The sequence below is a fragment of the Aquarana catesbeiana genome, linkage group LG02, assembly GCF_042186555.1.
Source record: "Aquarana catesbeiana isolate 2022-GZ linkage group LG02, ASM4218655v1, whole genome shotgun sequence".
Lineage (NCBI taxonomy): Eukaryota > Metazoa > Chordata > Amphibia > Anura > Ranidae > Aquarana > Aquarana catesbeiana.
In genome coordinates this window covers 143,049,190-143,165,378 of record NC_133325.1, presented here as the reverse complement: position 1 = coordinate 143,165,378, position 116,189 = coordinate 143,049,190, and the positions used below count along the sequence as shown (strand labels likewise).

Sequence of the window (116,189 nt, the reverse complement as noted above, 5' to 3'; positions counted from 1 at the left end):
CCTGCTTTACGTTATATGACGTCCAGTCAGGATAATGAAACCACTTTCCAGCGTCATTTTGCTATATGGCGGGAGGGAAGTGGTTAATTAGGGGCGGAGCATTCATTTAATATAGGCATGGTTCTACTGGAAGCATATCATTAACATATTCATTTATTTGTTGCAGACATATCATAGCTCCCCACTGCCCTTGTTTTTGAACAAAGTAAAAAAAAACACATCTCTAGTGCTCGCCATCACCATTCAAGCGAGTTTTTGAATATAAGTATTGGTGTACAGAAGATTTTTGCATGTGTTTATGGGACATTGTAAGCTTATGCACTTTATATTTATGAAGTATTAATTGATCATTTATAGGAGATGAACTGATCATGGTATAGTTTTGGAAATGAATTGACACCACACATATTTTGGAAGACTTAATGTATTTATTTTTGTATTTACTTATGTAGCGCTGGTAGATTTTTAATCTACCGCTTATATGTAAATTTAGTGGGTCATGTGTTCTGTACATAGTTCAGATTAAATCTATTGTTAAATTAGCCTCTGTTCCAGTTTGGCTGTGTTGCGTGCAGTTCCACATTGTGCCTGCGGGTGTCGTTGTCACCATAGGTCGGTGTTGGAAAGCAACAAGCTGAAGTATATGAGTGCTCTTCTTTCCTGGAGACAACTCAGCAGAGGTGGTCCTCTGTGGTGCATTCTGGGAGAGGGTATTTATGGGACAGACGCCATGTGTTAGGAGAGTTCTACCTCGTGGCCCTCCGGGCTGGAGGGCTGCGTTGCTGCAACCGTGCAAGTAGGCCCAGAAGCCTGTCTGGGGCCTACTACTGTTGGGATGGTCCTGTGCTGTCTGTCCTGCGGGAAGAAGCCGGACAATCGGGAAGATCCAGGGGAGGACCCATCTTGGAAGGGACCATGCAAGGCTGGTCTTAAGAATGGCCTGGTGACTCGATTGGAGGATGCATCTTAATCTAATCTATCTCACAAGTACTGCCGGGTCGGCTTAAAGGTACTAGTACTGTGTTTGCTGTTCATCGAAAACTACTACATCCTGTGGCAGAGGATCGTACAGTTTTGTTCTACTCAAGTCTGTGGCTGCTAGGTTAGTGAGAGAGACCTATCCGGGCGGGCAAAGATTTAATCCTGAACTGAAGATACATTCATCCCTGAGATTTCAATTCCCTAGTGCTACACCAAGAAAAGGTATTTGAACTTCCCTGCAACTCTTCTACCTCTTTCCTGCTACTTCTTCCAGTTATCTCCCATTAAAGCATTGGAAAAGTACTAAAGTGACTGGTGCCTACATTGTCAGATAATAAGCTCAACGTGGACTCTAAGTCCGGTGTTGGTGAAACTACAGGTAAAAAGGTGACGGTAACAGCCCGCTTTAACCAGTTGCCGACCGCCGCACGACTATATACGTCGACAGAGCGGCACGGGCAGGCAAAAGGACTTACAGGTACGTCCTTGCCTGCCCGCGGGTGGGGGGTCCGATCGGACCCCCCCCCCCGGTGCCAGCGGCGGTCGGATCGAGGTCAGGGTCGATCAAAGGTGAGGGGGAGGCCACTCATTCGTGGCCCCCCCCTCGCGATCGCTCCTGGCCAATGACAAGCTTCCTCGGCTTCTGTGAATGTAAACAGAAGCGGAGGAAGTGATGTCATCTCTCCTCGAGTCGGTCTTTTCGTCCGGCGCCGAGGAGAGAAGACATCCAAGTAAGTGCACCAACACTACACATACAGTAGAACACGCAGGCAGACTTGTCACCCCCCTGTCACCCCCCGATCACCCCCTGATCACCCCCCTGTACCCCCTGTCACTCTGACACCAATAGCAGGTTTTTTTTTTTTCTGATTTATTGCATTGGTGTCAGTTTGTGTCAGTTACAAGTGTTAGGGCAGTTAGGTTAGCCCCCTTTAGGTCCAGGGTACCCCCCTAACCCCCCTAATAAAGTTTTAACCCCGTGATCACCCCCCGTCGCCAGTGTCACTAAGCGATCGTTTTTCTGATCGCTGTATTAGTGACACAGGTGACGCTAGTTAGGGAGGTAAGTATATAGGTTCGCTGTCAGTGTTTTATAGCGACAGGGACCCCCATATACTACCTACTAAAGGTTTTAACCCCTTGATTGCCCCCTAGTTAACCCTTTCACCAGCGATCACCATATAATTGTTACAGGTGACGCTGGTTAGTTGGTTTGTTTTTTGTAGTTTATTGTAGTTTATTACAGTTTTAGGGCACCCGCCGTTTATTACCCTATAAAGGTTTAACCCCCTAATTGCCCGGCGGTGATAGAATTTAAGTTTTTAGGATCAGATAAGGTCTGCGTCGCCCCAGGCAGCGTCAGGTTAGCGCCAGTACCGCTAAAACCCACGCACGCAGCATACACCTCCCTTAGTGCTATAGTATCTGAACGGATCGATATCTGATCCGATCAGATCTATACTCCCCAGCAGTTTAGGGTCCCCCAAAAAAACGCAGTGTTAGCAGGATCAGCCCAGATACCTGCTAGCACCTGCGTTTTGCTCCTCGGCCCAGCCCAGCCCAGCCCACCCAAGTGCAGTATCGATCGATAACTGTCACAAAACACTAAGCACACATAACTGTAGCGTTCGCAGAGTCAGGCCTGATCCCTGCGATCGCTAACAGTTTTTTGGTAGCGCTTTGAATCAGTCGCTGACAGTCAGGAGCTTTTTTGCCTGTGAGTCTCACTAGTGTACCCCTAAATTTAGAGGCCAAAATGGCAAATCGAAGGTACACTAGTGAAGAGGCCTACACGTTTCTGAGTATGACAGATAGTGAAGAGGAAGTCACTCATCTGTCAAGTTCAGGCTCAGAATACGAACCTGTAGAGGACAGCGGCTCCATGACAGATAGCTCTGACGACGGAGTTGTGGTCCCTGCTAGGGTCAGGCGTACCAGACCCCGATCTTCTTCTTCTGTCCTTGAAGTGCAAGAACCGCAGGGCTCTCGTAGGGAGCAGAGAGGTACTAGTGCCGCTATTCCTTCTGGTGAACTGGCAAGCACCAGCGGCCTAGTACACCCTGGTCGTACATCCAGCACTGCAGTATCACGTGGTGACGTGGCGAGTCCCATAAGTGCAGTTCAAGCTGGCGAGGTGGCAAGCACAACTAGTGTCCCGCTGCCACCAATAAGACAAAGACAGGCCAGTCGTGCCCATAGTGCCCTTCCTGCTGCATTCGCCAATCCGAATTGGGTACCCACCACTTCTGCAGCACCCGTACTTCCCCCTTTCACTGGCCAACCCGGAATTCAGGTGGAAACAGTTGACTTTATGCCACTGGATTTTTATTCACTGTTTTTCACCGAAGATCTCTATAGATCTATTGTGGACCAAAGCAATTTGTACGCTGGTCAACACATCGCCGCTAATCCCCAGTCCTCCCTTGCCAGAGATTGGAGACCAATTACGGTCTCCGAATTTAAGATCTTTCTGGGCCTTTCCCTCAACATGGGCATAACCAAAAAGAGTGAGTTGCGGTCATATTGGTCCACTGACCCAATTCACCATATGCCCGTGTTCTCTGCCTCCATGACCAGGGCACGATACGAGCAGATTTTGCGGTTCATGCACTTCAACGACAATGAACTCTGTCGTCCTCGTGGAGACCCTGCATACGATCGGCTCTACAAAATTCGCCCCCTCGTAAACCACTTCAACCAACGTTTTGCAGACTTGTTTACCCCCCATCAAGTTGTCTGCGTTGATGAGTCCCAGATTAAGTTTTCTGGCCGCTTGTCCTTCAAACAGTACCTTCCCAGCAAGCGTGCCAGATACGGGGTCAAGATGTATAAGCTCTGTGACAGGGCCACAGGCTATACATGTAGATTTATGGTTTACGAGGGCAAAGATAGTCACGTAGAGCCGATCAACTGCCCTGACTACATAGGAAGTGCTGGCAAGATAGTGTGGGACTTGGTGTCACCCTTATTCGGAAAGGGGTACCACTTGTACGTGGACAATTATTATACGAGCGTGCCACTTTTTAGTCACTTGTTTGATCAGCAGATTGGAGCATGTGGCACCTTGCGACCTAATCGCCGGGGCTTTCCCCAGCGGCTTGTAGAGTCCCGTCTTAGGCTGGGGGAGAGAGCCTGCTTGAAGTATAATAATTTGCTCGCTATGAAGTGGAGGGATAAGAAGAATGTTTTCGTTCTCACCTCCCTTCATGCAGACACGACGACCCAAATTACTACGGCGACTGGTGTTGTGGAGAAACCCCTCTGTGTCCACGAATACAACCTTAATATGGGAGGGGTGGACCTCAACGACCAGTTGTTGGCGCCGTACCTAATTGCCCGTAAGGCCAGACGCTGGTACAAAAAAGTGTCTGTTTATTTATTTCAATTGGCTTTGCTGAACGCTCATGTGCTATACAGAGCTTCAGGACGGACTGGATCCTTCCTTAAATTCCAGGAAGAGATCGTCAGAGCCCTTCTGTTTCCAGACGGTGCTCCACCTCACCTTCCCAATCCAAATGCAGTAGGCCGGCTGCATGAGAGGCATTTTCCTTATGTCCTCGAGAGTACCCCTACCCAACGAGCCCCCCAAAGAAAATGTCGTGTCTGCAGAAAGCGCGGATTTAGGCGTGACACCCGGTATTATTGTCCCTCCTGTCCTGGCAATCCTGGTCTTTGCATTGGTGAATGTTTTGAACGCTACCATACACTAGTTGAGTATTAGCGTAGGGTACAGCACTGCACAGACTAGGACACACTTCCACAGGGTCTCCCAAGATGCCATCGCATTTTGAGAGACCCAAACCTGGAACCGTTACAGTTTTAAAAGTTACAGTTATAAAAAAAAAAAAAGTAAAAAAAAAAAAAATACACAAAAAAAATATAAAATAAAAAAACCAAAAATAGTTGTCGTTTTATTGTTCTCTCTCTCTCTATTTTCTCTCTATTGTTCTGCTCTTTTTTACTGTATTCTATTCTGCATTGTTTTATTGTTATGTTTTATCATGTTTGCTTTTCAGGTATGTAATTTTTTTATAGTTTACTGTGTTTTAAACATTTTTTTGTTTTCAGGTACGCCATTCAGCTGCAGCGCGGATTTATTTATCTTGACAGCAACAGCGTTTGCTCCCACGATACATAAAGCCGTGACTCCAGCGCTGTCGGAGGTGATTTCACCACCACAGTTACATACTTCAGCATATATGCCGAAGCGTGGGGGCAGAAGTGGGTGGAGGAGCGATTTGCTCCTGCCTTTTGCGGGAGGATGCCCCCATGCTTCGGCATATATATATTTTAGGTAGGCACAGGTTGCGTTAAATGTTTTATTTTTTACTATGGGTTTTTTTTGTATTTGCTTTGCAGGTATGGTAAGTATTACTGTTATACTGTAATGTTACTTTGTTTTTTGTTAACCATCATTTGCTTAGCAGGTACGCCATTCAGTTGCAGCAGGGATTTATTTATCTTGACAGCAACAGCGTTTGCTCCCACGATACATAAAGCCGTGACTCCAGCGCTGTCGGAGGTGATTTCACCACCACAGTTACATACTTCAGCATATATGCCGAAGCGTGGGGGCAGAAGTGGGTGGAGGAGCGATTTGCTCCTGCCTTTTGCGGGAGGATGCCCCCATGCTTCGGCATATATATATTTTAGGTAGGCACAGGTTGCGTTAAATATTTTATTTTTTACTATGGTTTATTTTTGTATTTGCTTTGCAGGTATGGTAAGTATTACTGTTATACTGTAATGTTACTTTGTTTTTTGTTAACCATCATTTGCTTAGCAGGTACGCCATTCAGTTGCAGCGCGGATTTATTTATCTTGACAGCAACAGCGTTTGCTCCCACGATACATAAAGCCGTGACTCCAGCGCTGTCGGAGGTGATTTCACCACCACAGTTACATACTTCAGCATATATGCCGAAGCGTGGGGGCAGTGGGTGGAGGAGCAATTTGCTCCTGCCTTTTGCGGGAGGATGCCCCCATGCTTCGGCATATATAAATGGTGCATGTATGCCCATCATTAGAAGTGGGTGGATGAAGGGAGGTATTCTAATGGTGGGCATACCCACCGATCAATATCTTTTTTTCGTTCAGCCCACAGGCTGCATGAAAAAAAAGTTTACAATATATGCCCAACAAGGACCAGCAACGTACTGGTATGTTGCTGGACTTTGAGTGGTTATACCAGAATGATGCCTGCAGGTTTAGGTATCATCTTGGTATCATTCTTTTCAGCCAGCGGTCGGCTTTCATGTAAAAGCAATCCTAGCGGCTAATTAGCCTCTAGACTGCTTTTACAAGCAGTGGGAGGAAATGCCCCCCCCCCCACCGTCTTCCATGTTTTTCTCTGGCTCTCCTGTCCCAACAGGGAACCTGAGAATGCAGCCAGTGATTAGGCCAGCTGACCATAGAGCTGATCAGAGACCAGAATGGCTCCAAACATCTCTATGGCCTAAGAATCCGGAAGCTACGAGCATTTCATGACTTAGATTTCGCCAGATGTAAACAGCGCCATTGGGAAATTGGGAAAGCATTTTATCACACCGATCTTGGTGTGGTCAGATGCTTTGAGGGCAGAGGAGAGATCTAGGGTCTAATAGACCCCAATTTTTTCCAAAAAGAGTACCTGTCACTACCTATTGCTATCATAGGGGATATTTACATTCCCTGAGATAACAATAAAAATGATTTAAAAAAAATAAAAATGAAAGGAACAGTTTAAAAATAAGATAAAAAATCAAAAAATTAATTAAAAAAAAAAAAAAAAAAAAGCACCCCTGTCCCCCCCTGCTCTCGCGCAAAGTCGAACGCAAGCGTTGGTCTGGCGTCAAATGTAAACAGCAATTGCACCATGCATGTGAGGTATCACCGCGAAGGTCAGATCGAGGGCAGTAATTTTAGCAGTAGACCTCCTCTGTAAATCTAAAGTGGTAACCTGTAAAGGCTTTTAAAGGCTTTTAAAAATGTATTTAGTTTGTCGCCACTGCACGTTTGTGCGCAATTTTAAAACATGTCATGTTTGGTATCCATGTACTCGGCCTAAGATCATCTTTTTTATTTCATCAAACATTTGGGCAATATAGTGTGTTTTAGTGCATTAAAATTTTAAAAAGTGTGTTTTTTCCCCAAAAAATGCGTTTGAAAAATCGCTGCGCAAATACTGTGTGAAAAAAAAAAATGAAACACCCACCATTTTAATCTGTAGGGCATTTGCTTTAAAAAAATATATAATGTTTGGGGGTTCAAAGTAATTTTCTTGCAAAAAAAAATAATTTTTTCATGTAAACAAAAAGTGTCAGAAAGGGCTTTGTCTTCCAGTGGTTAGAAGAGTGGGTGATGTGTGACATAAGCTTCTAAATGTTGTGCATAAAATGCCAGGACAGTTCAAAACCCCCCCAAATTACCCAATTTTGGAAAGTAGACACCCCAAGCTATTTGCTGAGAGGTATGTCGAGTCCATGGAATATTTTATATTGTGACACAAGTTGCGGGAAAAAGACAAATTATTATTATTTTTTTTTTTTTTTGCACAAAGTTGTCACTAAATGATATATTGCTCAAACATGCCATGGGAATATGTGAAATTACACCCCAAAATACATTCTGTTGCCTCTCCTGAGTACGGGGATACCACATGTGTGAGACTTTTTGGGAGCCTAACCGCATAGGGGACCCCGAAAACCAAGCACCGCCTTCAGGCTTTCTAAGGGCGTAAATTTTTGATTTCACTCTTCACTGCCTATCACAGTTTCGGAGGCCATGTAATGCCCAGATGGCACAAACCCCCCCCCAAATGACCCCATTTTGGAAAATAGACACCCAAAGCTATTTGCTGAGAGGTATAGTGAGTATTTTGCAGACCTCACTTTTTGTCACAAACTTTTGAAAATTGAAAAAAGAAAAAAAAAATACGTTTTTCTTGTCTTTCTTCATTTTCAAAAACAAATGAGAGCTGCAAAATACTCACCATGCCTCTCAGCAAATAGCTTGGGGTGTCTACTTTCCAAAATGGGGTCATTTGGGGGGGTTTTGTGCCATCTGGGCATTTTATGACCTTCAAAAATGTGATAGGTAGTGAGGAGTGAAATCAAAAATTAACGCTCTTAGAAATCCTGAAGGCGGTGCTGGGTTTTCGGGGCCCCGTACGCGGCTAGGCTCCCAAAAAGTCTCACACATGTGGTATCCCCATACTCAGGAGAATCAGCAGAATGTATTTTGGGGTGCAATTCAACATAAGCCCATAGCCTGTGTGAGCAATATATCATTTAGTGACAACTTTGTGCAAAAAAAAAAAAAAATTGTCACTTTCCCGCAACTTGTGTCAAAAAATAAAATATTCCATGGACTCAACATGCCTCTCAGCAAATAGCTTGGGGTGTCTACTTTCCAAAATGGGGTCATTTGGGGGGGGTTTGTGCCATCTTGGCATTTTATGGCCTTCAAAACTGTGATAGGTAGTGAGGAGTAAAATCAAAAATTTATGCCCTTAGAAATCCTGAAGGCGGTGCTTGGTTTTTGGGGCCCTGTACGCGGCTAGGCTCCCAAAAAGTCCCACACATGTGGTATCCCCGTACTCAGGAGAAGCAGCAGAATGTATTTTGGGGTGTAATTCCACATATGCCCATGGCATGTTTGAGCAGTATATCATTTAGTGACAACTTTGTGCAAAAAAAAAAAAAAATTGTCACTTTCCTGCAACTTGTGTCCAAATATAAAATATTCCATGGACTCAACATGCCTCTCAGCAAATAGCTTGGGGTGTCTACTTTCCAAAATGGGGTCATTTGGGGGGGGGTTTGTGCCATCTTGGCATTTTATGGCCTTCAAAACTGTGATAGGTAGTGGGGAGTAAAATCAAAAATGTATGCCCTTTGAAATCCTGAAGGCGGTGCTTGGTTTTCGGGGCCCCGTACGCGGCTAGGCTCCCAAAAAGTCCCACACATGTGGTATCCCCGTACTCAGGAGAAGCAGCAGAATGTATTTTGGGGTGTAATTCCACATATGCCCATGGCATGTTTGAGCAATATATCATTTAGTGACAACTTTGTGAAAAAAAAAAAAAAAAAAATTGTCACTTTCCCGCAACTTGTGTCCAAATATAAAATATTCCATGGACTTAACATGCCTCTCAGCAAATAGCTTGGGGTGTCTACTTTCCAAAATGGGGTCATTTGGGGGGGGTTTGTGCCATCCTGGCATTTTATGGCCTTCAAAACTGTGATAGGTAGTGAGGAGTAAAATCAAAAATGTATGCCCTTTGAAATCCTGAAGGCGGTGCTTGGTTTTCGGGGCCCCGTACGCGGCTGGGCTCCCAAAAAGTCCCACACATTTGGTATCCCCGTACTCAGGAGAAGCAGCTGAATGTATTTTGGGGTGCAATTCCACATATGCCCATGGCCTGTGTGAGCAATATATCATTTAGTGACAACTTTTTGTAATTTTTTTTTTTTTTTGTCATTATTCAATCACTTGGGACAAAAAAAAAAAATATTCAATGGGTTCAACATGCCTTTCAGCAATTTCCTTGGGGTGTCTACTTTCCAAAATGGGGTCATTTGGGGGGGTTTTGTACTGCCCTGCCATTTTAGCACCTCATGAAATGACATAGACAGTCATAAACTAAAAGCTGTGTAAATTCCAGAAAATGTACCCTAGTTTGTAGGCGCTATAACTTTTGCGCAAACCAATAAATATACGCTTATTGACATTTTTTTTACCAAAGACATGTGGCCGAATACATTTTGGCCTAAATGTATGACTAAAATTGATTTTAATGGATTTTTTTTATAACAAAAAGTAGAAAATATCATTTTTTTTCAAAATTTTCGGTCTTTTTCCGTTTATAGCGCAAAAAATAAAAGCGGCAGAGGTGATCAAATACCATCAAAATAAAGCTCTATTTGTGGGAAGAAAAGGACGCAAATTTCGTTTGGGTACAGCATTGCATGACCGCGCAATTAGCAGTTAAAGCGACGCAGTGCCAAATTGTAAAAAGTGCTCTGGTCAGGAAGGGGGTAAATCCTTCCGGGGCTGAAGTGGTTAAATCAGCAGCTCCACCTTGAGTTAGTGCTACACTTATTTTTATCTAATTGGTGAAAGCACTGTCATTTATACTTTTGTCCATTTTTCGGTGGTATTTATACACCTTAATGAAAGCAGCTTCACCTCGAGATAAGGATAGGGAGGATTCTGTGGCGCAGATTTTTTTACTCAGTTGACAGGACAGTGGCAAGTACCCAACTCCTGAAGTCTGGATTCATGGCTCTCTGTTACTTGTCCAAGCCTGCCAGTGTAAATCAATGAGGTGAAGGTGAGTGCTGACAGTCCTAGCAGCAAGTCAGTCCTGGCAAAGAGCAAAGCAGGTTCTCCCTTAGTCCTCCGGGGGGATCTCTGTCCCCAGTGTGCCACATGTGTTCTGAGTACTACCAACCATCCTGGCAGCAAACAGACCTTGCCCCAATGTCAGCGCACTACAACTGTCCGTGACCAACATTGATTTCCAGAAAGCAGACCGGGACAAGGACATTAAGGGGACAGCTTTTGAAAATCAGTGAGTGTCCCAGACAAATCAGGACGGTTGGCAACTTTGATCTCTGTTATCAAAGCCGAGCCTGTCTTAAGAGAATCATGGCTTTTTTTCCTTAAAAATGTTTGTTATTTTCCACCTTAAAGGGATAGTTAACCTTTACCAAAAAATGCCTATGCAGATAAGGGACATCTGCAGATAAAAACAAACTGTGCTGGTTTGACCATAATGCCCTTGTTATAGGTCAGTGTTTCTCAACTCCTGTCCTCACGACCCACTAACAGGCCAGGTTTACAAGATAACTGAAATACATCACAGGTGATATCATTTGCTGCTGAGTGATTGCAGTATTCTAGTCTGCATCTCCCCAAGGTAATACTTTAAATCTGGACTGTTAGTGGGTCCTGAGGGCAGGAGTTGAGAACCACTGCTATAGGTATAGATTGCTTATATAACTCATGAAGTCTGACTGGAAAACACCCAGTTTGTTACTAAGAGAATCCCTGCTGTTTCTGTTCACCTCCACCATCACAGGAGTGAGATCTTTCTCTAATTCAAACCCCCTCACATGCTCCTTCACTCCCCTGATGCATTATCTCCAAGTTCAGAATTTGAGAGCTCACTCCTGTGATGGTTAGCAATAACAGTCAGGAGTAGGGATGAGCTGAACACCCCCCGGCAGAACATGTGAACAGGCAAAAAATTGGTGCGAACACCGTTAAAGTCTATGGGCGTGAACGTGAAAAATCAAAAGTGCTAATTTTAAAGGTTTATATGCAAGTTATTACCATAAAAAGTGTTTGGGGACCCGGCTCCTGCCCCAAGGGACATCGTTTTTTCGGGAGCATTAATTTAATAATGCTTAAAGTGAAACAATAAAAATAAAATATTCCTTTATATATCATGCCTGGGGGGTGTCCTTAGTATGCCTGTAAAGTAGCGCATCTTTCCCATGTTTATAACAGTACCACAGCAAAATTACATTTCTAAAGGAAAAAATGTCATTTAAAACTGCATGCGGCTGTAATGTATTGTCGGATCCTGGCAATATAGAACAAAATACCAAAAATACCAAAACAAATGGTGTGGATGTCACTCCCAAAATCCATACCAGGCCCTTCAGGTCTGGTATGGATATTAAGGGGAACCCCGCACCAAAATGTTTTAGAAAATAGTGTTGGGGTCCCCCAGTTCCGCAGGCACTATATACTCTGAACAGCAGTATATACTATACGGCCTGCCCTATATACTCTGCAGAAAAACTGCGCCTTAGGTGTTGGTGGTACCAGAACACTGTAACCCTTCACAGTTACTCTTGTTGGGCGCAGGAACGTGCCCTGCTGTGAAATATTATATCTAAAATTGTAATTACATGGCCCTGTTAAACAGGGGCAGAAAAATTGGGCCTTTGGTTTTGGTGGTGTCAGCACACCCCTCACAGGGGCAGAAAAATTGGGCTTGGGTGGTGGTGCCACAACACTGTAACCCCTCACAGATACTCTTGTTGGGCGCAGGAATGGGCCCTGCTTTGAAATATTATATCAAAATTGTAATTACATGCCCCCGCTAAACAGGGGCAGAAAAATTGGGTCTTGGGTGGTGGTGGTGGTGGTGCCACAATACTATAGCCCCTCACAGATACTCTTGTTGGGTGCAGGAACAGGCCCTGCTGTGAAATATTCTATAAAAAATTGAAATTACATGCCCCTGTTAAACAGGGGCAGAAAAATGTGGCCTTGGGTGGTGGTGGTGGTGCCCTAAACCAAAAATATTGTTGGAAGCTAGCATCATAAAGATTGAAGAGGAATAGGATAGTCAGCATAGGCAGTCTTCAAGGGATCCCAGATCCATAGCAAATATAATCAATTACCATATATACTCGAGTATAAGCTGAGTTTTTCAGCACATTTTTTTGTGCTTAAAGTGCCCCCCTCGGCTTATACTCGAGTCAAGCACTTTTCTGATGCAAAGAATGACATTTTGCGAACTGATTTGGGGCCCCGTATCTCGGGACCACTTGGTGCTAGGAACCCCAAATTTTGTGTGTAAACCCAGTGGAACTAGCACTACAACATATCCAAAGCTGGGATTCCTAGCACCAAGTGTTCCCGAGATATGGCACCCCAAATTCGGTTCAGAAAATGTCATTCTCTGCTGCAGAAAAGTGCTCTACATTTTCAAAACCAACTTTGGGGCCCCGTATCTCAGGGCCACTTGGTGCTAGGAACCAAGCACCAAGTAGCCCCGAGATACAGAGACCCAAATTTGGTCAACTGTGTCCAACTGCAGCAATGTCATTTCGGGACCGTTTGGGTCCAGAGACCCCAAATTTTGGCTGCAGCTAGGGGGCATCTAGGAACCCTTAACTACCAAGTTTGGGGGAACTTATGGCTGCTAATGGGCACAGTGAGGCATGCAAATGGGCACAGTGAGGCTACAAATGGGCATTGTTGACCCTCTTTTCCACTTACAGTAGCTGCGCATTTCTCATCCTAGGCTTATACTCGAGTCAATGAGTTTTCCCAGTTTTTTTGTGGTAAAATTAGGTGCCTTGGCTTATATTCGGGTCGGCTTATACTCGAGTATATACGGTACATCAGCATCAGGTGCTTGATAGCTGCTGATCCAAGACTTATTCATTTTTATGAATGTGAGCCTACCAACGGAGTCTGTGGACAGGCTCACTCATTGATCCGTTACAAACTCTCCATCAGCACTGAATGTGCATTCAGAAAGCACGCTGGATGCAGGACAGGCCAGTAGCTCAATTGCATATTAAGCAAGTTCTGGCCAGTGGTCCATCCTCAAGACGCAGTTACCCAGTGGATGCTCTGTTGGAAAGGTCTCCAAGTCTGCTCTTGACCCTAGATATTCCTGCACCATATAATGCAGACGCTGGCAATGGTTACGTGAACTGGTCAGACCTTAGTGCTAAGGACTGAAAAATTGTTTAAAGCCATCGGTCAGCCGGCCACCTTCTCCACTGCTCTTCCTCTGACTGAACGAAGCCTCAGCAACACATTGTCCAGCACCAGGAAATGGTAACCTCCCAGGGTCTGGAAATGCGTTACACAAACCTTTCTTCAAGGCCTCCTGAAGATGTTTCATTCTCTGCTCCCTCTGCAAAGGCAGGATGATTTCTGCAACCTTAACCTTGTAACATAGATCAAGAAGGGTTGCCAGCCAGTAATGATCCCTCTCCATGATACCACAAATCCTAGGATCCTTTCGCAAGTTTTGCAGTATCAGGGAGGCCATGCAGCGTAAGTTTGCAGAGGCATTCGATTCTGAGTCCTCTGGGTCACTAAGGATCACATGATCCGTAACTACCTCCTCCCAGCCACGTCCAACTCCTTGCGCTTCGGGGGACTGAAAACCATCCCTTGAAGACTGCTGCTGAGTGTTATCCTCTACATCCATGCTGACAAAATCCTCCTCCTCCTCTTCTTCCTGTGTGTTTGGCGGCCCGCAGGTATGCTATCTGGATAAAGGGGGCCTTGTGGCCTCCTGAAATGGTGACAGGAAAGTAAATGCATCCTTGATCAGTAGCCACTGGTGTGGCGAAAAGAAGCCAAGCTCCCCTGACCCTGTCCTGGTGCTATACTCGCACAGGTACTCATTGATGGCCCTCTGTTCTGTTTGCAGCCGCTGCAGCATTGCCAACGTTGAGTTCCACCTGGTGGGCATGTCACAAATGAGGCGTTTGGTGGGCAGGGTCCATTCCCTTTGAATGTCAGCCAGCCGAGCACTGGCATTGTATGACCGGGGAATTGACTACAGACTTTTCTGGCCTGCCTCAGGAGATCTTGTAAGCCTGGGTACCTGCTCAAGAACTGCTACACCACCAAATTCAGAACGTATCCAAACATGGAACATGGGTCAAGTGTCCCTGTCGGAGGGCAGAGAGAAGGTTGGTGCCATTGTCACATACAACCATTCCTGGCTAAAGCTGGCATGGCATCATGCACCTCTGAGCCTGCCCCTGCAGAGCTGACTGAATCCCTGCCCCAGTGTGGCTCCTGTCCCCTAGGCAGACCAACTCAAGCACTGCATGGCATCTTTTAGCCTGACTCCTTGCGTAGCCCCTTGAAGTCTTACTGAACACTGCTAGTTCAGAGGACAAATCTGCAGAAGAGGCCATAGAGGAAGAAGCAGAGGAGGGGTGGGGGAGAGACCTGTGGCACAATCACCACTAGCATTGTGGTGGCGGAACAAGCTCCAACAACACTGAACCCTGTCCTGCATCCTTCCCAGCTGCCAGCAGAGTTACCCAGTGTGCCGTGAAGGAAAGGTAACGTCCCTGCCCATGCCTGCTGGACCATGAGTCAGCGGTAATATGGACCTTACTGCTGACCGCCCTGCCCAACGAGGCCAAAACATTGCATTCCACATGCCGGTAGAGAGCCGGAATGGCCTTACGTGAAAAGAAATTAAGTTTTGGAACTTGCCACTGAGGTACAGCACATAAACAAATTCACAAAAGGAGGAGGAGTCTACCGGCTGAAAAGACAGCAGTTGCAGTGCTAGCAATTTGGCCAAGCTATCAGACACTGAGCATGTGGATGGCTGGGACCGAATTTCTTTTTAAGGTTCAGCAGCTGGGGTAGGGAATTTTGCCTGCTAAAATCAATTGGTGGTGTACTGCTAGCAGATTGGCTGCAAGTACTTGGGACACCTATTGCTATACCTTCATTCCTCTCAGTGCAGGTTTTTGAGAGGACTGGAGGTATAGTAGGGTTGGAGACCCCAGATGACGAGCAAGGAGAAGTCTGCCTTTTTCTTTGATGTAGGTCTTTCAGGTGCTGTTGCCAATGAAATGCATGGCAGGTCATCATATGTCTGGTCAAGCATGTGGTGCCCAAGCGGCTGCTGTTCTGGCCACGCTTGATCCGCTTCAGACATAGGTTGCAAACAGCAACGGTGTGATCTGCTGCACGTGTCAAAAAAGGCCCACACCAAGGAACTTTTAAAAGTCAGCGGGGAGCCAGCAGCGCCCTGCACCTGCGGAGCTCTGCGGTGTGATGCAATAGGGTGGCTGCCCTTAAGCTGCCCCCTAGAGGACATCCTGCCTTATTGGAGTTGTGCCTCCTCCCCCTCACTTTCCCACTCTCTTTTCTCAGGAAAGTACAGTCAGTGACCTCAACACCCCCCTCCCCTCGTCACTGGAGCAAACTTGGCAGTATGCTGCAGCTGGGGGAACATGACTGCCAGTTTCTTGTCCTTCTGTGGCACACCCTCTCTCTGGGCTCACGTTACTCCCTTCCTCAACCTGGAAACCAGCATCAGAGCCTTCAAATCACTGTGCATCTTCCAGCAGCATGTACTCGACACTGTGGTTTGAATAATCCTGGGGACTCCTCTGTGCATGATGGCTACAGAAGGAGTGACTGTGGACAAGGAGCCGGTGGAATAGGCAGCTTTGGCAGCTGCGTTTGAAGGCAAACTACTCTGAGCCTGGGTGACAGAGGATGAGGAGGATGAGGATGGCTTTGTTATCCACTCCACCAACTCTTCTGCATGTTGTGGCTCAATAACACGGCCAGCAGCAGAAAAAAAGGACAAGCGTGCCCCACGGCCACCTGCAGAGGCTGCACCATGTCCGCGACCACCACTGTTGACTGTAGACACAGAGGCTGCTTGCCCTCTTTTAATTGCCTATGAGCGTCTGCCTCTCCTTGGTGGCCTTCCGAACATGATGTATTTTTTGTTTTGCAACACCACACTACGCTGTATTATATACTGTGTACACCGCCTGAAGTGTATTAGAAACTGTACACACTGTATTAGACACTGTGTACACCACCAGAAAAGTAGTAGAAACTGTACACACTGTATTAGATACTGTGTACACCACCAGAAAAGTAGTATACTGTGTACACTGCCTGCAGTGTATTAGAAACTGTACAACAGCTGTACTGTATTGTATACTGTGTACACCACCAGAAGAGTAGTAGAAAATGTACATACTGTATTCGATACTGTGTACACCACCTGCACTGCATTAGAAACTGTACTACAGCTTCACTGTATTGTATGCGGTGTACACCACCAGAAGTGTAGTAGAAACTGTACACACTGTATTAGATATTGTGTACACCACCTGAAGTGTATTAGAAACTCTACACACTGTATAGATACTGTGTACACCACCAGAAAAGTAGTAGAAACTGTACACACTGTATTAGATACTGTGTACACCGCCTGCACTGTATTACAAATTGTACAATGGCTGCACTAAATTGTATACTGTGTACACCACCAGAAGTGTAGTAGAAACTGTACCCACTGTCTTAGATACTGTGTACACCGCCTGCACTGTATTAGAAACTTTACCATGGCTGCACTGTATTGTGTACTATGTACACCACTAGAAGTGTAGTAGAAATTGTAAACACTGTATTAGATACTGTGTACACCGCCTGAAGTGTATTAGAAACTGCACACACTGTATTAGATACTGTGTACACTGCCTGAAGTGTATGTATTAGAATCTGTACACACTGTATAAGATACTGTGTACACCACCAGAAGTGTAGTATAAACTGTACACACTGTATTATATACTGTGTACACCGCCTGAAGTGTATTGGAAACTGTACACACTGTATTAGATACTGTGTACACCACCAGAAAAGTAGAAACTGTACACACTGTATTATATACTGTGTAAACCGCCTGCACTGTATTAGAAACTGTAGAACGGCTGCACTGCATTGTATACTGTGTACACCACCAGAAGTGTAGTAGAAACTGTACACACTGTATTAGATACTGTGTACACCGCCTGCACTGTATTAGAAACTGTACAATGGCTGCACTGTATTGTATACTGTGTACACCACCAGAAGTGTAGTAGAAACTGTTCACACTGTATTAGATACTGTATACACTGCCTGAAGTGTATTAGAATTAGTACACCACCGAATGCACTGTAGATATAGGCTACACTGGATGCAGAGTATATATATATATACATACATACACACACAAGACTGTATATATATTAATACACTGCCTGCACTGACTGAACATCGAGTAAACACTGAATATATAGTCTGAGCTAAATGCAGAGTATATATATATATATATATATATATATATATATATATATATATATATATATATATATATATATATATATATATATATATATATATTATATATATATATATATATCTATCTATATATCAATCAAACACACTGCCCTAACTGAATAACATGCCTGCTTAGTCTAACTCAAGCTATCTCTCTGTCCACGCCAACAACACTACTTACAGCTGCCGTATACGCAGCCTTATATAGTGTGGGGCGTGGACTTAGTCCCCCTGAGCCATGATTGGCCAATTATGATTCTCTCAACAGAGCGCGCTGTGATTGGCCAAAGCATGCAGGTCAGGTGCATGCTTTGGCCAATCATCATACAGCAATGCACTGCGATCTCGCAGTGCATTATGGGGTGTTCTGCGGTGCTCAAATTTCTCAAGAACGTCCCATAATGTTCGCTGTTCTTATGTTCGACCTGAACATCGAGCTCATCCCTAGTTGGGAGTGTACATTCTAGCAACAAGGCAGGACAGGAATAATGCAATCTCTGGGAGGTTTTTTTTTTTCAGCCTTCAGAAGGTGTGTAAGTAGCCTACACCTATAGCAACTGCATTATTCTACTTTGGTCAAAGCTTTGACCAAAGTTTACTGTAATATATATAAGTGGCCAGAGTGCAAGGATGTAAGCAGAACTCAGTCCCTAAAACCAGTAATTACTAAAGATATAGAAAATGCCCATGGGTCTTTTAAAAGCCACAACAAAAAAGTATTACTCCATAATATTTAAAATGATACGTGTTTTATCTCATATTCAAACTAAAAGCATGGTGCATTACGTGCATAACACATGTAACCACACATAGATAAAAACATTGATAATTGTTCCACAAAAAAAAAAAATGAATTCTCACAACAAACAGGTAAGTAGATTTGATGTTTCTATAGGACAGAGGCAGTTTCATTTTGGAGGCATTTAATAATCACTTGTTTTTTTATTTTTTAATAAGGAAAAAAAAGACTTTTTATTTTGAAAGAAAAACTGATGTTCTGACTGCCTATAGCATTTCCTGAGGTCCTAAAATCCCCCTAAAAATAGTTTAGCTTACTTTGGATACTAAGCTTTAGGATACAGCGTATACAGTGAAGAGGTCAGAACTATGTTGTGTACAGAACAGCTTGCAGATTTTAGTGGTCAGGAGTTAGTGCAGTTATCTCTTCCTGTCCTTATCCAGTAAAGGAGACTCTTTGCTATGTCCACATCACATCTGATAAAAAAAAAAAAAAAAATAATTACAGGTCTTCTGCCAATCCTTCTATTTCATTCAGGAAAAAGTCTAGATCTTCTTTTGTCACTTCAGGATTGACCACAATCTGCCTGAAAAAGTTAACCCTGTTTCCATGGGGCTGGTATCCAACCATCATTGATCCTTTCTTCATCATCCTCTCCTTTACTATTGGGGATACCTAAAGAGAAAGGATATGTTGGAATTGTAATACTGTCTTCATATATTGTTACACTTAACAAAAGGAAACCTCACTAAAGCTAAACAATAATTTAAGAGGTGTATATTTTTTTTTAATGGATAGCTTTTCGTCCATTAAAACTGCATGTAAATTGTGTCCTATATGGAGCAAAATCAAATGTTTTTGGTCAATATTCTCTGCAGATTGAGAATGCCTGAATTGGGAAAATACTGCATTCTGGCCAATAGATGGTGCTGACCCTCATAGGAAATAAGTATGCTCCTCCGCTCCATCTAGTGGCCATTGTGATGTATTTTCTACATTCACACGTTCAGTCTGCAGAGATTATAGCCTGAGAACATTCAATTTTGTCCCATTCGCACAGAACGGATTTACAAGCAGTTTAGATGGATGAACAGCTATGCAGATTTCCACAGAATCATGTGACCCAACACTACAGACCTACCCAAAAACACATGCGGACCTGAGAGTAAGGTAAACTTAGTAAACTTTAGTAAAGTTGCAGAGTTTCCTGGTTAGACTCAGCTGTATATAATTAATTTTAAGTCTTTCCTGATGTTGCTTTTTAACCACTTGCCGACCGGGCTATAGCCAAACGACGGCTACAGCACGGTCGGCTAGTTCTGGGAGGGCGTCTAGGGACGTCCTCCCAAACTCGTGCTTCCTGTGAGGATCGGGGTAAAGGGCTAATGACTGCAGCCCTTTACCACGTGATCACTCCATCCAATGACAGAGCAATCACTTGTCAACAAACCAGCGCATGCCTGGTTCATCTCTCTCCTCACACGATCGGTACAGTGTGTGAGGAGAGGAGGGAGCCGATGCAGCAGCACTAGTGGGCTGGATCTGAAGCGCCCACAACGCTGATTTGTGCCCATTCAGGCTCATTCATCCCCATCAATGCCTCATTTATGCCCATCCATGCCTCATTATGCCCATCCATGCCTCATTCATGCTCATTCATGCCCATTAATGCCTCATCCATGCCCATCAATGCTTATCCATGCCTCATTCATGCTCATCCTTACTCATCCATGCCTCATTTATGCTCATCCTTGCCCATCAATGCCTCATTCATGCTCAATCATGGCTCATTCATGGCTCATCCATGCTCATCCATGGTTCGTCCATGGCTCATTCATGGCTCATCCATGCCTCATTCATGCTCATCCATGCCTCATCCATGCCTCGTTCACGCCTCATCCATACCTCATCCATACCTCATTCATAGCTCATCCATGCTTCATCCGTGCCCATCCATGCCTCATCCGTGCCCATCCATGCCTCATCCAAGCCTCATCCATGCCTCATCCATGCCCATCCATGCCTCATCCATGCCCATCCATGCCTCATCCATGCCCATCCATGCCTCATCCATGCCTAATCTACACCTCGTTCGTGCCCATCCATGCCTAATCCATGCCTCGTCCATGCCTAATCCATGCCTCCTCCGTTCCCATCCATGCCCAGCCATGCCTCATTCATGCTCATTCGTGCTCATCCATGCCTCATTAATGCCACATCAGTGCTCACCCGTTCCCATCCATGCCACATCACTCAGTGCCCATTCTAGCCCATCCATGCCACATCAGTCCTCATCCGTGCCTCATCCGTGCCACATCAGTGCTCATCCGTGCCACATCAGTGCCACATCAGTGCTCATCCCTGCCACATCAGTGCTCATCCCTGCCACATCAGTGCTCATCCCTGCCACATCAGTGCTCATCCCTGCCACATCACTGCTCATCCCTGCCACATCAGTACTCACCCGTGCCACAGATCTCTGATGAAAAAGCGGAAGGTTTGAAATGTGTCATCTGACGCCCCAATGTCACTTCCGGTACCAGATCCTTCTGAGTGTGTTCACGCTGGTGTGCATGCCGCCAAGCAGGGACCAGGCCGGCCTGTACCATCTCCTTGCTCACCCCCCCCCCGCCTGACACATCGCTGCAGCCCGCTGGGACAGCTCCTTGGATACAGCTCCGGACTCATCAGTGACCACAAATATACCATAGAGACATCCATGCCTGATTGTCACAGATGTCATGTGAGTAGCCATTTGGTTGATTAATGGTGATTAATACCACCAAAATAAAGCTCTATTTATGTGAAAAAAGGACAACATTTCATATGGGTACAGTGTTGCATGACATGTGAGAGCACTGAAAGCTGAAAATTGGTTTGGTTAGGAAGGGGGTATAAGTGCCCAGTGGGCAAGTGGTTAAAGTCTAACTCTATCTCAAAAAAAATTCTTAATTTTTGGAAAAATGGAGTAGAGAAGTGTTATAACTTCCATTGTGGGGATTTCCTCTTACTTCTTTGCCCAGAGAAATTAGGTCTGAAGGACAGCAAGTGATGGGAAATCACTGAATGAAGACAAAGACAATGACAAAAACAAGTTTCTTAGCAGAATAGGTTAGAACGTTTTGAATTTTTTTTATTGCAATTATTCTGTCCCCATGACTCCTGTTCCACTCTTTGGTGTCACGCAACAGAGCAACAGAGCACAGATAAAATTAAAAACCTATTTTAACCTTTTTCCACTTTAAAAAAAGTTTTGCTGGAATTGGATATTGTGTCGAGGGGGTAGAACAACTCAAGTTTCTATTGCTGCCCGTGTCCCCATTAGGGAGATTCACTCTAATTGTCCTGATCCCCAATGTCACCAATGTCTTCCAATGGGGACACCTGTTCCCATGAAACTGTTTAAGGGGGGATTTCTCTAATTTACTCTCCAACTTTCTATTGAGTCTACAGGACAGGAAGTGAAGGAAAATCTCACTAATGAGACACAAAACAAATGGCAGCAGTATTTTTGCCCCCCCACTCTATCCAAACTAAAAAAACAAACAAAAAAGTTTAGAAATACTGTAGGATATTTTTTAAACTTCATATCTTTCTTAAAAATGCTGTAGCCTACAAACAGGGATATTCATCAGTATTCTGTTTCTAGTTACTAGTTAATGTAAACTTAAATACATTTTTGGAACATGTTGATACCTTTCCCAGTTTATCCCAGAAGTTTGGGGAATCTTCTTGGTTTCGGAGGCTTGGTGGTACATACCAAAAACATACATTTACAAACTCTGGCTAAATAAAAAAAATAAAAAAAACATAAAGTACAGTAATCCGAAAATGCATTTTCAAGAGGCCAATGGAAAACAAAAATTCTAATTTTATTATTTTTTTCATAATCAGACAACATATAGTATTGTAAAAGTTTATTGGTAAGTCTTAGGCTACATTCACACTGAGGTGCTTTACAGGCGCTACAGCGCTAAAAATAGCGCCTGCATAGCGCCTGTAAAGAGCATCCCCTGTCTCTCCAGTGTGAAAGCCCGAGTGCTTTCACACTGGAGCAGTGCGCTTGCAGGACGGTAAAAAAAGTCCTGCAAGCAGCATCTTTGCAGCACTGTAGGAGCGGTGTATACACTGCTCCTAAAGCGCCCCTGCCCATTAAAATCAATGGGGCAGTGCTGGCAAAACGCTGGCAAATCGCCGCTAAAACGACGGTAAAGCGCCGTTAAAAATAGCGGCGCTTTACCGCCATCGGACCCAACGCCCCAGTGTGAAAGTAGCCTTACAGTTGTAAGTTCCCAGATAGCAAGGATAACTTGCCATAAATTTGTGGCAGTGTTGAATTGTGTCTTGTTAATGTGCTGCACATTTTCACTGGCAAGTTGTACACTTGCAGAGCACTTGAGTTCTAGTTGACACTTTTCCAATTTGTAGCAAATTTGCATGGCAGGTCTCTAGCAAGAGCAAAGTTGCAGTGGTGAGTCTACAGCAAGAGCTCTACAAGTCTACAGCATGAAAATTCAGTCACAGTGACTCCTGTGGTGGAATGATTATTGCACAACATAACTGAACCAGAACTTGCAGCAGACTTGCAGAATGTTTGCAAAGAAAGTTGATCTAGAGTCATGCAATGCAGACTTGCTGCAATTGTGCAACAAACTTGTGAAGCCTGGCAAATCTAGCAATAGCTTAGCAAGTCATTCTCAACCTTGCAGCTCAATTGCTTGCTATCTGGGTTACTGAGCTGAATACATTGGTCAGTGTTTTTTTTCCAATTCTTTGTGGAACATAAATGTAAATTCTTTGTTTAAATTAGCCCCCGATATTGAATAATTTTCTTGTATGCTTGTATGGTAATAATGTATTATTACCATGTATTATAAATAAAAGGCCAATTATCAGGGCTAAATTTACCATTAGATGCAGTAGGTATGCACCTATAGGCGGCAGAGGCAGAAAAACAGCTTGTCAGAGAGTAAGTATTGAACAGGCATTTTTCCCATAATAACTGAGACCAGCTATCTCGCATAAGCGTATTTACACATTATCACAATATTCTAAGCAAGTATAGGACCGGAAAACAAAAAAGATTTCCTTAGCAGAGGGTGCACTGCAAAGGGTTGTGTGCCCAGAGGCTCCTGTGCTGGAAATCTGACTCTGCCTGGTATACATTATAACATCAATGTAGAAAAAAAGAGATGATAACACATGCCTCTCCAGAGGGGGAGACTATGGGAAATGGGGATTTTTAAGTGCCCAAAAGGTAATAAATCAATGTAGCAAGAACATCACATAATGTTTTTAAAAAAATCACATAATGTTTTATTTCTACAAAATGATTAAAAACAAAAAAGCAGGAGGATAAGCTCCATGCAGGAATACCAAATACTAGACAAAAATCCACCATAACAATCTGTGCTTGACTGGATGGTGCGAGGTGTATGGATCAACGCGTTTCACCCAGAAAAAGGGCTTGTTCGGTATCCAGGGTAGGGTTTACAGAGCTTATAACTGGTGAACAATACAGACAGTAGATGGAGATCTGTCAATGTAAACAGACAGATGTCCGTTCCGTCAGGGGAGGATAGACAGATCTAAAGATTAGGAACAGCGATCGGTCTCCCCCTCCAGGCAGTCCCATCCCCCACAGTTAGAACACACATGAGGGAACACATTTAACTCCTTGATCGCCCCCTAGTGTTAACCTCTTCCCTGCCAGTGACATTTATACAGTAATCAGTGGCTACTTCTAGCTCTGATCACTGCATAAATGTCAATGGTCCCAAAAAAGTGTCAAACGTGTCCGATCTGTCTGTCTAATAAAAATGCCATAAATCTATCCCCTATTTTGTAGACACTATAACTTTTGCGCAAACCAATCAATATACGCTTATTGCAATTTTTTAACCAAAAATATGTAGAGGAATACATATCGACCCAAACCCATGAAGACATTTTTTTTTTATATTTATTATAGCAATAAGTAAACAAATTTTGTTTTCAAAATTGGCGCTCTTTTTTTGTTTATAGTGCAAAAAGAAATTTTGTAGACACTATAACTTTTGCGCAAACCAATCAATATACGCTTATTGACATTTTTTTTACCAAACATATGTAGAAGAATATATATCGGCCTAAACTGATGAAGACATTTTTTTTTATATTTAATATAGCAAAAAGTAGAAAAACATTGTTTTCAAAATTGTCGCTCTTTTTGTGTTTATAGCGCAAAAAGAAAGCTCTATTTGTGGGAAAAAAAGGACATCAATTTTGTTTGGGTACAGCGTCGCACGACCACGCAATTCTCAGTTAAAGCGACGCAGTGCCGTATCGCAAATAATGGCCTGGTTATTAGAGGGGCAAATCCTTCCAGTCCTTAAGTGGTTAATAATATAATTACATACATCAGAAGCATATCATAAAATTCTCATGTTTAAGTATATCAAGAACACGGAATACTAAGGTTATGACCACAAAATAACACGTGTAAAAATGTATCAATTGTAGAGTTAGTAAGAGAAAGAAAAAAAAATGGGGGTGGGGGGAGAAGGAGGGCGAAGAGGGGAGGGGGGGAGGGAGTATGGGGGACCAAAAATACATGGGGGTAAGGCAAGGCCTGCATATTAGGGGGACACATAGAAGGTGTTTCGCCCCACACGTCCTGCTGGGCCGTCAGCAATATGGGGATCGCAACGTGCTGCGAATGGGGCGTCCCCCATAGCAGTGACGCACTTCTGTTGAAACCCATCACCCCCCTACTGGACCTTTGATGCCATGGGATCCAAGTTTAAACAATATTCTATCTTGCACGTTACTTATTCGGTAAGTCTTGGTAATGTGGAGTTTTGGTGCCTTACTATTTGCATGAATCTATAGATTCTAACATCCACCATTTTTAATTTTATTAGATGACTCCCTTATGGCGGCGACATTACTTTTCTGGTTTTATCTCGACCAGGGGTAGGCAACCTTGGCCCTCCAGCTGTTTTGAAACTACAAGTCCCATGTGACATTGCAAAACCCTGACAATCACAGGCATGACTCCTAGAGGCAGAGGCATGATGGGATTTGTAGTTTCACCACAGCTGGAGTACCGAGGTTGCCTACCCATGCCTCAGACTCATATATCGACTTTCATTAGTGTGCTTTTGGCCTCCCAACATATTCTTATTGAATATATTAAATGTTTTATTATTTGAGGTGAGATTTATTTCAGTCTGCTTGCTCTGTCCCTCTCCTATTTGTCCCAGCAATATGCAGGCCTTGCCTTATCCCCACCTATTTTTGGTCCCCCATACCCCCCTCCCCTCCTCCCTCCTTCTCCCCCCCCCTCCTTCTCATCCCCCCATACAGTTTTACAAGTGTTATTTTGTGGTCATAACCTGATTATTCTGTGTTTTTGACATACTTAAACATAAGAATTTTAGGATATGCTTATGATGTATGTAGTTCTATTATTAATCTACTGTTTGTATTGTTCACCAGTTATAAGCTCTGTAAACACTACAATGTGGATCCTGAAGAATCCCTTTTTCTGGGCAAAACGCCTTGAGCCATACACCTTGCACCATCCAGTCAAGCACAGTTGGTTATAGTGGATTGTTGTCTAGTATTTGGTATTCCTGCATGGAGCTTACACTCTAGCTGTTTTTTTAATCATTTTGTATAAGTGATTTTATATGTTATTGCTACATTGATTTATTACCTTTTGGGCACTTAAAAATCCCCATTCCCCATAGTATCCCCCTCTGGAGAGGCATGGGTTATCTCTTTTTTTGTACATTGACTTTACAGGGGATTATGCCAGAATTTTTAGACAAGCTCCCCCTACCCAATACCCATTTTTATAAATTATAAAATGCAAAGGTGAGGACCAAAAAGTCAATAGACTCGTGATACCAGGTAGCTAGACAATAAACATGCCCATGCTTAAAAAATTGAACAATACCAATGAGAATACAGATTGCTAGTTGAAAATAAATGGCTGTGTACACACCAGTGCGATTTGTTGTGCATTTGCTATCAAGCTGCCGTGCATGACGATAGATAAAACATTATTCTCTATGATGCAGGTTTACATCAATGCAATATGGTATAGTGCAAATTCCAAAAAGGTGCATGTGCTTTTTTTGGTTCCCCACAGTGCGTTTTTGGCCCAATAGACTTCAATGGGAGAGCATCAAAAACGCTTCAAGAAACTAACAGACTCACTAATAAATGCGCTGAATGATGCGTGATTATGCAACAGCACTAGTGAGAACCTAGCGTTAGTGATTGGACGTTTTCCTTGAAAATAAATAGAATAAACATTTGTATGCCCCTCCAAATTGTATATGGAGGAAAAAGTGCAGCACTGAAAACATTAATGTGCCCCAGATATACACCTAGGGAAAAATGAGCACAATAAATAGTTGTGCTAAAAAGTTCAAAAAACTACTCAAAAATATTTGAAATTGTTATAAAAACGAGAGTGTTATGTGCACCAAAACTAAACCCAATGAGATTACAAATGTCAAAAGGCCAAATGACACCGCATGATCTATGAAGACTTTCGTATAACTACATAATCCATTAATACTTCCGTATAACAAATATATATAAAACAACAAATAACAGGTGTGATGTTATATCAAAAAAGGGGAATATGCATATAAACTTTAAACTCAATGAGACAGTGCAAAGTCCATCAAAAAGTAAATAGCATAGTGGATTCCTCTAACACAACCCAAGGATGGCATGGATCCCAAATGTTGATGAGTCTCTAAAGCATGCAAGATGATATTCACACACGGCACCCAGGACTGTGCTTCCACCACCCAGGGGAGGGGTAGGTACTATTACCCTAAGATGTGGACACACGCCAGTCGGTCAAACAGGCATGGACGGAAGTTAGGATCTCAAGCCACGGACTCCTATAGTTGGACTGGTGTGAGCATACACCTGCAGCAATCCCACAGGACAGAGATCCAGAAAACAAGAACTCACCCATGATATTCCTGATACATGTAGTTCTCCTCTCGTCAAGGAAAAATAAGGATCATAACAGAAAAATGAAATACCCCAGTCAAAGTCTCATTGGACGAAATGCATCGGGTACACAGCCTGCTAGGCACCATAGACTGCGCTTGTTTTACTAGTTCCTGCGATCATATTTTATGTACACATTTTGAGTGACGTCTCTACCCTTTTTTCATCATTAAATATCATTTGAGGTTTTGATCTGCGCTATGTGGAAGCCTACATGTACCAAGAATATTGTGGTTGAGTTCCTGTTTTCTGGATCTCTGTCCTGTGAGATTGCTGCAGGTGTATACTCACACCAGTCCAACTATAGGAGTTCGTGGCTTGAGATCCTGACTTCCGTCCATGCCTGTTTGACCCACCGCAGCTGGCGCGTGTCCACATCGTAGGGTAAGAGTACCTACCCCTCTCCTGGGTGTTGGAAGCACAATCCTGGGTGCTGTGTGTGAATATCATCTTGCATGCTTTAGAGACTCATCAACATTTGGGATCCATGCCATCCTTGGGTCGTGTTAGAGGAATCCACTATGCTATTTACTTTTTGATGGACTTTGCACCGTCTCATTGAGTTTGAAGTTTATATGCATATTCCCCTTTTTTGATATAACATCACACCTGTTATTGGTTGTTATATATACAGTATTTGTTATACGAAAGTATTAATGGATTATGTAGTTATATGAAAGTATTAGTAGATCATGCGGTGTCATTTTACCTTTTGACATTAGTGATCTCATTGGGTTTAGTTTTGGTGCATATAACACCCACATTTTTATAACACTTTCAAATATTTTTGAGTCATTTTTTGCACTTTTTAGCACAACTATGGTATTTATTGTGCTCATTTTTCCCAAAGTGTATATCTGGGGCACATTAATGTTTTCAGCGCTGCACTTTTTCCTCCATATTTTGTATGCAATTAGTCTTACTGCTGGTGCTGGCAGCTCATTTTCACTTATATTAGTAGCGCAATAATTTTCTATATTATCACTTCCAAATTGTATGACTCCTCAGCATGGAAGGGAAAAGTCTGCATTATACAAACATTCTACTATACTCTGTATGGGTACAGCTAGCACCAGGGCCGGTACAAGGGGTGAGCAGAAGGGACGGATGCCCTGGGCGGGACCATTTTCTGGAGGAAGGGGGGCGCTTGGGGCCGCTTTGATCTGTGGCTGCAGCGCTCCCCTCCCACATCCTCCTCTTGTTTGTCACACAGCACCGGGAGCGATGTATGTTAGGAAGCTGGGTCTGTGTGTGTGTTCGGCGGTGCCGTAACAAGGACCTGCCCCCCTAGACCGGCTCACGTGGTAGCAGATTGAACCAGTGTTCCGCCTATCACACGAGCCGGTTTAGGGGGGCGGGACCTTGTTACGGCGCCGCTGAACACACACACAGACCCAGATATGTGACACACAGCGCTGCGGGAGATGTCCGCTGTGTGATCTAGGGCAGGCTATGGTGAGTCTGCATTCATAGGCACAGAGAGGCTGCTATTGGCACAGAGAGGCTGCTATTATGGGCACAAAGTGTCTGCGATTATGAGCACAGAGAGGCTGCGATTATTGTTACAGAGAGGCTGCGATTATTGTTACAGAGAGGCTGCGATTATTGTTACAGAGAGGCTGCGATTATGGGCACAGTGAGGCGGCATTGACGGGCACAGTGAGGCGGCATTGACGGGCACAGTGAGGCGGCATTGATGGGCACAGTGAGGCGGCATTGATGGGCACAGTGAGGCGGCATTGATGGGCACAGTGAGGCGGCATTGATGGGCACAGTGAGGCGGCATTGATGGGCACAGTGAGGCGGCATTGATGGGCACAGTGAGGCGGCATTGATGGGCACAGTGAGGCGGCATTGATGGGCACAGTGAGGCGGCATTGATGGGCACAGTGAGGCGGCATTGATGGGCACAGTGAGGCGGCATTGATGGGCACAGTGAGGCGGCAATGATGGGCACAGTGAGGCGGCAATGATGGGCACAGTGAGGCGGCAATGATGGGCACAGTGAGACTGCGATTATGGGCACCGAGAGGCTGCGATTATGGGCACCGAGAGGCTGCGATTATGGGCACCGAGAGGCTGCAATTATGGTCACAGAGAGGCTGCAATTATGGTCACAGAGAGGCTGCAATTATGGTCACAGAGAGGCTGCAATTATGGTCACAGAGAGGCTGCAATTATGGTCACAGAGAGGCTGCAATTATGGGCAGAGAGAGGCTGCAATTATGGGCAGAGAGAGGCTGCAATTATGGGCAGAGAGAGGCTGCAATTATGGGCAGAGAGAGGCTGCATTTATGGGCAGAGAGAGGCTGCAATTATGGGCACAGTGAGGCGGCATTGATGGGCACAGTGAGGCGGCATTGATGAGCACAGTGAGGTGGCAATTATGGGCACAGTGAGGCGGCATTGATGGGCACAGTGAGGCAGCATTGATGGGCACAGTGAGGCAGCATTGATGGGCACAGTGAGGCAGCATTGATGGGCACAGTGAGGCAGCATTGATGGGCACAGTGAGGCAGCATTGATGGGCACAGTGAGGCAGCATTGATGGGCACAGTGAGGCAGCATTGATGGGCACAGAGAGGCAGCATTGATGGGCACAGAGAGGCAGCATTGATGGGCACAGAGAGGCAGCATTGATGGGCACAGAGAGGCAGCATTGATGGGCACAGTGAGGCGGCATTGATGAGCACAGTGAGGTGGCAATTATGGGCACAGTGAGGCAGCATTGATGGGCACAGTGAGGCAGCATTGATGGGCACAGTGAGGCAGCATTGATGGGCACAGAGAGGCAGCATTGATGGGCACAGAGAGGCAGCATTGATGGGCACAGAGAGGCAGCATTGATGGGCACAGAGAGGCTGCAATTATGGGCACAGTGAGGCGGCATTGATGGGCACAGTGAGGTGGCATTGATGGGCACAGTGAGGCAGCACTGATGGGCACAGAGAGGCTGCAATTATGAGCACAGAGAGGCTGTGATTATGGGCACAGTGAGGCGGCACTGATGGGCACAGAGAGGTTGCGATTATGGGCACAGTGAGGCGGCATTAATGGGCAAAGCGGTAGGCTGCATTTGATGGGCACTGGTGAGACTGCATTGATCACTTTTATCATGTCTGCAGTCTCTGACCATCGCCTGCATCATGTCCTCAGTCTCTAACCATCTCTTGTCTTATATCATGTCTGCAGTCTCTGAGGGGAGTTTGCTTAATTAGCAATGGTATTGATAATATGCAGCAGGAAGGGGGTTAAAGCACTGTCACTGATGCATTAGTATAGATCCCATTGTCTGTAGGCACTGTAGCTTTTCACAGCGGGGGGGGGGGGGGGGGGGGTAGGGGGCAGTTTTTCATCTTTGCCCTGAGCACCGAATGACCTTGTCCTGGCACTGGCTAGCACAATATTTTTTAAGCTACGACCAGACTTTACATTAGGCATCACTTAGGCTCCATTCACATCTGTTTTTCTGCTCTAAGCCTCAGTTCTAGAAACGCCCAACAAGACAAATCTCATTAATTTTAATGGCCCATGTTCACATCTGAGAGTTCTGTTGCCTGAAGCAAAACGCCCATCGCTCAAAAAAGTTAGCTTCTTTTTTTGCCAGATTACAGGCGTTTTACTGCTTTTACATTGATGACTTTTTAACCTTGAAAACGCCTGTACAAAAACGCTGCAAAACTCTGCAAAACCTCCCGAAAAAAACAGCCGAAAAAAATGCCCAAAAAACGCCTGTAAAATAGCAACGCCTAGATGTGAACGGAGCCTAAATGGTGGACCGTTGTCTGGACCGGATCAGGACTGAGTCACTGTCCCATCTGGACCAATTTAGGAGCCAGTTCTTCACCTCATCCACCGCTACTGCTGTCATTATCACAGCAGAGCGGAAAGGGAGTTCTAGACTGCTCATGGGAGGCACAGGAGCTTTGGATGGAGGGTGGGAGTAGGAGCTGCTGGAGGTAAAAGAGAAGTATGGGAATGTTTTTTATTTTATAATCATACTTACCTAGGTGGATGCAGCATCGGTCTGATGCTGCACCTGTCCCCTAAGACTGAGAACTGAACAATCTAACACCGCCGATCGCTCTGTTCTCACAGCTCTCTGCTCTGCCCCCCCACGCTCACTGGAACGCTGGGCTGTGGAGAGAGCAGCCAGCCCAGGGTCTCAGTGGCTCACTGAGAGGCTGAGCTGGGTGCTTCTGTTCTATCAAATAGCCGCTACCTATCAGAAAGCCGCTACCCAGCCTACTGCGCATGTGCGATGCGCAACGGAAGTGACGTTGCCTCGCGGCCATCTTGATACACCCGCACTCATCCACAGTAAGCTTAGAGTTAGAAGTCGGCAAGCGGACATTTTTATACACCCACTGGAGTCTTGATTTTCAGTTATTTTTTACCAGTAAACTCCACTTATATAGTGAAATGCAGTATTTAGAAGTCAGTAACACTGTTTAGATGTTGAATTTTAAAAGCAGCGACAAGCCCGCTGATCTCATAGATTTGCTGATGTGACCGAACGCCGCTGTTTATAAAATTCAACATCAAAACAGTGTTATGGACTTCTAAATACTGCATTTCACTATATTAGCTGAGTTTACTTTTAAAAATAACTGTGAAAAGCAAGACTCCGGTGGGTGTATTAGGATGTCTGCTTGCCGATTTCTAAATCCAGGCTTACTGGGGACGAGTGCGGGTGTACCAAGAAGGCTGCGAGGCAACGTCACTTCGGCTGCGCATCGCGCAGTAAGCCGGTAGCAGCTTTCTGATGGGTAGCGGGTAGATAGAAAACCGGTCCAGGCATGGGGGCAGATCCTGACTCCATTGTCACTATTTTGCCCGAACCTAGACCGGCTCTGTGACGTCAGCAGACAGCGGACTCAAGCCCACTGTCTGCTGAAAACAGGTCACAGGTGTACAGAACGAACTGCACTCCTGTGATCCACAGGAGAAGTAAAGCCAAATGAGCTTTGGCTGTACTTCTCCTTTAAAAAGTTAACTCCAGCAGCTCTTGCTCCTGCCCTCCTTCCAGAGCTGTCCTGCTTCCTGCTCTCTGCACCTGAGTAAAGTAGAAGAGTGAAGGGGCGGAGCTGCAGGGGGCTGCAATGTAAATAGAAGCATAGTACTGCAGGGTGGGGGTGGGGGTGGTGGCTGCAATGTGAATTGGAGAGCAGAGGTGCGGGGGCTGTGATGTGAATTTTGGGCAGAGATGCGGGGGGCTGTAATGTGAATGGGGGCCAGAACTGCAGGGGGCTGCATTATCAATAGGAGGCCAGAGCTGTGGGGAGCTGTAGTGTTAATGGGTGGGTAGAGCTGCAGGGAGCCGTCATGTGAATGGGGGCATAACTGTGGGGGCTCTGGCATGAATGGGGGACAGAGCCGTGAAGGGCTGTGATGCAAAGGGAGGGGCATAGGACACTGCTATGGGAGGGGGGTGCTGTGAAGGGGGGCAGAGGACACCACTGTGGGGGATGATGTAAGGGGGGGCAGATGACACCACTGTGGGGGGATGATGTAAGGGGGGGCAGATGACACCACTATGGGGGGGTGATGTGAAGATAGGCGGAGGACACCACCGTGGGGGTGGGGGTGTGTGATATGAAGGAGGGCAAAGGACACTACTATGGGGGAGTGCTGTGAAGGGGGAGCAGAGGATACTGATGTTAAGGGGGACTGACATTGATGTAAGTAGGGGAATGTGATATAAGAAGAACAGGGCTGTGATGTGAAGGACCCGAGTCTTTGCACAAACATGCGATTAGGACTTCTGCTGGCAGAAAATTTTCTGATCAGACCTCCATGAATTATTATACACCTGCTTTACATTATGTAACATGTGAAATAAAACCTATACCAAACATACCTCCATCAGCAGAATGAATCCCTCCCTCCGTTTTATTTCCTCTGCTAAGTATCTGAAACCCAAGATAGACCACGTGAGGTATGGGCTAATGTTCTGGATATTTATTACAAAGAATTAATGATATACCTTTTCAGTGTAAGAGAAGGCTGTGTGTATTACCAATTGACCAATTGGCCTTCTTCTCCCTAAACCCCCTTAAGTTCCAGAGCATTTTTGTTTTTTGATGATATCCCGATTCTGCACATAAGAATACTTGAGATTCTGCACATGAGACGAGATGGGATGGGAGGCAATGTGGAAGGCTGGGGGTTCTTTGGGGCACTGTTGGAGGCTGGGGGCACTGTGGGAGGTCTCCCAATGACTTGAGATTTGCTATTAGGTGCCCACTGTGAAGGGAAACTTCTTCACCTCCACATTTATGGGTCAATTGACAATAATGTGGAGGGGAGTATTCCCCCATCCACCTTTAATGTGTGGATGCGGGAATCAGTTCAGTATTTTTGATCAGCCTACTGACTGATCAAAAAAACTGATGTGTATTGCTAGCCTTAAACTTTATTAATACCTGCTAAGGTACTCTGTATTGTGTTTATCCTGCTGCTTGTTAACATTGTTTCCAAAATTAAATAAAGAGAAATGCAACTACAAAAAAAAAAGTTTAAGCATTGATTCCATCTTAGCCGGTTCAAGTTTTTTTTACCTCAGGTTCATCATTTTAGTCTTGGAATAATTTGAAGGTGAAGTTTGTAAAAAACACAAGCATCCATACCTCCATACTGCAGCATCGGTCTGCTACTGCAGCTGTTCTCTGCTGGCTCTAAGCCTGAGAACTGAGCAATCACATGACGGCTAATCGCTTAGTTCTCAATCTGCTCTCATCAGAGTGGGGTGACTGACTCTGCCCCTCCAGCTTTCACTGCAGCACCAGGCTGGGGAGGGGGCAGGAGTGACTGGCTCCCGCTCTCAGCCACGCATTTATAGGAAGACCTAGCTTCTGATCAGACATCTGGGTAAGGTAAAAAACCTTCTACATGCATCTTCCCCCCAGCCCCACCAAAATACTTACACAAGCTCGATCTTGATCCAGAGATGTGCATGAGAGCCAAGGCTCTCTAGGTTCTCTTGCTCCTCATTTGCTCAGATACAGCAGAGGAAGCCACTGGCTCCTGCTGTTGTCAATCAGAGCCAGCGTCAGGGAGTGGTTGGCGTGGGCCGAGCCCCACTCTGTGTGTCTTATAGACACACAGAGCAGGGTTCGAGGGCGAGCATGCATGAGTGCTCCCACAGCAAGCGGATTTCTGTGGAAGCACTTAGTGAGAGAAAAGAAGCTAGAAGCAATGATGGGGGACCTGAAGAGGAGGAATGGGGCTGCTCTGTGCAAAACCATTGCACAGAGCAGGTAAGTATGACATGTTTGTTATTCTAATAGAAAATAAATCAAACCTTTACAGTCACTTTAATAATCAGTTTTGGGATAAAAATGTTATAGCTTTTCTCTAAGGTCATTTTTACCTGGCATTCTCCAGGATCGTATCCACCCGTTTCTCAAGTCCCTTGGTCCCAAGTGCCTTCCACATCAGCCAGAGCTTCAGGCAGTCCACTCTGCGGCCACATTGAATTGACTTATCTCCAGTGTCAAATTTCAGGCTGTAAAACTTGTCAGTTTGGAACAAATAGGTGGCATTGGCTGCATGGCATCTCTCCAGTAACCCCTGCAGAAAAAAAAAGAAACTTTCTTTTTATATTAAGGCTGACTTATCTTCTTAAAGGTAATGTGTACAATTTGCAGGGGGAAAAATAGTAAATATGGTTATCAAATTATTTAGTATGGTTTATTGAGCATATGGTACCTGTACATATTCTGCTTTGTCATAGATGAACATGCATTCATTACAATAAAGTGGTAACCTACAGTATATAAACAAATAGGTATCCCATATTTTTTTATATATATATATATATATATATATATATATATATATATATATATATATATATATATATATATATATATATATATATATATATATATATATATATTTATATAGTATACAGGGCACAATATACACACATATATATTGTGCCCTGTCTACGCAATCACTATTATTCTAAAAAATTCTTCATAGCTATTTATTTCCACCCGACTTAAAGTAGAACTTCAGTTAAAAACGGAAGTACCGCCATTTCTATTCTCCCTCTACTGTTGACAGGTCAGGCTCCCACTTCCATTTGGATCAGTCAGCCAATGAGGCGAGAAAGGGGGCGGGGCCGGGCCGTGGCTCCATGTCTGAATGGGCACAGGGAACTGTGGCTCGGCTTGGGTACCCCCATAGCAAGCTGCTTGCTGTGGGGGCAGTGCACACAACAGAAGGGAGGAGCCAGGAGCACTGAAGAGGCACCTGAGAACATGTTTGTTATTTTTAACACTTTAGGTGTAAACTAATTTTTACAAAAAAATTCTGAAAAAAATCAACATTTTTAATTAAGTTTATGATTTTGTGTTGGGCCTCAGTCATAGTTGTTATGTCCCGCATGCGGCCCATGGGCCACAAGTTGGACATATGGGGCCAAAAATAAAGAAGTGATGTTCTCTTCTGATAACTTACCGTTGTGTCTCGGAGGAGAAAGGCAGAACACTGCAAACCAGCCCCTAGCAGTTTATGAGGATTCCAGGTCACAGAATTGGCTCTGTAACAAAGTAAAACATCTTAAACAGAAAGCATTTAAAGTAAAATCACTACCATTATTATATTAAAAGTTATCTGGGTTTAAGCAATCCATTCAAAGAAGGTATTCCTCATGATTGTATTGTCTTCAACAAATGTGCAAAGAGTCCAAGTACCATAGGCTTGATGTAATGTCACCAGCTGTAGCCAATGATACAATGATATGTGATGACAGGCACAGTAAGTCATGATGGACAAATTCCATCTATCTATAGGTCAGATGAGTTAAAATGATAATCTGTAGAGTAGTATTAGAAAATAATAACCACAAAAACACATAAACCACATACAAACATAACTCACTAGTACCCAATGCTATCAGCAACCTGTTATTGGCACTTTGTAAAGGCTCCACAGTGACATTGCCCTGGTCAAGCTTACAGGCCTCCCAATGCCTGTGACCCTAAAATACCAGACATTTTGCAAACCGAATTTATTTAACTATATAAACATGTTGCCTATTTGCAAAGACTTCTTTGCAAGAGTTCCTTTTGGGACGCTCCATAAGCAGTTTTTGTACAGTCCATCCATTTGTTTAATAAAAAGGTTTTACCTTTAGCTTTTACCTTTCAATTCCGTTCAGCAGTTGCCTATGGCGGTTGGATAAAAGGGCACTGCCTCCCCAGGCAGCCTGTTGGATTGTAATACATTTATCAGAACTTTAATAACTGAATAAGTTATTTACTCAACACCATAGAATGGATACAATTAACCATTAAACAGAATTAAATGGTCAGTAAATAAGAAGCTCTTTCCCCACCACCACCCTAGACTATAATTTGTGGTCTGTTGAAAACAACTATCATCTGCATAACTGCTGAGCTGCCACTTTGACAACGTTAAAATACTAGTTGTAAGTTCCATTACATTTCTCTAACAAAATGAAACTTAAGGGTTTTGCATTCCATGTTCAGATGATTCAGAGATGATTACTTTCTAAATGAAAACTGTAGCTACAATTGAAAAAAAAAATCCATCAATAGCTACTGAAGTTATATGTTGACCCAATTGAAGTAACTACACATACAGAGTTAATTGTGTTTTAAGAAACCTAACTTATGTAGCATCCCTGGCGTTGCTAGAGTGCTAATGTTAGGATTTTTGTGTTAAGCACAAAACCGTGGATTTTTTTCCGAAGGATGTTGGCTCAAACTTTTCTTGCATACACACGGTCACACAAATGTTGTCGGAAATTTTGAACGTCAAGAACGCGGTGACATACAACACATACGACAAGCCGAGAAAAATGAAGTTCAATAGCCAGTGCGGCTCTTCTGCTTGATTCTGAGCATGCATAGAACTTTGTGCGTCGGAATTGTGTACACACGCTCGGAATTTCCGACAACAAGTCTGACAACAAGTCCGACAACAAGTCTAACTTTAGCTGCCTATGTCTCTGAATTTGCTGATCATTTTGACATGTAGCAACTGTTGTTTGTGCATTTTTCCTCATATGCACACTGTAGAATTGCACAGGTTTGTGACATGTTCACTTTACAAATAGACAAAACAGTTCAATCACATTTTACAATGCACATGTAGGTAAACTTACATCAACATGTAACCAGAGACCATGTTGCTCACAGACTTCTGCGATGTCTGGGAGGGGATCAAAAGCTCCTAAAACAGTTGTCCCACAAGTTGTACTAACAAGGAAAGGGACAGAACCCTACAACAAAAAAATGATGCAATCTCGGTGATTACATAATTTTAGCGGGGGAGGGGGGGGAGAAGAGAGAGAGAGAGAGTGTTATAATGCTTCCACATGACAGTTCATATGTACAGTAGGTGTATGTAGGATAAGCCTGACTCTGGTGGGAATCAGGGGAAGAAGATAATGTAGTTGGATTGGGAGATAGTTCAGTCAATGGAATGTAGTAATGTTTCCACATGGCCGATCTCCTGATCTACATATTACCATTGATTTTGCCTCTCGTATTTTGTGCTCAAGGTCTTCTGGTTCCATTTTCCCTCTGTATTTAAAAATGGCAAATGTAATATAGATCGTGGAAAAAACATTGCATATACTTTTTAAATGAGGAACATTACACTTACTACAATGATTATTGTATCTGTCTGTTTATCTTTCTGTCAGTGAATACATAATTACATAGTTAGTCTGGTTGAAAAAAGACCAAGTCCATCTAGTTCAACCAATAAAAGGGGGAAAAAAAACCCTGAAAAGGTATCTACAATATATTATTAAAAGTATTGGGACTCCTGCCTTTACACGCACAGACATGAACTTTAATGGCATCCCAGTATTAGTCCGTTAGGTTCAATATTAGGTTGGCCCACACTTTGCAGCTATAACTGCTTCAGTTTTTCTGGGATGGCTATCCACAAGGTTTAGGAGTGTGTCTATGGGAATGTTTGATCATTCATCCAAAAGCGCATTTGTGAGGTCAAGCACTGTTTGATGAGAAGGCCTGGCTCGCAGTCTCCGCTCTAATTCATCCTAAAGGTGTTCTATCGGGTTGAAGTCAGGAATCTGTGCAGGCCAGTCAAGTTCCTCCACCCCAAACTTGCTCATCCATGTCTTTATAGACCTTGCTTTGTGCACTGGTCCAAATCATTTGGTGGAGGGGGGGTTATGGTGTGGGGTTGTCTTTCAGGGGTTAGGATTGGCTCCTTAGTTCCAGTGAAGGGAACTTTTAAAGGAGTTGTAAAGTCTGCATATGCATTAAGGTAAAAAACCTTCTGTGTTGCAGTTGTCCCCAGAGCCCCCCTTTTCCTTACCTGAACCGCATCGTTCCAGCGACAAACACAAGCCCAGCCGCTTCAGCTGCTCTCTCAGGTCCTCATTGAATAGATTGATAGCAGCAGGAGCCATTGGCTCCTGCTGCTGTCAATCAAATCCAGGGACATGGGGCGGGGCCGAGTCCTGCCATCTGTGTCAATGGACACAGCACCAGGACTTGGGCGCACGCCCGCACAGGTGCCCCCATGGAAATCGTCTCTCCATGGGGCACTCGCCGAAAGAGGAGGAGCAAGGAGCGCCGCCGGGGACCCCATAAAAGGAGGATCGGGCCGCTCTGTGCAAAACCCTTGTGCAGAGCAGGTAAGTATAACATGTTTGTTATTTAAAAAAAAACAAAAAACAAACCTTTACAATCACTCTAAGGCGTCAGCATACCAAGACATTTTGAACAATTTCATGCTCCCAACTTTGTGGGAACAGTTTGGGGATGGCCTCTTCCTGTTCTAACATGACTGTGCTCCATGACTGAGCATCTCTATGCAATTCCTATGAAACAATTAATATTCTATATCATTAGAGGAAGTATCTTGATGATAAAGCGATAGGGGTTCCATGGTCATTTTTCTATGGGACTGTCACACATAGCTATGGCCTTGGGCAGGAGGTATGATTATAAATAAAGAAATATAAAAAATTACATTTACAAATAAGTAATCATTTAGTAAAACCATGACTGAAACAGCAAACATATAAAGAACCAGTTCCTTTATGAATTTTTATTGGTATTCATGGTTACCTGCTGTCTGTCTTCACAATAATAACATTTTCAGTCCCAATTCCGAGGAATGCTGCACCCTTCTGGATGGAGTAATGACTCTGTAGAAATGAGATCAGGTTATGTATAGAAGGTTTATTTTAAAGTTTTCAAATCACAAAGCTACAAATTAAGAAACTTTACCCTAGTATAAATGTTAACATTGAAGCAAGCACATTGCAATACAATAAGAATCAGGGTGGACTGGCAGTGCCCAACATCAGACTTTACTTCCTGGCTTCACAGCTTCAACACCTAGGCGGTTGGGGGAAGGTAGACCTTGCAGATCCAATCCATAATTTACTATTTTCTAACATACCAAATTTCCCTGCTGCTTCTCATCTTGAGTCCGGCCTACCTCAGTACTCTACGTCGATGCCCAACATACTTTTGCTAACAAGGCTATGGGAATTTATCAAACATAGTTTTGGTATGACAGGCTTCATGGCACACACTCCATTGTGGCGCAATCCCTGCTATACAGAACTATGTATATTGAAGGGGTTTCAGTTCTGGGAGACCATGGGTATTCACTGCATTTCCCAACTATACAGTCAGGCCATTCTAAAGTCCTTCATGGACCTACAGGGTGAGTTTGAGCTGCCAAAAGTTCTATAGATATCTCCAACTTCAACATGCTTTACAGTATCAGGTTTGACAGTCAAGGTTAAAACACACAGAACATCCTTTAATAAGTGATATACTTGCCACACAGAATAAAAAGGACATGATTTCACAAATATACCTTACTCTCTCCTCAAGGACACAGGATTCAGTTAGACTGCCACGTAGACATAGGTGGGAACAAGATGTGGGTGAGATTGGAAGTGACGACTGGGAATTATGTTTGCAGTCTATACCTATCATCTCTGTCTCCACTTCATACAGACTTTCTCAGCTATTCATCTTGCATAGATCTCACAGCACTCGGGTGTTGCTTCAAAGATGGCATAGGAGGGAGTCCCCTTTGTGCTCCAAATGCAAAGGAGCTAACGGGGACCTCATACATTTGCTGTGGCGATGCCCAAAACTTTTCAGATATTGGAAAGATGTGACTGATATTATATTCTCTGTTTATCAAACCACTATTCAGTTACATCCAGTGACTTGCTTGCTAGGCACGGTTGATGAGGGACTTTTTACTCCAAATAACATAGCAGTACTTGGATTACTGAATATTGCTCGCAAGCAGATAGCTCGTTTATGGTTATCATCGCATGCTCCAATGACGAAATACCATTCTCATTAAAGAAAAGTTAACGTATCAACACAGAAACGCTGTCATTAAATTCTATAAAACATGGCAGCCATGGCTAGACACTCTGGGATTAGCACCTTCCCAACTAGTCCTGGGTCGACTACTTCAGATATAGTCTCTTAATGCCTCTGAAATTATGGCTATTGGTTATCACCATAGTTCACAATTTATAGGCCTTTGGCTTGATTATGGATTTGAGAATGGTTCTAAGCAGGGCTCTTTTTCTCAAACAATAGGTGCTGGAACTTAACCACGGCCTCACAAAACCCCTCCCCCAACACACACCCTCCAAATCACATCAAATAGTGGGTGTGGTCAGTCAAATTTCACAAACAGTAGGAGGGTCCTAAAGGGGCATTAAATACCAGGATTGCATTACACACAGAGTGCAAAGCTGTCACTTGTAAACACAGAAACCAGACTTCTGTGTTTACAAGTGATTGTGGTGAGCAGGCACCAAAGGGTCTGAGCCAGAGATGGTGAAACTGAGTTCCACCAAGTTCCCCCTGAAAAAAAGCCCTGGTTCTAAGTCTCCCATTCTGCCATTTCACTGGATGGCTAGTAGAGACAACCATGGAAGATCCTAGGGTCACTGTTACAGTAGCACTTTTGGTTTGTTTACCTTTCTGTTGGAGGGTGGTTGGTTCACCTACGTCACCTTTGCTTATTTAACCATGATTGTGTCAGCCACTCAGTTGTCCACTCACCATGGGCAAGTACGGTTATAAGATCCAAGCAGTGGTACGGTTGCTAAAAATGTTCTCTGTTGTTAAGGAAATTGAATATCTTAGCTTTTTGAATCTTGTACCATCCTTTGTATATGATATGGCTTTTACTGTATATGCCAATGGCATCTTCTTTTGTGTAATTTTTATTGTATAACTGACCTTGTGACACAATAAAACATTTTTCTGATTAAAAAAAAAATTGACAGGACTAATCTGTGTACCACATGAGCACATATTGTAGCCAGTCTGTGGGAGGCAGAATTATTGTTGATTGGTAGGGGATCAAATACTTATTTTCTTACTGAACTGCAACTCAATGTATAGCATTTGTTTTATGTGTTTTTTTTCTGGATTTTTGGTTGATATTCTGTCTCTATCATTTAAAATACACCTATGATAACAATTACAGACTTTTCCTTTGTAAGCGGGCAAAAATTAAAAAATCTGCAGGGGATCAAATTATTATTTTCCCCACCCAATTTTAAAAACCAAAATAATGTATATATAGTACATTGCTTGATTTTACTGTATATACACAGGTAATTTGTGAGATCTGCAGAGAATAGTATCTCTATGATAGCTTTAGCGCTTGTAAAAAAGAGATGCAATTTCACACAGATGCGATTTTCTAATACTGGCAACTGTATTGTACCTAACAAATGCACTCCTATCAATGTGGCCCAACATTGTATTGCAGTGTGTTTTAAAGATATCCTTGCGCGCTGCAGTATTGTATTTCAAGTCAATTGAATGAAGAACTTAAAAGAATGCAAAAAGTTGTAATCAAATGGCAGTACATGTTAAATCACACAATAATGTATTTATTTTCATTGAATCTGTGTGACTGAGCCTTAACCAGTACTTTAAAGGACAAAACTAACTTCTAAAAGTAACATTGCCTAAAAATATAGTCACAGTATTCACTACTAATTCATTTCCACTTATTTTGTAAAAATGAATAGTATTCTCAGCACATTCGTTCCTTCTATGGATAACATTTTACATTGATTTGATTTTGTTTCAGTCAGAAGAATACATAAAATCCTGTGATTGTAAAAGCACCATATTTCTATGTAGAGAAGTAAGTTCATTGTTGAGTAGGTTATTGCAATGCATATGTGATCTGGTTTAATGCTCCTTTGGGAGCGGCTATGTTAACTTCTACAATCCAAGCCATTGTACTGGAGAGGGTGGAGAAATTCCAGTTCACAGCAAGTTGGTGTACTCTAGAATGGTACTTTTACTGCCAGCAAACAGAGCTGGTCATATTCAGTAAACAGTTTGCACATGTTTATGGAAAACACAGTCAGTTTGGCATTAAAGTCATTTTAGGCAATTTCAGCAACATATACTTAAAGCAGTATTAAACCCAAAACCAAAGATTTACTATATTGCAGTTTGTCTAACATTAGATGTGGTGGTTGCATTTGTTTTCTTTTTATAGGATTTTCCCTCTGATCTGGCCAGTAACACACCTCCTGTATTAGAGTGCCCCCCGCTCTAGATGAAGGAGCACAGGCCCCAATAGCAAGCAATTGTTCTGCAAGTTTGAAAATGACTTGCTAAGCTATAGCTAGACTTGCCAGGCTTTACAAGTTTGTTGCATAATTGCAGCAAGTCCACATTGCATGACTCCAGATCAACTTTCTTTGCAAACATTTTGCAAGTCTGGGGCAAGATCTGGTTCAGTTATGTTGTGCAATAGTCATGTCACCACAGGGGTCGCTGTGGCTGAATTTTCATGCTGTAGACTTGCAGAGCTCTTGCTGTAGACTCACCATTGCAACTTTGCTCTTGCTAAAAACTTGCCACGCAAATTTGCTACAAATTGGAAAAATGTCAGCTAGAACTTGTGCTTCAAGTGCTCTACAAGTTTACAACCTGCCAGTGAAAATGTGTAGCAAGTTATTAGACTTAAAATTCAACACTGCCATAAATTTGTGGCATTATCCTTGCTATCTAGGGGGGCACCTTTGGACAGCAGCATTGTTAGTCTGGGGGAGGGAAGTGTTAGATGGACTAGCAGATTTAGATACGCTAACCTCTCCTGAACAATTCAACTTGACAGCTAGTAACCGACGTTCAAAAATGTCCGTTGTGCCACGTTTACATGGTGCATTTAGCCTCGTTTGCGTTTAGAAGCGTTTTTTGCATTGCAAATAGTCACAAGTGTATCTCCAATTAAATACGCCTGTAATTGAAACACGGCTAAACAATAGTAACGCGTTTACACGCGTTTACAAGCTGTTACAGGCATTTGGAGTTTCAAATGCCTCTAAACATCCGTCCCCAACGCATTTTTTTGCTTTCCAAAAAATGCTTCTAAACTCAACTGCCTAGAAATGACTATAAACGATCCTGTGTACATGTGCTGATAAGATAACAGAGAGTTCAGGGGCAGCTGAAAAAACCGCCCAACTGCTCTTAAATGTCAGCAGTGTACATGAGGCCTAAAACAAATTTAAGTCATACTCCAGCTCACATTTTATAACCAGTTACATCAATAGTTTTTTTCTTTTTGGGATAAAGGTTTTATATAAATACTAAAAAAAAAAAATGTGGTCATGGTAAATGGTTTGTCTCATCCATGTAACTGTTATATCTGCAAGAGAGCTTGTTCTTTTGAAAAGTGACAGACTTACTGGTCATAGCACCAAGTGATAAAAGAAAGCCTAAAAATGAAAACTAATGCAACTATCACATCTAAGAATTGGTAAGTTGCAATATAATAAATATTTGATTATCAGTTGTATTACCACTTTAATGTATTGTGTGTGCTTGTTTTAACCACTTCCCGCTCGGTCTATAACAGATTGACATCCGTGAAGTGCTTCTGTTATCCTGACTGGGTGTCATATGACGTCCAGCAGGATAACATGTGGGCGCGCGGCGATCAGTCTGACACGCCGCATCTCCGATCATGATAGAGGCTGACAGAGGCTTCTTACCACGTGATCAGCTGTGACCAATCACAGCTGATCATCGCGTGAACCAGGAAGTGCCGATCGACGGCTCTCCCTGTCAGAGAGGGGGTCTGTGCTGATAATCAGCACACTGATTATCAGCACAGCCCCCATCAAATGTACCCATAAGCTGCCAATCGGTGCCCAGTCAGTGCACCATCATAACCCCCTGCCAGTGTCCAATAAAGTGCCAATCAGTGCCCACCACAGTGCAAATCAGTGCCCACCATAGTGCCAGTGTCCATCACAGTGCCAATCAGTGCCCAACACCTGTCAGTACCTGCCCGATCAGTGCTGCCCATCAGTGCCATCTATTAGTGTCCATCAATGCCACCTGTCAGTGCCAATCAGTGCCGCCTATCAGTGCCAATCAGTGCCGCCTGTCAGTGCCCATCGGTGCGCCTGTCAGTGCCCATCAGTGCGCCTGTCAGTGCCCATCAGTGCGCCTGTCAGTGCCCATCAGTTCTGCATATCAGTGCCACCTATCGGTGCCCATCAGTGCTGCATATCAGTGTCGCCTATCAGTGCCCATCAATTCTACATATTAGTGCCTCCTCATCAGTTCCCATGAGTGCCAACTAATCAGTGCCCATCAGTGCTGCCTCATCAGTGCCCAGAAAACAAAATTTTATAACAGAAACAAAGAAAAACCATTTTTTTTCCAAAAATGTCGGTCTTTTTTAGTTTGTTAGGCAAAAAATAAAAACCACAGAGGTGATCAAATACCACCAAAAGAAAACACTATTTGTGGGAAGAAAATGGTAAAAATTTAGTTTGGGTACAGTGTTGGATGACCGCGCAATTGTCATTCAAAGTCAAAGTGCGACAGCGCTGAAAGCTCAAAATTGTCCTGGGCAGGAAGGGGCGAAAGCACCTGGTATTGAAGTGGTTAAGGAGGAACCCCTTTAAGCTTCAAAAAAACCTTCTGTGCTTTAATCTTATATATGGGCAAAGAAAAATGTTTGACATAGATAATACTGACCTTTTCAGCAAAAGGAGTGTGCATGTGTGTGGGAAGATTAAAGTGGTTCTAAAAACTAAAAAAAAAAAAAAAATTAAAAGCCAGCAACTAACTACACATACTGCATCTGCTGGCTTTTATCAATAGGACACTTACCTGTCCTGGAGTCCAGCGATGTCGGCACCGCAGCTGATGTTTCCACCAGCTGTCGGGTGCTACTGCTGCCATTGCCGGTAAGGGCAACAAGCAGTGTAGCCTTATGGCTTCACGCCGGGAACCCTACTGTGCATGCGCAAGACCTGCACCTCTCTCCTACTGGCCCAGCGACAGAGAGAGGAGGAGGAGGGAGCCCTGCGGTGCTGTCACGAGCCACACCACGGACTCCCGGAAGTGGGAACAGTCCCCCCCTCCTCCCCAAAGGGTGCCAATTGTGGCACCGGAGGGGGAGAGGAGACAAATGAGCTGAAGTTCCACTTTTGGGTGGAACTCCGCTTTAATGCATTAAAGGGATTGTAAGGCTACTTTCACACGTTTGCGGTAAAGCGGTACTAGTTTTAGTGGCACTTTACCCCTGTTATAGCAGCACTTTTTGGCCTCTAGTCGGGCGCTTTTAACCCCCGCTAGCGACCGAATAAAGGGTTAAAAGCGCCCACAAAGCACCGCCGCCAAAGCGTTTTGCAGGCGCTTTGCAGGTGCTTCGGCAGCGCTGCCCATTGATTTCAATGACAGGGGCAGTTTAAGAACGGTCTATACACCGCTCCCGCACTGCCCCAACAATGCTGCTTGCAGGACTTTTTTTCCTGTCCTGCAACCGCAGACGAGGCAGTTTACAGGCGCTTTTTAGGTGCTATTTTTAGTGCACAAATGCTTGTAAAACGCCTTCAGTGTGAAAGTAGCCTAAAGGTTATTTACTTATTTTTTTTTGTAAATAAACATATTATACTTACCTCCCCTGTGCAAGGGTTTTGCACAGAGTGGCCCTGATCCCTCTCTTCTGGGGTCCCCCAGCGGCGTTCCTTGCTCCTCCCCGCATCGAGTGCCCCCTCAGAGACCCGCATTCCAAGGGGACAACTGTGCGTCCATTGACACAGACAGCAGGACTCGTCCCCGATTTGATTGACAGCAGCGGGAGCCAATGGCTGCGCCATTATCAATCTATCCAATGAGGACCCGAGACAGCAGCTGGAGTTGCTGTGCTCGTCCCAGTTGATGGAATGATCTACGTCAGGTAAGTAAAAGGGGGGCTCTGGGGGGCAGCTGCACTAGAGAATGAATAGAATGAATAAGATGAGAATAGAATGCATTAAGATGAAAAACCTCCAGAGTTTACAATCCCTTTAAGTTAAAAAAAAAACCTTCTGCACTTCAGGAGCCCCCCAGCCCCCTTTATTCTGACCTGAGCCCGATCCATTCCAGCGACGTACACTAGAGCAGTGGCTCTGTCTCCCTCCTCACTGGAAAGATTGATAGCAGCGGCAGCCATTGGCTTCCACTGCTGTCAATCAAATGCTGTGACGAGGGAGCGGGAGCATAGAATGCATGAAGGTAAAAAAAAACCTTGAGCCTTTAGAACCACTTTAAGTATATTTTTTTCCTTTTTTTACAGGGACAAATGTTCGAGATATAAAATTTCATTTTTGATAGGTAGGGTGGAGTTCCTTTTCAAGAATAAGCTAGCATGCAGGAATGTCTGCTGGATTCCTAGGAAATACTTGCATTATGATTGCTTTCCCTTCTTCTTTTTATTAGTGGTTAAAGTGGCATAATGGTGATATTCTTTGAAACAGCTACCAAAACTTCCACTAGGTGGCATAAGTGATCCTTTGTCAAAAAGAAAAAAACAGCAGATGCAGCTTATCTATCTTGTAGCCAAAAAACTTTTATCCTTATCAAGTATTAATATTATGATTGTCAAATAATCAGAACACTGAGTGCTTTCATTGGACAAATATCATCATCTTACATAGCTGAAAGTAGAAGATGCAAACATTGTTTCTACTGCCAGGAATAGCAAAAGATATCCAGAAATTCAGCTTTTCTAATTGTAGTCAATTTAATTTATTTCTTTTTGAAGTTTATATGCATTTTAAAACTAAATCTGCAATAAGAAGTGATTATTCGGTTCCATTATCGCTCAGGACTATGTTTTTTTTTTTTTTTTTTTTTTTTTTTGATAATGATGGATAGTACATTTAACCCTCGGAGGTTAACCTGAGACTATTTTGTGTCTTATGTATGCTTCTTTCATATAATGTTGAATTATTATTATTATTATTATCTTATTTGTTCATAGCTTATTTGCCTATGTTGCACTATGCTGACAACCTGAGAATTGGCTTTGTTCCAGTGATATTTATGTTACTACCAGATATTAAAAATATTGAAAATATAAAACTAAATCTGTATACCCTGTATTTATATATATTTAATTACAGACGTTGACCAAAAGTACACGGACACCCCTTTAAATCATTACAATCAGGTATACTGGAATAAGTCACTGATTTGATTAATTCATTTGTGAGTATAACTTTCACCTTGAGATACCGATTTCTCTAAAAAAAGTTTTTTTTCAACAGTGGGTAAAGAATAAGTCAAAAATATATGAAGCTGAGCTAAGGGCTCTTCCTGCTGGCTGCATATAGAAACACAATAAAAAGCACTGAAATGTATTTTCCTGACAGACTCCATGGCAGCCTACGTGTGGGGTTAGCCCTGCCTCCATAACTACCCTATAGGGCCCGTCTCCCATAAATCTTTGCTCCGTGCCAAGGGCCGTGTTACTTTTTTGTACTCCTCCATAGGATCAAGTCGTGGTTCTCCTACCTGAAGACATCTTTCCCTGCGATCGGGACTGGCCAAACGACCAGAGGAGTCGCATCCCTCCGATAAGTCCTAGCTGTTAGCAGGCTATGGAGCGTATGGGTAGAGTAGCGCTGAAGAGTTGATAGCCTGGCCGTTGGCAGGGAAGCGCGCACTGGCCAGTAGGGTTGCCACGTCCTCCATTTATTCCAGGACACACATTAGTTACACAGGTTCTGTGGCTGATTAACTGCTTGCCAACCAGCGCACGCTGATATACGGCGGCAGAATGGCGCTGGTAAAAGGGTATACAGGTACATCCCCTTTAAGAAGTGGTGTCGCGCCCGCTGTGGTCTCCGTGACCGCGGGTCCTGCAGACTCGATGTCTGCCGGGTGCCTGCGATTGTGTCACGGAGAGGAAGAACGGGGAGATGCTTTTGTAAACAAAGCATTTCCCCATTCTGCCTAGTGACAGGACAGAGATCACAGCTCTCTGTCATCGAGAGCAGTGATCACTGTCCTATAAGTTAAAGCCCAGCCCCCTAACAGTTAGAATCACTCTCTAGGACACACTTAACCCCTTCCCTGCCCCCTCAATATACGCTTATTGCGATTTTTTTTTTTTTACCAAAAATGTGTAGAAGAATACATATCGGCCTAAACTGAGGAAAAAATTAGTTTTTTTATATATTTTTGAGGGATATTTATTATAGCAAAAAGTAAAAAAAAAAAATTGCGTTTTTTAAAAATTGTCGCTCTTTTTTTGTTTATAGCGCAAAATATAAAAACCGCAGAGGTGATCAAATACCACTAAAAGAAAGCTCTATTTGTGGGAAAAAAAGGACGTCAATTTTGTTTGGGTACAACGTTGCACGACTGCGCAATTGTCAGTTAAAGCGACGCAGTGCCGAATCGCAAAAAATGCTCTGGTCAGGAAGGGGGTAAAAGCCTTCGGGGCTGAATTGATTAAGTGGTAATTAAGCTCACTTGGTGCCTTATCTACATTAAATCAGCCTCAGAACCTGTGTAATTAATATGTGTCCTGGATTAAAGGGATGATGTGGAAACCCTACTGGCCAGTCAGCCCAGCTGTTAGCGGGCGGCCTCTATCCTCTACAAGTCCGGCGTGTGTGTACACTGACGAAGGGATCCTAAGTGACCCCGAAACGTTGCACTCTCCTTGTGTTGTGATCATGCAATAAATAATCAGTTTGGACACTACTTTGTGTCGATCCATTGTGTGCTGGCAAATATCTACTTTTTACAGCCTGGCATGATCGTGGGAGAGAAGTGGTGAGATTATATCATCCTTTTTTTGGCAGCAGTTTTTGTATATTATATGTGTACCTTGTCTAAGCAGTGTCTTTTAGTTTTTCCTTCTTTCCTTGGTGTCAGCGTCCCTGGGCATGGCAGTTGGTTTGCCTGCGTTCCAGCCGCCGCTCTCTCTCTTCCGGGTCATCCCTGCGTCCGCTCTGTGCATGAGCGAACATGGAATGAGAACGAGGCTTGGTTCGCGCATGCACAGGAATGCTCTGACCCGGTGCTGGCGGTGACGTCACGATGTGCCGTTTTTTTAAAAGCCTGTGGAAGCCTGCAAGCCTCGGGAATGCTTGCAGGCTTATGCGGCTACTTCCCCAGGCTTCTGGTCCAGGTTTCCCAGGTAGGCATATACTCTGTAAGGGCACGGGTAGCCTGCCTTGGTGCTGGCTGTGCTGTTTCTCCCTGCAGTCTCCTGCTCCTTGTGGATCATGGACGCCTCATTGCCCCCTGGTGGCCAGCCCTCTCACAACAGGTATTGTGTGCTGGGCTATTCCCCTTGGTATTGCTGCTAGGGGGAAAGGGTGTAAGGGGTACAGCAGCACTGATTCTCATGTTTGTGATTCTCTCTCTCTCTTTGTCGTTCCTTTTCAGCCCTTCCAGGTCCTAACTGGAGTCCCATCAGTCTTGTGTACCCCCCCCGCCAGAACCAGTATGCTCACTAATGGGGGAGGGGCAAGTACATGATGTATGGGAATCTTCCCAGCCAAGCCGCCAATCCACAGTCAGACAACGAGTCAGACATGGAAGACCCTGGGATGGAGTTCCAGTACGCCCTAGTTCCCTCCCTGGTGAAAGCGGTGAGAGAAGCCCAGTAAGGAGCGTCAGTTTTTTCCCTTTCTCACCGAGTTGGGTGAAATCATCTACGACGAATGGAGCAAGGTGGAGAAGAAGAGCTCTATGCTGCCTAAAATTCTAAAACTTTATCCCTTTAAGGAGGAACAGGTCAAGCACCTGGAGTCAGCACCTTCGGTGGATGCAGCATTGATGAGGCTGGTCAGATATGTGACCCTTCCTATGGAGGACACAGTCTCCTTCAAGGATCGATCCCTTAGAAAGGCAGATCGATTCTGACCTAAAACAGATTTACCTAACTGCAGGCATGGCCTGCAAGCCAGCCTTAGCCGCAGTATCCAAAGCCATAGAAGTCTGGATGGACAATGTCAATGAGACTCTCAGAGGTATCTCCAGTGAAGTGGCCAGGAGCTCGCCTATCCAGGAGCTCAGACCGGCTTGATTCCCTGATGAAGTCACGTGATCGCAACGATACGCGTCGGAATAGACGGGCACCGAAATTGACGTCAGGCCACAAGCTCGCTGCTCTTTTTGTTTTAGTTTGACATATCTGCTTTTATGCAAGTACCAATCTTGGCTGTAATTAGAATAAATACCCAGCTTTTATATACTTCACAATTTGGGTCCCCTGTTCTCTTTCTCCATACAACTGATGTGCCCATCTGGGAGGATTTTCACCATCATTTGACCCATATTAAGGAAATATACTCTAATGAGAAGCATCCACTAGGACACCAGGTTCCATAGATACTGCCATCTTTAAGAAATCCTTAGGGTGACCTACTGGAGGATCCCAGGTTTCCAAATTGCCACTGGCCACTTTTACACTGTTACCTTACAGCGGTAAAGTAAGGAGCCATTGCACACTTAGGTGTGATTGCACTGAAGAAATCACCTATTTCACATCATCACACTCACACAGAGTGTTAGTTGGAATCCAGCACTCTATATTTTTTCTGCACTAATTCACCAGCATTCGTCTGAAAGACTTATGCCCACTTTGGACTTTATTCCTTTGGTTTGGCACTAGCACTTTATCCTATTTGGAACAGCATCGTTTTGGATATTATTTCTTTGTATTATTTGCACTTTATTGTATATTGGAAGTTCTTCACTCATGTATTTTTGAGCACTCTGCACTTTAGATTGTTCAATATCAGTTTATATTGTGTTTTTTGGAGTCTATTATCTATGAAGTTGAACATTAGCACTTTATAAGTAGTTACTTAGCACTTCACAGTAATTTATCACTTCTGCCCCGTACACATGGTCGGATTTTCCGATGGAAAATGTGTGATAGGACCTTGTTGTCGGAAATTCTGACCGTGTGTAGGTTCCATCACACATTTTCCATCGGATTTTCCGACACACAAAGTTTGAGAGCAGGATATAAAATTTTCCGACAACAAAATCCGTTGTCGGAAATTTCGATTGTGTGTACACAAATCCGACGGACAAAGTGCCACGCATGCTCAGAATAAATAAAGAGATGAAAGCTATTGGCCACTGCCCCGTTTATAGTCCTGACATACGTGTTTTACGTCACCGCGTTTAGAACGATCGGATTTTCGACAACTTTGTGTGACCGTGTGTATGCAAGACAAGTTTGAGCCAACATAGGATTTTGTTGTCGGAATGTCCAAACAAAGTCCGACCGTGTGTACGGGGGGCATTAGAGCGCAGCACCATCCTTCGGATTTTACTTCAGACTGGCTTCCGCCTTCCTGGGGAAGGCTTCCATTGACGTCACTTGTCTAGTGGCTCGGGATATGTTGTCGGCGGTTACCACCAAGCGTGCCCTATGGCTCCGGCCATGGCTGGCTGATCCTGCTTCCAAGCAGGCTTGGTGTCGGATCTCCTTTGAGGGTCCCTCCCTCTTTGGCAACAAACTAGATAGCGCCATATCCCAGGCCACGGTTGGCAAGTCGTTGTTCCTCCCCCAAGATTGGCGCTTACAGAACCAGAGATGGGCCTTTCCAAGCAAACAAAATGTTGATCAGGCCAGAGAGGCACGCAGCTACAGGCCTGGCTGGAAATCTACGAGATCCTGGAAAGCCAGGCAGTCGTCGTTCAAGAAACTTGCAAAATACGGTTCCTCCAACAGCCGGGAATCTGAAGTCTTTTTGAGATTGGGCCCGCTCAGGTAGGCCAGGTTGGGGCTCGTCTTCTCCACTTCCAGCATGTCGGGGCGACCTCAATCCAGGACTTTTGCACTGTAAGAACCATCTCATCAGGCCATACTTGGATCTTCAGCAGGGCTCCCAGGCTCAGATTAATCCCTACATCTCTTCCTCCCTCAGGAGGAAAAAAGCAGACACTATTAGCTTACGTAAACTGTTTTTTGGAACAAGCCACAGCTATCCCTGTTCCGGACGGCGAGCAAGTCCAAGGCATGTATTCCCCCGCTGTTCATGATCCAGAAGATGAACTGCACGTGGAGGCCGGTCAGATTTAAATCATCTCAACCGCTTCATCAAAAAGGAAAAATTCAAGATGGAGTCTCCGTATACGATCCAGCAGTCGGTCCAAGTGGGAGACTGGTTAGTGTCTATCGATCTAAAGGACGCTTATTTCCATGTTCCGGTAGCAGCATTTTTTGAACAGTTTCTACGGTTTGCTATAGGTCAGCTGCACTTACAGTTCACCTGTTTCCCATTTGGACTAACGACATCTCCTCGTGTTTTCTCCAAGGTCTTGTTGACTGTCGTGGCTCTGTTGCGGGTCAAGGGGATTTGTCTTCATCACTATTTGGACAATCTCCTTCTCCTGGCACAAGACAAGAATAAACTTCTAGAGCACAGAGGCCTGGTCATCTCCACCCTTCAAGATTTTTGGTGGCTTCTGAATCTAGAGAAGAATCACCTGGAGCCTTCACAGTCCCTTGTTTTTCACAGTGCTCACTTCGACACAGTGAAGGGCACCATCTCCCTTCCCAAAGAGAAGATTTCCATGGTTCGAGACGGAATTCGCCTGGCGCTCGCTTCGTCCCATGTTCCTGCCCTCCAGTGCCTGAAGGTGATCGGCACCATGGCGGCCACAATTCCCATGGTGAAGTGGGCACAGTGGCAGATGCGGCCTTTCCAGAAAGGTTTTATTACAACAATGGAGGTCAGACAGCAAGAACCAGCGCATCCATCTTACTCCGGTTATGAGGACGTCCCTCATTTGGTGGCTACAATGGGAAAATTTGTCACTCGATCATTCCCTTCACATGGGTCACTATAACATCAGACACCAGCAACAAGGGCTGGGGTGCTCATTGCCTGGCGGAAGTGGCACAGGGCAGAACTCCCCTTCTCGGGGCACAGTGTCTAACATTCTGGAACTCTGGGCCGCATTCCAAGTGCTACTAGCCTTTCATCATCTGAAGAAGAAAGCTTCTGTGATGCTCAGGTTGGACAACACAACCGTGGTGGCCTACATAAGGAAACAGGGTGGAACCTGCAGTGGGTCCCTGCTACGGGAGGTAGAGCCAACCGTGAGCTGGGCTTAGAAGAGCTTTCCAATATTTCAGCAGTCTACATACCCGGGATCCAGAATGTTCAGGCAGATTTTCTTTCCTAAGTACAGATGAACAACGAGTGGGCTCTCCACAAAGAGGTGTTCAAGTGGCTCTTGACCCTGGGGGTGTCAACAGAAGTCGACCTCTTCGCCTCTCCATGCAACAACAATTTGGCAAAGTACTACTCGAGGTTCCGAGACCCCTAGGCCTACAGGATAGATGCCCTCACGGATCAATGGAGGTTCCACAGGGCTTATGCCTTTCCTCCAGTGCCTGCGATTCTCCAGTTTCTACAGAGACTCAGAACAGAGAAGGTGGAAGTAGTAGCAATAATCCCTTTCTGGCCCAACGGTCCTTGGTTTCCTCTCTTGACACTCCTCAGGTATCGGGACCCAGTTCCCCTGCCACCCAGAGCACTCTATCGGTCAGCTCCCTCCGGGTGCAGGTGTCGGCAATGTCGGCATTCACAGGAGTAACTTGGGCCAAGCACTCCCTCATCCCCTAATTCTTCAAGGGGGCCATCAGACTCAGGCCCCAGAAGAAGCCAAGGTTCCCTAAGTGGGTTCTCCCTCTTGTTCTAGAGTTCCTTTCCCAGCTCAGATCAATGCCTGACAAACCACTCTTGATTAGAGAACTTACACTCAAAACCATATTTTTAATGGCTGTCACTTCAGCAAAAAGAGTATCTGAAATCAGTGGCCTAGGTTCGAAAGAGCCTTTTTTGACTTTCTTTCCAGAATTGGTACTGGTGGTACTGATTCCCATGTTAGGGTCGAATCCTAAAGTGACCACCATTTTTCACAAAAATCAAGAGATTGTGCTTCCCACAGAACTCTGGGCCCCACAGAGTTCCTTCAGATCTGCGGATAATCTGGACGTCCATCCCCTTGATGTGGGGTATTGCTAAAGCAACATCTGGAAGCCACGGTTCCCTTTCGTCAAACGGAATTCCTCTTCGTCCTCCTCCATGGGAAGAACAAAGGAATGCGGGCATCAGTGAGATGGATCGCTCAGGCTATTCAATGGGTTTATAAAACAAAGGGCCTGGCTCCTCCGGAAGCAGTGACGGCACATTCAACTCGGAGTATTTCGGCATCTCGGCATAGGATACATTAAGGTGAAAAAACACGAACCTTTACAACCCTTAACAAAACACGTACCTTTACAACATAAGCTTGACTGATCACTGGTGGTTTCCAGGTGCAGTCTATTTTCTCCACTGCAGGTGGCGCTGAATCACAGCAGCATTGCAGAGGTAGAGGATATCAAGACATGGTTCCTCTATGGTTCCTGGGTTACTGGGGAAGTGATCCAGTTGGATGCTGCCCCTCTTGACTTTGGCAGCTATCTTGGATCAGACAGAGTCTATTTAAGACTCTGCAGGCTTGGCACGCATTTCCCATATGGGGAGTTTAGGGACAGGTCACCCGTTTTCAGGGACAGGATTAACGGTAGTTAGAGGTTCCAGACGAGTAAGGAAGGAAGTGGGACATGTTATCCTTCCTGGAAACCTCCTCATTTAGGCATAGACTGGCCAGGCCACACTTCATCCCTCAAGGCAGATACTGAGGGTGCATCCAAGACCTGCTGCTTCATTGTTCGTTGCAACATACTGTGAGTGCACCCAGCTGGGTTGACTTCCTGCTGGGTAGTTGTACTGGTTTACAATATTTTACAATAATTTACAATACAGTTCTGTTACTGGACATCTGGACTCTGGGTGTTTACTGCCGCCACACCACGCTGCACCCCCCCACACAATGGTAAGCCAGAGGTATCTGCAGTGCATTTCCCATACCTCACACCGTAGGCCTAAACATGAAAAATCCCATGAGATGACAGTCAGTGTTTAGGAGCTTGTCTGCATGTCCAACCATTGGCCATAGACTGTGCAGTCTGATTGTACAATCTGTGTACATTCTCCTTTAGATTTACCAAAACTATGTGTTATAAGGTGTCAGGGCTGGGCTCAGCCCTTCCTCCTTTGAGTTGGCCACTCAGCTGTCAGCTAATTGCCAGCTCCTATCTCTCCACAGTGACTCACCTGTTGATATCCTGCTTGTCAGTCCTGCCTGCTTAAGCCGTCCAGCCCAGATGATCTCTGCCTTCGCCTTGGTCAAAATTGCAGAGACTATCTCCTGCGTTCCTGTTAAAAAACTTGCTTGGCTGACATTCCTTCTGACTCCAGATCCTGCTTGCTGTTCCACTACACTGATCCTTGGCTCCCCGACTTTGTCTTGTCTGACTATCCATTCCGGTTACCGAACTTTGGCTATGTTTTGACTACATTTGTTCTATTTACTTTTATTATTAAACAAGTGTGATTTAACTGTACTTGTGTCTCTGTCTGATTCATGGTTTCTGACATAAGGACACTTAGAACAGATGTTAAACAGATGACTATTACCCTTGCGTATTTTCCTATTCCATGCTTGGTTCGCCTTTTTCTTTAGCTTATTAAGTCATCAACAGGTTGAACAAAAGCAATTGACTCAATTTCCCCCACCACACACTCGATGTGGATGGTGGAATTCTCCCCGCTGAGCTATTGTATTCTGACAGCAGGGTGACTTACCCACTGTCATGCCCCGTACACACGGTCGGATTTTCCGTTGGAAAATGTCCGATCGGAGCGTGTTGTCGGAAATTTCCGACCATGTGTGGGCTCCATCGGACATTTTCCATCGGATTTTCCAACACACAAAGTTTGAGAGCAGGAGATAACATTTTCCGACAACAAAATCCGATCGTGTCAATTCCGACCATGTGTGGCCTGTTCCGACGCACAAAGTGCCACGCATGCTCAGAAGAAATTCCGACACGGAACAGCTCGTTCTGGTAAACTTAGCGTTCGCAATGGATACAGCACTTTCGTTACGCTGCAATGTCAAAAATGGTTTAATACAGCGCACTCTCTTATTCTTTATAATGTGAGAAGAATTAAGTAGTTTTGCTGCTCATATTCACACACACTTCTCACAAACTTTTTTTTTTGTTTTTTTATTGGGTTTCCCTGAATATATTGTTATTTGTCACATCTGACATAATGTTTTTTTTTTTTTGGTATTTTAAGCCATTTTTGTTTTAGATTTTATGTTTGTATTTTTTCCAAGGCTGATCTTTGTTCAATGTAATTTTTATTTTTACTCCAGACTATTTTTGTGTGTGTTTTGTGTGTCAAGTTACCACAACACCATTGATATCTTTTATTATTTAATCTCAAGGAGATTGTTTGTTGTTGGTGTCCCTTGTTCATTTCACATTGTATATTTGAAATGTACCTGAATCCTCACAAACAAACTGTCCTTTTTGAAGTTAAACACACATAGGCAAGTATAATTCAAACCAAAATTCCTTTATTAAGGTCTCAGTACCAAACAAAGTGGGAGGCAACACTGGATCAACAGGAGAAATTAGCGAAGTCTGGGACCCCCACGGCAGACATCAATTCTTGAACATCAAAATTGGTGGCCTAAGGAGTCCATATGTAAGGGAGGGCAGTCTGGTCCAGAATTCGCAGAGATCCGGAAAGCAGCAGATGACATCTGTGTCCCCAGGCTGTGGTACCACAAGAGGCTGCATCTTTTGGCCGACCAGACTGGATCCAGGGTCCTCACTTTCTGGTCTTCCTTCCATGCTTCCTTCCGGGCTGTGGCTGTGCTCTTGGAGATGTGGCAGGAGGAGGAGTAGGACCTGGAGGAGGACTGGGAGGACCTGGAGGAGAGGGAGGAGAGGGAGGAGGAGGACCTGCAGGAGGAGGAGGAGGACCATCTGTGAGTTCGCAAAGGTGTGTCTGAGCTGTAATTTGGCCCCTCATACCTTTGTTAAGAGCCTCCAATATGAGCGACTCACACATGAGTTGTTGTCCCTTCTCCATCCTCTGCATTTTTGAGGCAATGATGGCAGCAATGTCCTCCTCCATGGTGTGTGGTGCTCCCAGGACCTCTGTAGCCCTCCAAAAGAGGCCTATGGCAGCCTCCTCTAGGGCACTCCTCCTCCTGCCACTTTCTCTTTCCAGGGGTTGTGGAGGGACCTGCAGATCAGCCTCCTGGCTGAGACTTCCCTGTGTATGAAAAAGGGACACGGTTTTAGTTTTTGCTTCATCAATCACAATCCTAAATTAGTACTCCCAACTAACATCTAGTTAACATCATTGATTGGACAAGCAGAAATATTTCGAGGAATGCTATACCTGGCTCAAGCTGGGCTCCTCCACATGTTGTTGCCTGGAAGGCCCAGGTTGGGCGTCAGAAGCCTCAGCTGGGGGGGAAGGAAGCGTGGAAGGAAGACTGGAGAGGGATGACGTGGGTTCAGTCTGGCCTGCCAGAAAATGCAGCCTGTCGTAGTACCACATCCTGGGGACATAGATGTCATCTGCTGCTCTGGATCTCTGTGAATCCAGGACTTTCTGGCACTCCCTTACATATGTGCTCCTCAGGCCACCAATTAAGATCTTCAAATAGGTGATCTCTGCCGTGGGGATCACCTGCTTCACAATTTTACACAATTGCTCCAGTGCTGCCTTCCTCTTTGCTTGGTTCTTGTAATGTGGGTGGTTAATCTCCCACAGACATGGCAGCTCCCTTAACATATCAATGAATAGTGACATGAAGTCATTGTCTTTCAATAGCATATCCATGTTCACTGCAAGACACAACACAAGACAAAGCCTAAAGTCAGACAAAACTCTCCTAATCTTGTTACAATATAGGCCTCAATGTAGAAGCAGTATAGGCACAAGTTTGTCTCTTACCTTCGTTCTTACGATCGGCGCGTCCAATGCTCCTTCCTCCGCTCACAGAATATGCACGTGTGTTACGCTTTATATACACTGCGCATGCGTGTAACTCCTCCCGCCCCTGACGTTCTTTCTATTCTATTCCCCGCCCCTTTTCGTCCGGCGCAGTGGGGGAAGAGCACATGGCGGAGTCACAGCAGGTGCGTGCTAATTACAGGAACCATTTTTATTAGGGGGGCCACACAGGTGCTCCAGTGTATACTATAGGGGGGTCTCCATCTGTGAAGCTTGTACTAAACAGGTAAAGTATTGCAGCTTGTCAAAGGCCAATAAAAAAGCGACATCTTGGAACTCGGCTAAAATAGACAATTGTACCCCACTTCCAAGCAATGTTTCCTATTTATAGTTCTGCCATCAAATATCTGTGTGCTAATTATACCATTTTTGTTTTACATAGGGGAGAAAAGACTCGGAGGACACCCCTCATCCGAGGAGACCTTCTATGGAAGAAGGTGAAATACCCCCAACCCAAGAAGAGCAGGAGGAGGAAGATGATGTGGTGGAAATTGGCACCACAACAGGTGAGTGTCTGCGACCACAGACTCAGGTAAGAGATGGATGGTGGCAGATTTTTGATACCTGTTTTTGTTTGGTTTCTCTCTTTTTAGGTGATCGTGATGTTAGGGATCGAGATCCTTTCACATCTGAAAGTGCCCAGATCCTGATCGGGGAGATCATGGGGTGTAATGTAGAATTGCAAAACATCCAGAAAAAAATAAAATGATGTGATTCAAAAAAATAACAACATCATTGATGTTTTGGGGCGAATTTAAAACCCCACAAAATCACTTTTTTTAGCGTGGTCCAATGTTTTAAATATTTTAGCAATGTTTCGAAAAGCAGAATTTGGAGGATGCACACAGTGTGCCAACATGTGCTATCTGCCATCACGGGTGATCAATGGACGCGTTTTTGGGGGTGCAACCCCTTCTTCAATTATAAAGTAGCGGTGAGGAAGGGCTTGCTCCCCCAAAACACGTCCCTTGATCCCCCGTGATGGCAGCTAGCACATGTTGACATTCGTAAATTGGTGTGCATCTTCCAAATTTGGCTTTTCCTGGGGTGATTTGACCCCAACTGAACGCAATATCAAACACAGTTCCTAAATACTCATGTCTGATATTGCCTTCAAGTTTTACCATATGTGAACTTTGTAAGTTCAAGTTTTTTGTCTTTCTTGTTGGTTTTACACAGGCCTGTTTTATCTTAAATGGACATTTATATTTTTGATAATGCCACCCCAAAAATTGTTATACAACAAACATGTTGGTTTGTTTTAAAAACCTTTGGTAAATGCACATGTGATTGTGCAGGTATAAAAAAGTTTGTTAATCAAGAATGTGTGGATTATTGTCTCAACACTACAACACTTTTGGGGTGATGTAATTGCTGTTTTCAGCGAAAATGGGGGTTATTTCCTAAGGGCAAATCCTCTTTGCACTACAAGAGCATTTTCATTGCAGTTTCAAGAGCACTTGTAGTATAAAAAGTGTATACGCTTTTAGTAAATAACAGCCAACAGTGCTTTGTATAAGGTTACACAATCACGCCATTTTCAGGACTCCCCACATTTCTGTCAGGGTCAGCTAAAACACACACAAGCAGTAAATGTCCACAAAGATTTTCATTTTTTTGCTTTTTTATTGGAAAAAGGCTTCACAAATTTGAAGGCATATTGATAGCCCCCCTACCCGCAAAGAACTCCAGGTATCGTAACCGGACATCACGGGCACTCAGGGAGGGCAAGCCAGGATGGCCGCTTTCAAGCGCCATCAGTGTTTCAGGTATCACTCCGGCCTCAGGCCCAACTGAGCCAGCATAGTTGGCCAAATGTTTCCTTAAAAAGTTATGGAGAATACAGCACGCCAGTATAATATGGTTCAGTTTATACTCCGCCATATGGATAGGTGTCAGAAATAGGTGGAACCAGCTGGCCAGGATTCCAAATATGTTCTCCACCACTCTTCGGGCTCTGGCCAGCCGGTAATTAAAAACCCTCTGTTCCGGGACGAGGGTCCTCATCGGGAATTGCCACATCAGGTGGTCCCCCAGCGCAAACGTCTCATCAGCAACGAACACGAATGGGAGTCCTTCCACATTGTCCTCTGGAGCTGGCAAGTCCAAGCTGCCATTCTGGAGACGCCTGTAGAACTCCGTCTGGGCGATGACTCCACCATCGGACATCCGGCCATTCTTCCCCACGTCCACATACAAGAAGTCGTAATTAGCCGACACCACCGCCAACATCACAATATTATTGAACCCTTTATAGTTGAAATAGTATGACCCCGAGTTGGGTGGTGGGACGATGTGGACGTGTTTCCCATCAATTGCCCCTCCGCAGTTAGGAAAGTCCCACCGCTGGGCAAAGTGGGAGGCCACAGTCTGCCATTCCTGTGGCGTGGAAGGAAACTGTTGAGGAAAAAAAAAAAATAATTACTATTTTTGCTCAGAAACATGGAAAGCAGATTAGGCACAAACATTATGGGGAAACCTCCAGATAGCATTTATTAAGGGGAATTTAACAACGCCAAAGTATAAGGTACACCTATCATATTCCCCCCCCCCCCTCTCATGGGCCATTTCTAACATTATGGGGTGTGTGGAAATCTTGGACAGGTAACCCTCTTTACTTCATTGAGAGATGAATGCCTAAATACAGGGTATTACTTGGAACAGCCCCTCCTTAGTTACACTATTGGCAGCCCACTGGACAGGTAAGAAGTGTCATAATACAAAGATATAAATACACATTCTACACATTTGAGGACATTTAGACATTCTGCTATTACCTGTCAAGATAATAATAGGATACCAGGGGCGTTGCTAGGTCTACAAAAGATCTGGGGCTAGAGCCCATAGCAGCGTAGTAAAGAAAGTCATACGCTTGGGCGAGCATACACATGTATATACAGTAATATACGTGTGTGTGTATATATATCCACAGAGAGCCCCCCCACTTACATCAGGGTCCCCAGAGAGCCCCCTTACATCAGAGTCCTCAGAGAGCCTCCCCCTTTCATCAGGGTACCCAGAGGGCCCCCCACCTACAACAGGGTTCCCAGAGAGCCCCCCACTTACAACAGGGTTCCCAGAGAGCCCCCCTTACATTAGGGTCCCCAGAGAGCCTCTCCCTTGCATCAGGGTCCCCAGAGAGCCCCCCACTTACATAAGGGTCCCCAGAGAGCCTCCCCTCTCCTTGGGGACCCCTGCAGAGACTCGGGGCTATTGGCCCCAGATTCGGGGCTATAGCCCCAAAAGCCACCCCCTAACGACGCCCCTGTAGGATACCAAAACTTTAAACAGTACCATTTGAAAGTATACAGGCAGGCCCTTGCACTACATGCTTTGGGTAATTCTTACATACATCAGAGCACAAAACAGATGGGTATAGTGTGTATGGGTTTGGCAAAGTCAGCAGATAGATGATTGAGGATAGACAGAGAATTGGGATCAGCTGACTTAGCAGTTGGGGGGAGGGAGGGTTACTAAAAATGATTTGGGGACACCACAAAAAATAAGCCTCTGGCACTCTGCCTGAATTTAAAGCAAAAAATAACATTTCTAAACATTTTAGGGGGTGTTTGGGGTAAAGCACTACTATGGATCTGATAAAATACATTGTTAAGTGACTACATGCGGTGAATATAGGGCCCGTAGAGCATGCTGGGGAGGTTAGTGAAGGACAATCTGTATGAAGGACCTAAAAAATTAATTACATAAAAATCCAGCATGCATGAGGACAAAGGGGACATTCACAGCATAATACAATCATGGTAATTAGGGAATGAGGAAAGAAATACAATATATTAGCAAACATTAAATACAATAAAATGTGATATTAAAGGATAAAAATCTTACCTTCATATACTCCTTCTGCAGGACCTGTATGATGGCAGAACAGGTCTCTGGGATGATGATACCCAGAGCCTGGAGGGAGATGCTTGTCGAGAACTTCAAGTCCTGCAGACTTCTCCGTGTCGCCAAATACCGCAGGGTAGCGACCAACCTCTGCTCCGGAGTGATGGCTTGCCTCATGCAGGTATCCTGCCTGCCAATATAAGGGGTCAGCGAAGCCAACAGACGGTGAAACACGGGGTCCGTCATCCTGAGAAAGTTCCTGAAATCATCAGGATTATTCTCACGGATCTCACGGAGCAAAGGCATATGAGAGAACTGGTCACGCTGAAGCAACCAATTCTTGGTCCATGAACTCCTCCCCACCCTGTTCATGGACTGGACTTGTGTCAAGGTGTACACATACGCAACGTGGCTAGAAAACGGTCGGCTGCTCAGAACGAAGTAACAGAACGCACTGAAGAACGCACTGAAGAACTGCAAGGCCTGTGAAGAGCGACCTGAAAAACAGTAACGAACGAACAAGAATACAATGACTAATTAAAGTCACACGGAACTTGCTTGCACGCACTGAAGAGCAGATACAAACCCACAAGCACAAACTGAACGGCAGAAAACGATCTGAAAGCCACGAGTCTGAAAAAGCGCGAATCGTCTCTCACCAAACTTTTACTAACACGAGATTAGCAAAAGGAGCCCAAAGGGTGCCGCGCTTGGTTCTGAACTGGCCTTTTCTAGTCTCGTCGTACGTGCTTGACGTCACCGCGTTGTTGGCGATCGGAAATTCCGACAACTTTGTGCGACCGTTGGTACGCAAAACAAGTTTGAGCCAACATCCGTCAGAAAAAATCCTAGGATTTTGCTGTCGGAATGTCTGAACAAAGTCCGACCGTGTGTACGGGGCATCAGAGTGCACTGATCAGTGTTTCAGGCCTGCAGTGATAATTGAGCATGCAGTAGATCGACTTCTGTACAACCTCCCTGCTCATACATGGATCAAAATTCTGCTTGACCCTGCTGACAAATATCAAATAACCCTGCGGACAAATATTGATCCATGTATGGCCAGCTTTATGTTTTACTTGTGAAGGTACCCCTTTCCCTTTTTCTTTTCTGTATACTGTATCTTACATTATAATCTTAGTAAAAACTGTTTGAGTAAAAAAACAGAGGACTATTACAAGATACCTCAACTTCTCACTTAGGGTTGCTCAGGAGGCACCATCATCCCTCCATTATCAATATCCAAACAACTTTACCATAAAATGGGATTTTTGAGGTATGAAATAAAAGAAAAAAACCGCGCTAAAGAAAATTGTGTAAAAACTTATAGCTGCACGAATAAAACACCAATATCTGTGTAAAATAAATCAAAATAAAAAAAAACGTGCGCTCATAATCAACATAAATACTCATATTGAACTACTCATAATCTGTGTAAAAATTTTTTAAAAATAATAATAAAAACTCTAAAACGGATCTTAGTGAAAACAATCCAAATCCCTACAAAAACAAAATACAAACATACATCAAAAATGATACTAATAATTATTGTATAAGTGGGGAAATGTGAAAATGTGCTTAAGACATGGATCATTACACTCCTAGAAGTTTTACACCCCAAATGGATAAAAAAAACAGTCCTCAAATAAGAAATTTTTAGCTGAAAAAAAGGGAAAAAGATAGTCCATAGAATGAACAGCAGGAGAAGGAGTCCCATAGACAGATAGCCACTTCACAGAAGCAGGGGGAACCATCCACGTTCCGACCGGTCAGACACTGCACAAATACATGGGGAGGGAGAGGAGTGAAGACAAGAGCTCTCATAGAATCCCACAGTGTTGAAAGGTGGACCCTTACCCTCAATGGTGGACCTCCTCTCTGGCGAGGTCTTACACGCAAGCAGACTTTGCCCTCTGCGGGACTGTGGATGGATGGTGTCCGGATCCTACTCGTGTACTGTGCATCTCCAACTTGGCTTGTACCAACTCGCCCACCTGAGGGGGGTGACAAGCCCACTCGGTCCGCCCGGCGGGTGTCGGTGTGTCCAGACGGAAGTCAGCCCGCAGTTCTCGGGTTACTCCCCCCCCTCTTTCTCCTCCCTCCCCTCCTCCTTCTCCTCCCGCCGGGCCGTGTGAGGATGGGCTGGGCCTGACACTGATCCGGACACCATCCATCCACAGTCCCCGCAGAGGGCAAAGTCTGCTTGCGTGTAAGACCTCGCCAGAGAGGAGGTCCACCATTGAGGGTAAGGGTCCACCTTTCAACACTGTGGGATTCTATGAGAGCTCTTGTCTTCACTCCTCTCCCTCCCCATGTATTTGTGCAGTGTCTGACCGGTCGGAACGTGGATGGTTCCCCCTGCTTCTGTGAAGTGGCTATCTGTCTATGGGACTCCTTCTCCTGCTGTTCATTCTATGGACTATCTTTTTCCCTTTTTTTCAGCTAAAAATTTCTTATTTGAGGACTGTTTTTTTATCCATTTGGGGTGCGAAACTTCTAGGAGTGTAATGATCCATGTCTTAAACACATTTTCACATTTCCCCACTTATACAATAATTATTAGTATCATTTTTGATGTATGTTTGTATTTTGTTTTTGTAGGGATTTGGATTGTTTTCACTAAGAACCGTTTTAGACTTTTTATTATTATTTTTTGGGATTTTTGAGGTGCCCACTCATACACGGTTTATACACAACTAGTATAAAAAAATATTTATTAAAGCCATAAAAGCATAAAAAATATATGACAAAAGTATTTTTACAAATAGAAAATTTTTCACAGTATATTGTTGTCTCTCCCACCCTACGTATTAGTATTTGACTTCCTTGGTTGCATGAATCCAATGCTGGAAATGTTCAGAAGAACTTTGGTAAGGGGGAGATCTACGATTTGTCACAATGTGTTTTGTGAGCACCATAAGCCCCCCTTCTTCAGGTGTCCTGAAACTATAAACCATTGGTCAATATTTAGTCCAACAATAAAATCTTAATATCTATCATATACAAATATAGTAAATACCTACCTTTATTAATTAGCAAGCATGTGATTCAGGGCCAAGAAACTACCAAAGCACACCATATGTCCCACTGGAAGGAGAACCATGCGGAGACTGAGAGGAGATTTTTTTTTTTTTAATTAAAATAAAACTAACAAAACAGTAGGGACCCAGAGAGGAAATAACCTCTTATGAAATAAAATTCCTCCAATATATACCCTGGTATGTGATAGATATTAAAACTTTATTGTTACACTTATGTTTCTTTTCTGTGTATTTGTATGGAAATAAATGCATCAGACATTTATAAATCTTTAATAACAATAATAATAAGAAGAATGTGAAGAAACCTCTTGTGAAGTAAACAGTGCCAGTCTGGGAAGGGAATGCAGGCCTTTCTCTTTGCAGTGTGGAAAATGCTGAAATCGAGCAACGTTTATAGCATACATATTGGATATGGAGCCTCCTGCAATAAAAGATTAGAAGTATTAAAGCAGGGCTGAAACAAGGGCCAGACAAGGCATCCCACTCCAAGCCACCTTCCATATATACAGGTACATTTCTTTATATTCCAGCAAAGTGTGCCTGCTCCAGAAAAGGCAATTTTGGTGATACTAACAGCAATGCTAAAGAAGTGCTTTAGAAGGCAGTATGTGCAGGAGAGGAGTATGCAGGATATTAAAGTATACCAGTTCAATTTTTAAACTTCAGATATGGGTGGGAGTGGGAAATATATTTGCCATTACTTTATATAAAGAAGTAACACATATACAGTAGCTCACAAAAGTGAGTATACCCCTCACATGTTTGTAAATATTTTATTATATCTTTTCATGTGACAACACTGAAGAAATGTCACTTTGCTACAATGTAAAGTAGTGAGTTGGGATGAGCCGAACACCCCCCCCGGTTCGGTTCGCAGCAGAACATGGGAACAGGCAAAAAATTTGTTCGAACATGCGAACACCGTTAAAGTCTATGGGACATGAATGTTATAAATGAAAAGAGCTAATTTTAAGGGTTAATATGCAAGTTATTTTCATAAAAAGTGTTTGGGGACCTGGGTCCTGCTCCAGGGGACATGTATCAATGCAAAAAAAAAGTTTTAAAAAACGGCAGTTTTTTCGGGTGCAGTGATTTTAATAATGCTTAAAGTGAAACAATAAAAGTGAAATATTCCTTTAAATTTCGTACCTGGGGAGTGACTATAGTATGTCTGTAAAGTGGCGCATTTTTCCCGTGTTTAGAACAGTCCCTGCACAAAATGACATTTCTAAAGGAAAAAAAGTAATTTAAAACTACTCGCGGCTATAATGACGTGTCTATGGGAGAAATCAAAAGTGCTAATTTTAAAGGCTTATATGCGGGTTTGTTTAGACTTTCTAAGCGACACAATCGGCTATACAGAGAATGAATAATGTCAAAGATAAAGATATTTTACATATAATAGAAAAATGTTCATTTTTGACTGGACTTCCACTTTAACATCTTGCAGTTTGTGACTGATTGTTAAAAGAACCTTTCACTGTATATCACAAATATCTGAATATCTGTTCGGCACTTGAAGAATGATCTCCCTGCTCTGAGCATGAGTACGTAAACAGATAATTCATACCTAATGCAAACATGAATAACTGTTTTGTCATAAAAAGTGTTTGTGCACCTGGGTCCTGCCCCAGGGGACATGTATCAATGCAAAAAAAAGTTTTAAAAAAGGACGTTTTTTTCGGGAGCAGTGATTTTAATAATGCTTTAATGAAACAATAAAAGTGAAATATTCCTTTAAATTTCGTACCTGGGGGTGTCTATAGTATGCCTGTAAAGTGGCGCATTTTTCCCGTGTTTAGAACAGTCCCTGCACAAAATGACGTTTCTAAAGGAAAAAAAGTAATTTAAAACTACTTGTGGCTATAATGAATTGTTGGGTCTCGGCAATACAGATAAATGTCATTGAAAAAAACGGCATAGGTGTCCCCCCAAAAATCCATACCAGGCCCTTTGGGTCTGGTGTGAATATTAAGGGGAACCCCAAACCAAAATTAAAAAAAAAAAAAATTGCGTGGGGGTCCCCCCAAACTCCATACCAGGCCCTTCAGGTCTGGTATGGATATTAAGGGGAACCCTGCGCCATTTTTTTTTTTAAATGGCGTGGGGTCCCCCTAAAAATCCATACCAGACCTGAAGGGCACCCGCCTGAAGGGTCTGGTATGGATTTTAAAGGGAACCCCACAATAAAAAAAATTGGCGTGGGGGTCCCCCGAAAAATCCATACCAGACCCTTATCCGAGCACGCAACCTGGCAGGCCGCAGAAAAAGAGGGGGGGACGAGAGAGCGCCCCCCCTCCTGAACCGTACCAGGCCACATGCCCTCAACATGGGGAGGGTGCTTTGGGGTAGCCCCCCAAAGCACCTTGTTCCCATGTTGATGGGGACAAGGGCCTTATCCCCACAACCCTTGCCCGGTGGTTTTGGGGGTCTGCGGGCGGGGGTCTTATCGGAATCTGGAAGCCCCCTTTAACAAGGGGGCCTCCAGATCCCACCCCCCTCTTTGTAACAGGTACATTGTACCCCTACCATTTCACAAAAAAGTGTCAAAATGTAAAAAAAAAAAAAAAAAAAAAAACACAAGACACATCTTGGGACAAAGTCCTTTATTAAAAAATAAGAAAAAAAAACGTCCCACAAAGTCCATTCATCTTCTTCTCTCGCTCCGCCGACGGACCGAAAAAAAAAACCCTACATGCCGTCACGGATCCGCCTCCATGGGAGGCACCCGCCGTAATGACTGTCCTCTCAGGTGACAGTTCTTTTATAACTAGGGGCGGGGCCAAACGGTGACGTACCCGGGAGACCCCACCCCCTCTGATGCACAGGGACTTCCCAATGGCTTCCTTATGGTGTCAGAGGGGGGCGGGGCCACCCGGGTACGTAAAATGGTGGGCCCCGCCCCCCTCTGATGCCCCGGGAAAGCCATAGGGAAGTCCCCGTGCGTCAGAGGGGGGCGGGGTCTCCCAGGAACATCACCTTGTGGCCCCGCCCTCAGTTATAAAAGAACTGTCAAAGCGAAGACACATCATACGGCAGGTGCCTCCCATGGAGGCGGGTAGGTCGCGGCTTTGTTTTTTTTTTTTCTTTTTCGGTCCGTCGGTGGAGCGAGAGAAGATGAATGGACTTCGTGGGACATTTAAAAAAAAAATTTTTAATAAAGGACTTGTCCCAAGCCGTCTCTTTGTACAATTTTGACACTTTTTTTGTGAAATGGTATGGGTACATTTGTACCCCGTTACCATTTCACACGGAGGAGAGGCTGGGATCTGGGGGTCCCCTTGTTAAAAGGGGGCTTCCAGATTCCAATAAGCCCCCCCGCCCACAGACCCCCACAACCACCGGGCAAGGGTTGTGGGGATGAGGTCCTTTCCGCATCAACATGGGGACAAAGTGCTTTGGGGGGCTACCCCAAAGCACCCTCCCCATGTTAAGGACATGTGGCCTAGTACGGTTCAGGAGGGGGGGACTCTCTCATCCCCCTCTTTTCCTGCGGCCTGCCAGGTTGCGTGCTCGGATAAGGGTCTAGTATGGATTTTTGGGGGGACCCCCACGCTATTTTAAAAAAAATTTTGGCGCGGGGTTCATCTTACAATCGGTCTGGTATGGATTTTGAGGGGGACCCCCCATGCCATTTTTTTTTTAATTTTGGTGTTGGGTTCCCCTTAATATTCATACCAGACCCAAGGGGCCTGGTAATGGACTGGGGGGGATCCCATGCCGTTTTTTTCAATGACTTCTTTTATCTGTATTGCCAGGACCGACAATTCATTATAGCCGCGAGTACTTTTAAATTACTTTTATTCCTTTAGAAATGTCATTTTGTGCAGGGACTATTCTAAACATGGGAAACATGCGCCACTTTACAGGCATACTATAGACACCCCCAGGTACGAAATCTAAAGGAATATTTCACTTTTATTGTTTCACTTTAAGCATTATTAAAATCACTGCTCCCAAAAAAACGTCTGTTTTTAAAACTTCTTTTTGCATTGATACATGTCCCCTGGGGCAGGACTCAGGTCCCCAAACACTTTTTATGACAATACCATGCATATAAGCCTTTAAAATTAGCATTTTGATTTCTCCCATAGACTTTTATAAGGTGTTCCACGGCTTTCGAATTTGACGCGAACACCCCAAATTGTTCACTATTCGGCGAACACCCGATGTTGTGTAGAACTTACGTTTGACTCGAACATCGGGCTCATCCCTAGTAGTGAGTGTACAGCTCGTATAACAGTGTAAATTTGCTGTCCCCTCAAAATAACTCAACACACAGCTATTAATGTCTAAACCGCTGGCAAAAAACGTGAGTGAGGGGTGTACTTACTTTTGTGAGATACTGTATGATACATACAGTACACTATATTACCAAAAGTATTGGGACGCCTGCCTTTACACGCACATGAACTATAATGGCATCCCAGTCTTTGTAGGGTTCAATAATGAGTTGGCCTACCCTTTGCAGCTATAACGGCTTCAACTCTTCTGGGAAGGCTGTCCACAAGGTTTAGGAAGGTGTCTATGGAAATGTTTGACCATTCTTCCAGAAACGCATTTGTCAGGTCAGGCACTGATGTGGATGAGAAGGCCTGGCTCTCAGTCTCTGCTCTAATTCATCCCAAAGGTGTTCTATAGGGTTGAGGTTAGGACTCTGTGCAGGCCAGTCAGGTTCCTCCACCCCAAACTTGTTCATCCATGTCTTTATCCCTCTTTCACACCGTGCAGATTTGACATGTCAAATCACATGCCAAATCAGGGCCTAGTGGCGGCAACGGCACCGTCCGAATCGGTGCTACGCCGACTTTCACCGATTCCCAAAAGTAATTTCTGCACTACTTTTGGCGACTTCAGGGGTGATTTCAATAGACATCTGTGCATGATCCCGCACAGATGTCTGTCAAATCACCCCTGAAGTCGGACTGAAGTGCCAGTTTGAAATCATGAGAGTTCAGCTGAATTTCACGATTTCAAACCCGCCCACAGTGTGAACCTAGGCACTGGTCCAAGTCATTTGGTGGAGGAAGGATTATGGTGTGGGGTTGTTTTTCAGGGGTCGGGCTTGGCCCCTTAGTTCCAGTGAAGGCAACTCTTAAGGTGTCACCATACCAAGACATTTGTGGGAACAGTTTGGGGATGGCCCCTTCCTGTTCCAACATGACTGCACAGAGGGCTTTTTTTCTAAGAAAGTAGGTGCTAGAACTTCTGCTTTTTTTTTTACTCACCCCTTGTCTCTTCCCATACCCACCCCCGAGCACTGTTGCTTGGTTTTATCCCCTACCCACCTCCCGGTACCGCTCTTTTAGAGAATATAGAACCAAGTATAACTTTGTGGTTATGGAATTTGTATGGAATTTGTTAATGATGACAAGAAAAGCAATAAAATAGATCCCCTGCAGCTAGCAGAAATAGACCCCCCCCCCCCCCAACAACAATGGACCACCCGCAACAAAATATCCACGCAGCAACAATAGACCCCCGGCAGCAACAATAGATCTCTCTGCAGCCAGCATCAATAGACCCTCCAGCAGCCAGCAACAATTGATACCCTTCCCAACAGTAGATTCCTCCCAGTAACAAATGACCCCCCAGCAACATAAGACCGACCTTCAGCAACCATAGACCATCTTGATAAAACTATCAGCTCCAATGACAATTGATCCATCTGGAGCCAGCATCAATAAACTTTCCAGCACACCCCAGCACCCCTTCCCATTTCATACAGTGTTGGAGGTGCCAGAACTGCATTCCCCCGTGTTCCTGCTGAAAAAAAGCCCTGACTGCGCACCAGTGCACAAAGCAAGGTCAATAAAGATATGGATGAGTGAGTTTGGGGTAGAGGAACTTGACTGGCCTGAACCTCAACCCGATAAAACACATTTGGGATGAATTAGTGCGGAGACTGCGAGCCAGGCCTTCCACTTCAGTGCCTGACCTCACAAATGTACTTCTGGAAGAATGGTTAAACATTCCCATAGACACACTCCTAAACCTTGTGGACAGCCTTCTCAGAAGAGTTGAAGCTGTTATAGCTGCAAAGGTAGGGCCAACTCAATATTGAACCCTATGGACTAAGACTGGGATGCAATTAAAGTTCATGTGCGTGTAAAGACAGGCGTCCCAATACATTTGGTAATATAGTGTATGTGTATATACCATGTATACATAGACTTTCTTTTGATGATATTGTATTTCTATGTAATCTAAAGACATAAAAATGTAACAAAAAAGTGATCACCAGTCTGAATTAAATGAGCAATTCCTATAATTCTATTCCTTGTTTATGGCTGGCCTAAGAGCTCAGACACAACATTTAGCAGGACACAGGATTGAATCATATTTATGGTGTACACATGTTGATTACATTACCTGGGCAAAATATGCCATCTCCTGTATTCCAACCAAGGAAACTTCTCATTGTTCTAAGCACTTCATCTTCCATCAGAACAAATACTGGAGCAACTTCATAGGTGTATCTGCAGAATATATGGACCTGACTGTAATGGACACAGGCTGACAAAAAGATGAATGTTCATAGGCTGCAATTGGTTAACAGACACCATTGCTCTTTGCACGTTTTTTTTAAATAAGCTTAAGAGTCACAGTCAATCTCCCCCTCTTCTTTGGATCTTGCCTTCTCTACTTCCCAATCCCCCTATCATATATGAAACTTTCTTACCGGTATCGAAGATGTCAGTCCTCCTTCATAGGCAATGTCTTACCTTATCCCAATTCTGTTCAGTTGTACACACTGTTTTTCAAGTGTTTATAAAAACTTTGTAATGCTGCAGGGCAGTTAATAATATAGTAGAGCCATGGGCATAGCATAGAGGTTGCAGGGGTCACAATCGCAACCCCGCCCCTAGCTCCGGGGGGCCCCTGCAGCCTCCCTGTCATATTATCATATTCTCCACAAAGTCCAGCTCCGATCTGCCCTAGGCCCCCATAGCCACGCTCCAGTACCGGGCTTCCACTTTGCCTTCCACAGTCCACGCCTCTCTGTTCTCATTGGCTGGGGTGAGAACAGCCCAGGATGTGGAAGTGTCTGTGCTGTGTGCTGGCAACATTGGTAACCAAGCTCAGCGAGTTAAGAGGAGGAGAGTGCCATCCTGTAATCACGATGGGACCGATGTCACTGATGAGGTAAGACATTGCTCAGTGTCTTTTAGTCACTAGCTGGAATTCTCTGTACCCCCCCACCCCACTTCCCTGACAGCTGGGGAAAACACACGCACCTCCGGGAGGTGACCTTCTCCCAACACCTGCCAACACTGACAGAGAAACCTTTAGAAAATTTTAGAAATTGCTAAAACAAATCCCTGAACACCCCCTGAGGGGCCCCTGAGGGGCTGCAGGCTCCAGACTTTGTGTTACATGGCTTTGCCCCCCCAGATCTAAGTTGCGCCCCCCCCCAAAGTCCCCTGACCACCCCCTCCACTCTGGATGCTATGCCCGCTGCTGAGCTTCTTTCCCAAAACAGCACTCTATACTGCTAATCCTCCACAGGGCTAAAATCACATTCCTTTACAACAGAGCCAGTCAGCCATGATCTGCATAGGGTGTATCTGCCTACTGCAAATACACTGCTGTTCCGACCAGGGATTTCACAGGTCAGAACGGCAACATAAAAGCCAGATACACCCTGTGATGTTCGAAATCAAAAGTGCTCATTTTAAAGGCTAATTTGCATGGTATTGTCCTAAAAAGGGTTTGGGGACCCGGGTCCTGCCCCAGGGGACATGTATCAATGCAAAAAAACTTTTAAAAACTGCCGTTTTTTCAGGAGCAGTGATTTTAATGATGCTTAAAGTAAAAAAAAAAAAAAAGTGAAATATTCCTTTAAATATCGTACCTGGGGGGTGTCTATAGTATGCCTGTAAAGTGGCGCGTGTTTCCCGTGCTTAGAACAGTCCCTGCACAAAATGTAATTTTTAAAGGAAAAAAAAAGTCATTTAAAACTGCTTGCGGCTTTAATGTAATGTCGGGTCTTGGCAATATGGATGAAAATCAGTGAAACAAAGGGCATGGGTACCCCCCAGTCAATTACCAGGCCCTTTGGGTCTTGTATGGATATTAAGGGGAACCCTGCACCCAAATTAAAAAAGGAAACAGCAGTATACAGGCTCTGTACTCTGAACAGCAGTATACAGGCGGTGCAAACAAGACAGGGACTGTAGGTTTGTTGTTAAGTAGAATCTGTTTGTAATTTTGAACTGGTACATTTTTAACGTGTTTAGCTCCAGCCAAAAAATCTATTTTAAGCTTTTTGGAAAACATAGGGAAGGGTTATCACCCCTGTGACATTTGTTTTGCTGTCTGTGCTTCTCTTCAGAAGATTTCACCTCACTTTTTGTCCCAATGACAAATGTTTTTTGAAAATTTGGGTTTTTTTGTGAAACAAGGATTGGTGATAAAGCATCAATGGAAAGGAGAAATGTATTTCCCATATTAACTCTTACAGTTAAGAGAATTTCCCTTCCTAGGGGTAGATTTCATCTCACTTCCTGTTGTCTCCTTCCGTTTGCAAGTAGGAGTAGTTTGTAAGTTGGATGTTTGAAAGTAGGGGCCTGCCCTATATACTCAGCAGAAATTTGGGCCTTAGGTGTTGTTGTGGCCACAACACTAAGCCCTCTCAGAGCCCTGCTGTGAAATATTAGATCAAGAATTGTAATTATATGCCCCTGTTGAACAGGGGCTGAAAAATTGGGCCTTAGGCACTGGTGCCACAACACTGCAACCCCTCACAGATACTCTTGTTGGAACGCAGGAACGAGCCCTGCTGCAAAGTATTGCATCAAAAATTGTAATTACACGCCCCTGTTAAACAGGGGCTGATAAATTGGGCCTTAGGCACTGGTGGTGGCGCTCAGAACCAAAAATGTTCTTACAAGCTATCAGCGTGATCATTGAGGAGGAAGAGGATAATTACTCAGGATAGTCACTCAGCATCAGCATAGGCAGTCTTTGAAGGGATCTGAGATTTAAAAAAAAATTATTCAGTTACATCAGCATCAGGTGCTTGGTAGCTGGTGTTGATCCAAGACTGATTCATTTTTATGAAGGTCAGTCGATCGACCGAGTCGGTGGACAGACGCACCCTGTGATCGGTTACAAAGCCTCCAGCAGCACTGAATGTGTGTTCCGAAAGAACGCTGGATGCAGGACAGGCCAGTAGCTCAATTGCATACTGTGCAAGCTCTGGCCAGTGATCCAGCCTCAAGACCCAGTAACCCAGAGGATTTTCGGTGGGAAAGGTGTCCAAGTTAGATCTTGCCCCTAGGTATTCCTGCATCATGTAAAACAGACGCTGGCGATGGTTGCTGGAACCGATCATACCTTGGGGCTGCGGACTAAAAAATTGTCTGAACGCATCGGTCAGACGGCCACCTTCTCCACCGCTCCTTCTTTGACTGATCGAAGCCTCAGCAACACGTTGTCCAGAAACAGGAGTTTGTAACCTCCCAGTCTCTGGGAACGCGTTGCACAGACCTTTCTGCAAGGCCTCCCGAAAATGTTTAATCCTCTGCTCCCTCTGCGACAGCAAGATAAGGTCCGCAACCTTACCCTTGTAACGTGGATCAAGGAGGGTTGCCAGCCAGTATTGGTCCTTCTCCTTGATACCACGAATACGAGGATCCTTACGCAGGCTTTGCAGGATCAGGGAGGCCATGTAGCCTAGGTTTGCTGAGGCATTCGGTCCGCAGTCCTCTGGGTCACTAAGGACGACATGGTCTGCAGCCACCTCCTCCCAGCCACGTACAAGTCCATGTGTTTCTTGGGACTGATCCCTTAAAGACTGCTGCTGATGCTGAGTGCCAGGCTCCACCTCCATACTGACACAATCCTCCTCCTCCTCCTCCTCGTCCTCTTCCTGTGTGATCGGTGGGCACGCAGGAACACTGTCTGGATAAAGGGGGCCTTGAGAGCTAAGGAAGTCCTCCTCTTCCTGCCTCTGTTCTGTCTCAAGTGCCCTGTCCATTATTCCACGCAGCGTGTGCTCCAACAGGTGGACAAGGGGGACAGTGTCACTGATGCATGCACTGTCACTGCTCACCATCCTCGTGGCCTCCTCAAATGGTGACAGGACAGTGCATGCATCCCTGATCATGGCCCACTGGCGTGGGGGAAAAAAAAAACAAGCTCCCCTGACCCTGTCCTGGTGCCATAGTCACACAGGTACTCATTGATGGCCCTCTGCTGCATGTGCAGCTGCTGCAGCATGGTCAACGTTGAGTTCCACCTGGTGGGCATGTCACAGATTAGGTGGTTCTTGGGCAGGTTAAACTCCTTTTGGAGGTCTGCCAGCCGAGCACTGGCATTATATGACCGGCGGAAATGCACACAGACTTTCCTGGCCTGCCTCAGGACATCCTGTAAGCCCGGGTACCTGCCCAAGAACCGCTGCACCACCAAGTTAAGGACGTGAGCCAAACAGGGCACATGGGTCATTTGTCCCTGTCGGAGGGCAGAAAGGAGGTTGGTGCCATTGTCGCAAACCACCATTCCTGGTTTAAGTTGGCGTGGCATCAACCACCTCTGAACCTGCCCCTGCAGAGCTGGCAGAACCTCTGCCCCAGTGTGGCTCCTGTCCCCCAAGCACACCAGCTCAAGCACCGCATGGCATCTTTTGGCCTGCATACTTGCGTAGCCCCTTGAATGGCTACGGAGCACCGCTGGTTCCGATTACCAAGCACAGGAAGAGGCCATGGAGGAAGAAGAAGAGGAGGGGGTGGAGGATAGAGGTGTGTCACAATCATTAGTAGTGGCATTTTGGAGGCGTGGTGGCGGAACAACCTCCAACACTACTGCACCTTGTCCTGCATCCTTCCCAGCTGCCAGCAGAGTCACCCAATGAGCAGTGAAGCTTAGGTAACATCCCTGTTCATGCCTGCTGGACCATTAGTCAGCGGTAATATGCACCTTACCGCTGACCGCCCTGTCCAGCGAGGCATTGACATTGCCTTCCACATGCCGGTAGAGAGCCGGAATCGCCTTCCGTGAGAAAAAGTGGCATTTGGGTACCTGCCACTGAGGAACTGCACATTCCACAAACTTACGGAAGGGGGCAGAGTCTACCAACTGAAAGGGCAGCAGTTGAAGTGCTAGCAATTTTGCCAAACTAGCATTCAACCGCTGGGCATGTGGATGGCTGGGAGCGAACATCTTTTGGCGGTGCAGCAGCTGGGGCAGGGAAATTTGCCTGGTACAATCTGGTTTGCCTGGTACAATCTGACGTTGGTGTACCGAAAGCAGATTGCCCACAAGTACTTGGCTGTGGCACACCTAATTCTACACCTTCATTCCTCTCAGTGCAGGTCTCAGAGAGGACTGAAGGTATAGTGGGGTTGGAGATCTCAGCTGATGAGGAGCAAGGAGAGGTCCTCTTTGTTCTTTGGTGTGGGTCTTTTAGATACGCTTGCCAACGAACTGCATGGCAGGTCAACATATGTCTGGTCACACCAAAGAACTTTTGGAATAACGCGCAGAGACAGCAGCGCCCTGCACATGCGGAGCTTTGGGGTGTGATGCAGTCAGTGTGCTGCCCTTAGGCTGGCCCCTGGAGGGCATCCTGCCTCGTTGGTGATGTGCCTCCTCCTCTCTCCTATCAGGCACCCATGTTGAGTCAGTGACCTCATCCCCTCCCTCCTCATCACTGGAGCAAACCTGGCAGTATGCTGCAGCAGGGGGAGCATGACTGCCAGATTGCTGTCCTTCTTGGGCACCCCCTCTCCGTGCTCACGTTACTGCCTTCATCTAGCTCAGTATCATCATCATCAGAGCCTTCTAAACGCTGGGCATCCTCCTGGAGCATGTACCCAACACAGTGGTCAAACAGTTCGAGGGACTCCTCAGGAGGACATGGAGGGGCTAGGGAAGGAGTCTCTGATGCCATTGAGCCGAGGGAAGAGGCCGCGTTGGCAGCTGCTTTAAGCCCTGAGCATGGGTGAGAGAGGATGAGGACGGCTTGGTCATCCACTCGACCAAGTCTTCCGCATGTTGCGGCTCAACACGGCCAGCTGCCGAAAAAAAAAAAAAAAAAAAAAAAAAGGTCAAGCGTGTCCCACGGCCACGTGCTGATGAGGATGCACCGTCTCCACGACCAGCACTGTTGCCTCTAGACACAGAGCCTGCTTGCCCTCTTTTATTGGCTTGTGACTGTCTGCCTCTCCTTGTTGGCCTTCCAGACATACTAATGGCCTGTAGCGATATATAGATATACTCTGATACTGCAGCTAGCAAAATCAAATGCCTGCCTGTAGTATGAGAACACCACCAACCTTCTACAGGTAGCTTTAGCTGAACACTGTGCAGAGCTCGCACTAAACTAACTTGTAGTTTTAGCTGAACACTGTGAGGAGGACGCACTAAACTAACTTGTAGCTTTAACTGAACACTGTGCAGAGGTCACACTAAACTAACTTGTAGCTTTAACTGAACACTGAGGAGGACGCACTACACTAACTGTAAATAGTCTAGTTGCCTGATTGTAGTACTAATAGGATCAAAAGAACACCAGCAATTTTCTTCAGGTACTGTAAATACAAGCCTGCCAGTAGTAAGATAACAGGAACGGAATACATACATACATACTACACTGTAAGTGCAGCTAACTCATTGACTGTATCTGCATAATCTATCTAACTTAAATCAAAATGACACTGTCTCTCTATCTCTTTCAACACCGGAACACACACTGTGCAGGCGGCCTTATATAGTGTGGGGCGTGTACTAAATCCCCTGAGCCATAATTGGCCAAAGCCTCCTTGGCTTTGGCCAATTACGGCTCTCTGTTCAGACGGTGCTGTGATTGGCCAAGCATGCGGGTCATAGTGTATGCTTGGCCAATCATCAGCCAGCAATGCACTGTCGCAGTGAATTATGAGCCGTGACGCGCCACTCGAATTTGGCGCGACCGACCCATAACGTTCGTAATTCGGCAAATGACCGAACACACGATGTTCGAGTCAAACATGCGTTCGACTCGAACACGAAGCTCATCCCTAGTCTTGAACTTATTTTTATCTCATATCTTTGATCTTATTTGAAGCTACATTTATTTTGTATTTGAATGTACAACTTTTGTAAGTATTTTTGTAACTTGTGTGGAAATAAATCACACGGTTTGATTCAAGCTGACTCAGTTATACAACTAAGAAATTTGTCTCACAATCATCTAGAAAAGGCAGAAGAATCTTTTTACAGCTAAAGCTACTTTTTACATTGGCACATGCCAGCCAGTATCAACTTGGCGGAAGTGTTTTTTTTTACCACTTCCTTCCTTGATCAGAGGGGAGAAGTGATGTACTGAAATTAAAATTCGGAACTATTGAATGAACCTAGATGAAAAAACGATCGATTGATGATTGTGAAGACCTGAGAATTTTGTGTGGAAATCAGAAGTATTGAAAGAAGGTTATTTGAGATCAGCGCATAAAGGAAAAAGTCCTATATTTGGTATGTAGAAATCATGGAATGTGTTGATTGTCTAGCTAATGAAAGCAAATTGATATTGAAAGGTCTTAGCGAATAACATGTGTCTGACACCATTTTGTGGAAATCAATGTATGAACAATGTTTACAGGCGAATGTTAAAATTGATAAGGCTAGATTTTCTTTAGCTAAAACAAAGAAAAATTTACGTAATGAAACTAGTTACAGTTTTTAATTCAATGGTTTATGATGTGCCAGAAAAACATGATTTGTGTTGTGAACAAATCAGGAGGTGAAAATGTTTTATAAACTACACAAACACATGAGAATTCATCTATTGAACCTACTGTATATACTCGAGTATAAGTCGAGTTTTTCAGCACTTTTTTTTGTGCTGAAAGTGCCCCCCTCGACTTATACTTGAGTCAAGCACTTTTCTGTAGCAAAAAAAATTCATTTTCCGAACCGATTTTGGGGCCCCGTATCTCAGGGCCACTTGGTTCTAGGAACCCCATATTTGGTGTGCAAACCCAGTGGAAACCCAGTGGAACTGGTACCACAACATTGGATGGTGGGTGGTGTGTCCTACCAGATACGGCACCTCATCCCGAGTCAAAGATCTCAAAAAATGGGGGAAAAGGGGATGATGGGATTATTGCGCTGCCACCAAAATTTAAAATTACTAGAATGATATTTTATATAAAATCATTTATTTTATTGATATCAAAAACATCTAAAATGTTTACATGAAAGTACAAAAAATATACAAAGCAGAAACAAAAACAGAAATACAGTTCAAATAAATGACCGTCACCAAAGATGTTGAGGGGTGATCATAGTCTTATGTTCCCAACTAGTTTTGCCAAAACATTGGCTTCATCAGGGGAACGTAGAGATGTACTGCAGAGAATAAAACCACTATAATAAAGAAAAAATGCATTATTGGATCAACATAATCTTGTAATGCTGGAGGCAAGCCAATCGCATCGCATAGTGGTCAAATTGCCGCCCCCCCCCATATCCCACGGTCTTCCCACCCCCCACACACCTAAAACATACCATGCGGGCTCCAAAACGCAAGGGGGACACCACCAAGACACTGAGAATGGAAGTTGCACTCAGCCCAGTATTTGGCTACAGGGGAATTAAAGGGCGCCTAAAAAGAGAAGTATAGCATACAAGTATTGAAAATTCTTTTAATTTTATTCAACAAAAGGGACCTAAGCCTCAATTACATACCCTAATTATATGCAAAACCAAGGCACTTAATGTTGCACAAGGGAGATTCACAGCGCAGTCAGTTCATGGAAAAAAAAAAAAAATCTCATGAATGCAATCAAAAGGACTGTAAAATAGATTCAAGAGAGGAGAAAAAAAAAAAAAGGAGGTATGGGAAAAATGATATTGATACACAAATATCTCAGTGAATTTCAGATTTGAAGGACATAGTGAAATATATTGGATACAATGAGTAGGGCTTACCGAAAACGCATTAAGTTAAAAAAAATGCATCCTATGAATAAGATTCCGCCAGTATCTTGGCTAAACGTTGGAACCTCCACAATGAGTCTTTCTGGTAACACCGGTTATTGTAGATGGTCTGAAAGTCAATGCATATAACAAAGGGACTGTTAGCAAGAAAGTTCAGCCAGTATAGCAATATGTGGCAATATAATGACAGATGCTTGCTGTTGATGAAAAAAAAGTTTGTTGGATCTATTACCTTTTACATATGTAGCCAGCTCCCCAGGATGGTCCCACAGCAAGGAGATAAAAAAAAAAAACACACTGAGAGCAAGGCTGCCTTTTAAAACCCCCACCTGATCAGCATGATATAAATCAGCTGATCAGGAGTGGACGACAGGCGGGCGGGGCACATGTGCAGTAGCCAGTATCATTTGCCTACATATCCCATAAGTCCGAGCGTCGGTCCGGTCACATGGCAGCTACTGCCTGCGACATGATCGACAGATGGAAAAGTGCAACGGAAGGCTCCAGAGGAAGAAGGGGGAGAACCCCACATCATCCAAGGGAGACAGAGGGGAGAGGAGGCATGAACAGGCGTTGGAACACCGCAATGGTCCCGGCCGAAGGGGCGGGCTGACAATAAAGCCAGTCCTTGGGCGTCCATGCAGCCAAAGGCTGTAGTGAAACAAGTTCCCAGATGAATGGGGGGTAAAAACACCCAGTGCATTGGGCCCATCATGGCACGCCCCGGGGGGGGGGAAGGGCGGAAGGAACAAGGGGAAGTCTGATAATTCAGACAGATCGGGGACATAGGTGGAGTGGTCCTGGCGGTGAACAGATGGTATCACCGCTTTGGCCGCCATGCGATAACGGAGGAAAATGCCTACAACAACATCTGTCCTTACTCCCTGCCCTCGTCCTGCACCTACTGCTGGTTAATTTTATATCTGTATGTTGAAATAATTAATACAGTAGTCACTATATGTAGTTGCATACTGTATGTACGATAATTCCTATTACCTGTTTTTATTGAATACATAATTAAAATATCTGGATTAGTTTGATGTATAATAAACACAAAATAATAAAATATAATAAAAAAAAACAATTAATGATAATATGATAACCTAAGTTCATGTAGAGATATGTTAAAACGAAATGCATTGTTTAAATTTGGATTACCATATCGATTTTATTAATGCAATTTTGTCATCTAATTTACACTTGTGTTGTTGTAGGCATTTTCCTCCGTTATCGCATGGCGGCCAATGCGGTGATACCATCTGTTCACCGCCAGGACCACTCCACCTATGTCCCCGATCTGTCTGAATTATCAGACTTCCCCTTGTTCCTTCCGCCCCCCCCCGGGGCGTGCCATGATGGGCCCAATGCACTGGGTGTTTTTACCCCCCATTCATCTGGGAACTTGTTTCACTACAGCCTTTGGCTGCATGGACGCCCAAGGGCTGGCTTTATTGTCAGCCCGCCCCTTCGGCCGGGACCATTGCGGTGTTCCAACGCCTGTTCATGCCTCCTCTCCCCTCTGTCTCCCTTGGATGATGTGGGGTTCTCCCCCTTCTTCCTCTGGAGCCTTCCATTGCACTTTTCCATCTGTCGATCATGTCGCAGGCAGTAGCTGCCATGTGACCGGACCGACGCTCGGACTTATGGGATATGTAGGCAAATGATACTGGCTACTGCACATGTGCCCCGCCCACCTGTCGTCCGCTCCTGATCAGCTGATTTATATCATTCTGATCAGGTGGGGGTTTTAAAAGGCAGCCTTGCTCTCAGTGTGTTTTTTTTTTTTTTTAATCTCCTTGCTGTGGGACCATCCTGGGGAGCTGGCTACATATGTAAAAGGTAATAGATCCAACAAACTTTTTCATCAACAGCAAGCATCTGTCATTATAGTGCCACATATGGCTATACTGGCTGAACTTTCTTGCTAACAGTCCCTTTGTTATATGCATTGACTTTCAGACCATCTACAATAACCGGTGTTACCAGAAAGACTCATTGTGGAGGTTCCAACGTTTAGCCAAGATACTGGCGGAACCTTATTCATAGGATGCATTTTTTCTAACTTAATGCGTTTTCGGTAAGCCCTACTCATTATACCCATTATATTTCACTATGTCCTTCAAATCTGAAATTCACTGAGATATTTATGTGTATCAATATCATTTTTCCCATACCTCCTTTTTTTTTCTCCTCTCTTGAATCTATTTTACAGTCCTTTTGATTGCATTCATGCGATTTTTTTTTTTTTTTTACATGAACTGACTGCGCTGTGAATCTCTCTTGTGCAACATTGAGTGCTTTGGTTTTGCATATAATTAGGGTATGTAATTGAGGCTTAGGTCCCTTTTGTTAAATAAAATTAAAAGAATTTTCAATACTTATATGCTATACTTCTCTTTTTAGGTGCCCTTTAATTCCCCTGTAGCCAAATACTGGGCTGAGTGCAACTTCCATTCTCAGTGTCTTGGTGGTGTCCCCCTTGTGTTTTGGAGCCCGCATGGTATGTTTTAGGTGTGTGGGGGGTGGGAAGACCGTGGGATATGGGGGGGCGGCAATTTGACCACTATGAGATGCGATTGGCTTGCCTCCAGCATTACAAGATTATGTTGATCCAATAATGCATTTTTTCTTTATTATAGTGGTTTTACTCTCTGCAGTACATCTCTACATTCCCCTGATGAAGCCAATGTTTTGGCGAAACTAGTTGGGAACATAAGACTATGATCACCCCTCAACATCTTTGGTGACGGTCATTTATTTGAACTGTATTTCTGTTTTTGTTTCTGCATTGTATATTTTTTTGTACTCTTTCATGTAAACATTTTAGATGTTTTTGATATCAATAAAATAAATGATTTTATATAAAATATCATTCTAGTAATTTTAAATTTTGGTGGCACCGCAATAATCCCATCATCCCCTTTTCCCCCATTTTTTGTGGTACCACAACATATCTAGCAGTGGAACTGGTACCACAACATATCTAGCACTAAGTGGCCCCGAAATACGGGGCCCCAAAATTGGTTCGGAAAATGTCATTCTCTGCTGCAGAAAAGTGCTTGACATTTTCTGAACCAACTTTGGGGCCCTATATCTCAGGGCCACTTGGTGCTAGGAACCCCAAATTTGGTGTGCAAACCCAGTGGTACTATACCATATCCAAAGCTGGGGTTCCTAGCACCAAGTGGCCCCGAGATATGGGGCCCCAAAGCCAGTTCGGAAAATGTCATTCTCTGCTGCAGAAAAGTGCTTGACATTTTTTGAACCGATTTTTGGGGCCCTGTATCTCGGGGCCACTTGGTGCTAGAAACCCCAGCTTTGGATATTTTATGGTGCTAGTTCCACTGGGTTTGCACACCACATTTGGGGTTCCTAGCACTAAGTGACCCCGAGATATGGGGCCCCAAAATCAGTCAACTGTGTCCATCTGCAGCAATGTCATTTCGGGACCCTTTGGGTTTAGAGACCCCAAATTTTGGCTGCAGCTAGGGGGCATCTAGGAACACTTAACTACCGAGTTTGATGTTCGGGGGACCTATGGCTGCAAATAGGCACAGTGAGGCTGCAAATGGGCATTGTTTACCCTCTTTTCCACTTACAGTAGCTGTGCATTTCTCACCCTTGTCTTATACTCAGGTCAATAAGTTTTTCCCATTTTTTTTTTTTTTTTTTTGTGGTAAATTAGGGCCTCGACTTGTACTCGGATTGACTTATACTCGAGTATATACGGTAGTTGTTCAAATTGTGATATTTTTTATTTTTTTTATTTTTTACTATATAGAGCATTTGGAGAGTGAAATGGAAATGCAGGCTGTTACAATTTTAACAAACAAACATATTTTGGTGGTTACGACAAGGAATATAAAAACACAGTAAGAAACAGCGAAAGCTTCTTGTATACCAGATTCTTCTTTGGATTTGGAAGATCCAAGTGAGGAGGAGCTACGCAAACAAAAGTTATTAGAGTATCTAAGCTTAAGTTGCAAATACATAATCAGTTGATGAAAATTTTGAAAGATATCCCGCACTATGATTTGAGAGCAGATGCCTTTCACAACGGGGATGTCTTTGAAAGTTTTTGTGATTGTTTCAACTTGAGTAATGATCAAAGGAATAGAATTTTCTGTTTATGGGTCCCTAATTTTATGGCATGGCGTTAAGTCAAATCACCATATCTTGATAATCATGAAACTGAAGTTCATAGTGATGCATCTAAGAGATTGCGCCAGTTATTACTATGTATTACAGGGGAGGAAATATTGGACTTCTTAAGAGTTACAATACATGATGACCCTTTTCATTTTAGAGAGAAATTTGCTAGAGCATTCAAGAATGTATATGCGTTGGAGGACGAAAATTTGGCTTTAATATAGGCATATGTTCGAAAATTTACATATTTAGATCCTGTGTCAATGGCGTTGGCTAGTCAAAAAGAAGATTTAGATAAGGCAGCTTCAGTTATAGATATTGTAAGAAGACAATTAAAACAAAGTACTTTAAAAAACAAGATATCTGTCATTCAGAGTAGCAATTTTAAAAGACACCCAGACTAGGTTTAAAGAAGACACTGATGTAAGGGGAGGCTCTCTGGGGGCCCTAATGTAGGGGGAGGCTCTCTGGGGACCCTGATGTAGGGGGAGGCTCTCTGGTGATCCTGATGTAAGTGGGGGATCCGCACTCAGATATGTAACGAGATATATATATATATATATATACACACACACACACACACACACACACACACACACACACACACACACACACACACACACACTATACATGTCTGTTCTATATTGTTGTACTTATTCTTTGACTGTTTTGTTTAAAGGAGGGAGGATTGTATTGGGAGCACTGAAGTGTCAGGTGTGGCAATGGCAAATGGTTTACATAGCTCACGGCATCACGGGTCAGGTAGAGGGCCACTTAGCAGAATTTTGCTTAGGGCCCCAGGGAGGTCAGGATCGGCATTGAATGGGAAACAGCCATTATTGGCATCCCCATGAAAAATAGAGGAAAAAGAATTAGTATCTCACAATATAGATTATGTAGCTCCCATATTTCTAGACAAGAGTGGTCGCCCTTTTTTAAAAGATAAAATTAATGGACAAAAGGTGAGAACTTTATTGGATACAGGAGCTCACATCAGTGTCACTGGTTTGAAATTACCCATTTATCGGATGCAGCAATTTGCACAATTGTTGGGTTTAACCACTTGTCGACTGCCTCACGCATATATACGTGAACAGAGCGGCACGGGCAGGCAAAATCACGTACCTGGTACGGTGCCAGCGGCGGTCGGCTTTTGTCTGGGAGCGTTCCGTGATGAGGGGGAGGCCATCCGATCATCCGATCGTGGCCCCCCCCTCGCGATTGCTCCCAGCCAATGAGAAACATCCTCTGCCTCTGTATAGTACACACAGGCAGAGGATGTGATGTCATCTCTCCTCGGCTCGGCAGTTTCCGTTCTGGCGCCGAGCAGAGAAGACAAGTGAGTGCACAACACACACACACACACACACACACACACACACACACACACACTAGAACATGCCAGGCATACTTTACACCCCCGATCCCCCCCCAATCACCCCTCCCCCCCTGTCGAACTGACACCAAGCAGTGTTTTTTTTTTTTTTTTTTTTTTCTGATTACTGCATGGTGTCAGTTTGTGACAGTTAGAAGTGTTAGGTCAGTGAGTGTTAGCCCCCTGAAGGTCTAGGATACCCCCCTAATAAAGTTTTAACCCCTTGATCACCCCCCCGTCACCAGTGTCGCTAAGCGATCATTTTTCTGATCGCTGTATTAGTGTCGCTGGTAACGCTAGTTAGGGACGTAAATATTTAGGTTCGCCGTCAGCGTTTTATAGCGACAGGGACCCCCATATACTATCTAATAAAGGTTTTAACCCCTTGATTGCCCCCTAGTAAACCCTTTCACCACTGATCACCGTATAACTGTTACGGTTGACGCTGGTTAGTTCGTTTATTTTTTATAGTGTCAGGGCACCCGCCGTTTATTACCGAATAAAGGTTTAGCACCCTGATCGGCCGGTGGTGATATGCGTCGCCCCAGGCAGTGTCAGATTAGCGCCAGTACTGCTAACACCCACGCACGCAGCATACGCCTCCCTTAGTGGTATAGTATCTGTACGGATCAATATCTGATCCGATCAGATCTATACTAGCGTCCCCAGCAGTTTAGGGTTCCCAAAAACGCAGTGTTAGCGGGATCAGCCCAGATACCTGCTAGCACCTGCGTTTTGCCCCTCCGCCTGGCCCAGCCCACCCAAGTGCAGTATCGATTGATCACTGTCACTTACAAAACACAACGCATAACTGCAGCGTTCGCAGAGTCAGGCCTGATCCCTGCGATCGCTAACAGATTTTTTGGTGAACTGGCAAGCGCCAGCGGCCTAGTACACCCCGGTCGTGGTCAAACCAGTACTGCAGTAACACTTGGTGACGTGGCGAGTCCCATAAGTGCAGTTCAAGCTGGTGAGGTGGCAAGCACAAGTAGTGTCCCGCTGCCACCAAGAAGGCAAACACAGGCCCGTCGTGCCCATAGTGCCCTTCCTGCTGCATTCGCCAATCCTAATAATTGGGAACCCACCACTTCTGCAGCGCCCGTACTTCCCCCATTCACATCCCCAACCAAATGCAGTCAGCTGCATGAGAGGCATTTTCTTTATGTCCTCCCGAGTACCCCTACCCAACGAACCCCCCCAAAAAAGATGTTGTGTCTGCAGCAAGCGTGGATATAGGCGTGACACCCGCTATTATTGTCCCTCCTGTCCTGACAATCCTGGTCTTTGCATTGGTGAATGTGTTGAACGCTACCATACACTAGTTGAGTATTAGCGTAGGGTACAGCATTGCACAGACTAGGCACACTTTCACAGGGTCTCCCAAGATGCCATCGCATTTTGAGAGACCCGAACCTGGAACCGGTTACAGTTATAAAAGTTAGTTACAAAAAAAGTGTAAAAAAAAAAAAACCTGTCACTACCTATTGCTATCATAGGGGATATTTACATTCCCTGAGATTACAATAAAAATGATTAAAAAAAAAAAAAATATGAAAGGAACAAAAAAAAAATAAGATAAAAAAGCAAAAAAATAATAAGGGAAAAAAAAAAAAAAAAAGCACCCCTGCTCTCGCGCTAAGGCGAACGCAAGCGGCGGTCTGGCGTCAAATGTAAACAGCAATTGCACCATGCATGTGAGGTATCACCGCGAAGGTCAGATCGAGGGCAGTAATTTTAGCAGTAGACCTCCTCTGTAAATCTAAAGTGGTAACCTGTAAAGGCTTTTAAAGGCTTTTAAACATGTATTTAGTTTGTCACTACTGCACATTTGTGCGCAATTTTAAAGCATGTCATGTTTGGTATCCATGTACTCGGCCTAAGATCATCTTTTTTTATTTCATCAAACATTTGGGCAATATAGTGTGTTTTAGTGCATTAAAATTTAAAAAAGTGTGTTTTTTCCCCAAAAAATGCGTTTGAAAAATCGCTGCGCAAATACTGTTTGAAAAAAAAAATGAAACACCCACCATTTAAATCTGTAGGGCATTTGCTTTAAAAAAATATATAATGTTTGGGGGTTCAAAGTAATTTTCTTGCAAAAAAAAATAATTTTTTCATGTAATCAAAGTGTCAGAAAGGGCTTTGTCTTCAAGTGGTTAGAAGAGTGGGTGATGTGTGACATAAGCTTCTAAATGTTGTGCATAAAATGCCAGGACAGTTCAAAACCCCCCCAAATGACCCCATTTTGGAAAGTAGACACCCCAAGCTATATGCTGAGAGGCATGTCGAGTCCATGGAATATTTTATATTGTGACACAAGTTGCGGGAAAGAGACAATTTCTTTTTTTTTTTTTTTTTTTTTTTTTTTGCACAAAGTTGTCACTAAATGATATATTGCTCAAACATGCCATGGGAATATGTGAAATTACACCCCAAAATACATTCTGTTGCTTCTCCTGAGTACGGGGATACCACATGTGTGAGACATTTTGGGAGCCTAGCCGCGCACGGGACCCCGAAAACCAAGCACCGCCTTCAGGCTTTCTAAGGGGGTAAATTTTTGATTTCACTCTTCACTGCCTATCACAGTTTCTGAGGTCATGGAATGCCCAGGTGGCAAAAAAAACCCCAAAATGACCCCATTTTGGAAAGTAGACACCCCAAGCTATTAGCTGAGAGGTATAGTGAGTATTTTGCAGACCTCACTTTTTGTCACAAAGTTTTGAAAATTGAAAAAAGAAAAAAAAATTTTTTTCTTGTCTTTCTTCATTTTCAAAAAGAAATGAGAGCTGCAAAATACTCACCATGCCTCTCAGTAAATAGCTTGGGGTGTCTACTTTCCAAAATGGGGTCATTTGGGTGGGGTTTGTGCCACCTGGGCATTCCATGGCCTCCGAAACTGTGATAGGCAGTGAAGAGTGAAACCAAAAATTTACACCCTTAGAAATCCTGAAGGCGGTGATTGGTTTTCGGGGCCCTGTACGCGGCTAGGCTCCTAAAAAGTCCCACACATGTGGTATCCCCATACTCAGGAGAAGCAGCTAAATGTATTTTGTGGTGCAATTCCACATATGCCCAGGGCCTGTGTGAGCAATATATCATTTAGTGACAACTTTGTGCAAAAAAAAAAAAAAAAAAATTTGTCACGTTCCCGCAACTTGTGTCAAAATATAAAATATTCCATGGACTCCACATGCCTCAAAGCAAATAGCTTGGGGTGTCTACTTTCCAAAATGGGGTCATTTGGGGGGGGGGTTTATGCCATCTGGGCATTTTATGGCCTTCAAAACTGTGATAGGTAGTGAAGAGTGAAATCAAAAATTTACGCCCTTAGAAATCCTGAATGCAGTGATTGGTTTTCGGGGCCCCGTACGCGGATAGGCTCCCAAAAAGTCCCACACATGTGGTATCCCCATACTCAGGAGAAGCAGCTAAATGTATTTTGGGGTGCAATTCCACATAGGCCCATGGCCTGTGTGAGCAATATATCATTTAGTGACAACTTTTTGTAATTTTTTTTTTTTTTTTTTTTTGTCATTATTCAATCACTTGGGACAAAAAAAATGAATATTCAATGGGCTCAACATGCCTCTCAGCAATTTCCTTGGGGTGTCTACTTTCCAAAATGGGGTCACTTGTGGGAGTTTTGTACTGCCCTGCCATTTTAGCACCTCAAGAAACGACATAGGCAGTCATAAATTAAAGGCTGTGTAAATTCCAGAAAATGTACCCTAGTTTGTAGGCGCTATAACTTTTGCGCAAACCAATAAATATACACTTATTGACATTTTTTTTACCAAAGACATGTGGCCGAATACATTTTGGCCTAAATGTATGACTAAAATTGAGTTTATTGGATTTTTTTTTAGAACAAAAAGTAGAAAATATCATTTTTTTTCAAAATTTTCGGTCTTTTTCCGTGTATAGCGCACAAAATAAAACCGGCAGAGGTGATCAAATACCATCAAAAGAAAGCTCTATTTGTGGGAAGAAAAGGACGCAAATTTCATTTGGGTACTGCATTGCATGGCCACGCAATTAGCAGTTAAAGCGACGCAGTGCCAAAAAGTGCTCTGGTCAGGAAGGGGGTAAATCCTTTCGGGGCTGAAGTGGTTAATGGAACAGGTGATTCTCAGGCTAAAATGTGTAAAAATGTTTCTTTTGAAATCCCAGGTTGTTTGCAAACTGAAATAGACATGTAGTTTTGCCAGAGAATATATACAGATATTTTGTTTCAAAGAGGGTGGATAATTGATTTAGGCTGGGTTCACACTGGTGCGACACGACAGCCGTCCTACTTTGGATCCGACTTTGCCCTGCGACATAAAGCCGGCATGTGTCCGACTTTCAATGAACGGGGATCCGACTTGGATCCCCGCCAATGCCCGGCATTGTTTGGTATTAGGGGGAACTCCGCGCCAAATTTTAAATAAAAAACCGGCATGGGTTCCCCCTCCAAGAGCATACCAGGCCCTTGGGTCTGGTATGGACCTTGAGGGGAACCCCCTACGCCGAAAAAATGGCGTGGGGGGTCGCCCCCAATCCATACCAGACCCTTATCCGAGCACGCAGCCCGGCCGGACAGGAATGGGGGTGGGGACGAGCGAGCGCCCCCCCTCCTGAACCGTACCAGGCCGCATGCCCTCAACATGGGGGGTGGTGCCTTGGGGGAGGGGGCGCGCTGCGGCCCCCCCACCCCAAAGCACCTTGTCCCCATGTTGATGAGGACAAGGGCCTCTTCCCGACAACCCTGGCCGTTGGTTGTCGGGGTCTGCGGGCGGGGGCTTATCGGAATCCGGGAGCCCCCTTTAATAAGGGGGCCCCCAGATCCCGGCCCCCCACCCTATGTGAATGAGTATGGGGTACATGGTACCCCTACCCATTCACCTAGGGAAAAAGTGTCAATTAAAAAAAAACACTACACAGATTTTTAAAGTAATTTATTAGACAGCTCCGGGGGTCTTCTTCCGACTTCGGGGGTCTCTCCGGTTCTTCTCCGCGCTCTCCGGGTCTTCTGCCGGGCTCCTCCGCTATTTTCTGCTCTTTTGCTATAGCGGAGGAGCCCGGTCTGCTGCCTTCTTCTCTTCGGGGGTCTCTCCGGTTCTTCTCGGCGCTCTCCGGACCTTCTGCCGGGCTCCTCCGCTCTCTTCTGCTCTTTTGCCGCTCTTTTGCTATAGCGAAGGAGCCCGGTCTTCAATCTTCTGCCTTCTGCCTTCTGCTCTCTTCTCCTGATGTTGACACGACGCTCTCTGGGGCTGGAATGCACTCTGAGCGCTCCGCTCTGACTTATATAGGTGGTGACCACGCCCCCTTATGCCGTCACAGTCCCTGGGCATGCTGGGACTGACGTTTTAGGGGGCGTGGTCATCACCCGATGACCACGCCCCCTTATGCCGTCACAGTCCCAGCATGCCCAGGGACTGTGACGGCATAAGGGGGCGTGGTCACCACCTATATAAGTCAGAGCGGAGCGCTCAGAGTGCATTCCAGCCCCAGAGAGCGTCGTGTCAACATCAGGAGAAGAGAGCAGAAGGCAGAAGTTTGAAGACCAGGCTCCTTCGCTATAGCAAAAGAGCGGCAAAAGAGCAGAAGAGAGCGGATGAGCCCGGCAGAAGGTCCGGAGAGCGCGGAGAAGAACCGGAGAGACCCCCGAAGAGAAGAAGGCAGCAGACCGGGCTCCTCCGCTATAGCAAAAGAGCAGAAAATAGCGGAGGAGCCCGGCAGAAGACCCGGAGAGCGCGGAAAAGAACCGGAGAGACCCCCGAAGTCGGAAGAAGACCCCCGGAGCTGTCTAATAAATTACTTTAAAAATCTGTAGTGTTTTTTTTTAATTGACACTTTTTCCCTAGGTGAATGGGTAGGGGTACCATGTACCCCATACTCATTCACATAGGGTGGGGGGCCGGGATCTGGGGGCCCCCTTATTAAAGGGGGCTCCCGGATTCCGATAAGCCCCCGCCTGCAGACCCCGACAACCAACGGCCAGGGTTGTCGGGAAGAGGCCCTTGTCCTCATCAACATGGGGACAAGGTGCTTTGGGGTGGGGGGGCCGCAGCGCGCCCCCTCCAAGGCACCACCCCCCATGTTGAGGGCATGCGGCCTGGTACGGTTCAGGAGGGGGGGGGCGCTCGCTCGTCCCCACCCCCATTCCTGTCCGGCCGGGCTGCGTGCTCGGATAAGGGTCTGGTATGGATTGGGGGCGACCCCCCACGCCGTTTTTTCGGCGTAGGGGGTTCCCCTCAAGGTCCATACCAGACCCAAGGGCCTGGTATGCCCTTGGAGGGGGAACCCATGCCGGTTTTTTATTTAAAATTTGGCGCGGAGTTCCCCCTCAAGAACATCTGAGCACAAGTCACGTGCCGAAGTCGGATCATGCAAGACGGCAATCCGACTTTGATCCGACTTCAATGATAGTCAATAGGCTGAAGTAGGATCAAAGTCGGACCAAAGTAGTACAGGGAGCATTTCTAAAGTCGGAACGACTTGTGTCGGACCAGTTAGGACGGCTCCCATAGGGAAACATTAAATTTCACACGTCATGCGACATGAGCTCCCAATGTCGGAGCGTTTGTCGGACCAGTGTGAACCCAGCCTTAGGCAATGGAGTTATTTGGAAAGGTTCAGCTAATCGTAAGCCTGTGGTAATTGATTCAGTTGATTATTCAGAAGTGGGAAGCATCTGTTTGACAGAAGCAGCTGACACCAATTACAAATGGCCTGATACAGGAGATAATTTGAAGTTAAAACAAGTGGTACAGTCACACAAAAAACTTTGGCGTCAGAAAAAGAACGAGGTTGGTTTATTTAAAGGTATTGAGGTTAACATTGAAGGTAAAGACCATCCATTTGTCAAGCCATGCAAACTACCACCAGAGTCTGATGAACCTGTTTCAATAATTATTCAAGAGTTTTTGGAACAGGGAATCATCAGGAAAGCTAATTCTGTGACAAATAATCCTTTATGGGTAGTGGCTAAACAAGATGACCCTAGTGCATACAGACTCTTAATTGACTAAGAATGCTGAACAAATACATACCATGTTGTTTGCCTATTGCAGCGGAAACACCAGACATCATGTCGCAATTAAACGCTAAAGCAAAAGTGTTTTCTGTACTTGACATTTCTAATTCTTTTTTAGCATTGCTTTGGCCAAAAGCTGTCAATATAAGTTTTCATTAATTTACAGAAATGTCCGATATGTTTTTAATCGTCTTCCGCAAGGCTATCACAGTTTGCCGTCTATATTTCATCAGGCGTTGGCAAATGTTTTATCAAAATTCTCTAGACCAGATTGTTTAATTCAGTATGTAGATGACATTCTTCTTTCAAGTGAAAATGAGGAGGAGCATTTGACTCTTCTGGCAGAACTGTTGACACTTCTGCAAGAAGAAGGTCTCAAGCTGAATACACGCAAAGTTCAGCTCATGAAAAGTGAAGTAAAATTTCTAGGAATTTTGATTGGTCCAGGGAAGAAGCAGCCTTTACAGGAACTTATTAATATTATGTTATGCATTATATTTCAGTTATGTTTAATGTTTAGAATGAAAAAATTATATTATCGAATTAGAAATTAAATCAGAAGAGGTGATGATTTGTTGCAAAATATGCTTAAAAGAAGAATGGGTTCTGGAGTTGCAAACTCAGTTACAAATGACAAAACATTTGGAATTATTAGATCAAAGCCAGAGTATTTGTGATATGAATGGAAGTGTGAATGATATAAAATAAGAAATATGATTATTTATATTTCAGAGGGGAATGTTATATTCTTAATATCTAAATTTTAATTCGGTCCTATAAGTATATAACTGAGGTTATGAAATCCCCTGTAATTTTGTGTACATGAAAGGTCTTTTGAACTAATGACTTACAGATGGTGACATTTGAACTGAGTTCTCAATTTCAAGAAGCTGTCAAGACATTTTGATTGATATTCTAAGTTTATATTTTCATAAAGGTATCCCTATGTAACGGATATCTTGTCTGAGAAACTGGGTGTTTTTATAATTACTCTGAGCCAAGCTGTCTCTCAAACTCAATTCTTGCTCTGTTTTTAATTTAGTTATGCTGTTCATATTACATTCCTACTCTTAGCCCCCACCCTTAGAGGGGAGTGGAAGGGAGATGATGAGGGGAGTAATATGGGAGTGTGTATTTTTAGGCACGCTTTCAAACAAAGAAACTGAGCTTATTTAAAAGGAAGATGCAGGCTTAGACAGCACTTCTGCTATACTTCTACTTCTTTTCTTCACTTCTAACTTACCTACAGAAACCCAGCATACAGACATTTTTTAAAGCTGCTCTCAGGACAAAGGAATCTTGAGCACATCTTGAACTTATTTTTTGAAACAAACAACTTTATCTCATATCTTTGATCTTATTTGAAGCTACATTTATTTTGTATTTGAACGTACAACTTTTGAAAGTATTTTTGTAACTTTTGTGTGTAAATAAACCACACAGTTTGATTCAAGCTGACTCAGTTATACAACTAAGAAATTTGTCTCACAATCATCTAGAAAAGGCAGAAGAGTCTTTTCACAACTGAAGCTACTTTTTACATGGGGAAGCCGGCCATTACGTAAGTGCTCCCCGATACCTCCTGCTCATCTGTCTTCCTTGTCACCACAAGCAACTCATCTCACGCTTCTCCTCTCTTTTCAGCTTCCGAACGGAGTAGCACGGGTCCACGCCATTATTAATTCGGGGGCATGCAGCTGCTTCATCGACCTGACCTTTGTTACTCAACAGAACTTCCCACTACGATCCAAGACGCAGGGGTTGTTGGTATACTTGGCCGACGCATCACGTATTAAGTCAGGACCAGTCACCCAGGAGACCTGGCCCCTCTCTGTGACTACACCAGCTCGGCATAAAGAACTACTAAGCCTGGGTGCGATATCGTTTCCACTTTTCCTATCATTCTAGGCCTTCCCTGGCTCCAAGCCCATAACCCTCAGATCAATTGGAGCACTGGTGAGATCAAGTTTCAGCCCCATCACTGCCAGAAACACTGCCTGTATTCAAAGGATGTAACTGCGCTAATCCAAACAGGTGCTCATACAATGTTACCACTAATACGGTGTTTATACCTTTATATTTTATATACCAACCCAACTCTTTAAATCTATAAAGTGCAACGTTATAATAAATGGCACTTTATTGTCAAGTGCAATCTATCACAATCTTAAACCATGTACATATGACATTGATCCCCAATGTCCATTGCCATTGTCCATTGCCATAAGTATTCAATGTGCTCATGTGCTTTAATTTTCATCCGTTCTGAGTAAAAATGACTTTTCACCGCTTCATGTGCCACCACCACCTTTTAAAATGGTCACTCACCAGAGCCTAGAAAAAGTTTTGCCTTTGGTTCATTTAGGATAACCACTCCACTATCCTGGCATTCCTCCAATTGGTTAGCCACTAGACGCTCCTTATTTCTCCATGCCAAATATTGGTATCTCATAAAAATGGAATATTTATCATTGGGCAGTATATTTGTAAAAAAGGATTTATTTATAGCAAGTAAAAATACATGAGGAATGTACACTCACATTTTGTAGTGCCTTGGACCGGCACTGAGTCTATCCAGCGTTCTGTAATGGGGCTCTATTGCGCCGCTTCGTTCCTCATTCACGGCGTACACTTCAAGCCTTAGTGACAGGAAGTGACGTCCGTAATTACCCAGAAGCCTCTACGCCTTTCGCATACACACATGCGTCATCAGGAACCTCCTTCTACAGGAGGTTCATAAAGGGGTTTTCAGCTATTATAACCCGTCACCCAGTTAACCAAGTCGCACCTGCGATTCAACTGGAGCAAAGAAGCCCAAGAAGCGTTCCAGACCTTAAAGAAATTGTTCACTTCCGCCTGATCCTAAGCCACCCTAACCCAGCACTACCCTACATCTTGGAGGTAGACTCCTTAGAGTCAGCAATAGGAGCAGTGGTGTCACAATGCCAAGGATTTAAAGACCTGATGTACCCCGTAGCCTTCTTCTCCCACCAACTCTACCCAGCGGAGAGAAATTATGATGTGGGTGACCGAGAATTACTCTCCATGAAGGTGGCGTTAGAAGAATGGAGATACCTGAAACAGGCCTGCACTAATAACAGTAGTCCCCCCGGGGTAACCTTGGTAGCCAGAGATGGGTTACAATGGCGGGAGAGTCAGATTTTCGTACCAGACCAGGCCTGGGTACAGGTGCTAAAGCTTCTTCATGATCATCCACTGGCAGGCCATTTCGGCATCACAAAAACAATACTTGGTACGTCGTACCTTTTGGTGGCCAGACCTAGAGGGGTTCTGCAAGAGTTATGTGAACTCCTGCCCCATCTGTATCTGAAGCAAGACCGCAAGGAGCCAAGCTTGGGGGTTACTGAAACCACTACCTGTCCCCAATAGACCATAGAAAATGATTGCAATGGACTTTATCATAGAGCTCACACCACCAGAGGAATGGTAGTAGATAGACTATCAAGGATGGGCCACTTCCTACCATTGAAGAATACTCCATCTGCCATGGAGACGGCCAGAGTCTTTATTAAGAGATTGTGAGATTGCATGGGGTTCCGGTGAACATTGTATCTGACTGGGGGTTGCAGTTCACCTCACGGTTTTGGAGAGCATTACGTGAGGTCCTAAAGATTGAGCTATCCTTATCCTCTGCATACCACCCCTAAACTAACAGACAGACAGAGAACAAATCAGACCCCAGAGCAGTACATCCCGTGTTTTACGTCGTTTGTACAAAATGATTGGGTGTCATTGTTGCCCCTGGCTGAGTTTGCATACAATAATGCTAGCCATTCCGCCACAGAGGAGTTCCCATTTTTTGCTAACTATGGTTTCCACGTATATTTTCTACCTGATTTTGTTTCTGAGTCCTCCGTCCCAGCAGTACAGAATACAATGGAGTTCCTCAGCTACAACAACAAGATCCTACAGGAAGCAGTGACAAAGGAACAGATGGATAACAAGCGGGCATTCGACAAAAAGAGGAGAGGGGAGCTGAATGTTCAAACAGGAGATCGAGTATGGCTATCCACAGCAAACCTCAGGCTGGCATGCCCATCAAAGAAGCTGGCACCCAAGTTCATAGGTCCTTTTTCCAGTAAAATGAAGATTGAACTAAATATCGTATGAACTGTCCTTGCTGGAATCATTTAGAATCCACCCAGTATTCCACATATCACTGTTGAAATCTGAGATACAGGACCCCTTCCCTGACAGAGGGTCAGGTCCACCCGAACCAGTGTTAATCAATGGTGATGAGGAATATGAGGTGGAGGCCATTCTGAACTGCAGGAGAAGGAGAAACCAGCTGCAATATCTCATAAAATGGAGGGGTTATGGTCCAGAGGACAACTCCTGGGAACCCGAGGGGAATATCCATGCAAAAGAGTTGATACAGGATTTTCTCCATAGGCACCTGCAGAGGGAGGGCCAAATGGGCATCTGGAGGCTTCCTGTAAAGGGAGGGCAATGTCAGGGACTCGCTGGCCAAAGCAGAGCAGATGTGCAGAGACAGAGACCATTGCGCATGCGTGGGCACAATTCCAATGATGTCCCTCCTGACAGGCAGGCCCCAGGCTCAGGCGAATGCCTATGCGCATGTGCACACGTGTGCGTGCTCCCATTAGCTATGGCGCCCATTTGTAGTATATAAGGATGGTAGATGTACTAGGGCCTTTGCTGTCTGATCTACAGTTTCCCCCGTATCCTGTTTTTAGTGCCTATCCTTAATCTGATCATTACCTGGCTTCCTGACAGAAACCATGAAATCAGGCCAAGACAGAAGTATAATTAAATCACACTTGTTTAATAATAAAAGTAAAAAGAACAAACTTAGTCAAAACATAGCCAAAGTTCAGTAACCGGAACGGATAGTCAGCCAAGCCAGAAGTCAGGGATCAATGTAGTGGAACAGCAAGCAGGATCTGGAGCCAGAAGGGATGTCAGCAAAGCAAGTCTTGAACAGGATCGTAGGAGATAGTTTCTGTGATGTTGAGCAAGGAGAAGGCAGAGCTCCTCTGGACTAGACGGCTTAAGTAGGCGGGACTGATGAGCAGGATATCATCAACAGCTGAGTAACTGTGGAGATATAGGAGCTGGCAATTAGCCGACAGCTGAGCGGCCAGCTCAGAGAAGGAAGGGCTGAGCCAAGCCCTGACACTTCCTGACTACTCTGATTTCTCTGTTGCCAAACCTCTGCCTGAACTTGACCATTCTTAAGTGTTATCTCTGATGTACCTTGATTCCTCTGTATCTGCCCCGGCTTGTCTCACTCTGCACCTTGCTTCAGCCTCCACGTACTTGCTTCCATGGTACCCGGCACCAGCAGCCTCCCTGCATCTGCAGCATCCCTGCATCCACAAGTGCCTGCACCAACAGCCACCAACCGCAGCTCCACTACAGCTTCTGGCTGCTACCAGTGTCCTTCTGCTATGGAGAACATCACAGGCACTCCTACTCCACTGTGCTCTCGCAGGCGCTGTTGCAAACTCAGTGGTCCTTGAACCGGAGTTGTACGAGAGGCTTTCCTCTGCTCATCAGGCTCTACCTTAAGGTAAGTGACAGTGGCCCACTGTAACAACAATGCGTTTGGACTGTCATTCACATATGTGATGGACCCTCATAAACTGGTCTTTTTGGACTTTGTCATGATCAACAGGTGACTTTTACAAAAAAACATACAAAACTTACAAGTGGGAATTCCTACCTCCACTACGATAATTGTCATCACTCGAAATGGAAGAATAACATTCCAAAAGGTCAATTTAGACTCAGAAGGAATTGCACCAATGTAAAGGAATATACTGCTCAGGGTAATCTGATGAAAACAAAATTCACAGAGAAGGGTTACTCAGTTGACTTGATTGAGGAAGCGTTTATCTCTCACATGGACTCGCCCCTTAAAATTACAACTGACAAGGTGAAGCAATCTGAGAACACGGCCAGATTTGTAACCACATATAACAACAAGTACAAGTCTATCTCTAATGTCATTCGTAAGCATTATAACATTTTATTATTAGATCAGCGCCTTGCCCCGACATTGCGCGCCTTTCCGCAAATTACTTTTAGAAAACATTGAACAGTAAAGAACATTCTAGCTCCCAGTAAAATGGTAACCCTGAACAAGAAACCTTGGTTCGATATAAGATCGTACTTTGACCATAGGATAGGCGTCTTTCAATGTTGTAAGCTAGGTTGCCTGACTTGCCAGTTTATAACGCACGGTAGTGCAAATATTATGACCAACAATGTTACAAAGGTTCAGATTAAACAATTCATTACTTGTTCAACTGAATTTGTGATTTATGTTCTACGTTGTCCGTGCAAGATGTTATATGTCGGATAGACTATACGTACTTTAAGAACAAGAATTGGTGAACACCGGAGGCTTATACACAAAAGATGTGATAAACATAGCATCCCATGTCATTTTTTAAAAAAACATAAAAAGGATATTAAATGCCTCGAGGTTTTTGCCATCGAGGCTATTCCGATGGGCACACTCATGGCCAATGAGAGATTTTCTCTCCTTTGCAGGAATGAAAATGTTGGGATTGTTCTGATGGGGTCACTTTCGCCCCATGGCTTAAATTAAGAACTTAAGATTAATACCCTTATTTAAATTCGCCCACCCTGCGTAAATTTTATTGTAGGTTCATTTTTAGTATAAAAGGGGAAAAGAGGAAGGAAAGATTTTTTTTAAAATATATATATATATTTATCCCAACCATGACACTACCTGCCTGGAGTTTGCATGTTCTCCCTGTGCCTGCGTGGGTTTCCTCCGGGTACTCCGGTTTCCTCCCACACTCCAAAGACATGCTGTTAGGTTTATTGGCTTCTGTCCAAAAAAAAAAAAAAAAAAAAAAATTGGCCCTGGTGTATGGGTGTGAGCTGGGGACCTTAGATTGCAGACCCCTTGGGGACATGTGTGGAGCACTGCATAGATTGATGGTGCTACATGGGTACCCTAAATATATAAAAAAATATAGTGGATGGGCATCTGGATGGGATGCAATGTGCAGGGATGGGGACAATTGTGGGTGCTCACTCAGGTTGAACTGGATGGACTGGTGTCTTTATTCAATCTTACTAACTATAACTATAACTATAATATATATATATATATATATATATATATATATATATATACATCCTCTAAATACATTTTTGGATATTTATATATTGATAGTCTTTTATATTAGACATTTATTTCGGGTGCTTATGTGGAGCCGTCAATTTGCACAGTGCTTTGCATGTGTATTCACGTCAGACCCTGCCCTCGATGAGCTTGCAATCTGGGGTCCCTGACACACATGCTGGGGCCAGTTTGGACAGGGTCTGATGGACTTACCAGCATGTCTTTAGAGTGTGGGAGGAAACCAGAGTACCCGGAGAAAAACCACACAGGCACAGGGAGAACATGCAAACTCCAGGCAGATGGTGTTGTGGTCGGGATTTGAACTGGTGACCCTTTTTGCTGCTGGGTAAGGGTGCTAACCACTACACCACTGTGCTGCCCATATGGCTATTATATGCATTAATTTGTGTATGGTCATGGGTATTTATTTTATTTTTTTTCCCTTTATCATGTTATTATTGTTTTTGCATAGGAACCATTGTTTTTGATTGTTTTTGTTTGTTTTCTTTTCATATATATGACAATTGCTTTTATTGCTCCACAACAGTTGGTCTTACAATAGATAGTTGCTAATTTATGGCTTTTTTGTCTATTCTGATGTTTATGAATTGTACCACTCATATGGAGCTTTTTATAGCCTACCCCTTTAAGACTGAGCAGTGAGGAGGTGACAATTATCCTCAGGCTTGTAATTACCTCTCTCTCTCTATATCTAGCTTCTGTTGCCGTCCTGGCTGTGTCTTTGCGCGTGAAACAAGTAAGTCATGGATACAGAACAGTGGACCCTTACACAACTGACTTCAGGACACCTTTCCCTTTCATCTCCGGCACAGCAGTGACGTCACAGAAGGGGGAAAAGGCGCGTAGGGAATATCGACCCTGCTCGGCTTGGTTGTTCCCTCTGGGTCCGTTTACATCACACAGGTTGCCTTTCTATCCATCCTGCTGACCACCATCCAGCCGTGGCATCCACCTGGAGCTGGCAGGCTTTGCCAGCAGTCAGTATGCTCCCCCCTCTGGGAACTGAATTTTCTCCCCTCCATTTCCTTGGATGGTGATTGATGTTCAAACCATCTCCAGGCAAGCCTTCTGGATGATTGTTTCCCCTTTATCCAATGAGGTCACTGGTAACGTTCACTACCATTTATTTTAAACTGACTGTTCAACCATTTTTTAACTTAATGGAATAAATAGCACTGTTTATGCATACAGTACTACGTTGGAATTTATTTGATCATTCTTTCAGAGTGCTGCATTTTGTATTTTTTTTTTTTTAACCAGGCAAGAAACAGGAAGTAGGCTGAATAAAGTATTTACTGGCAGAAAAAAAAGTTTTACTATCCAAAGTTAAAACAACAAGGGCAGAGGATCTACCGGTAATAGATGGAAAGATGAAAAAATGACTGAAGTTCCACTTTAAATCATTTTGTGTATTCTTTGCATACAGCATTGACATTTCATACAGTATTCATTACACCTAAACTGGCCATAGATGAGTTTATTTTTTTCAGGCTGAATGAAAAAATTAAAAGAAAAATTAAGATTCCTTCAGGCACACAAGCAAGTTGGATGGGGCACTTCTGTTAGTACACTGATTTAAAGTGATTATAAAGGTTTGTTTTAAAAAACAAAAAGAAACCAAACATGTTATACTTACCTCCTCTGTGTAAGGGTTTTGCACAGAGCGGCCCCGATCCTCCTTTTCTGGGGTCCCCCGGCAGAGCGCCTGGCTCCTCCTCCGCATCGAGTGCCCCTACAGAGAGCTGCTTTCCATGGGGGCACTCGTGCGGGAGCGCTCCAGAGTCCTGCTGCTGCGTCCTTTGACACAGACAGCAACACTCAGCCCTGCCCCCCAGCTCCCGTGTCACTGGATTTGATTGACAGTAGCAGAAGCTATCAATATATCCAATGAGGACCATAGACAGTGGCTGCACCTGCTGCGCTAATTCTCGTCGCTGGAAAGACCGGGTTCAGGTAAGTAAAAGGGGGGCTCTGGGGGGTAGCTGCACCACAGAAGGTTTTTCACCTTAATGTATAGAATGCATTAAGGTTAAAAACCACAAGAATTACAACTCCTTTAAGTAACCACAGAGTTACCCTATTTATTAGGCTCAATAAACTTTGATTTTGCTAAAGCCCCGTACACACTATGAGAAAATCGGAAGAAAAATTCCATACAAGGCACAATTGTTCAATTTTCTTATAGTGGTTACACAACTTTTGACATCCGATTCCGACTTTGGAAAGAAAAATTTCTGACTGGGCAAACGCTAAAATTTTTCTCGTAAGTGAACAGACGATTTTAATGTGTACAGTTTTCATGTGATTTTCGTATAAGAAATATCAGATACAAAAGACTGTGCATGATCAGAAACAACAAATAAAAAAAGTCTTTGTTGTACAAGAATTTTTGTACATTATTTCTATCCTTGGTTCCGACTTGCTGTGAAACATCGAGGAAAACTGGCCGATCGTTTGCCCGATTTTCTTATAATGTGTACCCCACTTTAGTGAATATTCTCTTCTGCTTTAGTAAAACAACCATCCAGTCTGCCATCTATGCAAACTGATTTTCCTGATAGTCAGCTTTATTTCACAGCACAGCTACATACCAGCCTTCAAAAAGATGCTGCTTTTGTGTGGAACTTTCTACCTGCTGGCTAATTGTGAAATATGTAAGATGAATATTTTCTGATTAAAAAGTAATTTAAAAAGAATGTGATTTTTTTAAAAATTCACTACACGATCACTTTAGTTAGACTGCATATGTTGTAATGGGATCACTGGAGTATACTAAATATATACAGTATATACCGTATGTTATATTTGGTAAAATCACAAAGTAGTGGTAGCACTTACTGGCTTGTGTTCAGAGTCTCAGTTATGATTCTACCGGTCAAGGCATAGCGATCTAATCCAGAAAAAAGTTGGTTGAAGAAGCGGGGGTGTGCTGAAATAATAAAATGTAAAATTATTACCAAATACTTACCGTAATTTTCCTTTCCTGGCTCGGCATCATGCCATCACTGCGGGTTAACTCCGCCCTTTGACCCCCAATAGGACCTCCTGAATAGCAGCATAAAAGGCAGGCAGTACCTGGTGACGGTGTTCTCGTGAAGAGCTAGCGACGGACCAGGGAGGGAATGTGCTTGCATGACACCAAGCCAGGAAAGGAAAATTACGGTAAGTATTTGGTAACAATTTTTAGTTTTCCTGGCTCTGCGTCATACCATCACTGCGGGATTTAACTAGCCAATCCCTGGGAGGGAAGAACCAGAGATAGACACCAGGTGCTGCTTCAGAAAAATTTTAATCTCTTGACAGGTCATTAGATAACACAGAAGTTCCCATTTGAGCATATCTTGAAGACACCACATCCAGCCTATAGTGCTTTATGAAGGTATTAGGTGACTTCTAGCTTGCCAACTTACAAACTACATCTGCCGAAACTTTGGACCAAGCTGCCCATGAGGATGAAACTGCCCTTGTGGAGTGTGCCCGGATCTCTTGAGGAGGCGGGATGCCTTCGCGAGAGTAAGTTGATTGGATGGTCTTCACAATCCATGTAGATATGACTCTTGAGGGGGCTGGCATGCCCAGTCAGGGACCCTTCAGAAAAATAAATAGAGCATCTGACTTCCGAAATGGCTCAGTTCTGGCCAAATATGTTTGGAGAAGAGATTTCATGTCCAGGTCACACCATCTTGGCTCTTCCATGTCCGCTGAAGAAGGTGAAAAGGCCGGCAGGACTGATTCCCAATTAAAATGGAATTCCAAAGAGACCTTAGGGAGAAAACTTGGGGAAGGTCGTAATCTTGCGCTATCCGGGAAAAAGGTGCAGAATGGTCCGAGACTCACCTAGCTGAGACCAAGGCTGTCAAAAACACAGTCTTTAAGGTGAGGTTCCATATCAAACTTTCTGTATCCTGGCTTACCTGGCTTCACTGGCTTGCTGACCAGCGTGAAAAACGCACACTAACTGCACGAAGCATAGGGAGAAGGGACAGGAAGAGAGAGAGAGAGAGAGAGAGCGAGCCCAGGATGGTAGTTTAACCTCACTAAAGCCTTTGCATAGTATGCGGAGATTGGGCACCAGGAGCGCCCAATCTCAGGGTGATTTACCCCCCAACAAGAGGACCTTCCACCATGGGACTCTCGGTGGGAAAAAACAGGAACAATCAGGAACGTCACCAGGTACTGCCTGCCTTTTATGCTGCTATTCAGGAGGTCCTATTGGGGGTTGAGATGACCCGCAGTTAGGGCGTGATGCAGAGACAGGAAATATATGTATTATAAGTTGAAAGCTTCATTTGTTGACATTGCAGAACCTTAAAACACAGATTAATGGAGGACCTGTTTTAACGCTGAGTTTAATGATATCTCTGCAGTATCCTAGCAACACTTCCTTTGATTCTCCATTACTCCTTAGATTTAAATCCAAAACTTTCTGTAACGCCTCTGGTTCCATCCATTCACATACCTAGAGTTCATAGAAAATGTACCACAGTAGTAAATTGAGATTAGAATGATATAATGCTAATGTGCCACACAACAAACAAAATTGCAACAAACAAATACTGCTCTGTGCACCCCCGAATGATGAGACACTTCTATACAAGCTCTGCCCTTTACATAAAAATATTTGCTATATTGTGCTATTGGAGGTACTTTGTTCAGACCAACAAGCAAGATGGTTTCCTATTTCTTGAGCTGTAGTGAGTCTTTTGACTCTCAGTATTCCTTCCACCCCCATACCCCAAAAGCTAAAAAGCTAAAATTGTTGAGATAACAAAAAATGTCCAGAGGTGGCCACGGGAGTGAAACAAAAAAATAGATTACAGCTTGTAAATGTTTGGGCTTAGTGCTGCCCTTTATATATCTGCTGCCCGGCCCCCAATGTTAGCTCTGACAAAAGTACAATCATGTTTGGGATGTTGATCCTCATTGTTGTGGGGGGAGTAAAAAACCGTTCATGAAATTTTACTCTGTGCCTTAGGGCTGGTTTACACTTGCTTGAAAACAAGACTTGGGCAGGCTTTGTTAAAGCTCTCTTAACGCCAGTCAAAGCTCATGTCACTAAGAGCCCTTGCACACTGGGGCGGGGGGCGGCGTCGGCGGTAAAACGCCGCTATTATTAGCGGCGTTTTACCGTCGGTATGCGGCCGCTAGCGGGGCGGTTTTACCCCCCGCTAGCGTCCGAGAAAGGGTTAAATACCACCGCAAAGCGCCTCTGCAGAGGCGCTTTGCCGGCGGTATAGCCGCGCCGTCCCATTAATTTCAATGGGCAGGAGCGGTAAGGGAGCGGTGTACACACCGCTCCTTCACCGCTCCGAAGATGCTGCTGGCAGGACTTTTTTTACCGTCCTGCCAGCGCATCGCTCCAGTGTGCAAGCCCTCGGGGCTTTCACACTGGATACACAGCAGCGGCACTTTTGGGGCGGTTTGCAGGCGCTATTATTAGCGCAATAGCGCCTGCAAACCGCCCCAGTGTGCAAGGACTCTTAATAAAATAATTATCTTACAGTCCTGTTTACACCTTGTGTTTGCTTTGCTTTGCTTCAGCTTCGCTTCAAAAATGATACCCCATGTAGCTTTAGTGCTTCAAAGCGTCTTCGAAGCCCCCATAGAAGTCTATGACAAAGCTCGCTTGAAGCACCTGCAGCTTTTGAGAGGCTTTAATTCAACTTTAGCTTCGCTTTGTTTTGGAGAAATTGCAGGTATGAGTTATTAACACACACACAAAGGGCATTTGCCACTTCAACAAAGCATCAAAAACACATCATAAAAGCTTATGGAAGCAGTAGGAGCTTTAATGTGCGTTGAAGCCGAAGCAAGTGTAAATGAGCCCTTAAAGTGTATGTTACCCTAAAATATGGCATTTTAGATATGTATCTGTGTTTACACGGTCTTTTTGATAAATGTAGCCTGTTGTATTTTTATTTCTTGGCTAGCTATAAATACCTGTTTACTAGCGACCCGTCCATTAGGGGCGCATGGGCACCACCCACCATCCATGCATCCGGCCCCCTAATCAACACACAGGGTGCCGAATGCATGGATTCCCATGGGGGTGGTGTTTTTTTAAGCACATGATTAGAGCCATAGGCATCAAAAAAGGGTGGACTCGGGGCGCAGAGCACTGTGCTTCGAGCCCACCCAGTTGTGTGACAATAGCAAATGAATATTCGCTTTTGTCACACTGATCCTCCTTCTGGCCAATCAGGAAGCGGGTCCTGAATTCGTCATTTGATTGGCTGAAAGTAAAGGCGTTCCTAATGGATGCCTAGAAAGAGGAGGGAGGAGACGTATGGCGGAAGCCGCCATGATGCAGAGGAGGAGGAGATGCGATGGAAGCCGCATCCCGCTGCCCGTATGAGCGCTGCCCGTCTGCAACCTAGATGGGGTAAGTGCAGGGCTGGATGGGGGGGGGGGATGTGTGCGGGGGACCCAACCAACCGGGGGGTGTTTGTTTTCTGCCCCCCCCCCAAAAAAAACTACCGCCACTGCTGTTGATTCTGCCAGTCCCCCATCTTTTCTGTTTTAAACTGACCACACCAAAGATGGAAGCAGGATGAATCTACTCCTTCTACTTGGCCGCTACAGGACACTGTGCCTACACATGGCTTACCTGTACTCCCGTGGTCAGACCTGCTGACACATTTCACTCCAGCCCTGTACAGATTAAGTGACAGCACCTGGGACATTGGCAGAAGCTTCTGATCGTCAAAAGGAAGTACCAGTGAGAATTTTGCCCTTCTAGGTGGGAGATACAGGGGCATGGTTAGACTGCTGCTGACATGAACCCCCCCCCCCCCTTTCCCCCTGCCCATGTTGGCTTGTATTACCAATTGATTAATGTTTTTTTTTTAGAGAAGTAGTTCACATATCCTTTAAGTGAAGTGCTGCCATGACACAGGAGCAGCAAAGGGCCAGGCTTAGCAGGAATAGGATCTGACAGATAAAAATCAAAAAGTCGCGCTAAAAGGTGACAACAGGCAAATGCCTAGAAAACCTCATAGGAATATGAGGGTGAATAGCAATCACTAAGTGAATAAGTATAATAGGAGTGCTAAGCAATGCACATACACACTGTGATAATAAACAAAGCTAAAACTACTGTTAAATAAATGGGATACAGATATTGTAAACTATGTCCATGTGGAAAAATCAATATTGCATGACCCAATCAATGACAGGTGAGTATCTCAAAATATCTATAGGAATAATATTGTGACAAATCTGTAACCATAAAAACTAAATCATAATTGATATAGGAAAATAATAAAAAAATAAAAAAATTAAAAGAAAATAAACCCAAAAAAATCTATAACTCAACAAAAACAGTATTGATAAAAGTCCATCCGTGTTAAATTAACATGCATGAAAAATGGCTTGTCTCCAAGTGCTCTGTGAAATATTGTAACAAGATCTTGCTGTGGTGAAAAAATAGAGTGCGTAGACAGACCTCCACCTCTTGGAAAAATTGCTGCCTCTTACCAGATAGAAATGGTCTCTTAATTACAGGAGACCCAGGGGGCGGATGGCTGCAACCCCAGCCAGGGATCTTTAAAGCAGGCACTCAGCGTCCAAATCCAGTTTCGTCACAACAGATGATAATCCCGTGACCACGTCCTGTTGTGACGAAACGTCGTAGGGAGGAGGAGCTACGTCCCGACGACACCGCGATCCACACACCTGGAAGACACGGGTTATCTTGGAGCCGGCCGGCTTTTTCTCACATGTTTTAAACTACATTGTTTCTGTAAGTGCAACCTTTATCTTTTATTCAATAAATCGCTGGTTTTTATGCTATGTGGAGCACTTTGTTTTTTACATGGTGACATTTCCCTATTTGCTGAGGCTGTTTGGAGAGAGTCCCTGGATTTGGACGCTGAGTGCCTGCTTTAAAGATCCCTGGCTGGGGTTGCAGCCATCCGCCCCCTGGGTCTCCTGTAATTAAGAGACCATTTCTATCTGGTAAGAGGCAGCAATTTTTCCAAGAGGTGGAGGTCTGTCTACGCACTCTATTTTTTCACCACAGCAAGATCTTGTTACAATATTTCACAGAGCACTTGGAGACAAGCCATTTTTCATGTATGTTAATTTAACACGGATGGACTTTTATCAATACTGTTTTTGTTGAGTTATAGATTTTTTTGGGTTTATTTTCTTTTAATTTTTTTATTTTTTTATTATTTTCCTATATCAATTATGATTTAGTTTTTATGGTTACAGATTTGTCACAATATTATTCCTATAGATATTTTGAGATACTCACCTGTCATTGATTGGGTCATGCAATATTGATTTTTCCACATGGACATAGTTTACAATATCTGTGTCCCATTTATTTAACAGTATTTTTAGCTTTGTTTATTATCACAGTGTGTATGTGCATTGCTTAGCACTCCTATTATACTTATTCACTTAGTGATTACTATTCACCCTCATATTCCTATGAGGTTTTCTAGGCATTTGCCTGTTGTCACCTTTTAGCTTTTAGCGCGACTTTTTGATTTTTATATGATTTATGGTTTACTACTTTTTAGTCGCAGCTTATACTAATTAGTGTAAGCGCAATATTTGTTTGTTTTTTAGGATCTGACAGATGTATGACATGTTAGATAAATTTTGTGCTGTTCAGCCTTATGAGCTGAAGATGTGGACGTGTACAGTATTGTTAGCCGGGACTGTTTTTTAGGTAGTGGCAGGTTCACTTTAACTACTGCACTCACCTTATAATCCCTATTGGTGGAATTCTGTACTCCTTCCTCAATTATTATCTTAAAAGCCTCTTTCAGAAATTCATCTGCAGTATTATCTTGTTTACATGAACTTTCTCCCATCATCAAAGTCCTTACAGGAAAACCTGTAATTGTAAAACATACAGTATATACAGTACATATATTAAGGGATTGTCCCCTCAGCCCAGGAAAGATTGGAGTTAAAAATTGGAGCTTCCGAACAAACTAAATCAGTATCCACATATAGGTCTGCTCTGGATGCCCTTGTACATATTAGTGGTAAGGCACCTTAGAACCAGTGGGCCAAGGTAAAGACTGAGGCTGGGTTTACACTGCAGCACGGAGCGGCTCACAGCAGGGGTCCAGTGCATCTACATTCACTGTTTCATGTCCGATTTCAGCCCAAATTTTTGGCTGATGGGGCACAGTGGCAGCATTTGATGGGGCACAGTGGCAGCATTTGATGGGCACAGTGGCAGCGTTTGATGGACACAGTGGCTGCGTTTGATGGCAAAGTGGCTGAAATTGATGGGCACAGTGGCTGCGTTTGATGGACACAGTGGCTGCGTTTTATGGGCACTGTGTTTTTTTTCCGTTTGTTTGCACCCCCCCCCCCCCCAAAAAAAATTTTGAGCACCAGCCCCCACTGCTCTTCACCCTCCTAATTTTTAACAGACTACAACAAGAAACTTTCATCAGTAAAATGCAGAAGTGATGGAACATTTGTCAGGATATAATTACTATCTGTTTCCAAAAAGTTGGCTGAAATTGAAGTTTAAAAATATCACGTTAAGTGTGTGTGAAGGCATACAAAAGAAACTGTACCAGTGTAGAGTATAGCCAATGACTAATTATATAAAGACAGTTGAAATAAAATTGCAAATACTGTAGATACTGAGGTTCTTAGATTGGGTACCTTTAAGTGTGTGAAGATTGTGCAGGGAGATGAGGAGTGATGTGTGTAAAAAGATAGTCTTGAAACATGGCCAATGCATATTGTTGGGTTGGGACTCTCTCTTTTTCAAGGCTTTGACACTGGACACTGCAGTCTGTGCCCTAATATGACGATGTTCCAGAGGGGGCAATTTACTAAAACCGGAGCACCCAGAATCTGGTGCAGCTGTGCATGGTAGCCAATCAGCTTCTAACTTCAACTTGTTCAACTAAGCTTTGACAATAAAACCTGTAAGCTGATTGGTTTCTATGCAGAGGTGCATGAGAGTGTCTATGCTTGCTGTTACCCTACTAGGTTTTTCGGAAGAAGAGGCAAGGGTAAATTTTCAAATAGGAACATATGTTTTGGTGACACCTAAGAGTGGAATTCTTCCCACTTTGAAAATGTTTTCTCTCACTTCCTGTTGCAATTCTAGGACAGGAAGTTAAGGGAAATCTTCCAGACAGGACACATTCAGCAAAAAAGTAAATTCTCTGAGTCGAGGCAGAGAAACAGAGAATCCAATCTACCAAGTGGCTCCTGTGGGGGTAGTACTACAGCAGTATAAACCTACTTGTCTCCGAATTTCTTAAATTAACTCAAAGAAAAGGATTTCACAGAAAGTCAAAAATCCTGTTTTCTTTATCGTTTATTAAGGGACACAGGGTCAAAAAGAATTCTCAGACAACTTGGACCTTCCAGAGCAGGCCAACTGAGGGGTAGGCCAAACAAAATAATACCTCAAGATTTGGGGATTTTAAAGGCAATGTAAACAGATAATTTTTATAAAAAAATATATTTTATTAATACAAAAATATCTAAAAATAATAATCATGTGGATCCAAACAAATTAATTAAAGTTGATACATAAAAATACATAGAGTGACATATGATGGTATCAGAAAGTAGCAAAATACAGCTAAGTTCAACAAAGAGATAAATAACATAGCTCTAGGTGATACGTAGCCCACGTCAGCTCCACTGTGTGTATTGAGGATTTTTGGTTCAATCACAAGGTGATCACTCTCTCTGGGGGGACCGCTCATTTTTCTTTATATTGGTCGATGGCAATGGGTTTGCATTATAAATATTGGTGGAGCCCTAGGTATTTGATGTCCCTGTTGAGTGTTATACTCTTGCTTGGACCCCTAAATGCGATGGAGGGCTAATGCTGTTGGTGGTGGAGTTCTTAGTTTGGAGTTGTTCTCTCCCCAGTCTTAGGATCAACATCTGAACATCAGAATACAAAGTTGCTATATGTCCCTGATGAAGAATTTTTATGTACTTTCTCGAAACGCGTCGGATTTTGCAACTACATATCACCTAGAGCTATGTTATTTATCTCTTTGTTGAACTTAGCTGTATTTTGCTACTTTCTGATACCATCATATGTCACTCTATGTATTTTTATGTATCAACTTTAATTAATTTGTTTGGAGCCACATGATCATTGTTTTTAGATATTTTTGTATTAATAAAATATATTTTTTTATAAAAATTATCTGTTTACATTGCCTTTAAAATCCCAAAATCTTGAGGTATTATTTTGTTTAGTATACCAAGGGATGATGGCAATTACATGCCAGCCCACATGAGTCTAATTTATCTATAAACTGAGGGGTAGGCAACACAGCAAACAAAATACTATAGGCCCTCAAACAACAGGGCAAAACAGGGGGCTAGTTGCAGCACAAAGAGCTGCCTGAAGGACCTTGGAACCAAAGCTGGCATCAGCAGAGGCCTGAACATTGACCTGGTGAACTTAATAAAGTGTGTAAGCAGAAGACTTAGTGGTAACCTTGCAAATCTATAAAAAAGGGGGGGGGGGGTGCCTCGACAGAAAAAAATATTCTTTGGATAAACTGGAGCAGGACAGAAAGATGGAAATATAATATCTTGTTAAGGTGAAGGGAGGAAACCACCTTAGGGAGAAAAGAGGCCGGAGGTCAAAGGAAACCCCTTGAAAGGTTTCACTACAAGAGGGAGCCACCAACTCAGAAACTCGCCCCACAGGAGGAGGACAACAACCTTGTGGGAAAGTGTTGACAGAGGAATATCTCTGATGGGTTCAAAAGGTAGTTTTTAAAGAGCTGGCAGAACCAGGCTGAGATTCCATGGAGTCACAGGTGGGCACTGTCATGGCCGAGATACATTAAAATATTATATTTTTCATGGAGCTTTCAGCTTAGGAGTCATCACTCCAGGAGAGCGTTCCCCCCTCCCAACAGAGAAGGCTGATTAAGGCCCCTTTCACACTAGGACGGGGGCGGCACCGGTGGTAAAGCGCCACTATTTTTAGTGGCGCTTTACCGTCGTATTTGCGGAGGTATTCGGCCGCTAGCAGGGAGCTTTTAACCCCCACTAGCAGCTGAGAAAGGGTTAAAATCACCAGCAAAGCGCTGCTGCAGCAGCGCTTTGCTGGCGGTATAGCCACACTGCCCCATTGATTTCAATGGGCAGGAGCGGTGGTGGAGAGGTATACATACATACATACATACAAGGATGTGAGGGCCATAGAGAGGGATTACAGACCCACACACCGGATACACCCCTAGATGATCAAGAGGCCTGCTGATAATTGACCACACCCCATCTTGCTGGACCTTGTGACTGAAACTACTTGAAGTACTTGAAATTTGTCGGATATCTTCCCCTTTTAAATTGTTGATAAGATACAGACCAGACGAATATTAATTATCTTTTTCTCTCATAATTGTAGGGATTGTAGTTCATAGTTTATGTGTTAACATTATCACGTGCAGTGTGTAGGGTAGTTTATCAGTAATAATTTGCCCATATTGATTGTCTAGGCTGTGTATTATTGAAGCCGTGTTTGGGGGAATTCATACATAAACTTGTATTACATCAATTTAAATTACTGTGGTCCCAGAGAAACCACATTGCCCCATTCAATTTAGTAGCTCTTTTGGATTAATATTTCTTTCAAATTGGCAATATTTATCTGTTGACAAAGTGAGACATACTTTGGATTCCTTCCGGCTAGATAAATTCAGAGGACTGTTTCTCCGAGCAACAAGGAATATTGTGTTCTTGAACTTAAAGCGCGATTACTACACATATTTTTCTAACAGAACAATTTGGGCTCCCCTGAGTTACTTTATAATATATTAAGAAATATCGTCTTATTGCCGTGTTGCTATTTTGATAATGTGTATGTGAAATATCAATCACCATAAATTCAAGTTCTGTATGAAACTGTATAACTATACTTGTTAATGAATAAAGTAAAATTATTTACTTATTAATTTTATTGGGAGATATTTATGCATTGGTAAGAAATCCCCATAAATTAAACAAACTCAGGAAAGTATTGCGGTATGTACTGATTATGTGAACAAAGCTCAAAACTTTTACCGTAAGGTTTGAGTAGTTGAAAAACAAAACACTGAGATCTTTTTATTATTATTATTATTATTATTCAGGATTTATATAGCGCCAACAGTTTACGCAGCGCTTTACAATATAAAAGGGAGACAATACAGTTATAATACAATACAATACAATAGGATTAAGAGGGCCCTGCTCAGAAGAGCTTACAATCTAATAGGGTGGGGCAGGTGGTACAAAAGGTTGTAACTGTGGGGAATGAGCTGGTGGAAGTGGTAGGAGATTAGTTGGAGACGTGATAGGCTTTCCTGAAGAGATGAGTTTTCAGGGATTGCCTGAAGGTAGCAAGAGTAGGGCATAGCCGGATAGATGGAGGTAGCGAGTTCCAGAGGATGGGAGAGGCTCTGGAGAAATCCTGGAGACGAGCATGGGAGGAGGAGATGAGAGAGCTTGAAAGCAGGAGGTCTTGAGAAGAGCGGAGAGGTCGATTTGGGTGATATTTGGAGACAAGATTAGTGATGTAGCTTGGGGCAGAGTTGTGAATGGCTTTGTATGTTGTGGTTAGAATTTTGAATTTAATTCGCTGGGTGATTGGGAGCCAGTGTAGGGATTGAAGTAGAGGGTTGGCAGACACTGAGCGGTTGGTAAGGTGGATAAGTCTGGCAGCAGCATTCATGATAGACTGAAGAGGGGATAGCCTATGGAGCGGTAGGCCAATGAGAAGGGAGTTGCAATAGTCAAGGCGAGAGATAACAAGGGAGTGAATGAGGAGCTTGGTGGTTTCATTTGTTAAAAAAGGGCGAATTTTAGAGATGTTGCGGAGGTGAATTCTACAAACTTTTGACAGCGATTGGATTTGAGGCTGAAATGACAAGTCAAAATCTAGGATTACACCTAGTACCCTGGCGTGAGGGGAGGGACTGATGGTTGCATTGTTGATTTTGATGGAAAAGTCATGGAGGGGGGCACGGGCGGGGGGGAATATTAATAGCTCAGTTTTAGAGAGATTTAGTTTAAGGAAGTGGTGCGACATCCATGCTGATATGTCAGTTAGTAAGTTAGTAATGCGAGAGGAGACTGAAGGAGTGAGGTGAGGAGTAGACAGATAGATTTGGGTGTCATCAGCGTATAAGTGGTATTGGAAGCCATGGGCAGTTATTAGGTGACCAAGGGAGGAGGTGTAGATAGAGAAGAGAAGGGGTCCAAGAACCGAGCCTGGGGGGACCCCCACAGAAAGGGGCAATGGAGAGGAGGAGACAGAGTTGTAGGTGACACTGAAGGAGCGCTGTGATAAATAGCCAGAGAACCAGGATAGAGCAGAATCTCGGAGGCCAAGGGAATGTAGTTTATTGAGAAGGAGCGGGTGGTCAACAGTATCAAAGGCCGCAGAGAGGTCAAGATCTTAATTAAGATTCCATACCACACTCACAACAGCACACAGGTGGAACTAAGAGCTATACCCTCTATAAAGGCCTTTACCAAAGAATGATAGCAAATGGTCTAATATGACACCACTCATATCAATGAGAGCTGTGACAAGATCTGACCTTTGATAGTACTACTAGATTGGAGAAAGTTAGGATGTGTCCCATGGAGTATTTCCTGGGATAAAACTGCCTTGCCTTGCAACATGTGAGCCTTTAATACCTGGCCTTAAACAGCCTTGCCAATAAAGCCAGCTTTCATGAAGCTGGATGGTAGATTGGTACTTGGGACAAAAGATCTGGTTAGTCTGGAAGACGCCATGGAGAATCTACCAGGAGCCTGATGAGGTCTAATTACCACACCTGCCTGGGCCAGGTTTTGTAATGAGTATCACTGGAATACCCACTTTCTCAATTCTGCAGAACAGACAAGGAAGAAAAGAAGCTTGGGGGTGTTCCGCACAGATGGTTACGTGTATACTATAATGAGAGCTGCTGCCTCCACTGAGACTCCTACCTAGGTAGGGTCTGTATGAAAAAAATCAGGAAAAACAGTGGGCGTGGCACTGCTCTACAGATGTGTATGTTTAAGGTGCTGATGATTGTGCACCTCTCAAGGTACTCTATTTAATGAACTGTAGTGACTAGCATCCTAATTCCAAAAATGATAAGTATTCTTTAAGTGACAGTTGATGAATATATAGTGACTTTAAACATATGTAGCCGGGAGCAGACTACAGCTATATGCAGAGGCGGCTCTAGCCTTTGTGAGGCCTTAGGCAAAACTTAGACACAACGCCCAACTCACGCCCATAATGGGAAAAAAATTCAATCAATAAAAATGGCTGCAGAAAGATGCACGGATCTAGCACACAGTTCATGAGCACCACTTCCAGGGCACCCTCCTCACCCATCAGACATATGCAGCCAATAAAATATCTGGTACCCAGCAAGGTGACAACCCCTCTAGGTATTTTCCCTGTGCCTTGGGAGAATGAGGAGGGGTGTCACTGAGTCATTCTACATCCACAGGGGAAGGAGAGTGGGGGGATACCAGCACAGCGCAGGGAGAGAGGAGGGAGAAAGAGAGGGTTTGGAGAGAGAGAGAGAGAGAGAATAAATGGGGAGAGGGGGGAGAGAGGGGGGAGAGAGAGAGGGAGGGGACAGAGAGAGGGGGAGAGAGAGGGAGAGGGGGGGTAAGGGAGAGGGGAGTGAGGGAGAGAGAGATCCCTAGCTCTGTCCCTGTCTGCAGCCCCTCCTGTGCCCCATGTCCCAGTCTGCAGTCCCTGTCTGTGGGAAGTTGTGTGTGTTATGCTCAGTATGGTGCCTTCCATACCAGCGCCAGCAGCAGGCAGGGTCTGTTCTCGTTCTGGATGGGGACAGTATTTTTCTCCTTCCAGAGGATCTGTTTGGTGTGAGATGGAGTGATCCCTGGCCACCTGCACCTTCTGCCCGTCCTCATTTTCTAGCCTCAGTCAGCCTGGGAGGTCTTCAGAGCTCTTCTTCCTCCAAGGCTATCGGTGCTTGCTGCCCTCGCTGCTCATCTTCCTTGCCAGGCCCGCACTGGGACAAAAAAAATAAGCCCAGCATTTTAGACTGAGCAGCCCATGATACCGGTCCCTTCCCTGCTCTCC

General features: G+C 44.2%; 1 protein-coding gene across 1 annotated transcript; it reads right to left on the bottom strand.

Annotated features, from left to right (window-relative positions):
* Positions 1-18,705: 18,705 nt before the first annotated feature.
* CSAD (cysteine sulfinic acid decarboxylase) lies at positions 18,706-109,259 on the bottom strand. The gene is made up of 14 exons (XM_073613560.1): positions 108,841-109,259; positions 104,459-104,585; positions 102,965-103,055; positions 71,864-71,970; positions 65,797-65,912; positions 39,448-39,527; positions 37,869-37,923; positions 37,503-37,619; positions 36,517-36,581; positions 35,831-35,912; positions 34,737-34,936; positions 33,225-33,276; positions 22,040-22,129; positions 18,706-19,018 (listed from the first exon to the last, which is right to left on the bottom strand). Exons 1-14 carry the CDS (start codon positions 108,952-108,954, stop codon positions 18,845-18,847), a joined length of 1,470 nt encoding a protein of 489 aa, XP_073469661.1. The 5' UTR covers positions 108,955-109,259; the 3' UTR covers positions 18,706-18,844.
* Between the last annotated feature and the right edge of the window lie 6,930 nt (positions 109,260-116,189).

Excerpts from the sequence above, each read along its gene's own strand:
- CSAD (XM_073613560.1), bottom strand. The coding sequence starts at position 108,954 with ATGATGGGAGAAAGTTCATGTAAACAAGATAATACTGCAGATGAATTT. Across the intron at positions 71,971-102,964 it reads GAGACTCTGAACACAAGCCA|ATACACCTATGAAGTTGCTC; the intron begins GTAAGTGCTACC and ends TATATTCTGCAG. Across the intron at positions 22,130-33,224 it reads GATTCATTCTGCTGATGGAG|CCAGAGTTTGTAAATGTATG; the intron begins GTATGTTTGGTA and ends TTTTTTATTTAG.